The sequence below is a fragment of the Oncorhynchus clarkii genome, chromosome 17, assembly GCF_045791955.1.
Source record: "Oncorhynchus clarkii lewisi isolate Uvic-CL-2024 chromosome 17, UVic_Ocla_1.0, whole genome shotgun sequence".
NCBI lineage: Eukaryota > Metazoa > Chordata > Actinopteri > Salmoniformes > Salmonidae > Oncorhynchus > Oncorhynchus clarkii.
In genome coordinates, this window is record NC_092163.1 from 31306538 (window position 1) to 31432524 (window position 125987).

Here is a 125987-nt window from a genome sequence, read left to right on the forward strand (position 1 = left end):
TACCATTTAACCATCAAGGTAATTGTTTAAAACCTGGATTTTTTTTTGTAATTTTATGAGGCTTGGCATACCGTGTTCTGACCATAGGAATGTTAAGGGGATAGAAACACTTCCTCATATGCCATTGAAACCAGTATTTATCTCATGTTCTCAACTTTCTTTTGTTGTCCAGCAGCCAAATACACAATCCTAGTCATATTAACAATCCATGCTTGTTGTTACGTCTTTAGATCTTTCTTCTTTCTGAAGGATATTTTCATCTCTGTCATATGTCATTTGCAGTGCAAGAACAGATGCATTTTGGAATATTTGCTCTCATAGTTCACTGCCATGTGCACATTGCTGTACTTATAATGTGAAGAAATAGACTAAAATGTTATCAACATTTGAAGCTAAACGTTCTGATCTGTTGCATCAGCCTCATTGCTTTCAAAAGATTTTTGGATCTAAAGTGGCTGTATGGAATATTTCTTTACAACAGCTGAAGAAGGTATGCACATCCATGGACTTTCCGCAGGTGCTGGAGTTGTAGGCCAACTTATGGAAAACAGAAAGGAATATTTATTTTTCACACAGAAGGACAATCCGAAGATGTGGATGTCGATTAAGGCAGCCCCCGCACCTCTCTGATTCAGAGGGGTTGGGTTAAATGCGGAAGACACATTTCAGTTGAAGGCATTCAGTTGTACAGACACCGGTTAGTCAGGCTGATTGAGGTAGTATGTACATGTAGATATGGTTGTGACTATGCATATATGATGAACAGAGGGTAGCAGTAGCGTAAAAGAAGGGTTGGTGGGTGGCGGGACACAATGCAGATAGCCCGGTTAGCCAATGTGTGGGCGCACTGGTTGTAACCTCAACTTCTCTTGGCAAGTTTTATTTTTGAAAGTGTTTGTTTTTCACTAATGTTTGTCATCATGCCTGTGTTGTGTTTTGTGCCTAGTTGTGCTAATTACAAACAAACGTGAAAATGAGTTATCTTTCACCGTTCTACCTACCAGAGATTACCCCCTATCAAGAATGATGCAGTGACAAAAGATTTTCAGAGGGATTTTCAGGCTGAACTGATGGGGAATCCATTTCGACAACAGCTGAGAAGTGATGCAATCACCATCTTTTTTTCCCCCTCACAACAAAACAGAAGATTCTCAATATACGATAATCTAATGTTACCTAGCTTGCTAGCCTAGCTGGACTAGCTGGGTAAGTTGCAGTCCTGTATTGAACTCTGAAACCCATTTATTTAACCTTTATTTAACTGGGCAAGTCAGTTAATAAGAACAAAACCTTATTTTACAATGACGGCCTACCCCGGCCAAACCCCTCCCCTAACCCGGACGATGCTGTGCCAATTGTGCGCCGCCCTATGGGACTCCCGATCACAGCCGGTTTTGATACAGCCCGGGATCGAACCAGGGTCTGTAGTGATGTCTTTAGCACTGAGATGCAGTGCCTTAGACCGCTGCTAGCTAATCAGCTAAATCATATAGCTTTCTTTTTGTGTACACACTGTCAATCAATTTCACATATGCCATGGTAGTCACTGCTAGACTGGAAACATGTTTGTTTGTTCTATCTTTGACTGACGTTACCTAACGTAAGCTAGCTAATGTTACCAAATAAGAGTCATCTCAATTTGGTAGCCATCTAAAACCCTCCATTACTAAAAATAGAATTGTTGATATAGCTAACTCACTCTGTGTGTTAGTAGCAATGATGAATGTGTATGAATCGTCTATCGTTGATTAGTTCGTTCTCAGCCAGTCTCAGCTGGCTAGCAATGTTGCTGCCAATTTAGTGACGCTACTTATCTAACAGCAAGCTGACAATATGGAAATGCCCATGTTAGCTATGCTTACATAGCCAGTCTAATAGAGATTAAAATATTGTGTATTGTTGTATATTTTGTTGTAGGTGGTACAGAATCTGATTCCACCAACATGCGCTTCCAACCCCTAACTCTGCACAAAGCAAATTGGCCAAAATATTTACAAGCTGATGGCTAAGATAGCTCAATTTACAGTAAGCATGATATAAATATGAAATGGGTAGTGTTTGTATGGTTTGTGTTATGGGTTACAGGTGGTTAGAGGTAGCCTGAGGACAACAGAGTACCTTCCAGACCATGTAATCAATTTGGTGTTTCCCTTTCCCTTTCTCTTTTAACCTTTTCTTTTTGTAAAACTCAGGTTATCTGGAGTCATTCCACAGTGCCCCGCTGAAAAATACCTTAACGGGATTGATTTGACAACACCCAGTGAAATAGCAGCGCACCAAATTCAAAAACAGAAATACTCATAATAATAATTCATAAATGATCTCACACAGGCATGGGCTGTATGCGCGGGGAGGTCCATGGCCACTTCTGTGGTCATGGAGCTACACCTCTGGCTGTCTTTGACAGCTATGAAGGAAACCGACAAAGCCGCCCTATTGAACGCCTCCATCTCTGACAGCAGTCTCTTCAGAAGCGCCTTCAAAGATGCGACGGCGCACTTTGGGAAGCTTGAGGAGGAGATGAAGCAGCAGTCTAGACACCTGCCATTGGAGGGGCGGGGCCCGCTCTCCACCGTCTCCAGTAGACCCGGGTCTATGGCCAGATGGAGAGCCCATCGAGCAGCAGCAACTGGTGTACCGAGACCGGGCCCCGCACCTCCGGCAGCACCAGAGAAGACGGCAGCTCAAACGACAGGAGAGGTGTTCATTTCGTCGCCCTGGCAGCCGAGAGGCAGTCAGAAGAGACTACGACCATGACGGGACGAGAGGGAGAGGACGGAAGAGCGCGCAGCACTTCCTGTGATGGCGCCCACTGTTCATCCCCCACCCCTGCAAAGGGATGGTGGAGTCAGTGTGTCTTTTGTTAATAAAGAATACTGAGACCGCTCGGATGCCTTCTCTTTCTATCTCTCTCTTCCTCTCACCACCCACAGCCCACAATGAGTGCGTAGCTGAGCACACACAGAAGGACGTTGTTAGTGGGAATGACATGAGGAAAGCAAGCTGGACCCTCTTAATGAGCCGTCATGCTATACCTCATAAAAACCCTACACTACACACTCTTAGTGAAGTAGCTACGGGTTTAAAGAGCAGCTGCGTACACAACCCCAAGTTGGGCCGATGACAAAATCGCTGTCCTGAACTATTGGAGAGACCCTTTTGACGCAAGTGGTCCCAATAGACAGTGTCATCCTACATGTCAGGCTCGGGCAGTCGGAGGTGTGTGGCCTCCCTCGGACGTCACATCAACCACCTGGAATTGGAGACAGTTCTCCTGGTTCTGACCCACTTAATGTCTACCCTACGGAGCCACAACCGAACTACAGTAGCCTATATAAACCGCCAAGAGACCTCATGGCTCGAGGGGGTCCCTGAGACGATGAGTGGCAACTGCACCCCGACGTTGTTCTCCAAATATGACAAAGGTTCAGGCGAGCCGAGGTGGATGTGTTCGCGTCATGTGTGATTGTGCAATGTCGCCTATGCCTTTCTCTACGAGCCCAGGATGAACCGCCACTATGGATAGACGCTTTTGCGCACCAGTGGACAGATGTTCTCCTGTACGCATTTCCACCGCTCTCCTGCATTCTCCCACTGCTAGCCTGCGTGAGAACAGGAGGGCTGTCAATCATATTGATAGCCCCCGATCACCCAGGGGATCCGTGGTATGCGGAGATGACTCAAATGTTGATTGCGCCATCATGGTCAATTCCACTTAGAGGACGCAATGTCTTAGGCGGCAGTATGCCAGCAGATAGATAGTTTTCACAATAGTGTGCCACAGAGAATGTGGACCCTGTGTGCTGTCAGGTTGAGAGTGTGCATTCTTTCTTATAGTTCATGCTTGACAAACAGCGCTCACCTGCCACCATCAAGGTGTTTGTGGAGCACCTTGGCGTGCTACATGCAGCGCACGGCGATGATTAAGTCATCGCCTCAATTGTTTGTGTGTCACGGTGCTAGTGCACTGGGTAGACCACTTTCAAAATAGCGGCTGTCTCATTGGCTTTGCGAATTTTATGGAAAATTTTATGGATCTTTTATTTCAGCTCATGAAAAATGTGATCAACACTGTAGCGTTTATATTTTTGTTCGGTGTATAATTATATTCAGCCCAAGGGCACAGCGTTCACCAGGCCTGGAAACCACACTAAATAGCCTATATTACGCGCCCATTGGAGAATCAGGAATGACGTGTGGCATCATTTTTAGTCCTAAAACCTGGAAATGAGTTACCTCTGGTTCATTCAACCATCCCTATGGGGAAAGGTTTTGGGATAAATGTTGAGAATAAGGTCTGTGGTTAACACAGGCATAAGGGATATTACATTTTGTTCTGAGATGTCACTGAACATAACCTTTATGAAGCCTTTGTGCTTTTCTTATTACATAAATGCTTCAAAATACACAAAAAGTGACTTTACCCGATGAAGAGTCGCATAGACAAAACCTATAAGATAACTACATTCGTCCTTGCATGCTTTCTAAATAAAAAAAATTGAAACTTTGGCAAAGGGTAAAGTCTACAAAACTTAGTCCACTTTTCTTAACAGATTTTGGTTTTCGAAACAGAACTGTTCTGAGATCAAATGTTTCATCGATGAGAAAATTTGGTGGTGATTTTAAATACCAGCCAGATGCTTCAGATTTATACATCCGGTGAAACATTTGTCTCATTGTTCCATCTGTGTAGTTGCTGCTTTGGCTGACACCATGGGTATAATCATTACGCCGATTCGGTTGCAAAACCTTTTACAACTCTATTGAGATCAAATGTTTTGCAACAAACGGAAAACGCAAACAAGTTTCTATTAGACAAATTTAGGTAGGTCCCTCCCCATTTCGTTTTCTCCATTTGGTTCTTAAACGGTTTCTGTAATGAATGCACCCCAGCAGAGTACTTTTGAGCCATGCTCTTAAGAGTCTTCCTGACTTGAGTTCACTGTGTTAGTCACGTGGGTCGTGCGTAAGCCAGGCTAGCTGCTGCTATCAGTATGATGAGAAATGAATACCCCTTCACTTGATGAAAGTTGAAAGTCATCTTTTATTGCACAATAAAATATCACATACCATGTTTTGAGTTAAGTGATTGGTCCACATGGGAATATTGGACCTATTTCAACAAAAAAAATGTAATCCACAACTGTGAATGTTGCCGATGTCAGACAGTACTTTTGTTTTGTAGCATGATATTCCCACAATGTAGCTAGAGCTTCAGTACACCCATTTAGTGAACACTGGCTTTGACTGCATGAGCTGAAAATGAATGTCCTAATCTGTCAAAGGTCCTTATTCAAGCAGCTGTTGAACAGAACCTTGAAGCGTGCATGCAGACACACACAGTCAGAGTGGTCTGCCATCTCTGTAACTTGGATTGTGGCAATTGTCAGGGCCTATATAACCAGCATGTCCAGGCATGCAATCACAACACACACAGCATGGTATTGGCAAGCCAGAGCCTGTATATTTCCCCTGACGTGCAAATACTTTACAGAATTTATGTATAGGGTCTGACACCTAGTGTCTGACCTGACAGCAGAAATAGGTTATAGTACAATTCAGCCCAAAGTTCACACGGATACAACTGACCCCATCCCAATGACCCACACGTTAAGTGCATTACACTTTTTTTCAGGAAATCGAGTTGTCATTTGTTTTTTCAACTATTCTTGCCGCAGGTGATGGCAAAAAGATTACAATACACATTCTACAATTTGAAAAGAGCCAGCAAGCCTTAGAAGCGGGACTGTTGTCCCTCTGAACCCTTTGACGTTACAAACCAGGCATAAACATGAAAATGCTTAGATAAGACTTGTACAATAAATACATATGAGATACATGCTTGAAATCAATCTGACTTTACCATAAATTACCAAAGACTAACTGAAAAGAAAACACACAGTAAAAACATTTATGACATGAAGACTGAATAAATATTAATTGACCTTCAACTGCACCAATTAGTTGTTTTTCCAAGTTTTCACATACAAGCAAAGTAAAAGGAAATAGGTGTGGGCTGGTGTGTTGATGAGATTATAAGATTGATCAATTAAACGAGTTGGATATTACTCGTTTCCCCAAAACAGTTTGCTTGTCTATCTGAATACACATTGCTCAGCAAATGTTAGTGGAATATTGGATCCAACATGCTGAATATGTTTACAATTGGATGATCATAGGTTAACATCACACCCACTTCAGTTGTATACATACTGTGTACCCCTGACCTCCTTACGAAAACTGAAGGCCTCATGTGAATATAAGCATGTGAAAAACGTGTCGTTTGAGTGAAATAAGGGGCCACTCATCAGACATGATCAATCAGGAATTGCATGGTATCCTTCACATTGACTACATGACATGAGGTTTGAATACGTTCAAGGATGTTTATGCATTAGTAACTTCGGCCTGGATATACAGAGCATTCGGAAACTATTCAGGCCTGAGTTTTTCCACATTTTGTTACGTTACAGCCTTATTCTAAAATTGATTCAATTGTTGTTCCCCTTTTCATCAATTTACACACAATACCCCATAATGACAAAGCAAAAACAGGTTTTTAGAAATGTTTGCACATTTATAATAAAAAAACAGAAATCATATTTACATAAGTATTCAGACCCTTTACTCAGTACTTTGTTGGAGCACCTTTGGCAGCGATTACAGCCTAAAGTCTTCTTGGGTATGATGCTACAAGCTTGGCACACCTGTATTTGGGGAGTTTCTCCCATTCTTCTCTGCAGATCCTCTCAAGTGCAGTCAGGTTGGATCGGGAGAGTCGCTGCAGATATTTTCAGGTCTCTCCAGAGATGTTCGATTGGGTTCAGGTCTGGGATCTGGCTGGGCCACTCAGACTTATCCTGAAGCCACTCCTGCATTGTCTTGGATGTGTGCTTAGGTTGTTGTCCTGTTGGAAGGTGAACCTTCGCCCCGGTCTGAGGTCCTGAGCGCTCTGGAGCAGGTTTTCATCAAAGATCTCTCTCTACTTTTCTCCGTTCATCTTTCCCTCGATCCTGACCAGTCTCTCAGTCCCTGCTGCTGAAAAAATCCCCACAACATGATGGTGCAATCATCATACTTCACCGTAGGGATGGTGCCAGGTTTCCTCCAGACGTGACACTTGACATTCAGGCCAAAGAGTTAAATCTTGGTTTCATTAGACCAGAGAATCTTGTTTCTCATGGTCTGAGAGACTTTAGGTTCCTTCTGACAAACTCCAAGCAGGCTATCATATGCCTTTTACTGAGGAGTGGTTTCCATCTGGCCACTCTACCATAAAGGTCTGATTGGTGGAGTGCTGCAGAGATTGTTGTCCTTCTGGAACATTCTCCCATCTCCACAGAGGACCTGTCAGAGTGGTCATCGGGTTTACCACCTCCCTTACCAAGGACCTTCTCCCCCGATTGCTCAGTTTGCCATCTCTTGAAAAGTCTTGGTGGTTCAAAGCTTATTCCATTTAGAATGATGGAGGCCACTGTGTTCTTGGGGACCTTCAATGCTGCAGGCATTTTTGGTACCCTTCCCCAGATCTGTGCCTCGACACAATCCTGCCTCGGAGCTCTACGGACAATTCCTTCAACCTCATGGCTTGGTTTTTGCTCTGACATGCACTGTCAACTGTGGGACCTTTTATATAGACAGGTGTGTGCCTTTCCAAATCATGTCCAATCAATTGAATTTAACACAGGTAGACTCCAATCAAGTTATATAAACATCTCAAGGATGATCAATGGAAACAGGATGCACCTGTTGTTGCTTTGTCATTTTGGGGCATCCATTATGTGTAGATTGATGACAAAAAAAATACATCCGATCACTTTTAGAATTAGGCTGTAATGTAACAAAATGTGGAAAAGGAAGGGGTCTGATTCATTTCCATATGCATTGTACATACATGTAATCAGCGGAAGTTTGACAAATGAGGAAAATATCAAACCTCAGAGGCACTGATGAGAAAAGTAATTTGTTGTTCTCCATATTGTGCTTTTTTACGATTGATTGAATAACTTTTTGGAGTATGAATTGGACCATGAAAACAACATTGGAAAATTATTTCGTAACAATGCACTGACTGATGCCACACTAAGTCCAAATCTTGGTTTTTCATGTATGCATACAATTCAAGGGGCATTTTAAAACAAACAAAATACTTTGCTATATATAATTTCCAATATGGAGATGTAACAAAACATCTATATATAAAACACTAGCTAAATAAGGCATTTTAATCAACAAAGTTTTTTTTTTTTAAGAAAGAAAAAGTGTCATATTTGGTGAAGGTTTGGCAAAACAAATAAATTATATAGTAAAGTTGTGACAAGGCAAAAAGAATGTCTTTCGACAAAGAAAGGTGACGCTAAAGCAACATGAGCTAGAAATATAGCTCAACAAGGAAATGTCCCCCACGGGCCAGGTTGTATAAGTGTGCACATCCACGCACACACGCGCACAAATAAAAGATTAATAGGCAGAATACAGGTAAACAGTCACTAAAAGGACACTGTGCAAAAATTGTTTTCATATTAGAAAACAAACAAAATGTGAAGTCAGAAGTTGTTACGCTTAGAAGCGAAGTCTTAAACATAAACCCCCCCCCCCCCCATAAAAAAACAGACCCTGTTACGAAATTTAGATTGAAATCTGCTTCTGCATCCATTTAGTGTAGTACAGTACAGTATACCCAGCAAACCGTGAAGATTTCCAGAACATTAGCAAAGATTTCCATTAAGTTCTAGTTAGGGTTTTATCTATTATTAGGATGATAACATCCCAAAAACATTATTTTAATGTTTTTGGGATGAACGAGAACTCAACGTTCTGGGAATGATGAGAACTCAACGTTCTAGGAACGTTCTTGCAACATCAGGCGAATGTTTTATACAAACATTGTATAATCCTCAGCATAACTGTACAGTTTTTGTCTTATGAGAACATTTGCCGCAACCTAACGAATGTTCTGGGAACTTTCACAGAACCAATTTTTGTGAAATACAAGAAAACACTGGTACTGAAGCTAGTAGCTATTTTCCCCAATATGTCGTAAACTAAAAATGTGGTGTGCTTGTAAACAAAAAGTAACAGCAATATACAGCTAAATAGATTTACATTTAAAAAAAATAAAAAATAATATGAGCTAGTCTACAGGAGTTTAAAATGCATCTGAGGAAAGAAAAGGAGACCACAAACCCTTTAAAACAACGAGGCACTCTGCGACTGCTTTGCACACATTATCTATCTGATCAAATGACAAACTTTTCCCTAACACAGACAGATGGCAATGGACAGATTCATTTTGCATACCCCCCTCTCCCCTAAAGTACCCTCTGTGTGCTTGTCCCTCAACGGTGAGGCACTGGCTCTCAACAGAGCCCTCTGTGACAGATTTGTCTATGGCACCTCTCTTCACTGCTCCCGCACACTGCTCAGCTGACCAAGTCCCAAGCTATTGCCCACCTAATAACATAGGTCCTCCTTCAAAGTAGCTATTGTGTGAAAATAACATTAAAAAAAAACATGATCAAACCTCAGGATTGTTCTTTGCCTTCCGTTTAATATATATATATACACTGACAACATACACACATATATATATATATATATATATATATATATATATGTTTTTGTTGTACTCAATGTGTTCTCTCGATCGGGTATAGTAACATTGTTTTCTCTAAATTTGTCTTTTTTTTTTTTTTTTTTAACAAAGCAGCAACAATAAAACAAATAGGGATGGACAAAAGCTGTCCTAATAATAACTTACTTGCAGCAGTTGTGCTACACCTTGGGGCTGCAAGTGACCTTGCACGCATTGCTTTTAAAATGATATAATTATTCATTAATTATTATATATTAAGCACATTTTGAAGGACCTTCAATTCAAATTGCCATTAGTTTCAGGCTTTAGGATGTGAAACAACTTTAGGGGGATATTCATATAATCCTGTTAATACCAAGGAAACTGAGGGGTCAGTAGTCCCTGGGCAGCTACATCATTCTGGGTTGTTCATTAGGCAACAAAATTGATTAAAAAAAACGGACATACAGGGAGGGAATACCTGGACTTGTCCGATAAGAAACGCTCATTTTCATTTTCCACTGCAAAATGTTTTACAATGTTTTCCCATTGCGTGCCTTTTAATGAACACAACCGAGCCCTATACTGTAGCTGCCTTTGAACCCAAGAGTGCTGTCAGCATATTTTGGTTGGAAAAAATATTTACACATCCTCCTCCTCAGTCAAATAGGCCCCCAGATTCACCTTTTAGCAACCAGCGTCTTAAAATGGTGCAATACGCAGAAATTGCTCCGCCATTTTCGGTTTGCTAAAATTCTAATAGTTTGTCTAATTTCCATTTACGTGACAAAACAAGCAATGTATTGTGTACAGAATCATTGATCAATCTAAACCGCTGTGAAATATACACTACCGTTCAAAAGTTTGGGGTCACTTAGAAATGTCCTTGTTTTTGAAAGAAAAGTATCCCGGAGTCGCCTCTTCACTGTTGATGTTGAGACTGGTGTTTTGTGGGTACAATTTAATGAAGCTGCCAGTTGCGGACTTGTGAGGCGTCTGTTTCTCAAATTAGACACTAATGTACTTGTCCTCTTGCTCAGTTATGCACCGGGCCCTCCCACTCTTTCTATTCTGGTTAGAGCCAGTTTGCGCTGTTCTGTGAAGGGAGTAGTACACAGCGTTGAACGAGATCTTCAGTATCTTGGCAATTTCTCGCATGGAATAGCCTTCATATCTTAGAACAAGAATAGACTGATGACTTTCAGAAGAAAGGTCTTTGTTTCTGGCCTGTAATCGAACCCACAAATGCTGATGCTCCAGATACTCAACTAGTCTAAAGGCCAGTTTTATTACTTATTCAAATCAGCACAACAGTTTTCAGCTGTGCTAACATAATTGCAAAAGGGTTTTCTAATGATCAATTAGCCTTTTAAAAGGATAAACTTGGATTAGCTAACACAACGTGCCATTGGAACACAGGAGTGATGGTTGCTGATAATGGGCCTCTGTACGCCTATGTAGATATTCAATTTTTTTTATATATATATTTTCAAATCAGCCGTTTCCAGCTACAATAGTAATTTACAACATTAACATTTATTTAAAAAACAAGGACATTTCTAAGTGACCCCAAACTTTTGAACGATAGTGTACTTTCAATAACCAAAAATGTTTTATTTTCAGCTGTTTGAAGCTGGTGTACAAAACAAAAAGACGCAAAAACAAAACTTAAGAACAGGGAGCATAGAAGTAGCGCACAGAACAGATCTACCGCTTCTTAGACTTGCTTTCAATGACAATGACAGATCTATATCTCACATTTCTATGTGAATTTGGTCAGGTTGCCCAAAAAGTTACATATTGCAGCTTTAAAGTGCCACGATCATGATGCAGCAGACCGTCAAGGCTGCTTGATCTGTGACTTGATCTGTAATACTGATTAGCAGTTCCTCCCTTCAGTTGCTTGCAAGTGTGTGTTTGCATGCAGGAGTGTCCATCACTTTCATGAAGTTCTTGAATGGAGCATGTGTGGGTATATACAGTATAACATAATCACAAGTTTGCTACAGGGCAGGAGCTCTATAAACATTAAGTGGATAATAAAAGTCTTTACAGGAACATTAACTTACACACCACAAACTTTACACTTTTGCACGGTAAGAAAGAGGGAGATGTCTATTGTGAATCCTGTGCCCCCCTTGGCTCTCTCTCCTCCTCATCTCCAGGCAGTTTTTCCTCCTCCATCACTCTATTCTCCTTCGTTTCTCTCTCCTCTTCAATGCTCTTCTCTGGGTTGACCTCTGGAGAAGCATGGGAGTCGTGTCCCGTGACCTCCTCCTGAACGTTGTCCTCCTTCTGATGCTCCCTAGCCTCCGGCCCGGCCTGGTCAACCGTGCTCTCCCCAGTCTGACCATCGCTGGATGTTTTCGGAGGCCCACTGTCTGTCTGTAAGTGGCTGTGGCTGCTTGCCTCCTCCACCACCCCTTCCTCCCTTGTTCTTTTCTTCTTCCTCTTAGGGCTGCCGGAGGACTCTGTGGGCGGCATGCCTGGCAGTGCCATGATGCCCCCGTGTGGGAGGAACATGTGAGGGTACAGCAGTCCATGGGACAACCCTGGAACAAGGAAAGGGTTGAAGGCCAGGTGGCTGCCACTGCTACTGCTGACGCCACTGCTGCTGCTGGCCGCCGCAGTGGTGATGGCTGCGATGCTGTGGCTGCCTATCGCACCTAGCTGCTTTTCCTCTGTCGACTGCTTGTCCTCCCTCTTTCTCTCTCCGTCAGACTGCATGCCGGAGCCATCTGCCTGTGTGCTCGAAGACGCCTGGCTGGGGCCTCGTGAGGGGCTACTGGCCGCGGAGGAAGCCGTAGTGGTGCTAACTGCAGCCGCTGAGGAGGTGGGAGCGGAGCTTGTGGGCGGCTGCCCCATCAGCCCCTGAACACTGAACATGTGGGGGGAGCCATGTATGCCGTGGAGCATCATGGGAAGCATGCTCAGGCCGTTCTTGGCATCTTCACCAGCGGACACGGCGAAGCCATGGGGGAATCCCATCAGGCCCGTGAGTGGGATGCCCTGGACATTGCGGAGGTTCTGGAGGCTGACCAAGTCCATGCTGCCGATCAGGCTGCCGTTCATGAAGAGTGGGCCCATGGGTGACTCCGAGAGGAGGGGCTTGGGCATCTCGCTGCGAGGACGACGGCCCCGGCGGCGGGGCCCTTGGTCGCGGCACACGGGCTCTGTGAGTATGCGCGTGTACTTTCCCTCGGGAAGAAAGCCCTGGAAACACAAGGCATTAGCTTGAGGAAAATGCAGGAAGTGTTTTGAAGGACATCTGTACTCTTTGTAAGGCAGTAGGTTCTGAGAACTGTCTGTGCTACTCAATATGTACAAATGCCAAATTAAAAATGGCATTCTAATGAAACTATTTGATGAGACACTTGTATGGATGAGAGAGAGTGAAAATTCCATGCTACTCACAGAGTGTTTCACAACATCTGCCCAGTCGGGTGCCACGTAGTACTCAGTATTCGCGTCCAGCCATCGGGAGAGCTCCTTGATTGCTGGAGCCATAGCACCCCCAAGCTACAGAACAGGAATATACAGCCCTTAATCAGTTGTACACACACATACCATAAATATAACTGATGCATTTGTGTGTAATTCAGGTTGTAATCTTGTCAAAGCAAGTCAAACATGACATTTCATGCAAATTCCTGAAAGTTATGTCTTATCAAAGGAGTGTATTTGATCAATGTGAAGTAGTACAGTTGGGTGGGGAGAAGTGTCTTCATTCACGTGTTAACTAGCTAGATTTTTAAGCGAATATTGTAAAGTTTCCATCAAATAACTTTGTATCGTATAATAACTCCTCATTTACCAAATTAAAAACAAGTTATGAGTTTCCATTCTTTTTTTAACAGTTGATGGTTTTGCCACAAACAACAAATGTGCCAACTCTGGTATGGTGTAGCCAACAATTTCCAGACAGGATACAATGCAGAGGGTGATGAAATTATGGATAAGAGCAAGATAATTTGTATTTGTCAATTGGCAGCCAAACACCGTCACCATCATACAAATGAAGACCATCAAGCTCAGCGTGCACTTTCACCACCCTGGGAAGTTCTTATTTCCTCTGCAGCCTAATAAACTGAACAGTGCATTCAGAAAGTATTCAGACCCCTTTACTTTTTCCATATTTTGTTACGTTACAGCCTTATTCTAAATAGCTCCCCCCCCACCCCCCCACATCAATTGACACACAATACCCCATAACTACAATGCAAAGACAGGTTTTTATAACATTTTGCAAATGTATTACAAATAAAAAACTGAAATATCACATTTACATTAGTAGTCAGACCCTTTACTCAGTACTTTGTTGAAGCACCTTTGGCAGCAATTACAGCCTTGAGTCTTCTTGGGTATGATGCTACAAGCTTGGCACACCTGTATTTGGGGAGTTTCTCCCATTATTCTCTGCAGATCCTCTCAAGCTCTGTCAGGTTGGATGGGGAGCATCGTTGCACAACTATTTTTAGGTCTCTTCAGAGATGTTCGAATGGGTTCAAGTCCAGGCTCTGACAGGGCCACACAATGACATTCAGAGACTTGACCCGAAGCCATTCCTGCATTGTCTTGGCTGTGTGCTTAGGGTCGTTATCCTATTGGAAGGTGAACCTTTGCCCCAGTCTGAGGTCCTGATTTCATATTTCCCTCGATCCTGACTAGTCTCCCAGTCCCTGCCGCTGAAAAACATCCCCACAGCATGATGCTGCCATCGTGCTGTGGGGATGTTCAATCTGGGTATCATCAGACCATAGAATCTTGTTTCTCATGGTCTGAGAGTCCTTTAGGTGACCTTTGGCAAACTCTAAGCGGGCTGTCATGTGAGGAGTTGCTTCCGTCTGGCCACTCTGCCATAAAGGCCTGATTGGTGGAGTGCTGCAGAGATGGTTGCCCTTCTGGAAGGTTCTCCCATCTCCACAGAGGAACTCTGGAGCTCTGTCAGAGTAACCATCGGATTCTTGGTCACCTCCTTGATCAAGGCCCTTCTAACTCGATTGCTCAGTTTGGCTGGGCAGCCAGCTCTAGGAAGAGTCTTGGTGGTTCCAAACTTCTTCCATTTAAGAATGATGGAGGACCACTGTGTTCTTGGTCACCTTCAATGCTGCAGACATTTTTTGGTACCTTTCCCCAGATCTGTGCCTCGACACAATCCCGTCTCGGAGCTCTACGGACAATTGCTTCGACCTCATTGCTTGGTTTTTGCTCTGACATGCACTGTGGGTGTGTGCCTTTCATGTCCAATCAATTGAATTTACCACAGGTGGACTCAAATCAAGTTGTAGAAACATCAAGGAAGATCCATGGAAACAGGATGCACCGGAGCTCAATATCGAGTCTCATAGCAAAAGGGTCTGAATACTTATGTAAATAAATCATGAAAAAAAATTGTAATACATTTGCAAAAATGTCTAAACCTTTTTTACACTTTGTCATTATGCAGTGTTGTGTGTAGATTGATGAGGATTTTTATTTATTTAATCCATTTTAGAATAAGGCTCTAACAAAAAATATGTAAAAAGTAATTGTAGGAGGAACACGCAACATCACATGACTGCAAGTTTACTGTGACATGGTTATTCTATTAACATTTGCGCAAAAAAGTATTTCCACTGCCATTTGTCACATACAGTGCCTTCAGGAAGTTTTCACCCCTTTTCCCACATTTTGTGATACAGCCTGAATTTAAAATAGATTAAAGAGATTTTGAGATTAGAGATTATGTTGTCACTCACCTACACACAATACCCCATAATGTCAAAGTGGATGTATTTTTTTAATTTAATTTTTTTGCCAGTTAAATAAACAGAAAAGCTGAAATGTCTTAAGTCACTAAGTATTCAACCCCTTTGTTATGGCAAGCCTAAATAAGTTCAGCAGTAAACATTTGCTTAACAAGTCACATAATAAATTGCATGGACTCATTCTGTGTGCAATAATAGTGTTTTAACATGATTTCTGAATGACATCCTCATCTCTGTACCCCGCACATACAATTATCTTTAAGGTCCCGCAGTCAAGCAATGAATTTCAAACACAGATTCAACCAAAATGAGCAGGGAGGTTTTCCATTGTCTCGCAAAAAGGACATCTATTGGTAGATGGATAAAACATTTGAAAAGCAAACATTAAATATCCCTTTGAGCATGATACAGTTATTAATTACACTTTGGATGGTGTATCAATACACCCAGTCACCACAAAGATACAGGTGTTCTTCCTAACTCAGTTGCCGGAGAGGAAAGAAACCACTCAGGGATTTCACTATGAGGCAAATGGTGACTTTAAGGCTGTGGTAGGAGAAAACTGAGGATGGATGAACAACATTGTAGTTGCGCCACAATACTAACCTAAATGACAGTGAAAAGGAAGAATAAAAATATTCCATAACATGCATCCTGTTTGCAACAAGGCAATAAAGTAATACTGCAAAAAATGTGTCAGAGCAATAAACTTTGTGCTGAATACAAAGTGTTATGCTTGGGGAAAATCCAATACAGCACATTTTCAAGCATATTGGTGGCTGCATCATGTTATGACTATGCCTATAATCGTTAAGGACTGGGGAGTTTCTCAAGATAAAAAATAAATGGAATGGAGCTATTCAAAGGCAAAATACAAGCAGCAAACCTGATTCGGTCTGCTTTTTATCAAACACAGAGATGAATTCACCTTTCAGCAGGACAATAATCTAAAATACAAGATCAATCTACACTGGAGTTGTTTACCAAGAAAACAGTGAATGTTACTGAATGGCTGAGTTACAGTTTTGACAGGACTTGAAAATCTATGGCAATCACAGAAAATGGTTGTCTAGCAATGATCAACAACTAATTTGACAGAGTTTAAAGAATAATGGGAAAATGTTGCACAATCCAGGTGTGGAAAGATCCTAGAGACTTACATTTGTAATCGCTGCCAAAGGTGATTCTACAAAGTATTGACTTGGGTATGAATACATACATAAATGAGATATATCTGTATTTCACTTTCAATAAGTTCGCAAAAAATATGTTTTTACTTTGTCATTATGGGGTGTAGATTGGTTAGATAAAAAAATATAAAACATATTTAATACATTTTGAATTCAGGCTGCAACACAACAAAATTTAGAATGTCAAGGAGTACAGTGAAGGCAATTTATCTAATTCACATACCAAAAACAGTATCCACCACTGAGGAACGTATTTTGTTTTGATGTTTTGAAGTTTACCCACAATTTTCTGTTTCCATCAGGCCTGTCGTAGGGCTGGGAGATATGGCTTGAAAATTGTATCTTGATTTTTTTCAAACTTATGGGCGATTCACAATATACAGTGCATTGGGAAAGTACTCAGACCCCTTGACTTTTTCCACATTTTGTTACAAAACAGCCCTATTCTAAAATGGTTTAAATACAACAAAACCCCTCATGACAAAGCGAAAAGTTTTATTTTCTGAAAAAGTATTATAACAAAAAACAGATACCTTATTTAAAAAAGTATTCAGATCCTTTGCTATGAGACTCGAAATTGAGCTCAGGTGCATCCTGTTTCCATTGATCATCCTTGAGATGTTTCAACAACTTGATTGGCGTCCACCTGTGGTAAATTCAATTGATTGGACATGATTAGGAAAGGCACACACCTGTCCATATAAGGTACCACAGTTGACAGTACATGTCAGAGCAAAAACCAAACAATGAGGTCGAAAAAATTTGTCCGTAGAGTAGTAGAATGGCTGCCGTTTTAGAAGGCACCTAACCATTTGTGCTATTGTGTATTCTTTCATGTAATAACTTATTTTGTGCATAATGTTTCTGCCACCGTCTCTTATGACCAAAAATAGTTTCTGATAATCAGAACAGCTATTGCTCACCTCGTACTGGACAAAGATTTTTTTATTTAATGAGTCGGACGCAAAGGATTTACTTCAGACACCGGACAAGGCCCATATCCCCGTCATTTGTATGAAGAAGAGTTAAGAGATATAGGGGTCGTAGGTCGGGGTGCATTGTAAGAACCAGAGTGGGTAACCTGCCTCTAATGTCAGTCCTATTAGCAAACGTGCAATCATTGGATAATAAACTGGATGAGCTCCGATCAAGACTATCCTAACAACGGGACATTCAAAACGGTAATATCTTATGTTTCACCGATTCGTGGCTGAATGACGACATGCTTGCTGGGTTTTCCGTGCATCGGCAAGATAGAGTAGCTGCCTCCGGTAAGACAAGGGGTGGCGGTCTGTGTATATTTGACGATAACAGTTGGTGCACGAAATCTAATATTAATGAAGTCTATGTTTTGCTCGCCTGTGGTAAAGTATCTCATGATAAGCTGTAGACCACAATATTTATCAAGAGAGTTTTGAACTATATTTTTCATTGCTGTCTATTGACCGCCACAAACCGATGCTGACACTAAGACAGCACTCAACGAGCTGTATATGGCCATAAGAAAACAAGTAAATGCTCATCCAGAGGTGGCGCTCCTAGTGGCTGGGGACTTTAATGCTGGGAAACAAAACAATTTTACCTAATTTCGACCAGCATGTTACATTTGCAACCAGAGGGGGGAAAAAACCCACCTTTACTCCACACAGAGACGTTTACAAAGCTCTCCATCACCCTCCATTTGGCAGATCTGACCATAATTATATCCTCCTGATTCCTGCTCACAAGAAAAAACTAAAGCAGGAAGTACCAGTGACTCGTGCAATACAGAAGTGGTCAGATGACACAGATGCTAAGCTACAGGACTGTTTTGCTAGCACAGACTGGAATATGTTTCGGAATTCTTCCAATGGCATTGAGGAGTACACCACATCAGTCACTGGCTTCATCAATAAGTGCATCGATGACGTCGTCCCCACAGTGACTCTACGTACATAGCCCAACCAGAAACCATGGATTACAGGCAACATTCGCACTGAGCTGAAGGGTAGAGCTGCCACTTTCAAGGAGCGGGACTCTAACCCGGAAGCTTATAAGAAATCCCGCTATGCCCTCCGACGAACCATCAAACAGTCAAAGCATCAATACAGGACTAAGACTGAATCCTACCACATCGGCAGCCGTGAGCTGCCTAGTGACACAAACCTACCAGACGAGCTAAATTACTTCTATTCGCGCTTCGAGGCAAGCAACACTGAAGCATGCATGAGAGCACTAGCTGTTCCGGACGACTGTGTGATCACGCTCTCCGTAGCCGATCTGAGTAAGACCTTTAAACAGGTCAACTTTCAAGGCTGCAGGGCCAGACAAATTATCAGGACGTGTACTCCAAGCATGCGCTGACCAGCTGGCAAGTGTCTTCACTGACATTTTCAACCTGTCCCTGACCGAGTCTGTAATACCAACATGTTTCAAGCAGACCACCATAGTCCCTGTGCCAAAACAAAGAACACCAAGGTAACCTGCCTAAATGACTACCAACCCGTAGCACTCATGGCTCACATCAACACCATTAGAAACCCTAGACTCACTCCAATTTGCATACGGCCCCAACAGATGCAATCTCTATTGCACTTCACACTGCCCTTTTCCCACCTGGACTAAAGCAACACCTACGTGAGAATACTATTCATTGGCTACAGCTCAGCGTTAAACACCATAGTGCCCTTAATAAAGTTCATCACTAAGCTAAGGACCCTGGGAATAAACACCTCCCTCTGCAACAGGATCCTACACTTCCTGACGGGCCGCCCACAGGTGGTAAAGGATAGGTAACAACATCTGCCACGCTGATCCTCAACACGGGGGCCCCTCAGAGATGCTTGCTCAGTCCCCCGCCTGTACTCCCTGTTCACCCATGACTGCATGGCCAAGCATGACTCCAACACCATCATTAAGTTTGCAGACGACACAACAGTGGTATGCCTGATCACAGACAACGATGAGACAGCTTATAGGGAGGATGTCAGAGACCTGGCAGTGTGGTACAAGGATAACAACCTCTCCCTCACTGTGATCAAGACAAAGGAGATGATCGTGGACAACAGGAAAAGGGTGGCCGAGCATGCCCCCATTCTCATCGATAGGGCTGTAGTGGAGCAGGTTGAGAGCTTCAAGTTCATTGGTATCCATATCACCAACAAACTTTCATGGTCCAAAACACACCAAGACAGTCGTGAAGAGGGTACGACAAAGCCTATTCCCCCTCAGGAGACAGAAAAGATTTGGCATGGGTCCTCAGACCCTCAAAGTTCTACAGCTGCACCATCAAGAGCATCCTGAATGGTTGCATCACCGCCTGGTATGGCAACTGCTCGGCCTCCGATCGCAAGGCACTGCTACCGCACGGCAAGCGGTACCGGAACTCCAAGTCTAGGTCCAAAAGGATTCTTAACAGCTATTATCCCAAAGCCATAAGACTCAAGAACAGATAAATGATGGCTAGCCCGACTATTTGCATTAACCCCCCTATTTTTACGCTGCTGCTACTCTGTTTATTATCTACGCATATTCACTTTACCTCTACCTACATGTACATATTAAGTCAATTACCTCGACTAACCTGTTCCCCTGCACATTGACGCTGTATGTGTGTGTGTGTATGTTTGAAGCCTGAAATGTCGCATATATATATATATATATAACTGCCCCCTTGAACTTTGCGACCTTTTGCCACATTTCAGGCTTCAAACAAAGATATATAAACTGTATTTTTTTTGTGAAGAATCAACAACAAGTGGGACACAATCATGAAGTGGAACGACATTTATTGGATATTTCAAACTTTTTTTAACAAATCAAAAACTGAAAAATTGGGCGTGCAAAATTATTCAGCCCCCTTAAGTTAATACTTTGTAGCGCCACCTTTTGCTGCGATTACAGCTGTAAGTCGCTTGGGGTATGTCTCTATCAGTTTTGCACATCGAGAGACTGAATTTTTTTCCCATTCCTCCTTGCAAAACAGCTCGAGCTCAGTGAGGTTGGATGGAGAGCATTTGTGAACAGCAGTTTTCAGTTCTTTCCACAGATTCTCGATTGGATTCAGGTCTGGACTTTGACTTGGCCATTCTAACACCTGGATATGTTTATTTTTGAACCATTCCATTGTAGATTTTGCTTTATGTTTTGGATCATTGTCTTGTTGGAAGACAAATCTCTGTCCCAGTCTCAGGTCTTTTGCAGACTCCATCAGGTTTTCTTCCAGAATGGTCCTGTATTTGGCTCCATCCATCTTCCCATCAATTTTAACCATCTTCCCCTGTCCCTGCTGAAGAAAAGCAGGCCCAAACCATGATGCTGCCACCACCATGTTTGACAGTGGGGATGGTGTGTTGCTTTTACGCCAAACATGTTTTGCATTGTTGCCAAAAAGTTCAATTTTGGTTTCATCTGACCAGAGCACCTTCTTCCACATGTTTGGTGTGTCTCCCAGGTGGCTTGTGGCAAACTTTAAACAACACTTTTTATGGATATCTTTAAGAAATGGCTTTCTTCTTGCCACTCTTCCATAAAGGCCAGATTTGTGCAATATACGACTGATTGTTGTCCTATGGACAGAGTCTCCCACCTCAGCTGTAGATCTCTGCAGTTCATCCAGAGTGATCATGGGCCTCTTGGTTGCATCTCTGATCAGTCTTCTCCTTGTATGAGCTGAAAGTTTAGAGGGACGGCCAGGTCTTGGTAGATTTGCAGTGGTCTGATACTCCTTCCATTTCAATATTATCGCTTGCACAGTGCTCCTTGGGATGTTTAAACCTTGGGAAATCTTTTTGTATCCAAATCCGGCTTTAAACTTCTTCACAACAGTATCTCGGACCTGCCTGGTGTGTTCCTTGTTCTTCATGATGCTCTCTGCGCTTTTAACGGACCTCTGAGACTATCACAGTGCAGGTGCATTTATACGGAGACTTGATTACACACAGGTGGATTGTATTTATCATCATTAGTCATTTAGGTCAACATTGGATCATTCAGAGATCCTCACTGAACTTCTGGAGAGAGTTTGCTGCACTGAAAGTAAAGGGGCTGAATAATTTTGCACGCCCAATTTTTCAGTTTTTGATTTGTTAAAAAAGTTTGAAATATCCAATAAATGTCGTTCCACTTCATGATTGTGTCCCACTTGTTGTTGATTCTTCACAAACAAATACAGTTTTATATCTTTATGTTTGAAGCCTGAAATGTGGCAAAAGGTCGCAAAGTTCAAGGGGGCCGAATACTTTCGCAAGGCACTGTATATATATATATATATATATATATATATATATATATATATATATATATATATACACAGCTTCTATATATATGCCTCGTTATTTTAGCTTTTTAATAATTATTTTACCACTTATTTTGTATTAAAACTGCATTGTTGTTTAAGGGCTTGTAAGTAAGCATTTCACTGTAAGGTCTACATCTGTTATTCAGCGCATGTGACAAATACAATTCTTTGATTTGATTTAGAGCTCCGAGACAGGATTGTTTCGAGGCACAGATCTGGGGAAGGGTACCAAAACAATGCAGGAGTAGCTTCGGGACAAGTATCTGAATGTCCTTGAGTGGCCCAGCCAGAGCCTGGACTTCAACCCGATCAAGCATCTCTGGAGACCTGAAAATAGCGAAGCTCCCCATCCAATCTGATAGAGTTTAAGAGGTTCTGCAGAAAGGAATGGGAGAAACTCCCCAAATATAGGTGTGCCAAGCTTGCAGCGTCATATACCCATTCGACTTGAGGCTGTAATTGCTGCAAAAGGTGCATCAACAAAGTAGTGAGTAAATGGTTTGAATAATTATGTAAATGTGATCAGTTTATTATTTTTAATGTATCTGCATAAATGTCTAAAAACCTGTTTTATCTTTGTCATTATGGGGTATTTATTGTGTGTAGATTGATTATTTAAAAAAAAATCATTTTTGAATGATTTTTTAAACCCAATCAACGTAACAAATTGTGGAAAATGTCAAGGGGTCTCAATACTTTCCGAATGCACCATCTTGATTTGTGCAAAGCTGTCATCAAGGCAAAGGGTGGCTACTTTGAAGAATCAAAAATATAAATATATTTAGATTTGTTTAACACTTTTTTGGTTACTACATGATTCCATGTGTTATCTAATAGGTCTGATGTCTTTCACTATTATTCTACAATGTAGAAAATAGTAAAAATAAAGAAACCCTTGAATGAGTAGGTGTCCAAACTTTTGACTGGTACTGTATACTTCCATAAAGTTTTTCCTAGCGCTAACTGCGTAGCCCAAACTGTTTGGGCGCTATGGACGCTCTAGCTGTCACCTTTCACTGCAAATGTAGAAGTGTGACATCGGCAGGTGCGGTGGAATGATAACAGATCATTGTGCGGTGGAATGATAACAAATAACAGATCACTCTAGCTTCAACTTTTATTATGCTAATTATATTTTCGCGGGGGAGCAGACGGACTCTAGGAGGTTAACCTACTAGGAGGTTAACCTACTTTTCTGCAATAATGACTGATCTGGCTTTCAAGTATGTCTATAAAAATGTATTTTTTTCAGAACCATGCACATCCACTAATAATGACAAACTTCTGGTAGTAGGCATTATAGAAAATTAACACAGGTCTCATGAACAATCTCTCAAGAACAAGCCCACATGCTAGTGAGTAGCCAGCTAATCTTTAAATTTAAAGCCAACTTGGATCTATTTGCTTGTTAACAAAGGTAGAACAGTGGAATTGTTATGAATCCTGTCGGTCTGCAACTGTTTGAACAACATGGCCTGTTCATTTAGTTTAGATGTTGAAATCAAGTGGCTAAAATGCTGCTAGCAGTGCGTGGTACCGCAATGCTGTGCGCGACAGAAACTGAGCATTAATATTCCAGTCATGTTCACTGATACTCCCATTTTTATTAGGGTCTGCTCTGTTGTGGAAGTTGAGACATAAAAAGGGTATCGTTAGAAGGGGAATCAACCGATTCTGTTGGAAGTTGCACAGTGCACACAGCACAGGAGCAAAAGAAAGGAGACCAAAAAGACATTGTGCTAAAACATAAGTTTTTGTTATCCGACAGGTACTTTACTCTCATATGGTTGAATGGAAACATGTTTCATGTCAGTGATGTTAAGTGTGCTCGTGCATCAGTGTTGGTGTGTGGTTGTGTGTCAAAAAGGTTACCCTGCGGCCAGTGCTTCTGTGGACCACGGGCACCCTCTCCTCCCCTGTTAGGGAGTTGACGTCCAGCTTGGTGGGGTCTTTGCAGCGATGTCTCCGCTGTTTGGGCCGCTCCACAAAGCTGTGCAACATCGCTGCGCCAGGAGACTGAAACCCCAGATTTGGCAAGATCAGCACACTACAACATCACCTGTCATCATGTGGTTGGAGAGTTACTTATCCAATAGAACTCAAGAGTATTCGTCAATGAAAGCTTCTCTAACATCATATGTACAGTGCAGTATCCCTCAGGGCAGTTTCCTTGTGCCGCTACTTTTCTCTATTTTTACAAATGATTTGCCATTTGTCTTACAATAAGCTAAAATGACCATGTATGCTGACAATTGCACACTACAGTTGTGGCCAAAAGTTGAGAATGACACAAATATTAATTTCCACAAAGTTTGCTGCTTCAGTGTCTTTAGATATTTTTGTCAGATGTTACTATGGAATACTGAAGTATAATTACAAGCATTTCATAAGTGTCAAAGGCTTTTATTGACAATTACAGGACGTTGATGCAAAGAGTCAATATTTCCAGTGTTGACCCTTCTTTTTCAAGACCTCTGCAATCCGCCCTGGCATGCTGTCAATTAACTTCTGGGCCACATGACTGATGACTGATGGCAGCCCATTCTTGCATAATCAATGCTTGGAGTTTGTCAGAATTTGTGGGGTTTTGTTTGTCCACCCGCCTCTTGAGGATTGATCACAAGTTATCAATGGGATTAAGGTCTGGGGAGTTTCCTGGCCATGGACCCAAAATATTGATGTTTTGTTCCCCAAGCCAGTTAGTTATCACATTTGCCTTATGTCAAGGTGCTCCATCATGCTGGAAAAGGTATTGTTCGTCACCAAACTGTTCCTGGATGGTTGGAAGAAGTTGCTCTCGGAGGATGTGTTGGTACCATTCTTTATTCATGGCTGTGTTCTAAGGCAAAATTGTGAGTGAGCCCACTCCCTTGGCTGAGAAGCAACCCCACACATGAATGGTCTCAGGATGCTTTACTGTTGGCATGACACAGGACTGATGGTAGCGCTCACCTTGTCTTCTCCGGACAAGCTTTTTTCCGGATGCCCCAAACAATCGGAAAGGGGATTCATCAGAGAAAATTACTTTACCCCTGTCCTCAGCAGTCCAATCCCTGTACCTTTTGCAGAATATCAGTCTGTCCCTGATGCTTTTCCTGGAGAGAAGTGGCTTCTTTGCTGCCCTTCCTGACACCAGGCCATCCTCAAAGTCTTCGCCTCACTGTGCGTGCAGATGCACTCACACCTGCTTGCTGCCATTCCTGGGCAAGCTCTGTACTGGTGGTGCCCCAATCCCGCAGCTGAATCAACTTTAGGAGACGGTCCTGGCGCTTGCTGGACTTTCTTGGGCGCCTTGAAGCCTTCTTCACAACAATTGAACCGCTCTCGTTGAAGTTCTTGATGATCCAATAAATGGTTGATTTAGGTGCAATCTTACTGGCAGCAATATCCTTGCCTGTGAAGCCCTTTTTGGGCAAAGCAATGATGACGGCACGTGTTTCCTTGCAGGTAACTATGGTTGACAGAGGAAGAACAATGATTCAAGCACCACCCTCCTTTTGAAGCGTCCAGTCTGTTATTCGAACTCAATCAGCATGACAGAGTGATCTCCAGCCTTGCCCTCGTCAACACTCACACCTGTGTTAACGAGAGAATCACTGACATGATGTCAGCTGGTCCTTTTGTGGCAGGGCTGAAATGCAGTGGAAATGTTTTTTTGGGGGGGATTCAGTACATTTTGCATGGCAAAGAGGGATTTGCAATTAATTGCAATTCATCTGATCACTCTTCATAACATTCTGGAGTATATGCAAATTGCCATCATACAAACCGAGGCAGCAGACTTTGTGAACATGTATATTTGTGTCATTCTCAAAACCTTTGGCCACGACTGTACACATCAGCACCTGCAGCCAGTGAGCTCACTGAGACTCTTAGCAAGGAGTTACAGTCAGTATCAAAATGGGCAATTAACAATAAATTGGTCTTAAATGCATAAAATCAAAGGCATTGTATTCGGTTCAAAGCATTCTTAGACCTAAACCTCAACTGAAGTTGTGCATTAATTGTGTGACCATTGAACAAGAAGACGAACTCCTAGGAGCAACACTGGATGGTCAGTTATCATGTTCAAGTCATATTGACAAAGTTGTTGTGAAGATGGGGAGAGTTCAGTTGTTATAAAAATATGTTATTTTGTACTAGTTGTTGAGGCTTTGATCTGGTCTCATTTTGATTACTGTCCGGTAATATGGTCAGGTGCAGCAAAGAAAACCCTGGTATAGCTGCAGTTGCCTCAAAACAAAGCAGCACTCCTTGCCCTTAACTGCACACACAGAACGAACATCAACAAAATGCATGATAGTCTCATGGTTGAGGGGAAATCGACTACTTCTCTTCTAGTCTTGAATAATAAACATGTTTGTTTTAAATGCCCACCCACTTGTATAACCTTGCAAACACTTCAAACAGACATACATAATCCACCAAACACGCCACTAAAGGTTGCAAGATCGAATCCCTGAGCTGACAAGGTCTGTTGTTCTGCCCCTGAACAAGGCAGTTAACCACCTGTTCCTAGGCCGTCATTGAAAATAAGAATTTGTTCTTTACTGACTTGCCTAGTTAAATAAAAGTACAAAAAAAATAAAATGATATATAAACCAAAAACAGATTTAATGCATAGCTCAGTTATATATAGAGCCATGTCATCGTGGAATGCTCTGGTACCAGAGGTTACCCAGGCAAAAGTAAAAAGTTTGGCTTAAAAAAAAAAACAGATACAAAACAAAAACATAGTATCACAGCGCCCCTCTTTCTAAAGATCAAATTTAACTATACTGAACAAAAATATGAACGCAACATGCAACAATTATATTTTTTTACTGAGTTACAGTACACAAGGAAATCAGTCAAAATAAATACATTCATTAGGCTCTAATTTTTTATTTATTTATCTGTTATTTTACCTGGTAAATTGACTGAGAACACGTTCTCATTTGCAGCAACGACCTAGGGAATAGTTACAGGGGAGAGGAGGGGGATTAATGAGCCAATTATAAACTGGGGATTATTAGGTGACAGAGTTGGTTTGAGGGCCAGATTGGGAATTTAGTCAGGACACCGGGGTTAACACCCCTACTCTTACAATAAGTGCCATGGGTTATTTTAATGACCTCAGAGTCAGGACACCTGTTTAACATCCTATCCGAAAGACGGCACCCTACACAGGGCAGTGTCCCCAATCACTGCCCTGGGGCATTGGGATATACATTTTTTTTAGACCAGAGGGAAACGTGCCTCCTACTGGCTCTCTAACACCACTTCCAGCAGCATCTGGTCTCCCATCCAGGAACTGACCAGGACCAACCCTGCTTAGCTTCAGAAGCAAGCCAGCAGTGGTATGCAGGGTGGTATGCTGCTGGCTAATCTATGGGCCTTGGAGGTCATAAGCCCACCGATTTGGTAGCCAGGCCCTCCCTCCATCCACCCCCTCCTCAGGCGATTCCGCAGGTGGAAAAGCCGGGTGTGGAGGTACTGGGCTGAAGTGGTCTGCGGTTGTGTGGCCGGTTGGACGTACTGCCAAATTCTCTAAAACAATATTGGACGCAGTTTATGGTTGAGAAATGAACATTAAATTCTCTGGCAACAGCTCTGGTGGACTTTCCTGCAGTCAGCATGCCAATTGCATGCTCCCTCAAAACTTGAGACATCTGCAGCATTGTGTTGTGTAACAAAAGCGCACATTAAAAAAGTGGTCTTTCACTGTTCCCAGCACAAGGTGCAACTGTGTAATTATCATGCTGTTTAATCAGCTTCTTGATATTCCACACCTGGTGGATGGATTATCTTGGCAAAGGAGAGATTCTCACTAACAGGGTTATAAACAAATTTGTGCACATCATTTGAGAGAAAGAAGCTTTATTGACAATTTCTGGGATTTTTTTTTTCAGGTCATGAAACTTGGGACCAACACGTTTATATTTTTGTTCAGTGTATATAAACTACATGACCAAATGTATATGGACTCCTGCTCATCGATCATCTCATTCCAAAATCATAGGCATTAATATGGAGGTGGTCACCCATTTGCTGCTATAACAACCTCCAATCTTCTGGCAAGACTTTCCACTAGAGGTTGGAACATTGCTGCTGGGACTTGCTTCCATTCTGCCACAAGACCATTAGTGAGATCAGGCACTGATGTTGGACGATTAGGCCTGGTTCGCAGTCGGCGTTCCAATTCATCCCAAAGGCATTCGATGCGGTCGAGGTCAGGGTTCTGTGCAGACCAGTCAAGTTCTTCCACACCGATCTCGACAAACCATTTCTGTATGGACTTCGCTTTGTGTACAGGGGCATTGTCATGCTGAAACAGGAACAGGCCTTCCCCAAACTGTTGCCACAAAGTTGGAAGCACAGAATGATCTAGAATGTCATTGTATGCTGTAGAGTTAAGATTTCCCTTCACTGGAACTAAGGGTCCTAGCCTGAACCATTATTCCTCCCCCACCAAACTTTAGTTGGCACTATGCATTGGGGTAGGTAGCAATCTCCTGGCATCCGCCCAATCCAGATTTGTCCGTTGGAGTGTCAGATGGTGAAGAGTGATTTATCGCTCCAGAGAACGCGTTCCCAATGCTCCAGAGTCCAAGGGCGGCAAGCTTTACACCACTCCAGCAGACGCTTGGCATTGCGCATGGTGAACTTCGGCTTGTGTGCGGCTGCTCAGCTATGGAAACTAATTTCATGAAGCTCCGGAGAAACAGTTTGTGTGCGGATGTTGCTTCCAGAGGCAGTTCTGTGAGCTTGTGTGGCCTACCACTTCGCGGCTGAGCAGTTGTTGCTCTTAGATGTTTCCACGTCACAATAACAGCACTTACAGTTGACCGGGGCAGCTCCAGCAAGGCAGAAATATGACAAACTGACTTCGCTATTACTTGTGTCACACACACACACACACACACACACACACACACACACACACACACACACACACACACACACACACACACACACACACACACACACACACACACACACACACACACACACACACACACACACACACACACACACACACACACACACACACACACACACACACACAAAGTATAGTTTCAACAATGTAGAAAATAGTAAAAATAAAATAAAACCCCTTGAATGAGTAGGTGTCCCCAAACATTTGACTGGTACTGTACATACTTTGTGCCTTCGGAAAGTATTCACACCCCTCGACTTTTTCCACATTTTGTTACGTTACAGCCTCCTTCTAAAATTGGTAAAAATATATATATATTTATTTACACACAATACCCCATTATGACAAAGCAAAAACAGGTTTTTTAGAAATTGTTGCAAATGTATTACTAATTTAAAAAAATTACCCTTTACTCAGTACTTTGTTGAAGCAGCCTTGAATCTTCTCAGGCATGACGCTCCAAGCTTGGCGCACCTGTATTTTGAGTTTCTCCCATTTTTCTCTGCAGATCCTCTCAAGCGCTGTCAGGTTGAATGGGGAGCGTCGCTGCACAGCTATTTTCAGGTCTCTCCAGAGATGCTTGATCGGGTTGAAGTCCGGGCTCTGGCTGGGCCACTCAATGACATTCAAAGACTTGTCCCGAAGCCACGCCGGCGTTGTCTTTGTTGTGTGCTTAGGGTTGTTATGCTGTTGGAAGGTGAACCCTTGCCCCAGTGTGGAGGTCCTGAGCGCTCTGGAACAGGTTTTCATCAAGGATCTCGCTGTACTTTGCTCTGTTCATCTTTTCTTCGATCCTGACTAGTCTCCCAGTCGCTGTAGCTGAAAAACATCCCACAGCATGATGCTGCCACCACCATGCTTCACTGATGGTGCCAGGTTTACTCCATATGTGACATTTGGCATTCAGACCAGAGTCCTTTAGGTGCCCTTTGGAAAACTCCAAGTGCCTTTTACTGAGGAGTGACTTCCGTCTGGCCACTAACATAAAGGCGTGATTGGTGGAGAGCTGCGGAGATGGGAGAACCTTCCAGAAGGACAACCATCTCCACAGAGGAACTCCAGAGCTCTGTCAGAGTGACCATCGGATTCTTGCTCACCTCCCTGACCAAGGCCCTTATCCCCCATTTACTCTGTTTGGCCGGGTGGCCAGCTCTAGGAGGAGTCTTGGTGGTTCAAAACGTCTTCAATGTAAGAATGATGGAGGCCACTGTGTTCTTGGGGATCTTCAATGCTGTCAAAATGTTTTGGTACCCTTCCCCAGATCTGTGGCTCGACACAATCCTGTCTCGGAGCTCTACGGACAATTCCTTTGACCTCAAGGCTTGGTTTTTGCTCTGACATGTACTGTGAACTGTGGGACCTTCATAGGTGTGTGCCTTTCCAAATCATGTCTAATCAATTTAATTTATCACAGATGGACTCCAATCAAGTTGTAGAAACAGCTCAAGGATGATCTATGGAAACAGGATTCCCCTAAGCTCAATATCAAGTCACATAGCAAATGGTCTGAATACTTATGTAATTTTTTATATTTTTATTTAACCTTTAATTAACTAGGCAAGTCCGTTAAGAACCAATTCTTATTTACAATGACGGCCTACCCCGGCCAAACCCGGACGACGCTGGGCCAATTGTGCGAAGCCCTATAGGACTCCCAATCACAGCCAGTTGTGATACAGCCTGGAATCGAACCAGGGTCTGTAGTGATGCCTCTAGCAGTGCCTTAGACCGCTGCACCACTCGGGAGCCCTAAATAAAAGTATGTTTGCTATTTTTTATAATTTAGGAATATATATATATATATATATATATATATATATATATATATATATATATATTTTCACTTTATGGGGTATTGTGTGTATATTGATGAGTAAAAAAATTATAATTGAATCAATTTTAAATGTGGAAAAAGGGAAGGGGTCTGAATATTGTCCGAATGCACTGTATAACTCTTATTTAATTAAAATTCAAAATACATTGTTTTAAATGTAATATCTTATGTTGTTCTTGTCTATTACTATTCTGCACTTTCTCATCTATTTGTATGTTTTATGTGGACCCCAGGAAGCGTAGCTGCTGCATGTGCTGTAGCTAATAGGGTTCCTAATAAACTACACCAAACAATATTCTCTTACTATAAAACCTAGCGGCTGGTGAGTTGAACCCTCTTAACATGAACTTTCTCACAATTTCAGAAAACATATGGGTTCCCTCCATCTGCTTATTCCCTCTTTTATTCCAGGAATCCTCCAACGGAGAAGGAATCAGCCAACTTGGATTTCTGGAGACACTTTTTTTTGACAATGATCAACTCACCGGTGCAAAGGTGGGAAGTTCCATGTTGTAGTTAGGATTCTGCCGCAGCCATTCCATCAGGCCCTTGTTGGCAGCCTCTCTGTCGATGGCCACCATCTCTGGCTGGGTGGGTGTGGAGGGTCCCGGGGGGCACTCCGGTGGGGAGGAGGTGGACGACACCGCAGAATGGCTGATGACTTCTACCTTACCCTGTAGAGAAAAAAATGAGAGAGAACTCATAATCAGATGTCCTTGATTCACCACTCAAATCTAGTATGAAGCTCTAGAGACACAACCTTGCATACCAATGCACATGAATTGCCTCCTCCAAGCACAAAACCACAAGAGTCAACTTTATTGTCCTTCCCCCTGAACTTGGTAGGGGGAGAGGTCCACAGTAATTATCATCAAAACCAGGAGGGGCAGAAAACTAATACCATTAAGCTGTCCTTTTTGCTGTTCACAAAACCAAAAGCACTTCTGACTTTGCAAACCTGTTGTTCCGGCACGTGCATTCCTCTGCTCTTGACGAACCCCATGTCAACAGCCTCCATGTTTCTCCGTCTGCCTCGCCTTCGGCGCATGAAGGCATCGTCGCGCCTCAGGTTGCCATTGACGATTTGGCCGGTGACGGGGTGGATGAGACCTGCCTGCAGGATCCCGGCCATGTCTACTCCCACCGAGCCCTGCATGGCACTCTGAATGACACTCTGCATGGCGCCCATGGCAGGCAGTTTGTGGGAACTAGGGTGGACCTGGTGGCTCATGTGGTCTACAGTGGCTGCCACTTCGCCCCCAATGCCCAGATCCCCGGCCTTGGAGAGGTCCATGGCCGCCTCCTGCCAGCCGTTGAGCAGCAGCGCCCCGCCTCGGTGCGGCACCGTTAGGGGCATCTTCTCCCCTGAGTGGCACTGCTTGCTGAGCACCACGCCCTCGTACTCAAACGACCGCCTACCCCGCTTTAGTTCGGGCAGATAGGGCGGCGCCACCAGCCTCTCCTGCAAGAGAGGCAAGGATGTCAACCTCCAGCCTCCTGGGCTGCATTCTCCGGCACCTCTTTGCTTGTACTGAACGGCATGGAAATGGAAGAACAATGGAAGAATATTAACGAATACTGACAATAGAAAGGTGAATATCCACAAAAACATCAAATAATATTTTCCACAACAATGGTTATGAATTATGATGTGAGAAAGGGACAAAGCATGAACATGGGATAGTCACCTTGGGCAGGCGGGTGACAGAAGGGGCTGGGATGTTGAAGTTAAGGTTCTGGGATGGCTGTACCCTGGTTGAGATGAAGCCAGCCCTCTGGTGCACACTGTTGGGCACACAGGTGTTTGCCAGAGAGCTGGGAGAGTCATACTGCTGGCTGGACGAGGGCCACTTCCCCTTCAAGATGGCGTGACATATACTGTCCAGGCGGTTGATGATCACCCGATCCTGCAAGGCAAAGTTGCACAAAAAAGCCCCATGTCTCATTCCCCTGGTTCCCAGTATATGGCCCACACACACACATTGTGAACAGGGCACGACAGCCCCTCTTCTCCCTCCCTAAGGAGGCTGAACAGATTTGGCACGGGCCCTCAGATCCTCAAAAGGTTCTACAGCTGCACCATTGAGAGCATCTTGACAGGCTGCATCACCGCTTGTTACGGAAACTGCAAGGCACCTGATCGCAAGTTGCTACAGACGGTGGTGAGTACTGCCCACGGCAAGCGATACTGTTGCACCAAGTCTGGAACCTGAACTGCCTGTAACTCCAAGCCAAAAGACTGCTAAATAGCTAATAGAATGGCTACATGCACTAACCCTTTTTTGCAATAACTCTATGCACACACACCGGACTCCCCCCACACACACACACACACCCCCACACACACACACACAGTTGCTACAGTCTATTATCTAGCCTGAAGTTAAGTTGCTTTAACCCTAGCAGCATGTACATCACAGGGTTTCCATTAGGAAAACGTGGTGCCAGATGTGACCGGGAAGATATTAATTTACCGTCCATTTGAGAAATTTTGCATACCCATATGCATTGGGTGCATAACCCATTAGGCAGAAATCACATTTAGATTATGGTAATGCATATTAACAGAACATGCAACTCATGTAATGAAGGAGTCAATAAAGCATCATTTTCAAACATTTGCCAAAACGCAATTCGCAGGAAAACACCATTCTAAACAGCGCAAATGATAGTGGTTCCATATGTGACAGAGATGAAAACTTAGAAAGAGGGGGAATCTAAAGATGCAACCACTAGGATGGGTTGCTATTTTGACTAGGATTGTGACTTTGGCTTCTGGACAACGCAAAAAAGTTACTATGAAAACCAAATAGAACAGGAACGAAATGGCAGTGGCAGGTCCAATAGGGAAGAAAATAAAATATACATACATAAATAAAATAATTCCAAATAACTTAGCTACAGAGGAATCGAGGATCATTAGCTTCTTTTAAAAATGAGATATGGCTTGTTTCAAATCACAAACTTGTAGGACTATGCCTATTTGGGAAGCCAGCAATTTGGGCAGCACACATGGCAATAGGTAGCCCTAAAATTTCCCGGTTTCTGTAATTCCTCCTAACGAAATACATGCCTTGCGGCCAAAGTGCCCATTGTTCCCTCTCACTTAAATGGCTTTCTCAGATATCTCAATTCTTATTAGCAAATGCCCATCACGTGATTGGGTCCTTCTCACAGGCGTAGCAGCTCTGAAGTAGTGAAGACAGACACGTCGGGGATGCAACAGCGCGTGTCCTTATCGAATTCCCGAGGCGCTTATTGAAGATGTTAAAAGAATTGTCCACATATACTTTTCATTACCTAACAAGATGAGTAGGCCTAACGAACAGCAAAAGCACTATGTCAATCTACTATCCCCCATAGTACAAAAGTTTACCTATTCTATTGGCCAGCTTGTCCGTCTGTGCGAGAAATAAATATTCCAAACATACTCTGGGACAGTTGTGGAACACTATAGATCCCAAATTAATACAACCACTGTACATCGAAAAACCTTTTAAAAGCAATGAGGCTGATGCAACAGATCAGAAAGTTAAGCTTAAAATGTTGATAAAACTATTAGGCTATTTCTTCACATTATAAGAGCAGCAATGCACACACAGCAGAATAGCTACTGTTTTTTGGTTTTCAATTCAGCCATTTTGGTTAATGGCCTTCGTGCCCTATTAGATGGCCTTGGTGCCCGGGCAGATAGGGAACCTCTTGAAGGCCAAATGGCCTTGACCCTAAAATCACGAAATTCCAAGCCGGTCACAATAGGTTTAGCTGATTATTGAGTTGTGGCTTTCAGTGGAAAGCATCTAAAATATGGGTGAAGATAATGTGTCTTGAGTATAATTTAAAATCTTTCCCTTTTGTGCTATGTTGCTCTGTCTGCATGCTACGTCTTGCTTGTCCTACAGTATGTTGCTCTGCGTGTGCTCACTGCTCTTGTCTGTATTGTTATTGTAATTGTTTTTAATAACCTGCTCAGGGACTGCAGTTGAAAATAAACCCGGCAGGCTAAAACCGGCACTTTTACTGAAATGTTGATTAATGTGCAATGTCCCTGTAGAAATAAAAAATAAAATAAACTCAGAAACAAGAAGCGGAGGGGTGTGTGGCAAAGATAGGCGAGTCTGTCTCCGAATGGCTACGCTGTCTTCCGCCAATTCTTGCGCATTCACTGTGTGAATTGTTTACCCTTTGATCATAAAAAAAAAATCCCGATTACATACAGTATGTATCCAAGAGTAAACGTACTGTTCATCTCTTGTAAACGTACTGTTCATCTCTTGTAAACGTACTGTTCATCTCTTGTAAATGTACTGTTCATCTCTTGTAAATGTACTGTTCATCTCTTGTAAATGTACTGCTCATCTCTTGTAAATGTACTGCTCATCTCTTGTAAATGTACTGCTCATCTCTTGTAAATGTACTGCTCATCTCTTGTAAATGTACTGCTCATCTCTTGTAAATGTACTGTTCATCTCTTGTAAATGTACTGCTCATCTCTTGGTTACATTAATTTCGGTTAATACATGTATTAATTACAGTCATTTACCATTCTCATTGTTTATAGAGTTCACAACCTGCTACACTCATTTGATAACCATCACTTACAAGATTCGTACATTTTTTTATTGTCTTTTGTTTGGAGTGCGCCATGTGTCTGGTTTCTCTGTCCTGGTAATGTTGAGGGCTTGTGCGCGCCTGAGCATGCATAGAAGTACCTGGCCTGCTGCGTGGAAATGTAGGATTTTTTTATTTTTTTTACATTGCGAATGATAATACACAGAAAGTATTCACACAACCTTTGACTTTTTCCACATTTTCTTGTGTTACAGCCTGAATTTAAAATGGATTAAGACTTTTGGGCCCTTGCCTACACGCACAATACCTCGTAATGTCAAAGTGTAATTATGTTTTAATATTTATTTTACAAATTTATTAAAAATGAATAGCTAAAATGTCTCGAGTCAATAAGTACTCAACCCCTTGGTCATGGCAAGCCTTAAATAGGTTCAGGAGTAAAAATGTGCTTAACAAGTCAACTAATTAGTTGCATGGACTAACTCTGTGTACAATAATAGTGTTTGACATTATTTTTTACATACACTTATCTGTAAGGTCCATCAGTCGAGCAGTGAATTTCAAACACAGATACCACTGCCTCGCAAAGAAAGGCACCGAATGCTAAATGGGTAAAAAAAAATATATATACAGTGCCTTGCGAAAGTATTCGGCCCCCTTGAACTTTGCGACCTTTTGCCACATTTCAGGCTTCAAACATAAAGATATAAAACTGTATTTTTTTGTGAAGAATCAACAACAAGTGGGACACAATCATGAAGTGGAACGACATTTATTGGATATTTCAAACTTTTTTAACAAATCAAAAACTGAAAAATTGGGCGTGCAAAATTATTCAGCCCCTTTACTTTCAGTGCAGCAAACTCTCTCCAGAAGTTCAGTGAGGATCTCTGAATGATCCAATGTTGACCTAAATGACTAATGATGATAAATACAATCCACCTGTGTGTAATCAAGTCTCCGTATAAATGCACCTGCACTGTGATAGTCTCAGAGGTCCGTTAAAAGCGCAGAGAGCATCATGAAGAACAAGGAACACACCAGGCAGGTCCGAGATACTGTTGTGAAGAAGTTTAAAGCCGGATTTGGATACAAAAAGATTTCCCAAGGTTTAAACATCCCAAGGAGCACTGTGCAAGCGATAATATTGAAATGGAAGGAGTATCAGACCACTGCAAATCTACCAAGCCCTGGCCGTCCCTCTAAAACTTTCAGCTCATACAAGGAGAAGACTGATCAGAGATGCAGCCAAGAGGCCCATGATCACTCTGGATGAACTGCAGAGATCTACAGCTGAGGTGGGAGACTCTGTCCATAGGACAACAATCAGTCGTATATTGCACAAATCTGGCCTTTATGGAAGAGTGGCAAGAAGAAAGCCATTTCTTAAAGATATCCATAAAAAGTGTTGTTTAAAGTTTGCCACAAGCCACCTGGGAGACACACCAAACATGTGGAAGAAGGTGCTCTGGTCAGATGAAACCAAAATTGAACTTTTTGGCAACAATGCAAAACATTATGTTTGGCGTAAAAGCAACACACCATCCCCACTGTCAAACATGATGCTGGCAGCATCATGGTTTGGGCCTGCTTTTCTTCAGCAGGGACAGGGAAGATGGTTCAAATTGATGGGAAGATGGATGGAGCCAAATACAGGACCATTCTGAAAGAAAACCTGATGGAGTCTGCAAAAGACCTGAGACTGGGACGGAGATTTGTCTTCCAACAAGACAATGATCCAAAACAGAAAGCAAAATCTACAATGGAATGGTTCAAAAATAAACATATCCAGGTGTTAGAATGGCCAAGTCAAAGTCCAGACCTGAATCCAATCGAGAATCTGTGGAAAGAACTGAAAACTGCTGTTCACAAATGCTCTCCATCCAACCTCACTGAGCTCGAGCTGTTTTGCAAGGAGGAATGGGAAAAATTTTCAGTCTCTCGATGTGCAAAACTGAGAGACATACCCCAAGCGACTTACAGCTGTAATCGCAGCAAAAGGTGGCGCTACAAAGTATTAACTTAAGGGGGCTGAATAATTTTGCACGCCCAATTTTTCAGTTTTTGATTTGTTAAAAAAGTCTGAAATATCCAATAAATGTCGTTCCACTTCATGATTGTGTCCCACTTGTTGTTGATTCTTCACAAAAAAATACAGTTTTATATCTTTATGTTTGAAGCCTGAAATGTGGCAAAAGGTCGCAAAGTTCAAGGGGGCCGAATACTTTCGCAAGGCACTGTATATTTGTAATCCTATGCCTATGGTATACTTGTAATCAATAAGGACTGGGGAGTTTTTTAGGACAAAAAAGAGACCTGGTTTAGTCGGCTTTCCACCAAACACTGGGAGAATAATTCACCTTTCAGCAGGACAATCAGCACATTTCAGACATAAATGCAATGCAATGTGCTTCAAGGGAAAAAACGGATTAAAAAAACAATGAAAATAAAAAATATGTGCATATAACAATGAACATAAGCGGATAAAAACAAAAGAATAATAAAAACTGAAAGACAAAAAAAGCACCCTAAGGAAAAGCAAAGCTAAAAACCGCACAGTACCAGGGAAATGTTCGGGTTCAAGGGTTTTTCTTTATTTAAAAAAAATTATTTTCTACATTGTAGAATAATAGTGAAGACATCAAAACTATAAAATAACACAAATGGAATCATGTAGTAACCAAAAAACTGTTAAACAAATCTAAATATATTTTAGATTCTTCAAAGTAGCCACCCTTTGCCTTGACAGCTTTGCACACTATTGGCATTCTCTCAACCGGCTTCATGTTAATGTCCACAATTTTGAAATGAGATGTTCGACAAGCAGGTGTTCACATACTTTTGGCCATGTAGTGTTTGTTCACTATGCGTGACAAAAAAATTTGACTGGTAAAATTGGTCCTAAACCAATTTAGAACTGGACCGGAGACCCACCTCTCCAGTCTGTCCAGAAGGACATCTTGGTCAACAAAGTAAAATGCAGCACCTAAATCCAAGAGTACAATGACAGAGAGCTGTTTGGCATATGTGTTGGCTCTAAAAAAATTTCCACTTTCTCTAAGGCTGTCTCTGAGCTGGGCACGAAAACCAGATTGGAATTTTTCAAATACAGTTGGCACTTAGAAAACATTTAGCTGTTTGAAATCCAATTGCTCCAGAATTTTGCTTAAGAATGGAAGGTTGGAGATTGGCCCAAAATTGCTAAAATCTTAAGAATCTAGATTACTTTTCTTCAGAAGGAGTTTCACCATAGCAGTTTGTAGTGCAGCGGGGAAAGTGAGTGATTAACAATAGCTTGCACTTCTTCAAATAAGACTGTTTTGAATAAAAACTGACAGATAAAAACGTTTTTTGAAGAAGGTGGTGGGGATAGGCAGAAGGCTTAAGTTTGATATCACTTTCCTGAGCATGTCTGTGTCAACCAGGGAAAATAACTCCATAGTATCTTTGTGTGGTAGGTTAGGGCACATATCAAACGTCTCAGTTCTTGCTTGACTGATACCCTGACTAATGTTTGCAATCTTATTTCAGAAATATGCCTCAGAGAAGAGGAAAGTTCACATAGGTTTGCGGGGGTAGGATTTATCAGGCCATCAATTGTCGAGAAGAGCCCTCTCAAATTATTTTCATTATTAGTGATCAAGTTAGAAAAAGTAGCCCGTCTGGCATTTCTATTGCCAGAATATCATAATGGACCTGCGACTTTGACTTTCTCTACTTCTGCTCTGCCTTTCTGCAATTTCTCTTTAACTGATTTGTTTCTTCACTCATCGAAGGTGCTCTCCATTGGGATGTGGTCTTTTTAAACATTACTGGAGCTATGCCAATCAATGGTTGCCCTTAATTTGGTATTACATTTATCAACTAAATAATCAAAAGAGGAATGCAGAATATGTGATGGTGTATTGTTCATGCACTCAAAATCTGTAGCAACCTCAGAGATAAGATGGCGTTTCTTAATAATATATTCAGTATTACCCTGTGCTAACAAGGTAGTAAGAAATGCACAGTGGTGATCAGATAAAGGATACAGTGCATTCGGAAAGTATTCAGACCTCTTGACTTGTCCCACATTTTGTTACATCTCACACACACACACACACACACACACACACACACACACACACACACACACACACACACACACACACACACACACACACACACACACACACACACACACACACACACACACACACACACTTTGTTCCAGATGCATTAAACATTATTTGCTATGAGATTTGAAATTGAGCTCAGGTGCATCCTGTTTCCATTGATCATCCTTCAGATGTTTCTACAACTTGATTAGAGTCCACCTGTGGTAAATTCAATTGAATGGACATGATTTGGAAAGGCACACACCTGTCTATGTAAGGTCTCAAAGTTGACAGTGCATGTCAGAGCAAGTTCCGAGACAGGATGGTGTCGAGGCACAGATCTGGGGAAGGATACCAAAACACATTTCTGCAGCATGAAAGGTCCAAGATCACAGCGGCCTCCATCATTCTTAAATGGAAGAAGTTTGGAACCACCAAGACTCTTCCTAGAGCTGGTTGTGGGGGGAAAGGGCCTTGGTCAGGGAGGGGACCAAGAAATTGATGGTCACTGACAGAGCTCCAGAGTTCCTATGTGGAGATGGGAGAAGGACAAGCTGTAGTCCAGGGTGGTTTTCAATAAGTACACCCCTACAGTTTGAAGATAAACATGTTTCAGTTAGAAACATGTAATCCAACTTTGAGCTCAGTAATGAGGTCATTCACGAGAAGTGAATTAAAAAGTGCCATCTTCACCCCTGGGGCATCTGCCTCAAGGTAACCAACGGAATATTCATGTTATAACCACGTTTTCTGACGGTCTCCAATCTATCACAATGGTAGGAGATGACAGTTTGTATAAACTCACTACAAGGTGGAGTTAGAGGAACATAAATTAGGTTACCCACAATAACTATAGTGCCATTTCTATGGGTGTTGATATACTTTGCAAGTCCTCTGTTACTGATGATGAGAGGGAAGACTGGAGCAATACCAGACACTGTCCGTTAGTCTCTGATCCTGGAACCCCTGCGTTTAGGGAGAATCCTGTCTCTTTTAAAAAGTGCATGTTCAAATCAAATCAAATGTGATTGGTCACATACACATATTTAGCAGATGTTAGCGAAATGGTTGCTCCCACAGCAAAATCAAGGTTGTCACAAAAGGAGACATTCTTGTTGCTGCAGAGTTTCCCAGTACTCGTTTAGGAAAACGAGTCGGCTGAAACGTTCCGAACCACTTCGATAGCGGGCAAGGGATAATTATTTTCTTCCCTGTGCTTGCGAGAGTGTTTAAATATTTTTTTTTATAGTCCTCCCTCAGATTGCCTAAAGCGAAGGTTGTTTTACCCTCGTGAGGGATAATGGTGTCAATATGGGAGTAGTTGGCCAGAACTGTAAGCAGGAGGGAGTTGATGTCATGGACACAGGCTCCTGGGTGACAGTGGACCTTGGCCGGTCCACAGAGCGTAGGCAGGCCAAAATCTCTCACCATCGAGCTGCCCACAATGATGGTGCTCGTGATGGAATCCGATGGGGAAGGAAGAGGGGGAGCAGGATGGGACTGCCTCGGGCAGGGGGGGGGGGGGGGGGGTGGAGGCTTTGACCCAGGATAGCCCGACTCTTTGCACCAGCAACAGTTTATGGCATCGGAAACCCCAGGACAGTGGAAGATGGCCCAAGACCCTTCTGTCTTGAGTCGGCGGCTTGCTGAACTGTGGTGGCTGTGGGGGAGGGTGCCACTGGGTCGGCCACCAGCTGGTGGCATACTCCCAGGATCTGTGCTGACTCCCGGGACCTTGCGAAAATCCAGTCTCCCATGGGCCGTGGAGTTGAGCTTAACATCTGTCCATTGGATTGGGACAGATCAACGGCGTCGACTCATCGACAGCTTTGCTATAGGAGGCATTTATAATGGAGATTTGGTTTGCCTGGGCAAGGTCGGTGTACTTAGAAAGCAGGTTATCCTTTTCTCGCAGCTGAGCGAGCAGCCGGAAGATCTCTTGCATTTAGGGCAGACAAATCCTTGTCCACTTTTCAGTTCCACCTTATCTTGTGATTAAGTGGAAATAATTTCACACCTAAAGCATTTGTGCCCAGCTGTGGATAAAAACACAGGTGAGCTAGCGCTGCTAGCATAGGCCTGCTCTGTTTTCATGACGGGTAGCAGCTAACTGGTACTAAACAGGAATCCGGAACAAACTTAAACTGCATTGTGGAATCCATAGCAATAAAAACTTTTGCTATGATTCAAAATGATTTAACCGTTAACAGTCCAAGCCCTGTTCTAAGTCGGGGGAGGAGTTCTACAAATCTATATGGAATTGTTTTAAGAAGGTAATTCCAAGGATAATTTTGCCATTTGAAGTGTGACATCGGCGGATTGAGACACATCCAATGCAAAAAACACATCTCTCACTTAAACAGATTTTTCTGGGGATTTTTAAAATTATACTAATAAGATTTCTGCGGGTGTGCGAACATCGACTCTAGGGGGTAAATCAAAACAATTTCATAGAAACAACAAACCGAGTCTAGACAGTACACTCTTCTGTTGTGCGCTTGGATGACGTATGTGGTGTGAAGTTGCTACAGTGATTGTTCCCGAGTTACAGTTTTGACTTAAACCTACTTGAAAATCTATGGCAAGACCTGAAAATGGTTGTCAAGCAATGATCAACAACCAATTTGACACAGCTTAAAGAATTTTTTATATTTGATTTATTACCCCTTTTTCGTGATATCCAATTGGTAGTTACAGTCTTGTCCCATCGCAGCGACTCCCGTACGGACTCGGGAGATGCGAAGGACGAGTCTTGTGACCCCCGAAACATGACCTCGCCAAGCCACACTGCTTCTTGACACACTGCTCGCTTAATCCGGAAGCCAGCTGCACCAATGTGTCGGAGGAAATAGTGTACACCTGGCGACCCTAGTCAGCATGCATCCACCACAAGGAGTCATTAGAGAGCGATGGCTCAAGGACATCCCAGCCAGCCAGTTTCAATACATTTGCTCCCAATACCAAAAGCATGTTTTCACTTTGTCATTATGCGGTATTGTGCGTATTGAATCCATATTTAATTCAGGCTGTAAAAACAAAATGTGGAATAAGTCAAGGAGTTTGAATACTTTCTGAAGGCACTATATTAAAACTCTAGTTCCTCACAGTAAGGCATTTGAAAAATCTTTCCAACAATCTCCCCCTCGATGATCACCAATCCTCGGTATGAAAGAGCAATGGAAGTTATAAGCCTACTGCTACATTGGCCTAAAAGCTATGAGTTCAATGCGCTCATTTCTTTAGCCGCCAATGGATCACGGTGTATCAATGTCTCCATATGTCAGAGGCTGGTGATCTCGCATTAGTTGACTTTTAACTTTTCTATAATTTTAATTCAGATTTTTATTATTAACCACGTGACAATGATTTTGAGAAAAAAAAACATTACGGAAATTAAACTGTTCAATGAAAATGTGCATATGACAATCATAACTGGCACGCAAAACGGTAGAAATGGTAGGATACATTGTAAGCTTCCCCAAAACAATTGCCATCAGGTTTCAAACAAATAAGTATGTTTTCAAAATGTATCCTGCCTCCAGCTCACATTCTAAAGTGGTGGGTGACACGCTGATAGCCTGTTGCCTGCACTTGAATGGTAAAAACGTGCTTCAATTACCAGTTGAGAAATAAAAGTAGCAGCTCTTTTTAATTGTGCCCCAAAACTATTTTTAACATGAAATTGCATCTAGAAATGTTTGACAATGAATGGGCTTATAAAAGCACATGTTTTACTCGTGGAGCAACCAGCTGAGGAGCTGCAGGAGAAATCCCGCTCAAAATAGAATCTGTATGCTGTGCGCGTGTGATAGTTGTGTTGGATAAATAAGATACGACTACTGATAAATAAGATGATGACTAATGAAAACACACACAGACCAATTTAATAAAAATCGACTAGCCTTTCCATCAATTAATAAAATGCATTATTTTGAAATGGGATTTTTTTGCGGGGCATGCAACAGTTTTATTTTATTGGCTTTTCATTTATAAATTTTTTGGCCAAAAGCCGCAAATTGCTGGCTAACGGAAACCCTGGTACTTAGCTACCTCAATTAACTCGTACCCCTGAACATCAACCTGGTACTCCCTGTATATAGCCATGTTATTTTTTATTACATTTTATTTTTAACCTTTATTTAACTAGGCAAGTCATTTAAGAACAAATTCTTATTTACAATGACGGCCTACCCCGGCCAAACCCTAAGCTGGACGACGCTGGGCTAATTGTGCGCCACCCTATGAGACTCCCAATCACGGCCGGTTGTGATACACCCTGGAATCGAACCAGGGTATGTAGTACTGACATGCAGTGCCTTAGACCGCTGTGCCACTCACCACTATTGTTATTCACTGTGTATTTATTCCTTGTGTCACAATTTCTATTTTTTTAAATAAAAAAATATCTTTGTATTGTTGGAAAAGGACCAGTAAGTAAGCATTTCACTGTTAGTTTAAACCTGTTGTTTACAAACATGTGACAAATAAAATTTGATTGATTTGATGGCCTAGCTGTCAAAATTGGCGACATATCGTGAAAATTTATGATTAAGAAAATCTGCTTTTTGGTTAGGGTTTAGCATGAGGTTAAGGCTATGGTTAAGCATAGGATTAGTTAAAAAAATCAATATATATATTTTTTAACTTCTTGCTTTGCAGCTGACGGTAACCCGACAGTGACAACCAATTGCCTTGGCAAACATGAAACAAACTGCTTTCGAAAGTGGTTTATGGGTCAACTCCCTGGGACTATACCTTTGGCCACTCAGAGAAGGAGTAGAGGGCTTTCTCCTGCAGCAGTTGGGCGATGGTAGGCTCCCTCGCGTCCTGCAGACTGTCAGGCATCTCACACATGGACATGGGGGCTGCAAACCGTGACACCTCTACATAGCTGTCCACCACGGAGGCTGTGGAGTGGTTAGTACATAACACAAGATCTCAACTACAGGGCATCCGGAGAAGGTGCGTGGAAAGGTCATTTTCAATGCTACATGTTTAAAGACTGCTAAAAAACTAAAAAGCCACAGCAATTTGTACCATATTTAATTACCATATTTGAATCTTTACAACTGTCTAGCTGTAAGTTACCTGGAGTTTCCCCCCTTTTTTGGGGCCTCTCCTCGATCTCGTCCTTCACTTCCAGCAGCCCCTTTGTCTGCTCCAGTTTGGGCGTGAAGACAGTGCTGTCAGGCTCCAGGATGTCCGACTTGCTCTCAGAGCTCTCTGGGTCCAGAGGGAACTCCAGTTTGATCTGTGGCTCAGGCTGGGACGTGGGGACTGAGGGGGACGGGGGCAGAGAGTCTGTTGCATCAACAGTGGGTAGTGTGTGTTCGCTGAAAGTGCTCTCTGCTTCGGCAGGCCCCTCGGAGGCCCCTTCTGGTTCTACTTCGTAACGCTCCTCCAATGGCCCTTCGAAAGGTTCTTCTGGTGCTGGGTCTTTACAAGAGTCTTCCAGAGGCCCCTCCACTGGTTCCTCCTCCTGGGGATCCATGGCTGACATCTCCAAGGGTTCTTCAAACTGCCCTTCTAGAAGCCCCTCCTCCCCTGGCCCTAAGGCCATGTCCCTTTCTAAAGTCTCTTCCCTTGGCCCCTCTAGAGCAGCCTCAAATGACTCTACTGGAGATCCCATTCCCGTCCCATCGCAGGCACCCTCGAAGGGCTCCTCTTGGTGAGAGTCTTCGCATGATATACCTGATGCTTCCAGGCCCTGCTCCGGCCCCACCAGATACAGACTGTCCACAGACATCTCTTTGTCAAACTCAAAGGCCACATCATCCTCTCCCTCTCTCTCCTTGGAGCTGGGCATGTGGGCGACGACGTCCGAGTTGCTCAGCTTCTCCTCTGGCTCCTCGGCATCACCCTGGTGGTGGGGGTACAAGGTCATATGGGACAGCGACAGGGGCGGAGGGGGGACGTAGGGTGAAGGGCAGCTTGCGGAGAGGTCGGTGTGCTCCTCAGCAGGCTCCTCCTCGCTCACGCCGATGTCCTTGAACAGCATAAAACTGGAGGGTAGCGGTTCCCCTGGGTCGCTCCGGGAGGGGGGGATACCCAGGCAGTCATCAAGCACTCCCCCTACTCTGTCCTCCCTTCCCCCATCTTCCGGCTGCTCTTCGGGGTCCAGGAACTCCGTCTCAAGGGCGGGCGCCCCCAGGATAGGGTCAGCGTCGTTGAAAATGTCTGCGGCGCCGGCGTGGTCCGTGCTCTCCCAGGGCGCTTGCAGCTCCTGGTCCAGCTCCAGTGATGGCGCCATGAGGCCCGTCTCCTCAGAGGAACCCTGCTCCCCCACCAACACGTCGCTGCGCAGCTTGCCAGAGATGATAGGGTCCATTTCGGTCGACTGCTCGCCATTCAGCTCCCCCTGCACACCATACGAGTTGAGCATGCTCTGGCCACCCTGCGCTGAGTTGAAGGGGAACCCGTTGAAGGCCTCCTTGGCAGACTTGCAATGGAGGGAATCTGAGGCCAGGCCCTCTTGCTGCAGTGAGGCCAATTCTAAGGACTCATCCAGAGGGGGGCAGTCCAGGAAGCTCTCCCTGGGCCCAGACACCATACCTAGGCTGCCCCCGGGATCCGTGCCCACTATCTCTGGCGGGTGACCATGGACGTGGATGTGCGGGTGAGAATGGGCATGGATCGACGAGGAGGAGGAGGGGGTGGCTGGGTGGTGGTACTCCGGCGGCTGGGGAGAGTGGCATTGGCCGAGGCCCGTTTCGTACAGGCAGCAGGGGTGGTGGTGGGGCGAGGGGGTCATGCCTGCGTGGTGCACCCCAGGATGGTAGCCCTTGTGATTCTCCTTCTGGACGTAGTTGCGGTGGGCCTCCAGGAAGGAGAGTTGCGGGTCGTTGAGGATGTAGTAGTCGGTGCGGCTAAGACCGTGGCGGGCTGCCCCAATCAGGAGGTCGCGGTCGTGTTTGCCACACTCCCACCACACGGGCAGGTAAAGGCTGGGCCGACACAGTTGCAGCCGTGGGCCCAGCAGCAGGTGGCGCAGCACCTGCTCTCTGACCTTGCGCAGCAGTTCGATGCGGTAGAGAGTGCGTGCTGCTCGCTCCTCCGTGATGGGCTCTACAAACAGATTGTGGTCCAGAGGCCCTGACAGACAGATGGAGGGCTTACTTTCATATAATTGTATCATTCAAATCACGCCATTGCAATGTCACTACTATTGTAAAAATAATACTGTCATAAATCTACTAACCTCCACCTATCTTCCCCATGCTTTCGAAAGCACCGCTAAAATACGCAAACAAATCTATGAAGTGAAGCATCCTTTTAACACAACTTCCTTTGGCAGAGACTTTTGTTAATTTAAGGATTCATGCCCCTTTTTAAAAAGGTTCACATAAAATGACATGCCCAAATCTAACTGCCTGTAGCTCAGGACCTGAAGCAAGGGTATGCATATAATTTGAAAGGAAACACTTAGAAATTTGTAGAAATGTCAAATTAAATGTAGGAGCTCATAACACATTAGATCTGGTCAAAGATAATACAAAGAAAAAAACATGCAGTTTATTTTGTACAATCATCTTTGAAATGCAAGAGAAAGGCTGTAATGTATTATTCCAGTCCAGGTGCAATTGTTGTCCCCTAGATGGCAGCAGTGTATGTGCAAAGATTTACACTAATCCAATGAAACATTGCATATCTGTTGAAAATGTTGTATCAAGACTGCCCAAATGTGCATTATTGGCTTATTAATATGTTTTCAAGTTCATAATTGTGCACTCTCCTCAAACAATAGCATAGTATTATTTCACTGTAATAGCTCCTGTAAATTGGACAGTGCAGTTAGATTACTTACAACCTCATGCTAATCACATTAGCCTAGGTTAGCTTAACCATCCCTTGGGGGGGGGGGGGGCGATCCTGTATAGGTTAAAGGTAAAGGTTGAGTAAGATGTTGTAGAAGCTTGCAGGATGCACTACTAAGCCACAACAGCTGCAAATACCAATAAAACAACATCATGTAATTATTTCCTTGCTTTGTCTAACTACACTATTTTGAATGTAGAAAATATGTTTTGTGGTTCCAAGTAGATTATTTATTTAGTTTCATAGCACAAAAGTGTACTAGAAAGGTTATCACATTGGCTTTTGCTACGGTTGGTACAGCTCTGGTTAAGTGCAGTGTGGTTGTCTAGCAACATGTGCCTCAGAAGGGAGGCAACGTCAGCATAGCTACAAATTCCAATGTTTCCATGCTAGATTCTGACCAAACAATTAGCTCGACAGGTAAAATACCTTTAAAAAAAATTAAAGATTTCAACAAATAGAAAGATTTATCTAACAAAACAACAATACACTACATTATTACATTCCCTAGGGTTAAAAAAATTCTGGTTTGATGATTACTGATTTCCTGCATATTCCTTGATTTTTTTGGAAAACCTGGGGATTTTGGGAAAGCTACTGGTATTTTGCAACCCTAGCATTCACTAATAATAAACTATTTACATATTATAGAAATGTGGGTACATTTGCGGATGAAATTCCTACTTATTGTACCTTTAAGGGCAAGTTCTCTTGCTCTGCCTCCTGTGGAGTAGTTACCTTCGTCCTTCCTGGGGGGCAATCTGCAGGCAGTGCGGCACATGGACACAAAGCTGCTGAAGTATCTCTCCAGGCTCTCGTCCGTTTTCCTCTCCAGCCGGGCGAAGGAGCGGAACTGACTCCAGTCAAAGGTTTTCTTCTCCGGGTCGTACACCACGCCGAACGACGACACGGTGCGGTAGAAATCTGCTTGCTCACGCCGGGTCCACCTGCTCATAAAAACACAGGCCTACCATAAGCCTTTTATAAAGGGGACATGCACTGACCATGTGACTGCCCAAGGCATCAGCTGTGGGTCTCAGCCAAAAGGAGTCTGGTTTCAGAAACACACATTGAAGTCACATTTCTTAATTTCTTTTATATCGTCTTTGACACGCACAATTTTTTAGGGCCACAAACAAGGAACCAGTCCAATTTCATCCCCTTGCCTAGCAGGTGTTGACAGATCTTGAAGGATATGCTATGTGAAAGTTAGTTTCTAGGAATGCTAGCTGGAGACGTCATCGTGTTGCTAAGATATACCCAGGCCTTACAGATCAGTGAACATAGAGGGGGTAAGGGGCAAAGAACCGAAAGGGAACGGGACCGAGGCAGCACATAATGTAGGGGATCAATGACATCACCCACCTTTGCTCTGACATCATCACCCACCTTCTCTGCCACTCCAGGAAGAGAGGGTCAGGTTTGGCAGCGGTTGCCGTGCAGTGCCTAAGCTCCTCCCCCAGTTGCCAGGACATCGGTCCCGGGCTTGCCCCTGGCAGCAAGAAGTCATGACGCAGGGGCTCGCGCCGCATGAAGCGCTGGTAAGCTGTGATGAGGCGACGCAGCCTGGCAGTAAGATTAGGGCCGGCGGGCCACAGAGGGCGACCCTTCAGCTCCATGCCCTCCTGGCCCAATTCTTCCTGGCCAAAGCCCTCCTGGACCCTGTGTCCTATGTCTGGAAAGTAACAGAATCAGATCAAAGCTTTGTTTACATATATTTACATGCATTATATAGTAACTTTTATAGCCATTTTTTAGATGGGAAATCTGCTTTTATGACTGAATGTTAGGTGAAATAAAACAAAGTTTTGACAAAATTACACTTCCCCTGAAGGCAATCTACTTGAAAATTAACCCACGTGACACCTGTAGAAAATGATTGAGGTGGAACTTGGAGTTGGTAAAACCCCGATAATCTATATGCATTCACAGATTCTCCAGTTTGTAAGACATTTTATTCGAAAAGACAAGTTCAAAGTTAGCTGAACACTTACCTTGAACAACAATGTCATGCTTGTCCATTGCATCATTGCTGGAGCTGGTTTCATCCTTTTGGAGCAAAAATAAATGATAACTTCACAACTCAACCTTTTCAAATACCGAATCCTTAATTTTCCTTTAGCTGAGTCACTCGAGAGTCCATACCTTATTATCAACCCTTTCCACTCCCTCCTCTTGCTTGCTTTCAGGATCGTCTTTCACGTCATCACTTTTGCAATTACTAAAAAGAACCAACAATTAAGATAAAGACCATAAAATGATATCACTTACACTTATATCACCAGAGTCAGCTTGACCACGCAGGATTTATTGATGTATTTAGGGGAACTAGATTTTAGGTATTGCTGATACATTACATTTTGAGGCATGCAGACATTGGTTGACATTCACATTCATACACAGCACCTGAGATTCGGTACTGCGGATGTTCATATTACTGTAAGCCATCCTACAAATAAGACTTGTGCCCTACGGTAAGGCGGAGGTGGTTCTTGCCTGTCAGTGAGGTCAGCCATCACCTCTCCTCCACTCTGCTCGGCTGAGAGCGCTGTGACATCAGGCATGCCCACCCTCTCCAAGAAACACAGCTCTGGGTCGGCCCGCATGGCGTTGTACCGCTCGTACCCTGAGGAGACACCAGGTGCCAGGTTTACTGAGCGCCGATGGTGATGACGGCAGTGGCTTTAGACTTAAATCTACTATTCATGTAAAATGTATAATCAATTTATCAATGACTAGTGACTGGGATATGTGGTAGGCTACGTCACATATGTGCACCACATCATTACTCTCGCTCTGCTGTGTGTGCATTTTGCTAGCTGTCATTCAAATGGCGAGGGGCTGAAGATCATTGGCTGGAACTCCAATCGCTAGGGGGCTGGCCCAATTTGGGAAAATGTAGGGAAAAGCACAGCTTACAGAAAAACAGTCACTGTCAAACTAGTAATTCTGCTCATAGATTATGCATGTACGACTTACACATTGACACACAGCCCAAAGTGGGAGGTTTAAAAAATACTTCATAGTCGCCAAAGTTCCGGAGCATGCCTTTAAAAGCGGACTCTAATCCAATGATCATCAGGACCTTGATTAGTTAAATAAGATGTTTTAGTGCTGTCCTCGAACAAAAAAAGCTTGCACACCCTGAAATTCTCTAGAACCAAGGTTGATGTATGATCTGAAATCGCTAAACCATGACTTCAATATACTGGAACATAAAATACACCGACCCAAAATATATACACAACAAGCAAAGTGTTGGTCCCATGTTTCATGAGCTGAAATAAAAGATTCCATGAATGTCCCATACGCGGAAAAAGCTTACGCTTGTGCACAAATTCGTTTACCTCCATGTTAGTGAGTATTTCTCTATCCACCTGACAGGTATGACATATCAAGAAGCTCATTAAACAGCATAATCATTACATAGGTGAACCTGGCCTTTTATTGGAGACAATAAAAGGCCACTCTAAAATGTGCAGTTTTGTCACACAACACAATGCCACAGATGTCTTACGTTTTGAGGGAGCGTGCAGTTGGCATGCTGACTGCAGGAGTGTCAATCAGAGCAGTTGCCAGAGAATGAAAATGTTACATTCTACCACAATGTCGTTTTAGAGAATTTGGCAGTACGTCCAACCGGCATCACAACCGCCAGCCCAGGACCTCCACATCCGGCTTCTTCACTAGCGGGATCGTCTGAGACCAGCCACCCGGACAGCTGATGAAATGGTGGGTTTGCACAACTGAAGAATTTCTACACACTGTCAAAACCGTATAAGGGAAGCTCATCTGTGCTCGTCGTCCTCACCAGGGTCTTGACCTGACTGCAGTTCAGCGTTGTAACCGACTTCAGATGGCAGAAGGCGTGCGGTTTTCTGATGTCAACATTGTGAACAGAGTGCCCCATGGTGGCAGTGGGGTTATGGTATGGGCAGGCAAAAGCTACAATTGCATTTTATTGATTGCAATTTGAATACCTGATGAGATCCTGAGGCCCATTATCATGCCATTCATCCGCCACCATCATCTCGTGTCAGCATGATAATGCACAGCCCCACGTTGCAAGGATCTGTACACAATTCCTGGAAGCTGAAAATGTCCCAGTTTTTCCATGGCCTGCATAACCACCAGACATGTCACCCACTGAGCATGTTTGAGATGTTGTCTGGATCGACGTGTAAGACGGCGTGTTCAAGTTCCCGGCAATATCCAACAACTTCGCACAGACATTGAAGAGTTGGACAACATTCCACAGGCCACAATCAACAGCCTGATCAACTCTATGCGAAGGAGATGTGTCGCGCTGCATGAGGGAAATGGTGGTCACACCAGATACGGACTGGTTTTCTGATTCACGCCCCTTTTTTTTAAGGTATCTGTGACCAACAGATGCATATCTTTATTCACAGTCGTGAAATCCATAGATTAGGGCCTAATGAATTGAGTTCAATTGACTTATTTCTTTGTGAAATGTAACTCAGTAAAATCGTTGAAATTGTTACGTTGCATTTATATTTTTGTTCAACGTACAGAAAATTGGATTGTATAGTAAGAGCCATGAGGGTCTGACAAACAGGAGACCCTAGACTAGAGGATTACCGTGTTTGTGTACCCCTATGAGGAGAGACTTATCTGCCTCTGCATCCCACCAGCCTGCTGGGATCTCGATGTAGTCGATGTCAGGCAGTGCCACCTCCAGTTTACTGCACAGATCACACACACAAATCAGCCATTAACTTTAGTCTGGTTTCCCGGACCTAGATAAGTAGGTAGTATGATTAATGGGTGCCCTCGTGGTGCACTTTGTACCTGGCAGGAATACCCTCCAGGAACTGGGCAGCAGCCTCTCCCAGGACCTCCGCCTTCAGGTAGTACAGCATCCTCACCCTCAGAAGTACCCTTGGCACAACAAGGCACATAACACAACACATAGACCAGTCATCAGTCTCTTTTTCAATAAACACCAAACCACTTAGGGCCAGTGGAGCTGCAAAGCATTTTCCCCTGTTTTTAGGAAGACATAAAACAAACAAAACGAAAACATGAAACTGTCTTCATTTGTAAAGAAAAGCTGCAAAAGCTTAGTAAATCCAGCCGTTTACTCCTCAGGCTTCAGCACCTAAATTCATCATTTCAAACAAAACTAGATTATGTAGGTTTTGTAAGCTTTAGCTACCTTAGAAATCCCATTCTTCATAGAGGAGAACATGACTGTTCACCAACAGCTGAAAGTGAGGAATGGGGGACTCACTTGTTGCAGTGCTGTTTGAGGTGTTTCTTGTAGCTGTCGTCATGCAGCACCACCTCTGGGTTGCAGTTGACCAGCCAGTCTGCATGCTTCATCTCAGGCACACTCAGCTGGTTCTTTAATTTCTTACCCTTGCGTCCCCTGGGCACTGGGGCCGACAGACCTGCTTGTGGAAAGGTTGGATTTGAACGATACCAAGTAATCACCTTACTGCACACCAGTCCAAATTAAAGCACAGACTTTGGGATCAGAGTTGGAGCTATGGCTACAGTCATTTGGAGACCATAGGAAACCATCGGACAAGGGTGAGGATAGCTTTTTTTTATGCTAAGGGAAGATGGAGTAGATACAAGATGTAGTACAAGATACTGCGTGTGGATTCAAACCCCCATCGCAGGGGGCCATGCATGGTCTGGAGTCAGCTTTCTAGACCATTATGCCAAACTCTGGCACTATGAGTTGCTTTTCAGAGCTTGTTTATTCATTTGAGTGTTGTCAACATAACTAGCCATATTGCCTGTCCTCTTTCCCCCCACTCCAAATCTGAATGAGTGAATGGCAGCTTGTATCAAAGGGATGTTAGTGAGTCTCTCACCAGAGTGGTTCTGCAAGTCCTGTTTATGGCCATCCTTGGCGGGTGTGATGAGGTCCCAGATAAAGCTCTTGATCTTGTCGTCGCCCTTGTAGTGGCGCACGCAGTAGACCAGCAGCGACCGGCACAGCACCTCAATGTCACATTCGGCCAGTTGCCACTTGAAGCGCCCGTGGGTCAGGATGTCCTTCCAGCGACCCCAGCTGTGTGAGCACACACAGAGAGATGGCGCGGGTGGCATGAGGACCGATACACCATACTAGTGTCAGAGTCAGTTGGATACAATACCTAAATACTGTACTCTCATGTAGCCTACTGCAGTGCTTCCCAAACCTCTCCTCAAGTACCCCCAGCCAGTGCTACATATTTGATGTATTCCACAACTAATTTGTCAATTAATCACCAAGCCCTTCATTAGTTGACCAATTGAATCAGGTGTGCTAGCACCAGAACACATCAAATAAATGTTACTTATTGGGGGTTACTTGAGATGTTTGGGAAACACTGGTGCACTGGTGTAACTCTGCTGTAATTAGTAAGACTGCTTACTATAAAGGTACAATTTGAGGTACAGACATAAGGCACAATCATTTTTACGGCATGGCACAGTAGAAAGGCTATTGAAAGTATAACTGAGAAATGTAAGAGGCGGTAAATCTGACCCGAATATGAGCAGGTTCTTCTCGACGCGGAAGCACTCGGCGCGGAGGTAGTGTCTGTTCCTCTCGCTGAGGCGGCGGGTGCGACAGGGCCTCTCTTCTGAGTCGCTGTCCAGCTCTGAGAACTCCATCAGCTCGTCATCCTCGAACGAGTTGTAGTGGCGTGTCTGCTTCCTCACACGAGGCGTGTCAATCACCAGGCTCTCCTGTCACAGACGGGGGATAGAGGTTCAGATGTAGGCTTTTACTGCAGGCTTACTACAGAGATGCTAGTTGTAGGTCCCAAGAAACAAAGAGATCTGCTGTCGGATCTGACAATGAATCTCGATGATTGTACAGTCGTCTCAAATAAAACTGGAGGATCTCAGCGTTACTCTGGACCCTTATTTCTTTTGATTAACATACAGTTGAAGTCTGAAGTTCACATATACCTTAGCCAAATGCATTTAAACTCAGTTTTTCACAATTCCTGACATTTAATCCTAGTAAGAATTCCCGGTCTTAGGTCAGTTAGGATCACCACCTTATTTGAAGAATGGGAAATGTCAAAATAATAGTAGATAATTATTTATTTAAGCTTTTATTTCTTTCATCACATTCCCAGTGGGTCAGAAATGTTCATGCACTCAATTAATATCTGGTAGCATTGCCTTTAAATTGTTTAACTTGGGTCAAACATTTTGGGTAACCATCCACAAGCTTCCCACAGTAAGTTGGGTGAATTTTGGCCCAATCCTCCTGACAGAGCTGATGTAACGGAGTCAGGTTTGTAGGCGTCCTTGCTTGCACGCGCTTTTTCAGTTCTGCCCACAAATTTCCTATAGGATTGAGGTCAGGGCTTTGTGATGGCCACTCCAATACCTTGACTTTGTTGTCCTTAAGTCATTTTGCCACAACTTTGGAAGTATCGTGCCATTGGGAAGACCCATTTGCAACCAAGCTTTAACTTCTTGAGATGTTGCTTCAATATATCCACATAATGTTCCACCCTCATGATGCCATCTATTTTGTGATGTGCACCAGTCCCTCCTGCAGCAAAGCACCCCCACAACATGATGCTGCCACCCCCGTGCTTCACAGTTGGAATGGTGTTCTTTGGCTTGCAAGCCTCCCCCTTTTTCCTCCAATGACGATGGTCATTACAGCCAAACAGTTCAGACTAGAGGATATTTCTCCAAAAAGTATGATCTTTGTGCAGTTGCAAACCGTAGTCTGGCTTGTTTGTGTCATGCACAAAGTAGATGTCCTAACCGACTTGCCAAAACTATAGTTTGTTCAAATAAATTGGTGGAGTGGTTGAAAAACAAGTTTTAATGACGCCAACCTAAGTGTATGTAAGCTTCCGACTTCAACTGTATAACACATATTTCAAGAGCAGCCTTGAAACACGGCAAAAATCTGAAACTTTTCCCCAAAAAATGACACAGAAATGCTGATCCAGGCGTTTGTCACTTCAATAATAGACATCTGCAATCCTCTACCCTCCAACAACTTGGATAAAGCACTAAATAAAACTTTAGGTAGTGCTAAATATGGCTGCTCGAATCTTGACTAGAACCCCAAAAATGTGATTATATTAATCCAGTGCTAGCATCTACACTGACTTACTGTTAAGGTTAGGGCTGATTTCAAGGTTTTACTGCTAACCCACAAAGCATACCATGGACTTGCTCCTACCGATCTTGCCGATTTGATCCTGCCGTACATATACTACATGACCAAAAGAGGTGGACACCTGCTTGTCAAACGTCTCATTCCAAAATCATGAGGATTCATTTGGAGTTGGTCCCCCTTTGCTGTAATGACAGCCTCCACTCTTCTGGGAAGGCTTACCACTAGAGGTTGGAACATTGCTGCGGGGACTTACTCCCATTCAGTCACAAGAGCATTAGTGAGGTTGGGCACTGATGTTGGGAGATTAAGCCTGGTTCGCAGTTGGCATTCCAATTCAGGGCTCTGTGCAGGCCTGTGCAGTCAAATTCTTCCACACCGATCTCAACAAACCATTTCTGTATGGACCTTGCTTTGTGAGGCACCATCGTGTTAGTGAGAGTCTCAACGTTCAGTAGAGTGGTCATAATAGTTTGTAGGCCAAACCATTCGGACGCTACATACGATTTTGTGAGAAGACCAATTTTCGGGATGTGGCATGGTTTGACAAACACCTCTCTAGCTCTGCCTCTTTTCACCGCAGATGCTGATGGGCGATTTCGACGGATGTGGTGGATTAAGACGCAACTCATGCAAAAAAACATCTCTCTATTCTAAACAAATGGATTTTGATGGGGATTGTTAACTAGATTTCTGCGGGGGTAAGACCATTGTAGGCTGTTACATTTTTCCTGAAGACTTTTCAGTAGGTACTATAATTGAGTGTAGTCTGGCAGAGGGGTGCGAAGGTGAACGGCAAGGCACTGGATTGACGACCCACCCTTGCCGTCTCTGCTCCACTGGGATTCTCTGCCTCTGACCCTATTACAGGGGCTGAGTCACTGGCTTGCTCGCACTCTCCATTGCCGTCCCTAGGAGGGGTGCATCACGCCGTACCAGGCTTTTGTTGCTATACTCGACCTGAGTGGGTTGAGTCACTGTTGCGATCTTCCTGTCCGGTTTTGCGACCACTTAGTGATCCAGTTTCTGCTGTTTTACCTGCGGCTTTGAAACCCTGACCCGTTCACCTGTCATGCTACCTTGCCTCCTGAAATCAAATATTCTCCCAAGTGGGTGTGACACCTATTCCCGTTGCCTGCTGAACGGATTCCATTTTCCAATCTGTTCACCGTCTGCCCTGGCCTGTCTCCCCCTGTCTGGTATCGGTACCCTCACCTCTCTCTCACTCACTCTCACTCCTCTCTCACTCTCACACACACACTGTTGGTGTGAGTGACTCTGAACTTGCAATGGCTAGCCCCAAGTCATTATATATTTACATACATTTATTGTGCATTTTGCTATTTGCCTCATGACTCCTGCAAGCTATGTTGACTACGAACTTTCTTTACCCAACCGTGGGATAGACTGTTTGTTCCCAAACTCGGGACTGTGACTCTTTATTGGTTTCACAGACTTTTGGCATCCCATCCTATTCTAACCACCTCTAGCTGGCTTTGTATTCATGTTACCTGATGAAATTGCCGTAAAATATGATCTTGTTGCCATCTAATTCACATTCAGATGTCATAAACAAGCACTGCAGAGCTCTCCATGTCCTGTGATGTGCCTTGATTGTATTACTGTTGGAAATGTGCATGTACACCCTGGCCCATCTACTGCTGCTAGCCCCAATTCTGACTTGTGCTCGGATATCTACTTCACTGATTTCTGCTCTCATAAAAGCCTGGTGTTTCTGCACATTAAGACTAGAAGCGTATTACCTAAAATGGATAAATTGAAAGTGTGGGTTCACAGCTCCAATCCAGATGTGTTGGTCATTACTGAGACGTGGTTAAGGAAGAGCGTTTTGAATACTGATGTTAACCTTTCTGGTTATAACCTTTTTCGGCAAGACAGATCTTCCGAAGGTGGTGGCAATCTTTACCAAGGATCACCTTCAGTGCTCGGTTGTCTCCACCAAGTCTGTCCCCAAACAATTTGATTTGCTAGTTTTAAGTATTAAACTTTCAAATGGCTCTTGTTGACTGTTGCTGGGTGCTATAGTCCCTCATCAGCACCGACCTGTACCCTACCTGTCCTAAGCTCTCTCCTGGCCCCATACATCCTGACTACACCGCCTGCGCTGCAAAATATATTTTGAAATCTACATTATTACATTTTTGCATCCACACTGCTCTTGAGCGTCTGCGTTGCAAAGGGCTAAAATAGAAGTCAGATCTATTTGTGACGCAGATATCTAAGTCCTGCCCCTCCCATCTCCTCATTGGTTTATAAAAGCAGATACCCCCTCCCATCTCCTCCTCATTGGTTATACCCACGTGGGTGATTGAAAGACAAACTGTGTTGTCAGTCGTCGTGGTAATACTACGAAAGTTCAAAGAAGAAAAAGCCTGGAAGGAGGAGAGGTGACTAGAAACAATTCGGTTGACCGTTTTATGTGTGGATTAATTGTCAGAGTAGATTACCTTGTGCATTTCAGGTAAAATAACAACTCAATGTTTATATCCCAGGACAAATTAGCTAGCAACAGCAAGCTAGCTAAATAGGACAAATTAGCTAGCAAGTGATGTGGGGGGGACAAAATAAATGTATGCACGCGTGCAGCCGGTGTGGGTTCCGTGTTACACTACGTCTGATTTTGTCCTGTTACGTGACCTAAACTGGAACATGCTTAAACCACCTGACCATGTCCTAAAGCAACAGGACTCCCTAAACCTTTGTCAGATTATTACCAATTCCACAAGGTATGACTCCAAACACCCAGAAAAGGCTACTCTCCTCGATGTTATCCTCACAAATAATCCTGATAGGTATCAATATGCTGTTTTCTGTAATGACCTTAGGTGATCACCTCTTTACAGCCTGGGTTCGTAATTGCTGCTCAGTGAAACGACCTGTCCTGATTTGTCATAGAAGCTTGCTAAAAATCTTTAATGAGCAAGCCTTCCTTCATGAACTGGCCTCTGTAAAATGTTATAGAATCGGCCTCCCGGGTGGCGCAGTGGTTAAGGGCGCTGTACTGCAGCGCCAGCTGTGCCATCAGAGTCCTGGGTTCGCGCCCAGGCTCTGTCGTAACCGGCCGCGACCGGGAGGTCCATGGGGCGACGCACAATTGGCCTAGCGTCGCCCGGGTTAGGGAGGGCTTGGTCGGTAGGGGTGTCCTTGTCTCATCGCGCACCAGCGACTCCTGTGGCGGGCTGGGCGCAGTGTACGCTAACCAAGGTGGCCAGGTGTTTCCTCCGGCGCATTGGTGCGGCTGGCTTCCGGGTTGGATGTGCGCTGTGTTAAAGAAGCAGCGGCTTGGTTGGTTGTGTATCGGAGGACGCATGACTTTCAACCTTCGTCTCTCCCGAGCCCGTACGGGAGTTGTAGCGATGAGACAAGATAGTAGCTACTACAACAATTGGATACTACGAAATTGGGGAGAAAAAGGGGTAAAAAAGGGGTTAAAAAAAAAAAAAAAAAAAAGTTATAGAATCAGCTTGATCCCCTCTGTCGAAGACACTGACATTATTTTTTGTTATTTTCTGTGGTATTGTTAACAATCATGCCACCATAAGAAAAAATTGAATTAAAAACAGGTTCAGCCCCTGGTTCGACCGTGATCTTGCAGAGTTACTCCACCTCAAGAATTTCATTTGGCGAAAGGCTTGGCACACGCATACTCGGGCTGACTGGCTCTCGCTCAGGCTATCTAGAAGGCCAAAGTTAATTACTTTAAGGGGCAGTTCTCTCTCTGTGGGTCTAACCAAGAAGTTCTGGAAAACGGTTAAAGACCTGGAGAATAAACCCTCCTCCTCATAGCTGCCAATGTCTCTTAATGTTGATGATGTGATTGTTACTGACAAGAAGCACATTGCTGAGTCAGGATTCCTATTTGACTCAGCCATGCCTCCTTGCCCGTCCAACATTTACTCATCTCTCACCCCTTCTAATGTGACTATCCCCAATGCTTCTCCCTATTTTTCCCCTGACCCGCTACACAGTTTCTCCCTGCAGTCCGAGGTGCTAAAGGAGCTCCTGAAACTTGACCCCTAAAAACATCTGGGTCAGATGGTTCAGACCCTTTCTTCTTTAAGGTTGCTGCCCCTATCATCGCCAAGCTTATCTCCAACCTTTTTAACCTGTCTCTCCTTTTTGGGGAGGTTCCCATTGCTTGGAAGGCAGCCACAGTTCTTCCTTTATTTAAAGGGGGAGATCAAGCTGATCCTAACTGTTATAGGCTTATTTTTATTTTGACCTGGTAATCAAAAGTGTTGGAAAAACTTGCTATCTTGTCTTGATGTCTATAGTATTCTTTCTGGTGCGCAATCTGATTTCCGCACAGGTTATGGATGCGTCACTGCAACCAGGTCCTCAATGATGTCTCCATTGCCCTTGATTCTAAGCAATGTTGTGCTGCTATTTTTATTGACTTGGCCAAAGCTTTTGATACGGTAGACCATTACATTCTTGTGGGCCGGCTAAGGAGTATTGGTGTCTCTGAGGGGTCTTTGGCCTGGTTTGCTAACTACCTCTCTCAAAGAGTGCAGTGTATAAAGTCAGAATGTCTGCCATCTCAGCCACTGCCTGTCACCAAGGGGTACCTCAAGGCTCGATCCTAGGCCCCACACTCTTCTTAATTTACATCAACAACATAATGCAGGCAGTAGGAAGCTCTCTCATCCATTTATATGCAGATGATACAGTCTTATACTCCCTGGATTTTGTGTTAAATGCTCTACAACAAAGCTTTCTTAGTGTCCAACAAGCTTTCTCTACCCTTAACCTTGTTCTGAACACCTCCAAAACAAAGGTCATGTGGTTTGGTAAGAAGAATTTCCCTCTCCCCACAGGTGTTATTACTACCTCTGAGGGTTTAGAGCTTGAGGTAGTCATCATACAAGTACTTGGGAGTATGGCTAGACGCTACACTGTCCTTCTCTCAGCACATATCAAAGCTGCAGGCTAAAGTTAAATCTAGACTTGGTTTTTTCTATCGCTCCTCTTTCACCCCAGTTCCCAAACGAACCCTGATTCAGATGCCCATCCTACCCATGCTAGATTACGGAGACATAATTTATAGATCGGCAGGTAAGGGTGCTCTCGAGCAGCTAGATGTTCTTTACCATTCGCCATCAGATTTGCCACCAATGCTCCTTATAGGACACATTACTGCACTCTATACTCCTCTGTAAACTGGTCATCTCTGTAAACCCGTTGCAAAACCCTCTTAGGCCTCACACTCCCCCCTATTTGAGACATCTACTGCAGCCCTCATCCTCCACATACAACACCCATTCTGCCAGTCACATTCTGTTAAAGGTCCCCAAAGCACACATATCCATTGGTCGCTCGTCTTTTCAGTTCGCTGCAGCTAGCGACTGGAACGAGCTGCAACAAACACTCAAACTGGACAGTTTTATCTCCATCTTTTTATTCAAAGACTCCATCATGGACACGCTTACTGACAGTTGTGGCTGCTTTGCGTGATGTATTGTTGTCTCTAGCTTCTTGCCCTTTGTGCTGTTGTCTGTGCCCAATAATGTTTGTATCATGTTTTGTGCTGCTACCATGTTGTGTTGCTACCATGTAGTTATCATGTGTTGCTGCCTTGTTATGTCGTCGTCTTAGGTCCCTCTTTATGTAGTGTTGTGTTGTCTCTCTTGTCGTAATGTGCGTTTTGTCCTATATTTATATTAGTGATAAACAATATAAAATCGGTGAACATATTGGAATCTGACAATATTAGCTAAAAATGCCAACATCGGTATCGGCCCGATGTCGAGTTTAAGAGTTAGAACATTTCAGCGAGACAACACAAAAGGCGAAATCCATTAGAACCAAGATAATGGAATTCATTGCCCTCAACACCCACGGTTCTCTGCCGTGGGTGATGTTGCCTTTCGCCAACTGGTCGAGCACCGGTACACACTACCAAGTGCGCTATTTTTCCAGATGTTGCCCTACCGGAGTTACACAGTAATAGCATCAATGCTATTAGTTTCACAACATACATACTACGGACGCCGTTTGGGTCTCTGCATTTCAAAAAAGATACAGTAGCACTGTCAAAGTTGTACAAAAAGTCTGCAAACAAGCAAACACCGGCCACGAACAATGTGTTTACAATACCGTGTTGGTAATAAAGCATCATTTGTTCGACCGCAACTTCTGGGGTAGCTAGCTTTAGCGTCATTATTCTTAGCAATGATTTAGGAATCCTTGTGAGTAAGTATTAGCTAGGTTGCCACTTGCTGTTCGCCTATTGAAATTGAACTTCAGTTCATGAAAATAAATAGCTAGCTAGCTACTTAACCTTGTTGCCCAACGTTATAAGCAGCCAGCTAGCTTCATCTGGCTAGTAAGGCCTGACCAGACCGGGTTGTGTTGTGAAGCTAGCCACAATAAGGATTAGGCACAGTTTGCCTTCAAAATAAAAAGTATGTCATTGACAGTGATGCAAATGAATACAAATAGTAGAATTATGCCATACTTTTATTTTGAAGGCTAACCGCAAAGTCCACTATTGTGGCTAATCTTTTTTGTGGCTAGCTTCACAGATGGTCCGACCACCATTAATCAAATAAGAACTGTCTTATGAATTAGGGTTATTTTAGATGACTATAGCTACTGAAACAGATGTCGTTTTGCTATGTTTTTGGGGAAGAACATTGTTTGCATCCATGAGCTAGCTAGCTTTTTTTTATGACCAGCACTGTATGTGCGCGTGACAACTTTACCAGCATCATAGCATAAATATCGCTGAATCGTTGTGACATGAAATATGAGCGATAGTGTAATAACTATGTAAAAAATGTATGAATGCGTTTTATTATTATGTGACGTGCAGTCATATTCAGATCCTGATTGGTCACCACTCTGATTATTATTTGACCCTACTGGTCATCTATGAATGTTTGAACATCTTGAAGAACGATCTGGCCTTAATGGCCATGTAAACTTATAATCTCCACCCGGCACAGCCAGAAGAGGATTTGCCACCCCTCAAAGCCTGATTCCTCTCTAGGTTTCTTCCTAGGTTCCTGCCTTTCCAGGGAGGAAAATATTTATGGACACACTGTTAATCTAGGTCAAGTATTCCCAAACTGGGGTACACCGTCGGGGGTAGGGCAAATAAAAATGTGATTCACACTTAAAAAAAATTATAATAATTCAAAACAGTACATTTAGGTGAGTTTTTGCTCTCGCCCGAGTAGCCTCGTTTCACTGCCAAAAATAAAATTAAACCATCTAGTGTTCAGCGAAATAGCAATAGTGTCAAATACAGGTAGCCTAGTCAAATAATTAATATCCAATCACATTAACCGTTACTCTCTTGGGAAACCTTCACTCTTGCGCAGACATTTAGAAACCAAACATGACAATTTGAAAAATAGGCCACAGGAGTTATTGAGCGAGAATAAAGACAACTTTAGAGTAATAAGACATGTATAAAAGCAACAGATACCATTAATAAGAAGGGGCTAGAAGCATCTTATATGGTGAGCTACCGAGTGGCTAGGACAGGCAAGCCCCATGCTATTGTGGAGGACTTAATTCTTCCTGATGCCACGGAAATGGCTGGGACAATGCTGGGGGAAAAGGCCCCAAAAATTATACAGACAAAGTCTTCATCAAACAACACTGTTTCACGACACATCAGTGAAATGGCAGGACATGGTTTGAAACAATTACTGCTTCAAATACAAGCCAGTGAATTCTATGCGTTACAGCTGGATGAGTCAACAGACGTGGCGGGCCTGGCACAGCTCCTGGTATATGTCCATTACGTTTATGGGGGGGTAAATTAAGGAAGACATCCTCTTCTGCAAACCACTGGAAACCAAGACAACATGAGTGGATATTTTAAAGTACTGGACAGCTTTGTGACATCAAATGGACTTTGGTGATCAAGATGTGTTGGTATCTGTACTGATGGCGCAAAAGCCATGACAGGGAGACATAGTGGAGTGGTAACGCGCGTGCACACAGTTGCTCCCGATGCCACTTGGGTACACTGCAGCATCCACCGAGAGGCTCTTGCTGCCAAGGGAATGCCTGACAGCTTGAAAGACGTTTTGAACACTACAGTGAAAATGGTTAACATTGTTAAAGCAAGGCCCCTGAACTCTCGTGTATTTTCTGCATTATGCAATGATATGGGCGACCATGTAACGCTTTTACAACATACAGAAGTGCTCTGGTTATCAAGTATTCACACGTCTTTTTGAATTGAGAGACAAGCTTAGTTTTCTTTAGTGACCATAATTTTCACTTGTCTGACCGCTTCCATGATGACGAGTTCCTCACACAACTTGCCTATCTGGGTGATGTTTTTTCTCTCCTGAATGATCTGAATCTAGGATTAGAGGGACTCTCCGCAACTATTTTCAATGTGCGGGACAAAATTGAGGCTATGATTAGGCTATGATTTTCTGTCTGCATTAACAAGGACAACACACAGGTCTTTCTACCTGTGTTTTAACTCAAGCTTATGGACAATGTCAAATGTGATACAGTGGGGCAAAAAAGTATTTAGTCAGCCACCAATTGTGCAAGTCCTCCCACTTAAAAAGATGAAAGAGGCCTGTAATTTTCAACATAGGTACACTTCAACTATGACAGACAAAATGAGAAAAAAAAATCCAGAAAATCACATTGTAGGATTTTTAATGAATTTATTAGCAAATTATGGTGGAAAATAAGTATTTGGTCACCTACAAACAAGCAGGATTTCTGGCTCTCACAGACCTGTAACAACTTATTTGAGAGGCCTCTCTGTCCTCCACTCATTACCTGTATCAATGGCACCTGTTTGAACTTGTTATCAGTATAAAAGACACCTGTCCACAACCTCAAACAGTCACACTCCAAACTCCTCTATGGCCAAGAGCAAAGAGCTGTCAAAGGACACCAGAAACAAAATTGTAGACCTGCACCAGGCTGGGAAGACTGAATCTGCAATAGGTAAGCAGCTTGGTTTGAAGAAATCAACTGTGGGAGCAATTATTAGGAAATGGAAGGCATACAAGACCACTGATAATCTCCCTCGATCTGGGGCTCCATGCAAGATCTCACCCCGTGGGGTCAAAATTATCACAAGAACGGTGAGCAAAAATCCCAGAACCACACGGGGGGGACCTAGTGAATGACCTGCAGAGAGCTGAGACCAAAGTAACAAAGCCTACCATCAGTAACACACTACGCCGCCAGGGACTCAAATCCTGCAGTGCCAGACGTGTCCCCCTGCTTAAGCCAGTACATGTCCAGGCCCGTCTGAAGTTTGCTAGAGAGCATTTGGATGACCCAGAAGAAGATTGGGAGAATGTCATATGGTCAGATGAAACCAAAATATAACTTTTTGGTAAAAACTCAACTAGTCCTGTTTGGGGGACAAAGAATGCTGAGTTGCATCCAAAGAACACCATACCTACTGTGAAGCATGGGGGTGGAAACATCATGCTTTGGGGCTGTTTTTCTGCAAAGGGACCAGGACGACTGATCCGTGTAAAGGAAAGAATGAATGGGGCCATGTATCGTGAGATTTTGAGTGAAAACCTCCTTCCATCAGCAAGGGAATTGAAGATGAAATGTGGCTGGGTCTTTCAGCATGACAATGATCCCAAACACACCGCCCGGGCAACGAAGGAGTGGCTTCGTAAGAAGCATTTCAAGGTCCTGGAGTGGCTTAGCCAGTCTCCAGATCTCAACCCCATAGAAAATCTTTGGAGGGAGTTAAAAGTCGGTGTTGCCCAGCAACAGCCCCAAAACATCACTGCTCTAGAGGAGATCTGCATGCAGGAATGGGCCAAAATACCTGAAAAGTGTGTGAAAACCTTGAAGACTTACAGAAACCGTTTGACCTCTGTCATTGCCAACAAAGGATATGTAACAAAGTATTGAGATAAACTTTTGTTATTGACCAAATACTTATTTTCCACCATAATTTGCAAATAGATTCATAAAAAATCCTACAATATGATTTTCAGGATTGTTTTCTCATTTTGTCTGTCATAGTTGAAGTGTACCTATGTTGAAAATTACAGGCCTCTCTCATCTTTTTAAGTGGGAGGACTTGCACAATTGGTGGCTGACCAAATACTTTTTTGCCCCACTGTATAGCGAAGCACCTGAGTGAGCTGGGTGCGTAATTACGCAGGTATTTTCCTGAAACGGACAACACAAACAACTGGATTCGTTAACCCTTTCACGCCCGCCTCCAAGTCCACTTACCGATATCTGAACAAGAGAGCCTCATCGAAATTGCAACAAGCGGTTCTGTGAAAATTGAATTTAAATCAGAAACCACTGCCAGATTTCTGGATAGGGCTGCGTTCAGAGTTTCTTGCCTTGGCAAATCGCGCTGTTAAGACACGGATGCCCTTTGCAACCACGTAGGCACCCATGTATAGTACTGGCACACAGTATACAGCACAATACACATGACCCAACCATGTGCCATGTACAGTCTTCAAACAAATACATTTTAAGTAAAGACATGAGATGTGTACACACACACGGCTAACAGACAGCACACGCATACACAGGCCAAAAAAACTCACATTACTCACATTACAGTACATCATATACAGTACAGTATAAACAACACACAAAATGCATATGCAGCACACTAACACACTGTATACACATAGCAAGCTCTAATACACACCATACACACACAATTAATTCTCTCCTCCTCCCTCTGCTTCGCATGCTGTTTGTTTTTTTTTATCTCATTAATGCAACCCATCTGTTCGGCAGGTTGATGAGTGCCAGATATTTAAACCGTTTCGCGAGGCCTATTCTGCTTTCTTTTCCAACCCGCATTCTGAGTGGCTCTTTTGATCTGCGGCGACAAGCTTTTTCTGTAGCCCCTCCAACACCAGGCAGTGGCTACACCCTAGTCGGGGATCACCAGTCGTCCCACAGCACCCTTCCTTAGTTCCCCACCCTTTCCTTCCCTCCCCTCTTACCTTCTCTGCTTTGGAATCAATCTCCAGCTCTGCTATTTTGGCCCATTTCTGCCAGAAGTTGGGATCGTCCAGGGAAATATCAGTTCTGTTTCCAGAAGACACAAAGCTGGCCTGGAAATGACAAGGAAAACAAAAGCATGCACACACACACGCAGGCATCAACTGGACTGGATCCATGCAAGTAACATACACAGGGATGTGCTGAGAAAGCTGATAAGGTGTGAAATCTGACATTGGTAAAAGATAGGAAACTGAAACTTGTGGATACTGGCTAACATATAATTCATCCAATAGTACAGCCTAACATGCTGACCAGACCGCACGCAAGTTGATTTTGTCCACCCACACCAGACGCGATCAGGACATGCAGGTTGAAAACATACTCTGAACCAATTATATTAATTTGGGGACTGGTCGAAAAGCAGTAAACATTTATGGATATTTAGCTTGCTGTTGATAGCTAATTTGTCCTTGAATATAAATACTGGGTTGTTATTTTACCTGGAATGCACAAGGTCCTCTACTCCGACAATTAATCCACAGATAAAAAGGGTAAATGTTTTTTTCTAGTATTCTTCTTTGAACTTTATATGGTGGTTGGCAACCAACTTTAAGGTGCATTACCACAACCGACTGGACTTAAGTGTGGAACTCAGTTCTTTCAATCACCCACGTGGGTATATGCTCCTAAAAACCAATGAGGAGATGGGAGAGGCAGAATTTGCAGCGAGTTGATAGTCACAAATAGAACCAAGTTCTATTTTAGCGCCTGGCTACGCAGACGCTCGCGAGCAGTGTGGGTGCGATGACTGGATAACATGTATATGGACATTTATTTTTGCAATCGCTCGTGCACGTGACGCGTCCGGTCTGGTCAGCATGTAAGGATTAGAGTTTTAGATATAAAATAGGGGTAGGGTTTGGCAAAGGTGGAGCCCTTGACACTCAAACTTTAATTTCCTCATTGTAGTTGAGCACAATAATGTAATACTCTAATCTCAAACTACCACCATCCAGCAAAGTAATATAGTGAGGTTTTTGGACAGTGAAACCTTTCATGTTGTTTTGGCTCTGTACTCCAGCGCTTTGGATTTGAAATGATAGAATGACTATTAGGTTAAAGTGCATACTGTCCATATCGGGTGAACCGTTTTGAAATTACAGGGCTTTATGTAAATACATTTTAGGGAACCAAAAGAACTTGGACAAATTCACATTATGTGTATTAAAGTAGTCAAGTGTGTAGTTTTTGGACCCATATTCATTATACGGATAATCATGAATGAATGGTGAATAATGATGAGTGAAACATTTAGAGGCAGAAAGATCATACACCAAGACATGCTAATATACTGACTCTACACAAACGTACACCTACTCACATACAAGTTGCTGCTACTCTGTTTATCTTATACCCTGTTGCCTAGTCACCTTACCCTTACATACTGTATCTACCGCCATCACTCCAGTATCCCTGCCCATTGTAAATATGGTATTGGAACTGACCCTGTATATAGTATGCTTCCTTATTGTGTTCTTCATATTTATTCCTTTTTCTCGTGTGTTTTTTTTAGTATTACATTGTTATTTATTATCGCATTATTGTTTTTTGAGTTTGCAAGAAAGCCATTTCACTGTACTTGTGCATGTGTCATTAAAAACTTGAAACCTCTCACCATTACAAATAACAGGGGAGGTTAGCATTTTTGGGGTCTACGATATTTATGCCTCTAACTTTTGCACTCATCATTATTCACCATTCATTCATGATTATACATAATCATGGTAGAAACCAGATTAATGTAGAAGTGTTTAGAAACATATTCCTTATTTGTATTTAAAAAAAAAAACGTTTTACCCTTTTTTCTCCCCAAATTCGTTTTATCCAATTGGTAGTTACAGTCTTGTCGCATCGCTGCAACTCCCGTACGGACTCGGGGGAGGCAAAGATCGAGAGCCTCTGAAACATGACCCTGCCAAGCCGTGCTGCTTCTTGACACACTGCTTGCTTAACCCTGAAGCCAGCTGCACCAATGTGTCGGAGGAAACACCGTACAGCCGGCAACCGAAGTCTGTGTGCATGCGACAAGACTGTGTGCAACCCTCCCCTAATGATGCTGGACCAATTGTGCACTGCCTCATGGGTCTCCCGGTCGCGGCCGGCTGCAACACAGCCTAACCCTAACCCACTGCAATGCAGTGCCTTACAGGCTGACTACACCGCTCGCATCACGTGTGCGAGCGTTGCAAAAGACATTTAGAAATCTATATTATTAAATTTTGCACCCACACTGCACGAGCATCTGCGTTACCAAGGGCTAAAATAGAAATCAGTCTATTTCTGACGCAGATCGCGCTGCAAGTCCTGCCTCTCCCATCTCCTCATTGGTTTATAGAAGCAGGTACCCACATGCCATCTCCTCATTGGTTATACCCACGTGGGTGACTCAAGCTAGCTAAATAGGACAAATTAGCTAGCAAATTAGCTAGCAAGTGCAAGCATTAAGGTTTAATGCTTTTCGACCTGCCCCCAAATTAATGTAATCGGTTCAGTTTGTTTTGATATTTTAACCTGCATGTTGTGAAAGTTATGCACGACAGCGCATGCACACAGCCGGTTTGGGTTCCGTGTTAGACCGCTGCGCCACTCGGGAGGCACCATATTCTATTCTTATTACAATAAGTGACTCAAATGACAATATGTTATTTAGCATTAATCTGAAACACAACCAAAACAAACTGCAAATGTATCCAAAAAGTTTGTAGAGTTACAAGCATTATGTAGTCATTGCATGCTAGGAATATGGGACCAAATACTAAACTTTTGACTACTACTATCCGAAAACTTTTGGTTCCCTAAAATGGTGGGACTATATACAAAAAGTGCTGTAATTTCTCAACAGTTGACCCAATGTGGATGAAAATAGCCTCAATTTATAGCTGATAGTCTGCACTATAACCTCATAGGTTAATTGTATAATGGTATCATTTAAAATTGTGCTGGAGTACAAAGCCAAAACAAATGTGTCGCTGTCCAAATACATTTAGACCTCATTGTAGATTTAGGTTGAAGGGTAAGGTTTAGTTTTACAATTGAGTTTACCTTGGCAAATGTGGAGCACTCTGTCTGGATGGTGGTGGTCTGGATATGGGTCAGAGGTTAATGGTCAGAGGTCAAGGGTATAAGGGTCAGGATTTACCTTGGCGAAAGTGGCTGGATGGTGATGGTCTGGATATCAGGGTCATGTCAAACACATCAGAGGTCAGGCGTTAGGAGCATAAGGAATTACCTTGGCGAAGGTAGAGCCCTTGCCCTCTGTCTGGATGGTGATGGTCTGGGTATTAGAGTCAGGGGTTAGAGGTAAGAGTATAAAGGTTGGGATTTACCTTAGCGAAGGTAGAGCCCTTGCCCTCTGTCCGAATGGTGATGGTCTGGGTATCAGGGTCAGGAGGTTAGGAGCAAAGGGTCATGGTCTTACCTTGGCAAAGTTAGAGCCCCTGCCCTCTCTCTCTCGATGGTTTGAATATTAGGGTCAGAGGTCAGGGTATAAGGGTCAGGGTTTACCTTGGCGAAGGTGGAGCCCTTGCCCTCTGTCTCAATGGTGATGGTTTGTGTACGGCGCTGCAGGATCTGGTCGATGTCCTCCTCGCAGAACTTGGAGCCCTCGTCCTCCTCGTCCATCAGCGCTCCATATGCCCCCTTCCTCAGCAGGTCCTCCACCTCAATCTTGGTCATCTGCTGCATCTTTGGGACACCATGCCCCCCATTAGTTAGGAAGCCATAGCAACAGATCTCAGATCAGCTGGAACCAATTACAGATCAAGGTTGAGGTCAATTCCATTTGAATTTATTTCCTGAATTAGATAAGGGATCCTTAGCAATCAGAAACAGCAGAGATCTAAAAATCTGTTTATTGGAATATTTCGGTAGGGATGTGGAAAATCACAAAGCCGCCTTCTGCTGACACGGGTAGTGAACGTTTGACATCAAACATTCATGCTTTATAGTTTAACCTGGTCCTAGATCAGTTTGTGCTGGCATGAGGATGAATGACAATAGGAGTTGGCAAGACAGCACAAACAGATCTGGGACCAGGCTGTTATAGCACAGTCTCTCACCCCATTGAGGCTGCCCTTTCGATTGATGTCCTGCAGCACGGCCTTGTCTAGACCCAGCTTCAGACTGGCTTTGTCAAACATCTCCCTCTCATAGGAGTTCCTAGTGATCAGTCTATACACCTTCACTGCTTTGCTCTGGCCGATGCGGTGGCAGCGAGCTTGGGCCTGGCATGGACAAACACAAAGCAGTTTTTGTTGTATTAATACTGCCATTAACAGTGTGTGAAGAGTAGTCTTTTTCTATATGCCATGTCATACTCCATGCACACATGAAATCTGCTGGAAATATACTGCCCTACCAAGCAAATTGGTCGAACATGAGTTAAATGTCATTTTTGCAACATTAAATACACGCTTAATCATGTGGACAAGTATCCTGCCTCTATTGTATTGTGTTTTGGAGAAAATGCAGGTCATGTTAGCAGCAACTGCATAAAGTTACTGTGAAACCAAGGTAAATAAAATCTATTTTTCTCAGTTCCACGCTATGAGCCGTAACTGCCCTGTTGCTTGGTAGGGCAGTATATATAGCCGCCCCTTTCATCTGAAGCAACTTACAGAGTGTATACATTTTCATAGGGGTGAACCCAGCAGGAACGGAACCAACAATCCCGACATTGCTCTATCAACTGAGCCACACAGGATATCGATACAATGACAATACAACTTTACTGTCCATGGTTACAGCGCACAACGAAAATGTGTCTTGTATCTGCAGTGCAGCGCACGTGGTTGGAGAGCATGTTGTGGGGTTAAGTGAATTTCTGAAGGGCCCAGCAGTAGGGGATTGTTGTTAGGAAATGAACCCAGCAGCCCTTCAGTTGCCAGATCAATTTTTCTTTTTTGAACAGGCGACCTTTTGGCTACAGGTCCAAATCCTTAGCAGCTAGGCTAACTACTGCGCCATGAAACCACTTCAGGAAATTAGTATAATACTTTTAAGTCCAGCACTGGGTTTAATCAAGGTCCGAAAAACGTGCCCTAAGTGGTACTGAACTTTGTGCTGACTAACCTGTAGGTCATTCTGGGGGTTCCAATCCGAGTCGAAGATGATGCAGGTGTCTGCAGCGGTCAGGTTGATGCCTAGGCCCCCAGCACGAGTACACAGCAGGAACACAAAGCGGTCTGAGTCCACCTTACAGAACCTGTCAATCGCAGCCTGGCGCAGGTTCCCCCGCACTCTGCCATCGATGCGCTCATAGGTGTACCTGCAACCAAATATAAAACATATGAAAGTACTGTAACGACCTCAACCGAACACCCAGCAACCTCAAGAGGTTTGGATCTTTTGGCGTAATGGCTAATCTGTTCAGCTGACAGTCGCTGGACCCAGGTTTGTTCCTGGTCGGGGTTACCCTTGAATTTGCGTCAAAACACACACTCCCCTATGTACACTATATATACAAATTAGTGGATTTGGCTATTTCAGCCATACCCATTGCTGACAGGTATATCAAATCAAGCACACAGTCATGCAATCTCCATACACAAACATTGGCAGTAGAATGGCCTTACTGAAGAGCTCAGTATCTTTTAACGTGGCACCGTCATAGGATGCCACCTTTCCGTTCTTCAAATTTCTGCCCTGCTGTTTCTCAAACTAGACAGTCTAATGTACTTGTCCTCTTGCTCAGTTGTGCACCGGGGCCTCCCACTCCTCTTTATATTCTGATTAGAGCCAGTTTGCACTGTTCTGTGAAGGAAGTAGTACACAGCGTTGAACGAGATCTTCAGTTTCTTAGCAATTTCTCGCATCAAATAGCCTTAATTTCTCAGAACAAGAATAAACTGATGAGTTTCAGAAGAAAGTTCTTTGTTTCTGGCCATTTTGAGCCTGTAATCGAACCCACAAATGCTGATGCTCCAGATACTCAACTAGTCTAAAGAAGGCCAGTTGTATTGCTTATTTAAAATCAGCACAACCGTTTTCAGCTGTGCTAACATTAATGCAAAAGGGTTTTCAAATGATCAATTAGCTAATCTAAGTTTATCATTTTAAAAGGCTAACACAACAGGCCATTGGAACACAGGAGTGATGGTTGCTGATAATGGGCCTCTGTATGCCTACGTAGATATTCCAGCTACAGTAGTCACAACATTAACAATGTCTACACTGTCTTTCTGATCAATTTTATGTTATTTTAATGGACCAAAAAAATTGCTTTTCTTTCAAAAACAAGGAAATTCCTAAGTGACCCCAAACTTTGGAACGGTAGTGTATATAATGATTTTTTTGTAAAAATGTAACCAAAATACAGGGCAGAAATGCCTTCTGGAACATGGGAATCAAGCTCTATCGACAAAGATCAGTGGGGAAAAGTTGTGATGGGACTACCTTCTGTACAGTCAGTGTGAACCGGAGAGACACAACGGGCCAAACGAGCTGTAGCTAGGTACAAACAGAAAAGCGTTCATCCATGTATACAGGTAAGAGTCTAGCTAGCTTTTTAGATATTATACATTTCTAATTTTATCAGAAAGTAGTTTTTGTTGCATGTTAAAATCGTACTGTTAGTTTGCTGGCTCGCCAGCTAACGTTACATGTATTATCTATGCAGCAATGTTATTTGTAATCTCAGAATTCCATTTGCATTGCTAGTTATAGCTTAATATTAGCTAGCCAGCTGACATTGAACCTAGTTGGTTAGCTTTAGCTACCTGCAGATTCATACTACAGCATTTCATGAATGGTGGCTAGCTATGACAATCCGTTTGTACTGTAGCTATGGGTTGGGATTGTGGTTCATTGTTTAGCTAGCTAGCTAGCTAGCTAGCTAGCTACATGTCTAAACAAAAAGACTCCTCTTTGCCAGATGATTACAGGACCCATCAAGTTAGCCAGATGTGTCTGGGTGATTACGGCCATCTATTGTATTTCATGAACATGTGTACAAGTCGAGACAATAGTGACCCATCCACTTAACTAGAATGTAGCTGGGGGGTGGTTATAGCATTTCTTTCACATGACCCATCAATTTAAATAAGTGTGTCTAGGTAAACATAATCTAATAATTATGAAATATTTTTATCTGGAGACTTTCTTAGTTTTGATATTGCGACAATGTGTCACGTTCTGACCTTTATTTCTGTTGTTTTGTCATTATTTAGTATGGTCAGGGCGTGAGTTGGAGTGGGCAGTCTATGTTTGTTTTTCTATGATTTTGGGATTAGTATGTTTCGGCCTAGTATGGTTCTCAATCAGAGGCAGGTGTCATTAGTTGTCACTGATTGAGAATCATACTTAGGTAGCCTGGGTTTCACTGTTTGTTTGTGGGTGATTGGTTATGTTGATTGCTTGTGTCAGCACAGTTCTCATTAGCTTCACGGTCGTTATTTTGTTTATTGTTTTTGTATAGTGTGTTTCAGTGTTCAGTGTTTTCTTTATTAAATATCAAGATGAACACAAACCACGCCGCATTTTGGTCCTCCGATTGAGGAGGAAGACCGTGACACAATGCAAATATTCAAGTAACCATTTCACGGTACCATGTGACAAATACACTTTGACCTGCACCAAAGTCAGATTAGGTTATAGGCCAAGGACTAGATAAAGTGTTTTTTTACCTGGAGTTTTTATCCTATTGTAGGCTACTACTTTCACCACTTTTAGTCTTGAAATCTTTGGTTGTTTACTACACCATCACTGCCCCAAACCCCGGGCTCTATCCTCAGCCCCAGGCTCACCTCCTCTGGATGAGGTAGTCCTCCAGGATATCCAAGCAGCGCACCATCTGGGAGAAGACCAGCACCTTGTGGCCGCCAGCAATCAGCTTAGGCAGCAGTTTGTCGATGAGCACCAGCTTCCCCGCCGCCTGGATCATGGCCTGGAGGTTGAAGTCCCAGGCATCGGGGCTGTGTGTTTTCCTGAAGCTATCCAGGATCTTCTCCTCCGCACCTGGACGTTTCCATCGAAAATTGACATTTTATTATGAACTGTGAACATTTTAAGTGTTTTTTTTTTTGTGTGTGTTTGTGTTTCCACATGTCACCTTTGATCAGGTAGGGGTGGTTGCAGCACTTGCGCAGCTCCATCATGGTGTTGATGAGGTTGGGCATGTTATGCTGGTTGGCCCCCTTGGCCAGGAAGGTGAAGTTCTTCTCAAGGATGGCACGGTAGTACTTCTTCTGCATGTTGGTGAGCTCCACCTCAATGATGGTCTCCTCCTTGGGTGCCAGGTTCTTCTCCACGTCGTCCTTCAGCCGCCGCAGCATCATGGGCTTCAGGATGGCCTGCAGCTTCTTCACCTGGGGTAGAGGAGAGCAGGGTTGGGGTCAAAGGAGGACAGAGGAAGTCAGGATCTGATGGTCTGCAGTAATGAGTCTAGCATAGCTACAGACTTAACAGCATACAGTTTGGACTTAGACAATTCAATTGTTTGTTTAGTCTGGCCTGGACACAACATTATGTTTACTGTGGCACTATTCATAACAATATGTTTAAATGGCCCAAACCTGCACTGCAGATGCAACAACTTGATACCGACACAGATTCAACAACTGCTTGATGATGTAAAGTGCAGGCTTTCCGTTTTGTTCAGAAGCATGTTAACTGCCATTAAGTATATGATACAATGTTTAAAAAGGAAAGTGCTGAAGGGTGTCTCTGAGAAAGAATCAACATTCCCATAAATTCCAAACGGTAGGTTTCCCACTTTGCGACACGAAAAGGGTATCTCAGAGAAAAAATAAACAAATAAATAAAAATCACCTGTTCCTCAGTCTTCAGATCTCCAAACTCCTCTAGGAAGAGGCTCTCAGAAGGGAACTGTAGGGGCTCCAGGAAGTTGAGAAGACTGAAGAGCTCCTCCACCGAGTTCTGCAGAGGGGTACCCGTCAGGAGGACTTTGTGTTCCTACAGGGGGTGGTAGAGGTGGAAGTGCCCAACAAATGTACAATGCACAACAAAATGGTACACAGATTTAAGTATTTTATACATAAAAACATTTATAGAGCTTTTCATGCCACTCAAAGACACATATCATCCATGTAACTCAGAGATTCCCACTCGCTAGTCTGGCTCATTACAATGTTTATTTATGTGCAGGAATGTCCCTCTTGACCAAGAGAGGGCATCCATGCTACCATCAACCTTGGCCGGTGCTGCACTGAATTGGACTACAACGACAATGCAGACGGCCAAGAGAGTTAGCTAGCTACCCCCTCACCAGGTTCATGAGCTTGAGGCCCTCCAGGAGTTTACAGTTGCGGTTCTTGAGGCGGTGGGCTTCGTCGATGACCACGCAGCGCCAGTGGATCTTCTTCAGCTCTGGACAGTCGGCCATGATCATCTCAAAGGTGGTGATCACCCCGTGGAACTTGTACCCGCCCGACACTATATTTCCCTAGACACAGAGAAAGACAAAAGTTGGAATAAAATAAAATAATTAAGAATACCTTTAACACTTCTTTAACACACACTTTTTAGAGCCGTTTTTTAAAACACTGCTTTTTAGAGACGTTCTTTAAAACACATCCAAACACTTGGATGAAAACCGCTGTTGTCCTCAGGGAGTTCTGGTCCGAAACATTTAATCCTACCACAGTAAATTAAAAACAATGCCATGGCAACAGATTGCTGTCCTCTTCGATCAAATATCAAAACGTTGAAGTCGTTCGTGTGAAATTCTCACATTTTGCAGGGTTGATATTAGAACTCATTCGAATATCTTGTTACATTAGACGATCACAAAAGTAGAGGCGTGGATGAGAAAACCAGTCCATTTGGTGTGACCACCATTTGCCTCATGCGGCACGACATCTCCTTCACACAGAGTTGATCAGGCTGTTGATTGTGGCCTGTGGAATGTTATCCCACTCTTCAATAGCTGTGTGAAGTTGCTGGTTATTGGCGGGAACTGGAATATGCTGTCTTACACACCGATCCAGAGCATCCCAAACTTGCTAAATTGGTGACATGCCTGGTGAGTATGCAAGCCATGGAAGAACTGGGATATTTTCAACTTCCAGGAATTGTGTACAGAACCTTGCGACACGGGGCCGTGAATTATCATGCTGAAACATGAGGTGATGGCGGTGGATGAATGGCACGACAATGGGCCTCAGGATCTAGTCATGGTATCTCTATGCATTCAAATTGCCATTAATAAAATACAATTGTTTGTTGTCCGTAGCTTATGCCTGCCCATACCATAACCCCACCGCCACCATGAGGCACTCTGTTGACAATGTTGACATCAGCAAACCACTCACCCACACAACGCCATACACACTACGCTGTCTGCCATCTGCCCAGCACAGTTGAAACCAGGATAAATCCGTGAAGAGCACACCGCTCCTGCATGCTAGTGGCCATCGAAGTGAGCATTTGCCCACTGTTATGACGGCGCACTGCAATCAGGTCAAGATCTTGGTGAGGACGATGAGCACGCAGATGAGCTTCCCTGAGACGGTTTCGGACAGTTTGTGCAGAAATTCTTTGGTTGTGCAAACCCACAGTTCCATCAGCTGTCTGGATGGCTGTTCTCAAGACAATCCCGCAGGTGAAGAAGCCGAATGTGTAGGCACTGGGCTGGCGTGGTTACACGTGTTCTGCGGTTGTGAGGCCGGTTGGACAAACTGCCAAACTCTAAAACAATGTTTGAGATAAATTAACATTAAATTCTCTGGCAACAGCTCTGGTGAACATTCCTGTAGTCAGCATGCCAATTGAACGCTAACTCAAAACTTCTGTCATTGTGTTGTGTGACAAAACTACACATTTTAGAGTGGTCTTTTATTCTCCCCAGCACAAAGTGCACCTGTGTAATGATCATGCTGTTTAATCAGCTTCTTGATATGCCACACTGTCAGGTGGATGGATTATCTTGGCAAAGGAGAAATGCTCACAAATATGGATGTAAACAAATTTGTTGCACAATGGAGAGAAATAAGCATTTTTTGCATCTTATTTCAGCTCATGAAACCAACACTATAGACAGTCAATGGCTCACCCTTTTGTCTACTGTAGATTCATACATACACAGCTTATGTTTGACCCATGTAGGCTCATACAAAAACACACAGTACATCTGCATATCTTGTGTAGATTGAAACATACGTCAGTGTTTACCCTATATTAATTAGTAGCGGCGCCCCTAAAACAATCAGATTTTTAAAAAGTAAACAAAAAGCGAGATACACTTTTAAGATCAGTGACAAGTTACAACGTATATTTGTAGCATTTGATGCATTTAGTCTTTTGGGGGGGGTTTCAATTAGGTAAATCCAGATGGGAAACCCAGAGTTAAAGTTCTCCATCACTGCAACGTATTTCCGTCATATGGAATCTTATTTTTTAATTGAATTAATATTTTTATTTAAAAGGACAGAAATTGGTCAGATTTTTTTGCTTAACAACTGAGGTCACTTTGGGTGACTTTTTAAAAGGATATTCTACTCCAAAATGTATTAAAATAAAATTGTGTTGACACCATCTGAAATATATATATTTTTATTTATTTAACTAGGCAAGTCAGTTAAGAACAAATTCTTATTCACAATGACGGCCTACCCCGAACGACACTGGGCGCCACCCTATGGAACTCTCAATCACGGACGGATGTCATACAGCCTGGATTTGAACCAGGTACGCCTCTTGCACTGAGATGCAGTGTCTTAGAGCACTGCACCACTTGGGAGCCCCAAATATAATTAATTTAAAATCGTTATAACCTGTAGCATAACAGATGCAGCATAGCATCTTTTAAAAAATTGGCTTAAGCTTGGGGTTGCCAGGGCGTCATTTAACGGAAATCCGTCAAAGTGAAGAAGAGGTTTAACCCTTGCACTCACACATCCTCACACACACACCCTCCATGTTGGCTCACCTGCTGGTCCTTGTGGTACATCTCGTACTGGTGGATCATCTGGCGGCTGATCTGGCTGCCGTGGTAGACGATGACATTGATCTCCGTCCAGGTACGGAACTCCCTCTCCCAATTGGTGATGGTGGAGAGGGGGGCGATGATGAGGAAGGGCCCCCGCAGGCCCATGGAAAACATCTCAAAGAGGAAGGTGATGGACTGGATGGTCTTCCCCAGGCCCATCTCGTCAGCCAGGATGCAGTTCTTCCTGTATGGCAAGAGGTAGGAAAACTGTTGTGACAAACAGGAAGATGCAGGAATCACGGTGGTGTCAAACACAAAATCAAAATGTCATCAAAAAAGACAAAAGGTGCGGGGGATGACCTTTACCATAGAAGGCGAATAAAAGGTCATCTCGGAACATAGAACCAAATCTCACATGTGCTGTCCAGCTGTGTGTGCACATGTGCTGTCCAACTCAGTTTGATTCTGGGAGCTAAGGTTTTCAAATCTGTTCTGAGCGGAAGTAACAATCTTCAATAAGCCTCTGCCAAAGCCAGTCCCCAGCCCCTCCCATTCACAATAGCCCACCTGTTTACAATCCAAGCGAAACGTGATGCACTGAATGACAACATCTAACAAATGTTTTTGATGCAAATATTTCACAGGTTAGCAATTTAAAGTTAGTCCACCACACCAAAAGTTGTCATACCCTCCATCTCAGCCTTGAATGATTAAAGAGATAGTTCGGGACAATAACAATTTATCTACATTCCCAGAGTCAGATGAACTCATGGATACCATGTTTATGTCTCTGCGTCCAGTATGATGGACGTTCGAGGTCACTTTGTGAGCATTAGCGCTAGCTTAGCGTAAAGACTGACTGTGCCCGAAAACCTCCAGTCAAGGAAATATTGTTTGATATCAGTGTACCATAAATATTTGGTTAATTTGAACACCTGATCTCGCCTTTTGATCTTGCCTGGTTTCAATATGTGTTATTTATTTCTGGGCACAACAAACCACTTGTGATTTTGATGTGAACAAACTGAACAGCTGTCTGAGCCTCTTGTAAGGGATGCAACACCACTGTATTGTCCATCAGAGTGGATAAACAACAAAAGAAAAAGCGATATTTACGGCAATTACTTTGAACGAGCTACTCAAATCTGTCATAAAAATTATACTCCAACACAACTGCCCAAACAGACCAATTTCTCTGCACTTGAAGATTCGATCTGATTTGTGTTCATCGTTAGAAAATCAAACATGATGTTTCGTTACACTACCAGAGAAGCAGTTGTAGCCTTTCTTTTGAGTAATGAAATCCACTCCAGGTTCTTAGACACTTTTCAATATGTAGGCAACATGGTAAAAAAAAAAAAAAAAAAACTCCTAAGACTTACAGTTCCGGACAATAAAAAGTAATTTCTAAACATTTTGCCGCATTGAAAGAGACATGCAGAACGGCGTGTGGCAGGAAGCACAATTGCAAGTTAAATTGTGTTCAACATTGCAAGACAGTCAAGTGAGTTTCACCTTAACAACTTACCGTAGTCATTTATGTGGACAAAAAAATATCACAGGTTACCACACTTGATCAGGGAAAACAGCAATATGCCTTTACAGGAATTGCCTTGGTCGAAACACGACGCAACTTATTTTATTCAGGGCCAGTCAGTGGTGTAAAGTACTTCAGTAAAAAATAATATTCCAAGTCATTTTGGGGGGTATCTGTACTTCACTATTTATATTTTTAACTACGTTTACTTCACTACATTCCTAAAGAAAATAATGAACTCCCTGACACCCAAAAGTACTCTTTACATTTTGAATACTTAGCAGGACACGAAAATGGTTCAATTCACGCACTTATCAAGAGAACATCGCTGGTCATCCCAACTGCCTCTGATCTGGTGGACTCAATAAACACACATGTTTTGTTTGTACATGATGAGTGTTGGAGTGTGCCCCTGGCTATCCGCAAATAAATAAATAAATAAATAAAGTATTTGGTTTGAAATATACTTAAATATCAAAAGTACATGTAATTGCTCAAATATACTTACGTATCAAAGTAAAGGAAAAATCATTTCAAATTCCTTATATTAAGCAAACCAGACATTACTTTTTTCTTGTTTGTTTAAATGTACGTATTAGAATTTGTATCCGCTCTCGTCGGACTACGGCTGCAGATTTTCTGCCTTTTTCTTTAAATCTGAAAACTTTGTGAAGCTATGCTGATTTTCTGAAGAATTTTTGAATTTTCTGAAGAATTGCAGAAAAGCACAGTCTCCACAGCTTGTATACCTCGTATTTTGCCGAATTTAGTACGACATCTGGGAACTTTTAGCATGCTAACTAAACTCAGCAAAAAAGGGAAACGGCCCCTTTTCAGGACCCTGTCTTTCAAAGATAATACGTAAAAATCCAAATAACTTCACTGTAAAGTGTTTAAACACTGTTTCCCATTCTTGTTCAATGAACCATAAACAATTAATGAACATGCACCTGTGGAACGGTCGTTACTAACAGCTTACAGACGGTAGGCAATTAAGGTCACAGTTATGAAAACTTAGGACACAAAAGAGGCCTTACTACTGACTCTGAAAAACACCAAAATAAAGATACCCAGGGTCCCTGCACATCTGCGTGAACGTGCCTTAGGCATGCTGCAAGGAGGCATGAGGACTGCAGATGTGGCCAGGGCAATAAATTGCAATGTCCGTACTGTGAGACGCCTAATACAGAGCTACAGGGAGACAGGACGGACAGCTGATCGTCCTCGCAGTGGCAAACCACGTGTAACAACACCTACACAGGATCAGTACATCCGAGCATCACACCTGTGGGACAGGTACAGGATGGCAACAACAACTGCCTGAGTTACACCAGGAACGCACAATCCCTCCGTCGGTGCTCAGACTGTCCGCAATAGGCTGAGAGAGGCTGGACTGAGGGCTTGTAGGCCTGTTGTAAGGCAGGTCCTCACCAGACATCACCGGCAACAACGTTGCCTATGGACACAAACCCACCGTCGCTGGACCAGACAGGACCGGCAAAAAGTGCTCTTCACTGACGAGTCGTGGTTTTGGCTCACCAGGGGTGATGGTCGGATTCGCGGTTATCGTCGAAGGAATGAGCTTTACACCGAGGCTTGTACTCTGGAGCGGGATCGATTTGGAGGTGGAGGGTCCGTCATGGTCTGGGGCAGTGTGTCACAGCATCATCGGACTGAGCTTGTTGTCATTGCAGGCAATCTCAACGCTGTGCATTACAGGGAAGACATCCTCCTCCCTCATGTGGTACCCTTCCTGCAGGCTCATCCTGACATGACCCTCCAGCATGACAATGCCATACTGCTCGTTCTGTGCCTGATTTCCTGCAAGACAGGAATGTCAGTGTTCTGCCATGGCCAGCGAAGAGCCCGGATCTCAATCCCATTGAGCACGTCTGGGACCTGTTGGATCGGAGGGTGAGGGCTAGGGCCATTCCCACCAGAAATGTCTGAGAACTTGCAGGTGCCTTGGTGGAAGAGTGGGGTAACATCTTACAGCAGGAACTGGCAAATCTGGTGCAGTCCATGAGGAGGAGATGCACTGCAGTACTTAATGCAGTTGGTGGCCACACCAGATACTGACTGTTACTTTTGATTTTGAACCCCCTTTGTTCAGGGACACATTATTCCATTTCTGTTAGTCACATGTCTGTGGAATATGTACAGTTTATGTCTCAGTTGTTGAATCTTGTTATGTTCATACAAATATTTACACATGTTAAGGTTGCTAAAAATAAACAGTTGACAATGAGGACGTTTTTTTTTTTGCTGAATTTATATCCACACTAGGACCAATAGGCATTCTACATACTCAATGTAAGTCAAAAATACTACCATTAGTATGAGTATTTGAACACAGCCCTAGTCATTGCGCTAATGCTAGTTAGCATTAGCTTGTAAAACTACCATCATACTGGATGCAGAGGCATAAAAATGGTATCCATGAGTTCATCTGAATCTGGAGAAGCTAAAATCACAAAGTATCCCTTTAAGACAAGACAGCAAGTCTACTATACATGTCCCCACTGGGACGATGTCAAGATTTTGAGGAGGAAGAGGGGGATAGGTGCCCTACCTGTTGTACCAGTTGAAGAGCAGCCAGTTCATGCCTTCCAGCTGGTACTCTCTCAGCTGATTCCCATTTCGGTAGTCTTTGGACTTGTCCAGCTTCTGCCACTTGTCTGGCTGCGGTCTCTCCTGCTCAGAAAACACACACACACACACACACACACACACACACACACACACACACACACACACACACACACACACACACACACACACACACACACACACACACAGGGATGACTGTCCATCTCAAATAAGAGCCACACACACAGGGATGACTATCCATCTCAAATAAGAGCATCACACACTCACAATGATGACTATCCATCTCAAATAAGAGCCACACACATACACACACACAAACAGAGAAGTCGACTGGACCAGTAATCTACATTGTGTAGATTACACGGGAGGCACTTTCTAATTACACTCACCACAAATTTGTATTCAGGGATCCTCTTGATCTCCTCGAACTCCCGAATCTTCCCTGGGTCCACATCCTCTTGAAGCTCCCATGTAGCCTCCTCATAGGACAGGGAGCACCATTTCACTAGGTAGTGTGTCACCTCCTGTAAACATACACGCACACGGATATAGAGTGACAGTCAGTCAATGAGTCAGTCAGACGCGGATACATACAGAATGTAGCCAGTGAGTCAGATACACTGACTGAAGCAAATGTGCGCGCACACACACACACACACACACACACACACACGCACACTTGCATAAAAAAGGTCAGTGGTGGTGAGTAACTGGCTTTCCCTGTCTCACCTCTCCTGTCTCTGTGTCTGTAGTGATGGCCACCTCCAGAATTCGATCCACCTCTATGTAGTCAGGGTTAAAGAGGTCTTCATCAGGCTACATGGAGGAGTAGACGTCAATCAATATAAATGTGTTTCATGTGATACTTTACATAGCTATAAATGTTTTATGCAAAGTACAAAATGTACACAACCACAAATTTAAAAAAAAACTGTCCCAGAGTAGCCAACAGTACATTTTTATATACAAACATAAAATATCCCCCCAAAAAATTCAGAAAAATGTGAGATGTGAGTAGGCTCACCTCAACAAATATGTGCTTCATTTGGGCCTGCTTAGTCCTGAAGCGCTTGATTTTTTGGTGTATGCGAGGGTCCTTCTCCAAATCCTCTAAGGTTGCCCACTTACAATGCAGGTAGGAACTGTGAGCAAGAGTAAAAGGGGGGGTTCAAGTTATAAATTCAAGGGGAAAAGTATCTCAAGTAGTGTGTACACAATGCACTAAATTAAACTAGTCCAACATTTAAGAAGCAATCCCACAGGCCATAGCATCATATAACATAGATCAACATGAGAAAATCCTCCTTTTGATTGGGCGCAGCTTTGAAAACCTCTCTAGAGCTATCCCATCATAATATGTCATACACAAAGAATTCTTCAAAAGGAATTGGGACTATTTGATGCTACAGAATGTCTGTTATCAGATAACCACTGTCACTGTGGCCTTCCACCTTGCTAAGCACACTTACAAATTTCTGTACTTGACATAGAACTCCTCTGACTCCTCAGGTGTCTCCTCAGGCGATGCCTGGAAAAAAAATAGAAAAAAAATAGAGAAAAACTAAAACATCAACTAAAGTATACAAACATGTTGCTTATCCAGACACCTTGTTGCTAGAGTGTGATACATAAATACACACACACACACACACACACACACACACACACACACACACACACACACACACACACACACACACACACACACTACCAGTTAAACGTTTGGACACACCTACTCATTCAAGGGTTTTTCTTTATTTTTCCTATTTTTTTTACATTTTAGAATAATAGTGAAGACATTAAAACTATGAAATAACACATATGGAATCATGAAGTAACCAAAAAAAGTGTTAAATCCTTGATGACAGCTTTGCACACACTCAGCATGCTCTCAACCAGCTACATGAGGAATGCTTTTCCAACAGTCTTGAAGGAGTTCCCACATATGCTGAGCACTTGTTGGCTGCTTTTCCTTCACTCTACGGTCCAACTCATCCCAAACCATCTCAATTGGGTTGAGGTCAGGTCATCTGATGCATCTCTCCCCTTATTGGTTGAATAGCCCTTACACTGCCTGGAGGTGGGTTGGGTCATTGTCCTGTTAAAAAAAATGATAGTCCCACTAAGAGAAAACCAGATGGGATGGCGTATCGCTGCAGAATGCTGTGGTAGCCTTGCTGTGCCTTGAATTCTAAATAAATCATGACAGTGTCACCAGCAAAGCACCCCCACACCTCCTCCTTTCTTCACGGTGGAAACGACAGATCTGAGATCTGTTCACCTACTCTGCATCTCACAAAGACATGGTGGTAGGAACCAAACATCTCAAATTTGGATTAATCAGACCAAAGACAGACTTCCACCGGTCTAATATACATTGCTCGCGTTTCTTGGCCCAAGCAAGTCTCTTCTTCTTATTGGTGTCCTTTAGTAGTGGTTTCTTTGCAGCAATTCAACCATGAAGGCCTGATTCACGCAGTCTCCTTTGAACAGCTGATGTTGAGATGTGTCTGTTACTTGAACTCTGCATTTATTTGGGCTTCAATTTCTGGTAACTCCAATTTCTGGTAACTCCAATGGCTGGTAACTCCAATGAACTTATCCTCTACAGCAGAGATAAGTCTGGATCTTCTTTTTCTGTGGCGGTCCTCATGAGAGCCAGTTTCATCATAGCGCTTGATGGTTTTTGCGACTGCGCATTTGACTGACCTTCATGTTTTAAAGTAACTAATTGGCTCAAACGCATTGAGGAAAGAAATTCCACAAATTAACTTTTAACAAGGCACACCTGTTAATTTAAATGCATTCCAGGTGACTACCTCGAAGCTGGTTGAGAAAATGCCAAGTGTGTGCAAAGCGGAAAAAGGTCGCTACTTTGAAGAATCTCAAACATAAAATATATTTTGATTTGTTTAACACTTGTTTTGTTACTACACGATTCCATATGTGTTATTTCATAGTTTTGATGTCTTCACTATTATTCTACAATGTAGAAAATTGTCAAAATAAAGAAAAACACTTGAATGAGCAGGTGTCCAAACTTTTAACTGGTACTGAATATATTTTTTTTTTGCCGAGACCTTCGTTTAAGATCCGAGAGACAAGTCACATATCTTCCTCAGATTCTCATCAGATCATCCGACAAGCCTCCAAGGTAGCTAGCTAGCTTGTAATCCTGCAAGTGTAGCTAACCTTATTATTAATAGATGTATGTAATAATTGTTGGCTAAGAAACAGTAAATTTACGCTAGCTAAATAGTTTTTTGGGTTAATATACAGATTAACTGGCTGGTGATGTCATTGAGCACGATATAGCAAGATATACAATTAAAGATATACAATTAAAGTGTCCATGATTTTCAGAAGAGTTTCAAAGGAAGATAAACTGTAGTAGAATGTCATTTTTCATCTGAAGTGACCTTCAGTTGTTCAACAAAATAAATCTTGGCATCCACTGCTGAAAATAGTTATAGGGGAAACGTGTGCGTGTCGGGCGGTGTACCTCTTTCTTCGCAGTACGAACCGACAGGATTTTCTCAATGATGTTTGCCTCATCTTCAGGGGGCTCCTGTGACAGAGGGGAGAGAGGGGATTACTTACGAGTAAGAGTGTGTTTGGCCTTACTGAGGGGGACAGAAGTTGGGCATAGCAGAGAGAGGGGGAGAGGAGAGACTGTGGCGGTGTCCAAAATCTTTGCAGCCAACTACTTACTAAATGTATAAACCATACTAAAAAAATACTATTTAGTAAAATCGTATGCGGTAAGCTACTAGTTCTCAAACCTCTCCTCGGGGACCCCCTGAACTACCTCATCAAGGGCTTGATCATTAGTTGGCAAGTTGAATCAGGTGTGCTAGCTCTGGAATAGATCAAATACATGGAATGTCTGGGCGTCCCCGAGGACTGGTTTAAGAACCACTGCAAAAAGCAACAAACATACAGTCATCCACAATGAGAAGTCATCATCTAATGCGCAATTGGGTTGTTCCCCTCCATTCATTCATTTTGGCACAGCTCCTTCTCTTATCTGATAATCAGCTGTTGTCAAAGGATGATTCTCCTCGGCAATAGCGCAGCGAATTCATACTAGATGAAAAGTCTAAATGAGTATGACATAATCAGCTGTTGTCAAACACGTGTGTCCGAAAAGACAATTCTCTTCCTCAATAGTGCAACGAATTCATACTAGATGAAGTCTGAATGAGTTTTTCAAAATGTAACATAAAACCTTTTTGGCATACACAAAAGGCCTATTAGGATGATAGGAGTATTCAGACATGGCCAAAGACAAGAACAAGATTGCTACCTCAGCCTGCCAGGCGAGAGTGGCAGCGTTGAGGGCAGGGATACGGCCTGTCCCCAGCACGGCGATGGTCTCCCCGTCATCATCTACCACCTTAAAGTCCAGGTCCTCGTTGTACTTTCTGCGCTTCACCTGTCGCCCTGAGCGACGCTTCTACCAGAGAAAAAAGATAGCGGGTGGTCGAGGGGTGGTTTGGGTTAACTTAGTGTAATCGATTCAAGCAATAGCTACTGTACTACGTAGATAAATACTGTATACTGATAAAAAAGTATTACTTGGGGAGTGTCAGCATGATAAGTAAGTAGATTGTGGTGTTAAACAAACCACCGCTTTCAAGTAAATTGAAAATCTAAGAATACAGTACAGGCTACACAAATTATACACACACAGCTATACTAATGTACGCTACCACATAAAAACATTGTAATAGTGAGGTTTTAGAGAAGCAAGTGTCACTCAGCCTATCCTGCACTTCCCCCAGCCCTCATGCTGTTAGTCAGTTCCTCACAGTGTTGTCAAGGGGGTCGATGCTCTCCTCTCCCCCCACGACCAGCGTGGACAGGGAGGCCGCGTCGTCGCTCTCTCCAGCCTCCTGGAGGACAGCCACGCTTTTCCTCTTGCCCTTTTTCTTCTTCTCCACTGGTACCGGCCCTTGTAGGACTTGCTCTCTGTAGAGGCACAGCAGGATTGGCACCATATAAATACTAGAGAATGTCTATTCTAGTAATTTTATTTCTATGGTCGGAACTAGGGAGTGTTTGTAATCCGTACTCAGCTGACCAGTGGGTCATGCCTGCAATGTGTATTTACCGCCTTATCTCCTCACATCTCAGCAGCTATACTAGCAGAGAATACCCACAGCTGGATGAGTGGGACTTTTTTTTTTCTTGGTTATGTTTTTTTTATGTTTTTTTGGGGGTGTGTAGATAAGAGTGCATAGGTTTAAAAAAAAGGTTACCCACAGTATTAATTTCTCAAATCTGTCCTGCAGAGTGATTAGGAAAATACCCCTCACTCTGCTATGGAAATTCCAACCAGACCACAGAATTTTGCTAAATATTAGCACCGGACAAATATTAACTCCCAACTCCCACGACTACATCACCTAAAAAGGTTCAAGGACATGGTACAACCTGGAAAAATCCACCCTTTGGGGAAAATCCAATCTCTCCAACTGAGGGGAGATGAAGCAGTTACAGCAGTGAGTCTGACTTGCAAACATTCCAAACATTTCTTCCAAACTAGAAAAACACAACCATGTCTCTAACTAAATACAACCAAGTCTTTAACCGCAAGAGAACCTGGTTGTGACCCATCAATCGAGAAACAGAGTGAAAGCACTAGCGGTAAAAAGCTCCTCACCTGGGTTTGCGGCCCCTCTGCCTGGGAGGAGATGGGGCGCTCTTGCATTCTGCAGGGGGCTTGGCCAGGGGCGGGGCCTGCACCTTGGGTTTCCTCCCTCTCTTCACCTCTTTTGGTGCCTCTTTCGGCGACTTCACCTCCTTCACCTTGACCTCCAACTTCTTGGGCGCCTTAGACTTGCATGGCAGCAGCTCCTTCCCTTCTTTCTGCTGCCTCTTTTTCTTTGGTTTGTTGTCCTTCTCCGAGCCCTTGTGCTGCCAGGCGGCACCAGGCTCGCCCTTTTTGTCTTTTTTCTTTCGTTTCTTCTTCTTCGCCCGCCGCCCGCCTCCTCCATCGTCCTCCTCGCTATTGAGGGGTGACGAGGGGGCGCAGGGGCTGAGGCTGCCTGAACTAGTGCCCGCCTCGCCCATCCTGGGGTGCTTGGCGTGGGACATGCAGTGATTGATCTGCCCGCCTCCTAGGACCCTGATCTGGTCCTTGGAGCCTAAAGGTCCGCTGGGAAATGGAGTTTGTGCATTTTGGTCAGTGGCAGTAGAGGCTGCTGTAGCTGGAGTGTGCTTTAGTAAGTGGATGGTAGACATCTGGAAGAAAACAAGAAGATGTGTTAATGACTCAATGAAAATACCCAAGATAAAATAATAAAATGGGTGTCATGCCTCTATCTTCCACTCATAATGAGAGTAAACACAACTGTGGGCTTACTGCAAATGCAAATCCAGTCATTGTTCAGAATCAATACACAATGGCTTTAGAAAAATAACTAAATCACCAGATTTTACCACTGGGCTTTCTTTAAGTGTAGTCTTTCTCAGTAAAATTTGGCACATGACAAATGTTCATGTATCAAATTAGAGGTTAAAACCCCAAAGCCTGCAAATCCTCTGGAATATTTAATTCCATTCTCAGAATTCCTTTACGGTTCTGAATTTTTTCAATCCTCTGCATTTCCATGTTCCCCTCTCCCTTCCTCAAATGCACTGCTGGGCTGTCATAATGCAGTTAATTATACGGAGAAATAAAATCTATACCCTTCCCATGACACATTACGACTAGCCCTTGAGATGAAAGATGTCAGTCAAGAGGGCCTGCGCTGGTCTACCAATTCTGTGATATAGTAAAGATGTGCACAACCCTGATGTTGTGGGGGGAGGGGGGAGGCATTATTTGTTATGGGCGTGTCCAGATATTAAACATGATTTTGGCATGCATAGCCATCTGTACACGAGCTGAATCAATCCATTAGTGAAGGTCAAACACACAGGTGAAATCGGCATGCATCACCAGGGTGTCGAGGTCTGACCCAATTTGACTAAATGCGTTCCTCAATGCTTTTGTGTTAATATTGTTACAAAATTATGAGCACATGAAACCATAACTTTAGTCAAGACTCATGCCAAGAGGTTTACTTTTACAGCTACAAAGATACAAAAGCAGACCCAGAACTCATTAAAACTCAAGGACACAAGGTCAGAGAGAAGTCCTTGAGTTTTAATATAGCAACAATATAATGTTCTTATAGCTTCACCAATTGTATCCATGAGCACTGAATCACTTCCAGTAGAGAATTGTGTGTAGAGAAGGCAGATATGGCACGATTCATGTGATATGGGCTAATATCGTCGCAGGCCCATTTTGAGCAACATGTTATTTATAAACCAAGGCAGAGCACATGTGGAGGGGTATATGGGATGACTTAGACATGCAATTTCTGCCGCGCTGCGTTTATTTGCAGCCTGCCTCATGCAGGTATGAGGATAATGTCAATGAAACAGACTCCCAAGCGCCAGTTGGAATCAGGGCTGTTGCCACGGAAACAGGGTCTGTACCAAGCTGCGGGAAGCAGCAACGTAAACACGCAGTCTCTGTGGTAACTCTTTCGTTGCCAGCTCGCGGGACTATTTGGCATTTCCCCCATTTAGCATTTGATTGGACAGACGCTACCCGATCGCCTGCATCGGTCAACAGCTGCTTTTGCCAGTCTTCAGGCTTGGTTGAACCATTGAAAGAGAGAAGGCCAACCACTGTCATTAGGACACAGCCTTGGTCAGATAGTAAAATTCCACACACACACCTTGAATGGAGCTCTTAGGATTGTGAGATGGAAAACACACATGTTCAGCCTTCATGAAAAATAGTGCCACCAAATAGTGGAGATCTCAAAAGTTTAAATTATTAGGTACAAATCGGCCTGGGTCCTCGGGTTAGAAGGGTGAATGACCAGTAGGAGACAGATGTACAGAACACACATTTATTACCACACAACAAACAGACACACATACAGACACAGCAATAGGAAGTAGACTGATGGAATAGATGAAAGTGAAGTGGTTTTCTGTAATGGAATAGAACAGGGAATCTATTACACATCAGCAAAGGCTAATAGCAATTAGGCATGTAGCACAGGCTAACAGTAATAGCACCGCTATGCAACACAATATAAATGACTACGGATTAGCATGTAGCGGCTAATAGCACTGGGCTAGCGAGCAGGACGTAGCACCGTAATCACACTATGTACATTAGCAGTGAACTAGCATAGTATGCAATATGTAAAGACATTAGCAGTACCTGGTGGTAGCAACACAGTGATCTATACAGTATGAACAGGGCCTGCTATAAGGCTAGGCCATAGAAGTAGGCAATAGCATACACTACATTACATTTTAGTAATTTAGCAGACACTCTTATCCAGAGCGACTTACAGTTATTACATTAATCTTAAGATAGCTAAGTGGGACAACCACACCTCACAGTCATATTATGTAAATTGTTACTCAATAAAGTAGCTATCAGCAAAGCCAGATCTAGTAAGAAGGAAAAAAGTAACGAGACCAGAGGTGGCAGAACGGGGAACTCTGGTTTCAGCATAGCCTGAAGGTGGGGAGGGGCAGGTCCTCTTGCTGCTCCGTAGGCAAGTACCATGGTCTTGTAGTGGATGCGAGACTGGAAGCCAGCGGAGTGTACAGAGGAGCGGGGTGACATGGGAGAACTTGGGAAAGTTCAACACCAGGCGGGCTGCAGCCTAAGTTACAGGGGTGTGATGGCACAAACGGGGAGCCCAGTCTACAGCGAGTTGCAGTAGTCCAGACGGGAGAGGACAAGTGCCTGGATTAGGACCTGCGCCGCTTCCTGTGTGAGGTAGGGTCGTACTCTATGGATGTTGTAGAGAATGAGCCTGCAGGAGCGAGTCAATGCTATGATGTTTTCAGTTCTTTGCACTCTGGGAGGGGGACACCCTAGAGTGTTGGAGAGGTCTTGGATCGGGCAGGCCTTCCCAGGGAGGAAGAGCAGCTCCATCTTGTCGAGGTTGAGCTTGAGGGCCGACGTCCAAGCTGAGATATCTGCCAGGCACGCAGGGGGGAAGGAGAAAAAAAGTTGAGTGTCATCCTTATAACAATGATAGGAGAGACCATGTGAGAATATGTTGGAGCAGATTGACTTGGTGTATAGAGAAAAGAGGAGAGGGCTTAGAACCGAGCCCTAGGGGACACCAGTAGTGAGAGTACGTGGTGCAGACACAGATCCTCTCTATGTCACCTCGGTTGAATGACCCAGCTTGAAACCTGACTGCTTAGGGTCAAGAAGATCGTTCTGAGTGAGAGAGTTGGTCAGACAGCACGTGTCACGTTTTTTGGTAAGAAAATAACGAACGGATAATGGTCTGTAGTTTTTGACGTCAGAGGGGTCGAGTGTTGGTTTCTTGAGAAGGGGAGCAACTCTGGACCATTTTTAAGTCAGAGGGGACACAGCCAGTGGTCAGGGATGAGTTGATGAGGGAAGTAAGGATTGGGAAAAGGTCTCCAGAGATGGTCTGGAAAAGGGAGAAGGGGATAGGGTCGAGCGGGCAAGTTGTCAGGCGTCCGGACCTCACTAGTAGCAGGATCTGGAGAGAGATAGAGGGGAGAAAGAGGTCAAGGCGTAGGGTAGTTCTGTGTGAATGGGACAAACGGACTCAATAGGCTGAGTTAATGAGGAAAGGACGTCGTCAACCTTCTTCTCAAAGTGGTTGACAAAGTCATCCGCAGTACGGGAGGAGGGGGGTAGAGGATTAAGGAGGGAGACGGATGTTCGGAGGCAGAAGCTTGAAATTTAGAGCGATAGAAAGTGGCTTTAGCAGCGCATACAGAGGTTGAGAAGAGGGAGTGGAAGGTTGATCGGAAGTTTCGTTTTTCTCAACTTTCGCTCAGCCGCCTGTAGCCCTGTTCTGTAAACTCAAACAGTCACTCAGCCAGGAGGGGAGAGCGGAGCCGTCCGGGAGGAAAGGGGACAGTGCGAGTCATAGGACGCGGAAAGGAAGGAGAGTAGGGTCGAAGAGGCGGAAGGATATAGCAGACGGGAGATAGAAGAGGAGAGAAGAGGAGAAGAGTAGTGGGAGAGAGACAGCGAAGATTGCAATGGGGCATGGCCATCTGGGTTATGGGCTGAGTAGCTAGAGGCAGACAGAAAAGGAAACAAAGTAGTGATCAGAGACCTGGATGGGGGTGAGATTAGTAGGTGAACAGTCTGTCGTAAAAGAGGAGGTCAAGCGTATTGCCTGCCTTGTGATTGTGAGGTCAAAAGAGGCAAGGAGGGGAAAGAAAGAGTTGGGAAGAAATGAATCGACGGTAAAGGTTGCATGTGCTTCATTATATAGCAAGTGAACTCCTGATACAGGGCATTCGGAAAGATATTCAGACCCCTGCACATTTTGTTGCATTAGAGCCTTATTCTAAAATTGATTAAATAATTATTCTACACACAATACCCCATGATGACAAAGTGAAAACAGGTTTAGATTTCTTTGAAAATTTAAAAATAAAAAACAGAAATAACATATTTACATAAGTATTCAGACCTTTTGCTATGAGACTCAAAATTGAGCTCAGGTGCATCCTGTATCCATTGATCATACTTGAGATGTTTCTACAACTTGATTGACGTCCACCTGTGGTAAATTCAATTAATTGGACATGATTTGGAAAGGCACACCTGTCTATATAAAAGGTCCCACAGTTGACAGTGCATGTCAGAGCAAAGATCAAGCCATGAGGTCAAAGGAATTGTCAGTAGAGCTCCGAGACAGGATTGTGTCGAGGCACAGATCTGGGGAAGGGTACTAAAAAAATAAAAAATAAATTGTTACCCTTCCTCTGCAAAGTGAAAAGGTGTCCCAGAGTTTGTGAGTTAGAGAGAGCGGAGAGAAAATGCCCAGTAGCACTGTAAGGGTTTTCTACAATTCATATAGCCTAGACAGAAAGTCATTAATAGGACATGAAAACATACCATGGTACAGTGGTTTCTCCTCTAAAAGTTTTGCGACTATGCTGCGGTACTTAGAGGTCATTTGTGATTTAATACGGTACCCTGTGTGCCACCACTTCATTGCTCCAGACCAGCGCAAGGGGGAGTTGATTACAAGGGGGAGCACTGATTATGCTTTTGGGTCTACTGTGTCTAACTGACAATGAATGGGCGACATAAACCTAAAACAGAAACTGATAATTGTGCACGACTTCAGTATTACTTACTAAAACTGTTGTTACAATAAGGTTTTTATTATTTTACTCTTACTGTAGTAGTGTAGCCCACTCCCGACCGATCACGTTGTACAAAAATCAAAATCTCCTAAATATATTATTTTTACACAAAGCGATTATTAATTTAGAATTATATAAAAGCCCATTGGATATTCTCACAGATATATTATTAACCCTGTTATTATCAGGACAATATATATTGGTCATATTGGTAATGGCTCCCGAGTGGCGCACAATGGGATTGCCTTGCAGTTCTCCAGCTGTATCCCCTATTCTGTATCACAGCCGACCGTGATTGGGAGTCTATAGGATGGCGCACAATTGGCCCAGCATTTCTCTCCCTCTAAAAACAGAAATAAATGTTTTGGCCTTCAAATATTATTTTGGCCTTTATACAGATTACAAATTGCACACTTTAGTTAAAAAAGGTTTGAGGCCATTTTGGAGACTCTGTATTTTGATACTTCGTGGAAGGGGCCTCTCCAGTGGCACGGCTGTCTAAGTCACTGCATAGCAATGCAAAATGAGTTGCTACAGATACCTGTGCCGGCCGCCACTGGGAGACTCATGAGGCGGCTTTTGGTTTGTATTTAGAAATCTTCCAATAATCCGATCCTCTATATGTAATTATTGGCAGAGAGTCACGTCATATTTTTTGACACTCTGTAGGGCTACCATAAGCGACATGAATCTTACTAGTGTTGAGTAATGTGCTGTTAAAAGTGGTGGTCTTATTTAAAGATCATATTGAAGTTAGAAGCAATAGCCTACAACGTTTTGCACTGCATGCATGGGGACTGGTCTTGATAAATCAATGAGATGTTTTATTTTGACTGAATCTCTGTTCAGGTCTTGGTTAGTGTATAAATGTTAAGCTCTTAGTGTAACCTTTATTTACCTAGGCAAGTCAGTTAAGAACAAATTCTTATTTAGAAAGGACAGACTACTTCTTCCTCCCCATCGGGGAATTGAACCCGTCTCCCACGTGCCCGCACGACACGGGGATTCTTTAACTAAATAGCCCAGTACTGTAGCCTACTCCCGACCGTCACATTATACAGCGCCATATTTTCTGTTCCATCCTAACGGAAATCCAGAGGGTTTTTCGTTTTTCTTGGAATAGAAACACCATAATATTAACCAAATTAACTAAGCAAAATCTCTTAAAATTAGTCCCATATACAATGTTCTTACAAAAAAAGTTTTAAATTCTCTAGTTCAACAACTAATGAAGGCTATCAAATGCTTCTCAAAGATGCCCTCATGGTCAAACTAGCACTAACTAGCATTAATGGTACCAGTGCTTGGCACTTAAATAACGTGCCATAGAATTTTGCGGCACCACGCAAGCTGTGCTGCAGTACGCTGCAACTTTTAAAGGACGAACCACTGCACTTATGATGTAAATGACACCTACTAAAGGTGTCCACATGCTTTTCAGACAAAACAGTTTGTGCACATATTATGACGACATTTAGTGACGTTTTCGTTCGTTTTGGACTTCGGCAAGGGTTTTTCTGGCTGTTCAGGCACACTATATTTTTCACCAGGCAAGCAGAAGTCAGTAGCCGAAGTCTACGCCCCATCATCAGCGATTGGTCAACAGTAGGGATTCCTCAATGAAGTGCATGTTGTTATTCAATGAGAGATGACTCGTCCTCGTGCAAATGTTTTCACTTGAGAAAAACTGCACAAACATCCAAGTCAGATGCAAAATTGCGTGACTAAGATCTCCTCGGGCAAAAACGTCAAAATGAATGACAGATTGTCACTTTTTTTTTTTTTTCTCAAGCACTCGTTCGGTTCGGTTCGCCTAGCCAAGCTCAACTAGGCGCCAGCCGAACTGAGGTCTTAACCCACTCATAGAACGTTCACCAGTTTGCAAACAATGGGCAAGGCTGCAAACAGCCAAACTGGCAGCGCAAAAACTGAAAAATACAAAAAAAAAACATGGCTTTTTGTCTGAGACAAAATAATATTCCTTCATACCACTTCCTTCCATGACTTCGGTCTGTCACTATCCCTGTCAAATCCATCCAGGCTCCTGTCTCCAGAACCACAAAGCTGCCGGCACACTGTTCTGAGGCTTCATGGCTCTACGTATCCCATGTACTAGCGACTGCACACACACACACAAACAAACGCACGGCGGCACGCACACGCAGCCCCTAGTGACGTGCTGCAGTGTACTCGCATGCAAGCCAACTCTGTCGACCACACAGAAGCTGCCTGCAATCAAATTCCCTATGAATCAATACAGCCTTCTGAGCTGTCGATCGCCACAACTGCAGCCAGGTCAATGTTTCCCCCATGCTACCTCCCTAAAGACATTGGGTATTCGGACACAGCCATACTACATACTATTTACTCATTGTTGCACACTATTTAGCACGTACAGTTTAGTAAAAATGATACAGTATGCCACGGCCTGCACTGCAGTATTTTACTTTATTTAACTAGGCAAGTCAGTTAAGAACAAATTCTTATTTACAATGACAGCCTACCAAAAGGGGAAAAAAAGCCTCCTGATGGGACAGGGGCTGGGATAAAAAAAATTATACAATTTAATTAAAATATAGGACAAAACAAGCATCACGACAAGAGAGACAACACAACATAAAGAGAGAGACCTATAAGACAACAACATAGCAAGGCAGCAACATATGACAACACAGCATGGTAGCAACACAAAAAACATGGTACAAACATTAATGGGCACAGACAACAGCAAAGGGCAAGAAGGTAGAGACAACAATACATCACGGAGTAGCGGCTCCTGATTGGCTAAGTAGTTGCGGCACGGCCGGTGTGGGTGGAGTTTTCCATATTCAACAGACATGCATCGCACTAACCAGCCTGAAAATAGCTAATTTCCAATTTGATTAATTTCTCTAAACTTTGAATATAATAGGAATGGAGTTATAGGCATAATTACACATTTGACCTATAACGTAGCAGACCATGAATCCCATCAGTCATTTTTTTTAAAATAGGATAGAAGACAGAAACAGATCATTTGGTTCCATTTCAACATATTTATTAGTGAAACCAAACTGCCACAACATATTAATTAAATCAAAGCCTAGTACACACACACACACACACACATCAAAACGTTTCAAATATTAAAATCAAAATGCTATTGCACAGAAAAATGTTGATAGTCAGGTGCATCGCAAACTCAGAACCGCCAGACTGCAACCTAATAAAAAAGTAAAGCACTGATCATTGGAAACAAGATCAGAACGACTGCTAAGGCTTGATCCATACATGAAAATAGGTAGATTAGCCTACCAAACTAAAACAATCCATATGCCTGATTAACATGACATCAATAACGCAGCTACATCCCGAGTCACTGGTGCCGACACATTCAGAAATCAAAAGATGTTTTAGTGTTTCGTTTTAAAGCTCTGACAAGAGAACAAGGAATACTTTTCAGTGAGAAAACAGAAAATAACACTTCTGTTTTCAAAGATGAAGCTAGCCTGTGATGCAATACTCATGATCATTTTAAAGAGAACAAAAGCTACTTAGCATACATTTGAACACCAAGGTAGAAGCTTCGGGTATCTCCCCAATTAAGTTTGGCTACTTGAAGAGAACTAGGGCCTATCACTCGCAGCACACCTCTTCTAATGCATTGTGGAAAAGTGTGCATCGAATTCTACTACTGCGCATTCGGAAAGTATTCAGACCCCTTGACTTTTTCCACATTTTGTTATGTTACAGCCTTATACCCAAAACTAATTCCCACAATCAATCTACACACAATACCCCATAATGACAAAGCAAAAACAAAATAAAAACTGAAATATATCATTTTACACAAGTATTCAGACCCTTCACTCAGTACTTTGTTGAAGCACGTTTGGCAGCGATTACAGCCTAAAGTCATTGTCACGGGGCCTCCCGGGTGGCGCAGTGGTCTAGGGCACAGCATCGCAGTGCTAGCTGTGCCACCCCAAAAAATTATTGGTCACATACACATGGTTAGCAGATGTTAATGCGAGTGTAGCGAAATGCTTGTGCGTCTAGTTCCGACAGTGCAGTCATATCTAACAAGTAATCTAACTATTTCACAACTACCTTATACACACAAATATAAAGGGATGGAATAAGAATATGTACATATATTTATATGGATGAGAGATGGCCGAGCAGCATAGGTAAGATGCAATACATGGTATAAAATACAGTAGAAACATATGAGAAATGCAAGATATGTAAACATTATTAAAGTGTCATTAAAGTGACTAGTGATCCATTTATTAAAGTGGCCAATGATAGCGATGGCGGTTGCATCATCTATGGACCTGTTGGGGTATGCAAACTGAAGTGGGTCTAGGGTGGCAGGTAAGTCTGGAGGTGATTTGATCCTTGACTAGTCTCTCCAAGCACTTCATGATGACAGAAGTGAATGCTACGGGGCGATAGTAACTTAGTTCAGTTATCTTTGCCTTCTTGGGTACAGAAACAAGGGTGGTCATCTTGAAGCATGTGGGGACAGCAGATTGGGATAGGGAGCGATTGAATAACTACACTGTTTATATTCAGCCATATTCCCAGACATCTTTCCATGGTTGAATGCTGTCTCTTGGGAATGACGCTACAAGCTTGGCTCACCTGTTTTTGGGGAGTTTCTCCCATTCTTCTCTGCAGATCCTTTCAAGCTCTGTCAGGTTGGATGGGGAGCGTCGCTGCACAGCTATTTTCAGGTCTCTAAAGAGATGTTTGATCTGGTTTAAGTCTGGGCTCTGGCTGTGTGCTTAGGGTCGTTGTCCTGTTGGAAGGTGAACATTTGCCCCCGTCTGAGGTCCTGAGCACTCTGGTGCAGGTTTTCGTCAAGGATCTATGTACTTTGTTCTGTTCAGCTTTCCCTCAACCCTGAAAGTCCCTGCCGCTGAAAAACATCCCCATAGCATGATGCTGCCACCATGTTTCACAGTAGGGATGGTACCAGGGTTCCACCAACCAGACGTGATGCTAGGCATTCATGCCAAAAAGTTCAATCTTAGTTTATTCAGACCAGAGAATCTTGTTTTCTCATGGTTTGAAAGCCCTTTAGGTTTGAGACCCCGTTTAAAACAGCCATCGGTTTCCCGTATAAATTTACAATGCAGCTGTGCTGCTGCCAGCAATGATTTGCGTCTCATCCCTTTCAGATGGTTAAGCACTGCACGTGTTACCATTAACGTACCTAAATTTCACCTCGCAGTTTGCATTTCCTTCTCATTTCGCTTCTCAAAGTATTGCCATAAAGGACTTTGCTGTTGTTGCTTGCCTTTCTCTGCCATTTTTCCAGCAGTGTTAATGATGATGATGTAGTTGTGTAGAGTCAACTCCAAAATAATTGATTCCTCGACTCTCATTTCTGAGTGTCAAGATTTCATTCCACTCGGAATCGACTCCTAAGATTCAGTATTTTTGGAGCGGATGAGACTGATTAGTTGCCATAGTTCCGAGAACACAGATACTTGCATCTTTCATAGCGAGCTAGCTAGGGACAGAGAGAGAGGGCAGGGACACAGTACAGGCACATATTGACATTCATATTGCACTGTACAGCTTTACCTACAGATTGGGGCTCAATGAAATGGGGTAAAGCTGTAAAGTGTAATACGAATGTCAATGCTGCCGCGTAAGTGGTAAGGTGATGAAAGCATGGACAGCATGGATATCCTTGGAAAAAGTGACATTTGGAAATAAAACTGCACACCTCTTGAATTATGAGTTATTTGACAAAAGTAAGTGTAATAGAAACAGTAGAATGTGCTCCTTCACATACTTTATAGAAATCAAAGTGATGACCCTTTCCCTGCATCTGTAAATAACAAGATGCCCCCATCTTTTCATGTACAATTTGACAACTGATAGGGCCTAATATTGTCACTCATCAGATTTTTGTCCATTTAAATCTTGTCTATAGGCCAACTCTTATTATGAGTGAAATTAGTTGTGATATAGTTTAGGTGTTGTTTCGACGGGCCGGCTGCGCAGGCTGACTGGCATCGTTCGTTTCCCACAAATCAAGTTGGATAGAGTCGAGGATATGTTTTGCATTATTCTAAAGGCCCACTCTAACACATACCATGTTTTTTGTTTCCCTTACAATAAATTATATTAAAGAGTTACAGTAATTAAAACAGTCCTGTAACAGCTTATTTTTACAAAGTAAAATGTAAAAGAGAATGGTATCAACCCCCAAGGCGCGTTTCAAATTATTTGCTGCTGATGAAGGCATAAACTCATTATTACACTATTGTCTTTCTAAATTAAAATCAAACTCTTCGCCCTCCTTATCATTCAGTTATGCCTAATTTAAATTAAATTATCTCCAATTCATCTATTTGTCATTCATTCAGTGAGGAGTGAGAGACGAATTAGCCCCTGGCTGGGTACCACAGCCTACAGCACATTGGGTTGGCAGGTTAAGTTAGGAACAGGTAAAAAGGCTCTAAATACTCTGTTTGTGATTTCAAAATTCTGACAAATAAGCAGTGTAAAATACAAACATTTAGGAACAGTCAGGGAAGGGGGTGATTTTTTTTTGTACAAAATCAAAACGTCAGTGGCCATTCTAGTGTTAATATGCCAAGTCATTCATAACAAATTTCGAGAAAATATAACATTTGGGCTTCTACAACAAACAATAAGACCGGAGTGTCCGTTATAAAACTGGACTTTGGCTATTGTCCCAGATCATTTACCAGAGAGAAAAAATATATATAATAATAATAATCATTCTGACCAGCTATTTTGTGCTGCTTTGGTGAAACTTAGCTCTGTATACATTGTCCTCTTGCTTTGTGTAAAACAACACATTCATTGAAATAGGCTATAATAAATATATGGGCAATATACTCAGAATGTCAACCTTGAACAGTGGCAGCCTGATCCAATTCTGATCGAAGTAATTGTTTGATTGTGATTTTTTACTTGTCCATTCGGACATCTGAAATCTGGTTGTTCAAGTATTTTTTGGGGGGACTTGCCCCTGGACAAGCGGGTAAGCCTTAATGTCAAGTCCTGATGTCCCAAAGGAAGGAAGGCAGGCGACAAACTTAGGGCCAAAATAAGCCAATAGAAATGCATTGGGTTTATTTTGGACAGGTTTTGGTTTACACACATACCAAGCCCCTCCCCCTGCCACTCACAACAACAAAGATGAGAAATCACTTCTTCCTCTCTGGCAAGTGGTTTCAACAGGCTATTTCCATTTGAGGTTTGATCCAACAGAACCGGTCATATTATTTTACTGTAATAGAGGGGAAGTTAACCTTTCTAACGATACCCTTTTTAATTCTCAAGGGAGGAGTGGAGCGAGAGGAAAGTGGAAGGAGAGGAAGAAGAGAACCTCACCCGTGTACCACACAGCTTACTTTGAATGTGGATTCAGACACCTTTACTTTTTCCATATTTTGTTAATTTATAACCTTATTCTAAAATGGATTAAAATCGTTTTTTTCTCCTCAATCTACACACAATACGCCATCATTTTGGCAAATGTATAAAACATTACAACTGAAATATCACATTTACATAAGTATTCAGACCATTTACTCAGTATTTTGTTGAAGCACCTTTGGCAGCGATTGCTGCATTGGGTCTTCTTGGGTATGACGTTACAAGCTTGGCACACCTGTATTTGGGGAGTTTCTCCCATTCTTCTCAGCAGATCCTCTCAAGCAAGCTCTGTCAGGTTGGATGGGGAGCGTCGCTGCCCAGCTATTTCAGGTCTCAAGAGATGTTCGATTGATCGGGTTCAAGTCCGGGGCTGAGTGCCACCCAAGGACATTCAGAGACTTGTCCCAAAGCCACTCCTGTATTGTCTTGGCTGTGTGCTTAGGGTCGTTTTCCTGTGTCCCCATAGCATGTTGCTGCCACCACAGGGATGGAGTTTCATCAGACCAGAGAATCTTGTTTCTCATGGGCAGAGGAGTCCTTTAGGTGCCATTTGGCACACTCCAAACTCATGTGCCTTTTACTAAGGAGTGGCTTCCGTCTGGCCACCCTACCATAAAGGCCTGATTGGTGGAGTGCTTCCAGAAGGACAACCATCTCCACAGAGGAACTCTGGAGCTCTGTCAGAGTGACCATCGGGTTCTTGGTCACCTACCTGACCAAGGCCCTTCTCCCCCAATTGCTCAGTTAGGCTGGGCGTCCAGCTCTAGGAAGAGTCTTGGTGGTTCCAAAGTTCTTCCATTTAAGAATGATGGAGGGCACGGTGTTCTTAGGGACCTTCAACGCTGCAGAAATGTTTAGTTACCCTTCCCCAAATCTTTCCAACACTTCTCTCCTCGATAATCAGCTGATAAAAAAAAGTTATGGACATGTTACTAGTATTTGTTTCCCATTTTAATGATTGTCAATTTCATCTTCATACTAGCATAGCTGTCCAATTCAAACTTTCCTTTTCAATTCATTATCTTATAACCTACTTTCAGCTAAGCCTAAGGTAGGCCTTGCTTTTTTTAAATACATTTTAAGGACAGGAGAAATATTTGATTGTGCCTGACATACGCTGGTGGCCTTGATTGACAGGTGCTTTTACTGGGGTGTGCGCGAGTTCGTTGATTCTTTCTATAAGCCTATATGTCCATTGTCTCCTAAATGCTCACGTCATGATTTCATCTTGTAAAAGGCTATTTTCAGTAGTTTTGTCTACATTATGCATCTTAATACGGCATCCTCTCTTTGAAGAAAATATTCAATGCCATGGCCATTGATTGACCGCAGCAGCAGAAGGGTTTGTGACTGTATGCAAATATTTCGGGAAACATTTTTGAAAACCCATCGGAGTTTGTTTGAATGATTTTCTGCGTTGAACTAAGATCTTTATTCAAAATATATACAGTACCAGTCAACATTTTGGACAAACTTACTCATTCAAGAGTTTTTCTTTATTTCTACATTGTAGAATAATAATGAAGACATCAAAACTATGAAATAACACATATGGAATCATGAAGTAACCAAAAAAAAAGTGTTAAACAAATTAAAACATATTTTAAATTCTTCAAAGTAGCCACCCTTTGCCTTGATGACAGCTTTGCACACTCTTGCCATTCTCTCAACCAGCTTCACCTGGATTTTCTTTTTGAACAGTCGTCTTGAATGAGTTCCCACTTATGCTGAACAATTTTTGGCTGCTTTTCCTTCGCTCTGCGGTCCAACTCATCCCAAACCATCTCAATTGGGTTGAGGGTCACGTGATTGTGGAGGCCAGGTCATCTGATGCAGCACTCCATCACTCTCCTTCTTGGTCAACTACCCTTACACAGCCTGGAGGTGTGTTGGGTCATTGTCCTGTTGAAAAGAAAATGATAGTCCCATGCGTGGCCATGCACGCCTCCAACTCAATCATCAAGTTTGCAGACGACACTACAGTGGTAGGCTCGATTACCAAAAACGACGAGACGGCCTACAGGGAGGAGGTGAAGGCTCTCGGAGAGTGGTGTCAGGAAAATAACCTCACACTCAACGTCAACAAAGAGATGATTGTGGACTTCAGGAAACAGCAGAGGGAGCACCCCCCTATCCACATCGACGGGACCGTAGTGGAGGGGAGAACGTTTTAAGTTCCCCGGCGTACACATCACGGACAAACTGAATTGGTCCACCCACACAGACAGCGTGGTGAAGAAGGCGCAGCAGCGCCTCTTCAACATCAGGAGGCTGAAGAAATGTGGCTTGTCACCAAAAGCACAATAGAGAGCATCCTGTCGGGCTGTATCACCGCCTGGTACGACAGCTGCTCCGCCCACAACCGTAAGGCTCTCCAGAGGATAGTGAGGTCTCCACAACGCATCACTGTTGGCAAACTACCTGCCCTCCAGGACACCTACACCACCCGATGTCACAGGAAGGCCATAAAGATCATCAAGGACAACAACCACCCGAGCCACTGCCTGTTCACCCCGCTATCATCCAGAAGGAGAGGTCAGTACAGGTGCATCAAATCAGGAACCAAGAGACTGAAAAACAGCTTCTATCTCAAGGCCATCAGACTGTTAAACAGCCACCACTAACATTGAGTGGCTGCTGCCATACATGTAAAAAAAAATGTATCACTAGCCACTTTAAACAATGCCACTTAATATAATGTTTACATACCCTACATTACTCATCTCATATGTATATACACTGTACTCGATACCATCTACTGCATCTTGCCTATGCCGTTCTGTACCATCACTCATTCATATCTCATTATGGACATATTCTTCATCCCTTTACACTTGTGTGTGTATAAGGTAGCTGTAGTGAAATTGTTAGGTTTGATCACTCGTTGGTTATTACTGCATTGTCGGAACTAGAAGCACAAGCATTTCACTACACTAGCATTAACATCTGCTAACCATGTGTATGTGACAAATACAATTTTATTTGAAACCGGAAAATGTAAGCTACAATAGGAAATATTGTAAGCTAACTGAGGAAATATTGACGTAACACAAACAGTCATATTTAGACAGCTCTCGGCTGACAGAAACCACAATATTAATTAGTTAATAGCAAGTTAATAGCAATTACTATTTATAATTAATCACATCACGGGTGAGCTCAACATTGATCAAAATAATTGAGTAAAACACTTTATAGAAATCTAAAGTAATCTGACAATGGGTAGATAGTGCGCGCAGCCTTGTTGGTTTTTCCCGTCAACAAAAAATAAGAGACTAGATGAGTTTGGTCTGTTTGCAGTTTGCATGTTGGAGGGGGTGTGTCGTCTACGATCATTCACTTCCCTTCATTCACTTCCGGAAGTTTACTTGAAAGATGAGTGAGCCATTCCTTCACCTCATTATAACATTTTGGTCTCGCAGATTACGTGACACCCTGAACGCATTGTATAATGGCACCACACATAGCTTAGCATTAGCTCATCATAATCAGTACAACCTTCAAAAAAGTATTTTAAGCACATAGGTTGCCATTATAATAGGAATGCATTATTTCTCACCGGTACTTGAAAACATGTGAATAAAACTGTAAATACATTATGCTCCATATATACACATCATGCTACAGTAGAAACAACTACATGATATAAAGACAATAAGGCACTCACTTTGATAGGAATGCACACATGTCCAAAGTTATTATTTGTAAGGGAAACAATGGAGGCAATGCGAGCACCAGCCAGAAAATGTACCAATTCGTGCAAGACTACGCAAATATCTGCATTCTTGATGTGTGGAAAAAATGGGGAAGGGCTCTGCTCGAAGAGGGAGGTTTGTCCGGCTCAGTAAAACTTCAAACAAATTGTCCGCAACACTGAAATGGGCTATTTCTATGTGAATTAATGAGGAGGCGGAACACAACTCAATTCAAACTGTTGTTAGAAAATACAACTTGTTAGAAAATCATTTGAAATTGACAAGTTGAAACATAGCCTATAAATAATTAGCTGGCAGCACGTGTTAACTGTCCTGTTGCGTAATAATCACATTTTGGAACAGTGAGTGCATTCTGAAATCGTGTGCATAAAACAACTCACGCTGGGGCAACCGTTAAGATACTTGGAACTCAAAAGGTTAACAATAATAATAATAATAATAATAATTATTATTATTATTATTATTATTATTATTATTATTATTATTATTAGTGTGGGTGCTTATATTTGTCTTGTTACACACAAGTATAATGGAAATGTGATTTTAGCATATCCAAACTCCCCATGGCACAGCAGCAGGGAGTGGCCAGGGTCGCCATTGTTCAGCACCCCTGGAGCAATTAGGGTTAAGTGCCTTGCTCAAGATTTAGGGTTAAGTGCATTTCCAGCTTTGTCATCTCCATAGCGCCGGCCCTGTACCGACAAACCACAATATGACATTTGTCAACCAGTCTATTGCCTTTTACTGTACACCTAGTGCCAATGTTAGAAGATTGGGTAAAATAAAACAGACATGGTCACAGGAGCGTCTAGCTAGCACAATCAGTGCAGTGATGAGGTATAGGCTACATCATATTCAGTTTATCTTTTGTGTTACCAGAGAAACATACATAAAGGACTACTAAACAGATGGTCCACAGATTGAATAGTTGATCATAAAAGTACAAAAATGTAAAGATGGTGCACTTTTGATGAGCTTGCAGCGAGATGAGATGATGTTTTCCACAAATTAGTCTTAATGTACCTGTAAGGTTGTCCAATTTTTTTTTTTCTGTTCCTACACTTAAAAACATTGTTCCTCCAATTATCTTTTAAGAACGATATCAGGAGTATTTGGATTTATTCCATTGAGTAGCCTTGTTCTCCTTTATTACACTTTATTGTGTAATATCCAAGATGGCGTAGCAGTGCAGACGTGGTTTGTCATTTCTTTTCAATCTCTTTTCCATTTTTAAATTAAATATACCTTCCGTTAACCCACCTCACCCAATGTGATACGGATCTGCAATTTTTTTTAGACCTTATAGCCAGAACCTCCATCAGGAGCTAGCCATCAGAAGCTAACCAGCTACTAGCTATTTAGTCATTGTCAGCCACTGCCAGCCACCTGCCGTTTTTTAGCCTGGATAATACTTGCCAGCCTGCCAGTATCAGACTGCTTTCTCCACTACAATGCCGGATTCCTGCCATAAGCCCTGGACCATTACTCCTGATCATCACAGCTAGCTAGCTACCTGCTACCGAGTGACCCAGCCCCAAAGCTAGCTCTGAGCCAGGCCCACCTCCCAGCCTACTCAGTGATCACTCGGCTACACAGCTGATGCCTCGCGGACTCTACCCCAAAACGGCTAGAATCCACTACTCCACTGGATCCTTGCCGTAAGCTCTGCATCGGATCATCGCTGTTAGCTAGCTGCCACCGATTGGCTATAGTGGCTAACGCTCCTGCCCCAAAGCTAGCAAACAAAATTACTACAACTACAATACCTCTTTCGCCATCTGGCCTGGACCCTTTGTCGACACGGCGCCCCACTGTACCACCACAACTGGTCTGCCGACAGAACTCCATCCGCTGTGCCATCAACCGGCCTTTGCCGGACGTCGGAGCAGACGCTTCTACTAACACCGGCCTTCTAACTTTAAACGCTGTGTCTCCCGCGTGCTAGCGTAGTAATGACTACCCCGCGGCTTACCTGTTCCATCTATTGCTGTTCACTTGGCTACATAACTGCATAGCTGATGCCTGCTGGACTGTTCATTAATCACAGTACTCCATTTTGTTTATTTTTTGGGGTTTATCTGTCGGCCACAGCCCCAAACTCAGGCCCTGCGTGTAGTTAACCGGCCCTCCCTGCCCATTATTCATCGCCATTTTACCTGTAGTGGCTGTCTTAGCTGATTAGCTGTTGTTGTCTTACCCGTTGTCATACCTCTCCCAATCAACTCCTGTGATTGCTTTATGCCTCGCTTTATGTCTCTCTCAAATGTCAATATGCCTTGTATACTGTTGTTTAGGATAGTTATCATTGTTTTAGTTTACTGCGGAGCCCCTAGTCCCACTCAACATACCTCAGACATCTCCTTTGTCCCAACTCCCACACATGCGGTGACCTCACACAGCATAACTAGCGCATCCAGAGATGCAACCTCTCTTATCATCACCCAGTGCCTGGGTAGTAAAACACCCCACCATACCCGTCTGTACATTATGCCCTGAATCTATTCTACCACGTCCAGAAATCCGCTCCTTTTATTCTCTGTCCCAAACGCACTAGATGACCGGTTTTGATAGCCTTTAGCTGTACCCTCATCCTACTCCCCCTCTGTTCCTCGGGTGATGTGGAGGTTAACCCAGACCCTGCGTGTCCCCAGGAACTCTCAATTGTTGTCTTCTGTAACTGAAAAAGCCTTGGTTTCATGCATGTTAATATCAGAAGCCTTCTTCCTAAATTTGTTTTACTCACTGCTTTAGCACACTCCACCAACCCTGATATCCTTGCCGTGTCTGAATTCCAGTTTAGGAAGGCCACCAAAAATTCTGAGATTTCCATACCCAACTACAACATTTTCCGTCAATATCGCAACTCTTCCCCCTTTGGCAGTTCTATCAACTCCAGAGATAGCGTGCAAAGTTCTGTCATACTTTCCAGGTCTATGCCCAAACAGTTCGAGCTTCTAATTTTAAAAATGAATCTCTCCAGAAATAAATCTCTCACTGTTGCTGCCTGTTATAGACCCCACTCTGCTCCCAGCTGTACCCTGGACACTATATGTGAATTGATTGCCCCCCATTTATCTTCAGAGTTCATTCTGTTAGGTGACGTAAACTGAGATATGCTTAACACCCCGGCAGTTCTACAATCTAAACTAGACGCCCTCAATCTCACACAAATTATCAAGGAACCCACCAGGTACAACCCCAAATCTGTAAACATGGTCACCCTCCTGACCAACTTGCCCTCTAAATACACCTCTGCTGTCTTCAACCCGGATCTCAGCAATCACTGCCTCACAATCTTAAAAAAGCATGCCCCAATCAAAAAATGTAGAACTAAGAACAGATATAGCCCCTGATTCACTCGACTTGACTGCCATTGACCAGCACAAAAACATCCTGTGGCGTTAGCATCGAATAGCCCCCGTGATATGCAACTTCTCAGAAAAGTCAGGAACCAATATACACAGTCAGACAGGAAAGCAAAGACTAGATTTTTCATACAGAAATTTGCATCCTGTAGCACTAGTTCCAAAAGGATTTGTCCACTGTAAAGTCCATTTAGAATAAGAGCACCTCCTTCCAGTTGCCCACTGCACTGAGGCTAAGAAACTAAATAAATCAAATCAAAGTTAATTTGTTACGTGCGCCAAATACAGCAGGTGAAGGAAGACCTTACAGTGAAATGCTTACTTACAGGCTCTAACCAATAGTGCAAAAATATATTAGATTGAATCTAGGATAGGATTGAGAATTTCAAAAAGCATTTTTCTACGGTCGGCCAAGCTTTCCACCTGGCTACCCCTACCCAAGTCCCCCCCCCCCCGCTTCTCCTTCACCCAAATCCAGATAGCTGACATTCTAAAAGAGCTGCAAAATCTGGACCCCTACAAATCAGCTGGGCTAGACAATCTGGACCCTCTCCAATATTATCAGCCGAAATTGTTGCAACCCCTATTACTAGCCTGTTCAACCTCTCTTTCGTATCTCTGAGATCCCTAAAGATTGGAAAGCTGCCGCGGTCATCCCCCTCTTCAAAGGGGGAGACACTCTAGACCCAAACTGTTAGGGACCTAAATCCATCCTACCCTACCTTTCTAAAGTCTTTGAAAGCCAAGTTAACAAACAGATCACTGACCATTTCAAATCCCACCCTTCTCCTCTATGCAATCTGGTTTCAGAGCTGGTCATGGGTGCACCTCAGCCACGCTCAAGGTCCTAAGCGATATCATAACCGCCATTGATAAAAGACAGTACTGTGCAGCCATCTTCAATGACCTGGCCAAGGCTTCTGACTCTGTCAATCACCGCATTCTTATTGTCGGACTCAATAGCCTTGGTTTCTCAAATGACTGCCTTGCTTGGTTCACCAACTACTTCTCAGACAGAGTTCAGTGTGTCAAATCAGAGGGCCTGTTGTCCCGACCTCTGCCAGTCTCTATGGGGGTCCCACAGGGTTCAGATCTCGGGCCGACTCTTTTCTCTGTACATATCAATGTTGTCGCTCTTGCTGCTGGTGATTCTCTGATCCACCTCTACGCAGACGACACCATTCTGTATACATCTGGCCCTTATTTGGACACTGTGTTAACAAACCTCTAAACGAGCTTCAAAGCCATACAACACTCCTTCCGTGGACTCCAACTGCTCTTAAATGCTAGTATAACTAAATGCATGCTCTTCACCCACCCGCCCGACTTGCATCACTACTCTGGACGGTTCTGACTTAGGTATTTGTAGTTGTTCACATATTCTAAGTGTCTGGTTAGACTGTAAACTCTCCTTCCAAACTCACATTAAGCATCTCCAATCCAAAATTAAATCTAGAACTGGCTTCCTATTTCACAACAAACCTCCTTCACTCATACCCTTGTAAAACGGACCATCCTACCGATCCTTGACTTTGGCAATGTCATTTACAAAATAGCCTCCAACACTACTCAGCAAATTGGATGTAGTCTATCACAGTGCCAATCGTTTTGTCACTAAAACCCCATATACTACCCACCACTGTGACCTGTATGCTCTCGTTGGCTGACACTCGCTACATATCCGTCGCCAAACCCACTGGCTCCAGGTCATCTATAAGTCTTTGCTAGCAACTCCTACCTGTAGCACACGCTCCAGCAGGTATACTTCACTGGTCATCCCCAAAGCCAACATCTCCTTTGGCCACCTTTCCTTCCAGTTCTCTGCTGCCAATGACTGGAACGAATTGCAAGTCACTGAAGCTGGAGTCTTATACCTCCCTCACTAACTATAAGCATCAGCTGCCAGAGCTGCTTATCGATCACTGCACCTGTACACAGCTCATCTGTAAATAGCCCACCCAACTACCTTATCCCCATATTGCTTTTGTTTTTTTTGAACCCCAGTATCTCTACTTGCACATCATCTGCACATCTATCACTCCAGTGTTAATGCTAAATTGTAATTATTTCATCACTATGGCCTATTTATTGCCTTACCTCCCTAATCTTACTACATTTGCACACACTGTATATCGGTTTTTCTATTGTGTTGTTGACTGTATGTTCAAATGTGTAACTGTGTTGTATTTGTCACACTGCTTTGCTTTATATTGGCCAGGTAGCAGTTGTAAATGAGAACTTGTTCTCAACTGGCCTACCTGGTTAAATAAAGGTGAAATAAATAAAATAGTAAAATATGCGTAAGTGTAATGTACTTGAATTAATCCATGCCAGTGTGTTGTGTAATGTTGCCACTTATGAATTACAATTGTAAAAGCAAAATAGCGTAGATCCTATTATCCTCATTGTGCAATAGTTATTCAGCTACTGAGGAAAATATCAGTTCAATATAAAAGTGCTCCTTTATTAAACCAATGTGTTTCGGCATTAAAGCATTCATCATGGTGCATGTGTACAGGCAGAACAGGCCAAGTGTATAGTTCCCATTCTAAATGGGCATCTGCCCGCATCACAGTCCAACAGGCCAAAACCAAGCGACAGTGCTCCATGAAGAAGCAAGCCCATCTTTCAGCCTGATCTAGCGTCCCCCGTCCCTACTCATCACCATGGGCTACAGTAGATTAGTCCATACAAAGTGCAACATTTTCTGTCCGAGCCATAATCATGACTTCCATTCCCTGTTCTCGCTCTGTTTCCAGCTGAAAACCCAATGAAACATGAATTGAAAGGAATTTAACTAAATCGCCTAACTAACCATCTGGCATAGCAGGGGTGTGAAGAATGTCTTAGAAGGACAAGGACATTCTTCTGAATGGGATATCTAGTCAAAGACAGAGTAAGAAGAGGGGCAGAAACTGCTTCTCCAATAGAAATCCCCGATCAAGCTTGTAGGCAATGTCATGGTGACTTTGGCTAGCTAACTTCATGGGTAGGAACACATCACCGGGTCTAACATTCGTCTTGTGCAGGCCGTCAAATCAAAGGCACTCCTTCGATATATAGTTGTTTTTGACGAAAATGAAAACGTGTCAGTTCGTCACTTTCACAAAATTAGAGTAATAACATGTTCAACTACTTAAGACATTGGCTCAAATCTAGGATGTCCTTTTAGAAACTTTATGGTCAAGTCTCGAGACGAGTCTAGTCCATTGAGGTAGCATGATGGTGGACCAGACACAAGCATGGACTTGTCAGAATCAGGTATGTGCCACTTCTGTCAACCTAACTAACATTTCCATTCTCGTTTCACTAAGTTTTCTATCCTAATTTCAGGAAACTAGGCGTATGCCGCGGGTCACTACGTCACAGGAGAAAGAAACAAAGAACATTTGAACGTAAAATGTATTTATTTTCCTTCTGGAACATGTGAACTTTCATGTGCCTTAATTACAGACTTGTATGCCATCTGTAACTACGAATATATATTTTTTTAAATTACGGGCCTAGTTGGTTTAGCCACAGAAATGCAGAAACCTTTCCACTAGCCATGATTGGCTGAGATAATGAGTGGGCTGGACATGCCGAGAGATGAGTTTGGATTGGTCTGCCATATAGCACGCTTCTGTCTATTTGAGCTGGTCAGTATGTGTAGGTAATCCCGTCTAACGCAGCTTTTTTTTATTTTTAGAACTACATAAGTGTTGCTCTCCACTTTCTGGAGGACCGAGTTTTGAAATCAGTGAAATTTGAGTATGATAGCTAAGGAGAAAACACCTGTCTCCGGAATACATCTTCAAACTAAGGGCAACCATTGCATCCGAGACAGTGAGAGACGTCCATCCATGATGTACACTACCGTTCAAATGTTTGGGCTCACTTAGAAATGTACTTGTTTTTTTAACCACTTAACCTCTTGAAAAAAAGTTCCCGTTTTAAACGGGATATTTTGTCACGACAAGATGCTCGACTATGCATATAATTGACAGCTTTGGATAGAAAACACTGACATTTCCAAAACTGCAAAGATATTGTCTGTGAGTGCAACAGAACTGATGTTACAGGCGAAACCCAGATAAAAATCCAATCAGGAAGTGCCCCATAATTTGAAAGCCCTGCATGCCAATGACTCCTTATATGGCTGTGAATGGGCTACGAATGAACTTACGTTTTCCCCAAGGTGTCTACAGCATTGTGACGTCTTTTTACGCATTTATGTTGAAGAATAGCCGTAAGGGACCACATTGAGCAAGTGGTCACATGATGGCTCCCGCAGAAAATCTTGCGTAAAGTACAGAAGTAGCCATTATTCCAATCGCTTCTAATGAGAAACCAATTGTCCCGGTGGATATATTATCGAATAGATATGTGAAAAACACCTTGAGGGTGATTCTAAACAACGTTTGCCATGTTTCTGTCGATATTATGGAGCTAATTTTGAAAAAAAGTTTGGCGTTGTAGTGACCGCATTTTCTGGTCGATTTCTCAGCCAAACGTGAAGAACAAACAGGAGCTATTTCGCCTACAAAAATAATATTTTTGGAAAAAATGAACTTTTGCTATCTAACTGGGAGTCTCGTGAGTGAAAACATCCGAAGTTCTTCAAAGGTAAATGATTTAATTTGATTGCTTTTCTTATTTCGTGAAAATGTTGCCTGCTGCTAGCTGCCTTATGCTATGCTAGGCTATGATACACAAATGCTTGTCTAGCGTTGGCTGTAAAGCATATTTTGAAAATCTGAGATGACAGTGTGATTAACAAAAGGCTAAGCTGTGTCTCAATATATTTAATTTGTGATTTTCACGAATAGGAATATTTTCTAGGGATATTTATGTCGGCTGCGTTATGCTAATTAGTTTCAGGCGATGATTACGCACCCGGATCCGGGAAGGGTAGTATCAATTAAGGTATAGGGGGCAGCATTTTCACTTTTGGATAAATAGCGTGCCCAATTTCAACATCCTGCTACTCATGCCAGGAATATATGATATGCATATGATTATTAGATGTGGATAGAAAACACTCTGAAGTTTCTAAAACTGTTTCAATCATGTCTGTGACTATAACAGAACTTATGTAGCAGGCAAAACCCAGAGGACTAACTGTTCAGAATATTTTTTATTTTTTGCCTCTGACCGTTCCCTCTGGTGTCTTTGCCAAGGGATATTTGATAGGGACCATTTTACAGTTCCTACCACTTCCACTGGATGTCACCAGTCTTTGGAATTTGGTTGAGGTTATTCATTTGGTTGAGGTTATTCAATAGGTTACCCTATTGAGAGTTGCGCAAGACGTAAAAAGGAGCATGGTTTGTTTACTTGCTGTATTGAACACAGATAGCCCCGTCTACAATTTGATCGATTATTAACGTTTAAAAATACCTAAAGTTGTATTACAAAAGTAGTTTGAAATATTTTGGCAAAGTTTATAGGCAACTTTTGAAATGTTTTGTAGTGACGTTCTGTTTTTGTAAGCTGTTTTTTTCTGGATCAAACGCGCTTTATAAAATGGACATTTTGGGTATATATGGACGGAATTAATCAAAAATAATTGTGATGTTTATGGGACATATTGGAGTGCCAACAAAAGAAGCTCATCAAAGGTAATGCATGTTTTATATTTTATTTCAGCGTTTTGTGTAGCACCTGCAGGTTTGAAATATGCTACCCTCTTTATTGACATAGTGCTATCATCAGATAATAGCTTCTTAATGCTTTCACCGAAAAGCTTTTTAAAATCTGACATGTTGGCTGGATTCACAACGAGTGTAGCTTTAATTGAGTATCTTACATGTGTGATTTAATGAATGTTTGATTTTATATCATTATTTGAATTTGCCGCGCTGCATTTTCCCTGTTTTTTTCCCCAAGTGGGACGCAAGCGTCCCCTATACCATAAGAAGTATTAAAGAAAAGCACATTACAATAACATCAAATTGATCAGAAATACAATGTAGACATTGTTAATGTTGTAAATGACTACTATAGCTGGAAACGGCAGATTTTTTATGGAATATCGACATAGGCATTATCAGCAACCATCACTCCTGTGTTCCAATGGCAATTCTGTTAGCACAGCCGAAAACTGTTGTGCTGATTAAAGAAGCATTCAAACTGGCCTTCTTTAGACTAGTTGAGTATCTGGAACATCAGCATATGTGGGTTCGATTACAGGCTCAAAATGGCAAGAAACAAACAACTGTCTTCTAAAACTTGTCAGTCTATTCTTGTTCTGAGAAATGAAGGCTATTCCATGCGAGAAATTGCCAAGAAACTGAAGATATCGTACAAGGCTGTGTACTACTCCCTTCACAGAACAGCGCAAACCGACTAACCCGAAATGAAAGAGGAGCGGGAGGCCGCTGTGCACAACTGAGCAAGAGGACAAGTACATTAGAGTGTCTAGTTTGAGAAACAGATGCCTCAAGTCCTCAACTGGCAGCTTCATTAAATAGTACCCGCAAAACACCGGTCTCAATGTCAATAGTGAAGAGGTCGACTCCGGGAATGCTTTTCTTCTAGGTAGAGTTCCTCTGTCCAGTGTCTGTGTTCTTTTGCCCATCTTAATCTTTTACTGTTATTGGGCAATCTGAGATATGTTTTTTTCTTTGCAACTCTGCCTTGAAGGCCACACTTAAGAGGATATGAATGATGCTGAATGGGTGTAGACAAAGAATAGCTCTCCAGTAGGTTCTAAAACATTCAAAGGCCATTTTCTCAAAAATGAAGTTACAAGTTCATCAACTTTCAAAGCAGAATTACTTTCCCATTGTTCCTCAAATGCAGTGTATGATATACCATTTTGTAGCGCTGTGTCTCTGCTTTTATCCAATGTAAAAAAAAACACAATTTCAAATTTTGCTACATAAGACCGAATCAAGGCGGTCGGTCACATAATAATCCAGGAGTTACAGTAACTGGATGTGAGATTGATGAATAAAATGCAAGAGGCATTGCATTGTTGTGTAATGTTGTCAGTTACTAATTTTAATTCAATAAGTGAAATTGTTAAGGTGTGGCCACTTTCCTATTTATCTCATTGTACAATATTTATTCAGCCACTGAGGTAAATTCATGATTTTGGTTAATATTCTTTTGAAGAAACAACTCTGTAAATAAGCAGTATCATGGGAATTCCAGCAGCCACTAACCCATCTCAACTTGTTGGTGTGATCATCTGCTCAGGATAAAAAATTGCGGGCATGCCAGAGACAACATTATGATGTTTTAAATCTACTTTCCTGCTATTCTACACATTTTGCCATGGGGCAAAGATAAAGATTTACAGTTTAAAAGCTAATTTCCTACAATTGTGCACATTTTGCCATGGCTTATGCAGTGTTCTTATGCTAAGTCACTCAAACATTATAACAAAATCAATGGGCCATGACATGACACTTTTGGAATGTTAGATTCTCCAGGACTGTCTAGTTTTTAATTTGGTGGTTGTTAGTTCTCAAAGATAAATACAGCACTCCAATATCTAGATCTGGTTTTAGTTGTTTAAGTTTACATTGAAAATATGTTTTGTCATTCTGAAATAAAAATATATATATTTTCTGGGGTGGCGGCAACAATTTAAATTGTTTAAACAATTTACATGAACAAAAAGGGGAAACACTGCACATTGATTCTATTGGAGAATGGAGGGACTTGGAGCTGTCATAGTCAGATAACACACTTGATTAAAGGCTGATCCTTCACCTTGTTTGGTAAGGAATGGGACTATCGTTCAAGGAACCATCTGTATATCATCTACGAAATGACCATTGAACTGTAGGACATATTGCAAACTGTGGCTTTAAAACAAATAGCATCTATCATTACAGAATGGGTCTTCAAATAGGCCTATCGCCATGGTTTAGAATGAAATCCTGCCATTATCAAGGCCCTCACGAACCAGCACCTCAGGCCCTGAGGACCCTAGGGCTAATGAACAGAGTTCTGTGTGTGGCCTGGGTTCAACATCGAACATGGACAACTCAGTGAGAAATGAGCAGAGACCAAGAGACTATACTCATTGTATGGTAACGCGTGTGATGCGTCAGACACATAGGTCTGACTCATCCTTCAATTCCATCTGTGAAGGAACTTAGGATCATAAATATCGACCCACACACTATGGCAACTCAAGGCAGAATTGAGCTGAGTGGCAGTGCTATTCCTGATTTTTATATTTCAAGGTTGCTGAAGACATTTGTTTACAACGTAATATGCGTGTAAAGACACAAGACAACAATGCAGGTCAAAAAGATACAAACCTGTTTGTCCTTATTTTGTATCTTCATGTTTCTCTTCACCGTCGCCGCATCTATGACACAGAAATATATTTCTTTATTAAAGTGAAAAACAAAACACACTAACCTTAATAGGACCTGGTCAAATTATTTGCAAAGGGGCTGGGGGGTATTTCTAGTTGACTAGTCCTGTAGAAAGTTATTCTGCATAAAAGATCATTGATATTAGTAATCTTAAAATGTAAATGAAACACAGCTGAAGGTAAAATACAATAAACAGGTGACCATTGGTTTGTCACATTTCTCCATCGATAGATTTGTGTTACACTACACCAGGCCTTTTTTTGTGAGACATTAAATCTAGGCCTCCATGATTGGGCACCATGAATAATTACAATGTAATTACTGCAAGTCTGACTCATGTGTCAACTAGTCTAGGCTATATGTGAAATAAAATGTGCAACTGAAGTTAGACACTTGTAAATTACAGCACAACACTTTGAAAGTAGTGAGCCAAACTAGGAAACAAACTACCGGATTAAAATAACCACCAAATGCACTATTGCTTTCTAAATTTAGTTTGCCCTAAACTAAAATCAGACAAAAACGTATTCGCTCATAGCGAGCTCTTATTTGGGGATAGCTTTTTTGTTTATAAGTTTACAAAAGGAACCTTAAGTGGTGCAGGGGGCTATTTTACCCGTGCAACCAGGGTCTTTGTTTTCTGTTGCACAGAGTCGCACCTGGTGAAGATCGCCTACAAAAAATTCCATAGGAATAATTTACCTACCGTTGGGAACGTGCCTTTAATGGTAAGGACTTGTGCTGGCTATCATTAAGTAGTAGCCTATAGAACAGAATTGCTACAAGTTGGCTGGCAAATTGGTCGTTCTTATATGATTAAGACCGCGTTAATCATCCAAACATCTCCGCAAAAAAAAAAAAAAACACTACATCGGCGGGAACCGTGTCCTATTTATATTAGCAATCTATCGAGCTAGCCAGTCTGCTAACTCTAATGTCACTGCAATGATGTTATATATTCCAGTCCTTACACGTGTTAACACCCCCTTAAACTCCTCGCAGGGACACCGCCGCTACCCCTCAATAAGACCTCACCTACCCGGGCAACACTCACCAGTCAGGCCATCAGCTGCCGAACACTGGATTTTACCCCCGCATTTATTTCCAAGGACACAAAACGCCATGACAGTTTAGAAAAATGCATACAAAATTTGAGGGGGGGTGGGAGACGGCGGAAAAAAAACTCCGTACAATTTCTTAATCCTCTTAAAGCACAAGAGCAGAGGAGTTCATTCATGAGGGATGCACGAGTTCGAGACTCCCCAACCATACCACAACACAAGACCCAGCAATACAACACAGAGTAAAAAAAATAAAAAGTTAAAAAACCTACTTACCTAAAATGGCTACTGCTGCAGCCAAAATACAAACAGCTATTATTTGGTGAAGTTTAGCACTGGCCGCCTGCTACAACAGCCTAACCTTAATTGGACCCGTAACATTCTATTTTTCATTGGCTGCACCATAGCGCAGCTGGGTCGATGGATATTTCCATTGGTTCTCCAGCTGTCAAACAAGGAGTGCCGTCTACGTTTGTCTGAGAGCTACATATTGCATATCTTTGCTATTTGGGATCACTGGGACGTCCATACCACCATATAAATTGAAATTGTAAATGTTTAGGGTTATGGCTAGGTTATGTTTAAGGTAAGGGTAGGGGGATTTAGGATATGGACGTCCCAATGACCTACTATAGCACTAACCCATATTGCAAGCACCATTGTGCACTTTTAGTTATTTGCGTTGATGTGCACCCTTTATGTGATTGGTTGTATAGTAGTAATTCGCTTACCATAAAACCGCACGAAAACCTCCTTTTTCGGCCATGAAAGTCACTCGGTTTTCGGTCCTTCGTTTAACGCGTTTTTTTTCGTGGTCTCAATCTAATGGTTTCATTGCTGTACGGCTCTCCGGTGGTTTTATATTTCTTCTTCCTTGCATTCACCAATCATGGTGCTTTCGTTGAAGGAAAAAAAAATGTAACATTCCACGTCTTTGCTCATGTTTAATTTCCCGGATGTGAAATTTCCTGGATTATAACGCGTTGGCATTCTTCAGTATTTAATCAGCAAAATGTATTTTGTCCGTCAACTGCTGTGAAGTCTTCAGAGTTAGTGACACATTTTGTGATTCCCCATATGGGGTGGTTGTAGATTGCTGTGAGTTAAACCTACAAGTATCATTCAGTCATAACACTTTGTTTTGAAACATGTTTGTATAGGGACAAATGTATGGTGAGGTGTCCTGGTTTACCTGGCTAATGCTCAGGTAGGTCACTGTCTAGTTTCTTAGCCTCCCCTTGCTGTAGGCTAGGGTTTACTGTACAAGGGATATATTCAGTGGCTTGGACAGTTCACCTCGATTATTGTCTGTCACTTTCTCTTGGCCATGCTATAGAGTCAGGTGAATAAACCAGTTGAATACAATGAATAAACCAGGTGAGTCGGGTGAGGTAAGATTATTTATTGCCCATGCCTCTCTCGACATCAGGTGGATAGTAAATTTAAGTCTGTAGTCCTATTCCCGCTTTCATTCTCCATTCTACTGGTATCCAGTAGCAAGCCCCCCCTCCCCACATATATATATATATATATATATATATATACATATTACAACCTACATGTTGTGATAATTGCGTTGTATGTGCTATAACCTGTTAATTTATATGCCTTGCAACCGTGATATATAGGCTTACAGGTCAAGACAATAAGAAGACACAGTGACAGGATCAATTCAACCACACCTTTGTTTAATCACAAAACCGGATAGTAACCACTGTCCAGTGATGTCTACAAAGGACATTGCATGTACAGTAACAGACAGTTACAAGACCTACAGCATGATCAAGCAAGTTAATGTTTCTGACATCTTCGGACCACTAAAGAACTTTTGATTTAGAAACACACAGAGTTACCACAAGTCGCAAAGAAAACAGGAGCTGCCTCCACTATTCCAGCATAATTTTAATTTCAACATTTCAATATAGTCCAATCAACGTAAACTAAATATGATGTGGCTGCCCATGGTTCCTCTTTCTGTGTGAGCGCGTTCGTGCAAGTAGAAAAACATGTTGACTCACCCTACTTGTAGAGAAATGCCATCCTCCTCTCTTTCATGTTGACGAAACGGTCTATCACTCTGTCATACAGTACACTCTTTTATTTGTTGCTGTCCTAAGCTAGCTGGCTAAAATGCTTGCTCGTTAGCCTAACTTCCATTCATGATCAACTTTAGCCAGTTAACATTAGCCTTCTACATCTAGCTACATATTGAACTTCCATCATCTCAGGCCAGGGGCACAACAATGTATTAATTATCGGTTGGATCTGAACCACATGTCCAAATCTCTATCTCCATCCATGGATAATTTAGGAAAGGGACAATTTTAGCTAGCTGCCTAGCTAGCCACTGGAGGACAACAGCACAATGAGATGCAACAATTTAAGTTTTTCTGTCAATGACGTGTGCTCTCAATGGGATTTGATAGGAGTGATGTCAATGCCAAGCTGGCTTCCCTTGACACTTTTTTTTGATGCACCAGGACCATTCACAGTTGAGGTTGCTAAGTTTAGCTCAATGCTGATTGACACATTTTTTATACTTTTTTTGTCAAGGAAGGCCAGATGCTCGCTGACTTCCCTTGCCTTCATGAAGGAAAATTATGAAACAGAGAGACTAAAGATACATTATTATTTTTTATTTTTGTTTTCAATTTTTTGGGGAAGCCCGGTTCCCCTTGGCATCCATGATCCAGCCACTGCTGATATCCCAAATCCTGGTACTGTAGCACATGACTAACTTCCTCTGGGATTCAATCAATCAAGCACCACATGCACCATTGGTACCAGGTTAACAATTGTGCTGAATTCTAGGCCTATATGAAAGTATCCATTGTTAATGCATAACCACCTACTAACTAGATAAACTAAGTGGAAACAGTAGGCCTGTAAAATGAAGTGCTATACCAACCTCCCCACCCACTCACTTATTATTGATATCTACTTACCGCATTGACGTAACTCACACTGCTGCGCTCTCATTTAGCTATTTGGGCCTTACGGATTGTGGTTGTTTTGGATGGCTGTTCACACATCTAGATGTGTATTTGAACCCAATAATGGTTGAATTCAATAAGTTTAAATGGCATATCAATCAATGTTTTTTAAACCAATGGACAGCCATGCAACAGCTGCATAGTGCGGATCCCAGCCTATGGAATGAAAGTGGGGCTTTTATTGCTCAATCCAATTCATGCTGATCCAAAAAAAATCCATAGACCTGATGGACACATGCTCAAACCCATACCGTTTTGATAGACTTAAAGAGGCAATCTGTAGTTGCTCCATCCATTTTTGGATTTATAAATTATATATATATATACAGTTGAAGTCAGAAGTTTACATACACCTCAGCAAAATACATTTAAACTCAGTTTTTAACAATTCCTGACATTTAATCCTAGTAAAAATGCCCTGTCGTAAATCAGTTAGGATCACCACTTTATTTGAAGAATGTGAAATGTCAGAATAATAGTAGAGAGAATGATTTTTTTCAGCTTTTATTTCTTTCATCACATTCCCAGTGGGTCAGAAGTTTACATACACTTAATTAGTATTTGGTAGCATTGCCTTTAAATGGTTTAACTTGGTTCAAATGTTTCAGGAAGCCTTCCACAAGCTTCCCACAATAAATCGGGTGAATTTTGGCCCATTCCTCCTGACAGAGCTGGTGTAACTGTAAAAGTTTGTAGGCCTCCTTGCTCACACACGCTTTTTCAGTTCTGCTCACAAATTTTCTGTAGGATTGAGGTCAGGGCTTTGTGATGGCCACTCCAATACCTTGACTTTGTTGTCCTTAAGCCATTTTGCAACAACTTTGGAAGTATGCTTGGGATCATTGTCAATTTGGAAGACCCAAGTTTTAACTTCCTGTATGATGCTGGGTGTCGTGAGGGTGAAGTCAGGCGCAGGAAAAGCAGAGAGTTCAATATAGTGCTCCTTTAATGCACACACGGTGAACCACGGCCACCCCACTTATGGGTGCTCAAACAAAATGTCCCAGACACAGGGAACGAAAACAGTCCAGTACTAAATACACGAACACGTTCGTCTGTACCAGGGTTACAATGATCAATCCCGCACAAAGAAACGGGCGGGCCGGCTGACTAATAAAGCCCAACTAATACAACCAACTCAAAACAGGTGTAATCAATAAACACATAAGGAGGGGGAGAAAAAAATCTGTGGCAGCTAGTAGGCCGGCGACGACGACCGCCGAGCGCCACCCGAACGGGAAGGGGTGCCACCTTCGTTTGGAGTCGTGACATTATTCCCCCCCTGACGCGCGTCTCCCGCAGCGTGCCGACACCGGCTTCGAGGTCGAACCGGAGGACGAGGTGCAGGGTGATCCAGATGGAGGCGATGGAAATCCCTCAACATTGACGGATCCAAAATGTCCCCCACCGGTACCCAGCACCTCTCCTCCGGAGCGTACCCCTCCCATTCCACGAGGTACTGCAGGCCCCTCACCCGGCGTCTCGAGTCCAGAATGGCCCGTATCGTGTACGCCGGGGACCCCTCGGTGTCCAGAGGGGGAGGAGGGACCTCCGGCACCTCACTGTCCTGCAGGGGACCAGCTACCACCGGCCTGAGGAGAGACACATGAAACAAGGGGTTAATACGATAATAGGAAGGGAGTTGTAATCGATAACACACCTCGTTTATTCTCCTCATGACTTTGAAGGGCCCTACACACTGAAAGGGGGACACGTTAGTAGAGGAGTGGCGTAGTGAGTTCGGGACCATTTCGGCCCAGGGGATGTATCCCGCCCACTCCCCTGGCCGGTCCTGGCAATACGACCGCAGAAACATACCCACTTCCTGGTTCACTCTCTCCACCTGCCCATTACTCTCGGGTGATAACCGGAGGTCAGGCTGACCAAGACCCCCAGACGCTCCATGAACGCCCTCCATACTCGGGACATGAACTGGGGGCCCCGATCAGAAACAATGTCCTCCGGCACCCCGTAGTGCCGGAAGACGTGGGTGAATAATGCCTCCGCAGTCTGTAGGGCTGTAGGGATACCGGGCAACGGGAGGAGACGGCAGGACTTAGAGAACCGATCCACAATCACCAGAACCGTAGTGTTTTCGGTCAGGAAATCTACGGAGAGATGAGACCATGGCCGTTGTGGAGCGGGGAGGGGTTGTATCTTCCCTCTAGGAAGGTGCCTAGGCGCCTTACTCTGGGCGCATACCGAACAGGAGGAAACATAAACCCTAATGGCCCTAGCCAAGATAGGCCACCAATACCTCCCCCGAAGGCTCCCCACTGTCCTCGCCACCCCAGGGTGACCCGAGGTGGTTAGGACGTGAGCCCACCGAATCAGTTGGTCCCGAACACCAAGCAGTACGTACTTCCACCCCGCCGGATACTGAGGAGGCACGTGTTCTGCCCGTAACGCCTGCTCGATGTCCGAGTCCACCTCCCATACCACTGGTGCTATCAGCCTCGAGGCGGGAAGGATAGGAGTAGGTTCGGTGGACCGATCCTCCGTATCGTACATATTCTATCGGTAAATAGCCCACCCATTTTTACCTACCTCATCCCCATACTGTTTTTATTTATTTTATTTTATGCTCTTTTGCACACCAATATCTCTACCTGTACATGACCATCTGATCATTTATCACTCCAGTGTTAATCTGCAAAATTGTAATTATTCGCCTACCTCCTCATGCCTTTTGCACACTCATGCCTTTTGCATCCGTGGACAGCACCTTCAACCTGTTGAAAGTTCCGTCAGCCTCTGCTGACCACCGCAACCGCACCGGGCTCCCCTTCAGCAGTGAGGTAATGGGAGCCGCTATCTGGCCAAAACCCTGGATAAACCTCCGGTGGTAGTTGGCAAAACCCAAAAACCGCTGCACCTCTTTTACCGTGGTTGGAGTCGGCCAATTACGCATGGCCTTAATGCGGTAACCCTCCATCACCACCCCCAAGGTGGAAATGCGATAACCTAGAAAGGAGACGGCTCGTTTGGAGAACACACAATGAGAGGTAGTGGGTAACTAAACCCCACTGTGATGACATTTAGACCTCTATAATCAATACACGGGCGCAAACCACCCTCCTTTTTCTTCACAAAAAAGAAACTCGAGGAGAAGGGTGAGATGTAGGACCGAATGTACCCCTGTCCCAGAGACTCCGTGACATATGTCTCCATAGCCAACGTCTCCTCTTGGGACAATGGGTACACGTGACTCTTGGGAAGCGCAGCGTTTACCTGGAGATCTATCGCACAATCCCTTCCCGGTCGATGAGGTGGTAATTTAGTCGCTTTCTTTTTACTGAAAGCGATTGCCAAATCGGCATACTTGGGGGGGAATGCACACCGTGGGACCCTGGTCTGGACTCTTCACCGACGTGGCACCGATGGAAACTCTCAGACACCTTCCAGAACACTCCTCTGACCACCCCTGGAGAACCCTGTGTCTCCACAAAATTTTAGGATTGTGCCGGGCCAGCCAGGGAATCCCTAGCACCACTGGAAACGCAGGCGAATCAATAATATAGAGACTGATACGCTCCCTATGATTCCCCTGTGTTACCATGTCCAGTGGAACCGTGGTCTCCCTGACCACCCCTGACCCTAATGGCCGGCTATCTAGGGAGTGCACGGGAAAGGGAGAATCTATCGGCACAAGCGGAACACCTAACTTAAGGGCGAGTCCGCGATCCATAAAGTTTCCAGATGCGTCTGAATCGACTAGCGCCCTATGCTGGGAAGAGGGAAAAAATGTAAGAAAATAAATCAAGACAAACATGTAACTAACAGGGGGTTCTGTGTGAGTTTGCTGCTGACTCACCTGGGGTGATCGAGAAGTGTTCCGCCTGCCATCTCGACTCCCAGACGGACTCCGACCACAGCTGGTGCAGGGGGGGGCCTCCTCCTCCGGTACCCCTCGGCACGGCCCCTCCCAACTCCATCGGAACGGGAGCAGAGGTGCTGGGTGGTGGAACGCACAGAACCCTCTCCGAACGCCCGCGGGCAGCCAGCAGATTGTCCAGTCGGATGGACATGTCAATCAACTCATCCAGGGAAAGAGCGGTGTCAAGACACGCTAGCTCCCTGCGGACGTCCTCCTGGAGACTACACCGGTAGTGGTCGATAAGGGCCCTGTCGTTCCACCCAGATCCTGCTGCCAAGGTCCAGAACTCCAGCGCGTAATCCTGGGCGCTCCTCTTCTCCTGCCTGAGATGGAATAGTCGTTCTCCCGCCGCTCGGCCCTCTGGAGGGTGGTCAAACACGGCACGGAAACTCTGGGTAGTGCTCCTTCGCTGAGTCTGGGCCATTCCAGACTGCGTTCGCCCACTCCAGAGCACGACCCATGAGGCAGGAGATGAGGACACTCACCCTCTCCGCTCCTGAGGGAGTGGGTCTTACGGTGGCCAGGTACAGTTCTAGTTGGAGTTAGAACCCCTGGCACCCCGCCGCCGCTCCATCATAAACCCTCGGGAGCATAAGACGGAGAGCGCTGGAGCAGGGGGATGGTGAGTCCTGAGCTGGGGGAGCCGAAGGTGGAGAGAGAAGACCACTCCTCTCCCATCGGTCCCGATGGAGAACAGTGGTATGGTGGAGAACCCGTTCCTCCATCGATGGGAGAGGGTTGGCCGCTGTTCCTGCTGACTCCATTTTCTTGGTGCGGGATTCTGTAAGGTACTGGGTGTCGTGAGGGTGAAGTCAGGCACAGGAAAAGCAGAGAGTTCAATATAGTGCTCCTTTAATGTACACACGGTGAACCACAGCCACCCCACTTATGGGTGCTCAAACAAAATGTCCCAGACACAGGGAACGAAAACAGTCCAGCACTAAATACACGAACACGTTCGTCTGTAGCAAACACCAGGGTTACAATGATCAAAGAAACGGGTGGGCCGGCTGACTAATAAAGCCTAACTAATACAACAAACTCAAAACAGGTGTAATCAATAAACACATAAGGAGGGGGAGAAAAGAATCAGTGGCAGCTAGTAGGCCGGCAACGACGACAGCCGAGCGCCACCCGAACGGGAAGGGGAGCCACCTTCGGTTGGAGTCGTGACACTTGGTCGTGACACTTCCTGACTGCGTTCGCCCACTCCAGAGCATGACCCATGAGGCAGGAGATGATGTCTGAGATGTTGCTTCAATAGGGGTCTGAATACTTCCCGAAGGCACTGTGTGTGTATATATACATATATACATACAGTTGAAGACGGAAGTTTACATACACTTAGATTGGAGTCATTAAAACTCATTTTTCAACCACTCCACAAATTTCTTGTTAACAAACTATAGTTTTGGCAAGTCTGTTAGGACATCTACTTTGTGCATGACACGAGTACTTTTTCCAACAATTGTTTACAGACAGATTATTTCACTTATAATTCACTGTATCACAATTCCAGTGGGTCAGAAGTTTACATACACTACGTTGACTGTGCCTTTAAACAGCTTGGAAAATTCCAGAACATTATGTCATGGCTTTAGAAGCTTCTGATAGGCTAATTGACATCATTAGAGTCAATTAGAGGTGTAACTGTGGATGTATTTCAAGGCCTACCTTCAAACTCAGTGCCTTTTTTGCCTGACATCATGGGAAAATCAAAAGAAATCAGGCTCATTCTTGGGAGCAATTTCCAAACACCTGAAGGTACCACATTCATCTGTACAAACAATAGTACGCAAGTATAAACACCATGGGACCACGCAGCTGTGATACCGCTCAGGAAGGAGACAGCTTCTGTCTCCTGGAGATGAACGTACTTT

General features: G+C 43.3%; 1 protein-coding gene across 2 annotated transcripts; it reads right to left on the minus strand.

Moving 5' to 3' along the window:
* Window positions 1-11005: 11005 nt before the first annotated feature.
* Window positions 11006-117304, minus strand: LOC139370694 (chromodomain helicase DNA binding protein 6). 2 transcript variants are annotated; one of them, XM_071110324.1, is made up of 38 exons: window positions 117231-117304; window positions 116117-116166; window positions 87855-88435; window positions 87001-87160; window positions 86496-86645; window positions 85692-85757; window positions 83659-83717; window positions 83214-83331; window positions 82919-83005; window positions 82579-82713; window positions 82152-82273; window positions 78043-78286; window positions 75382-75558; window positions 74925-75068; window positions 74206-74461; window positions 73901-74111; window positions 71229-71424; window positions 70217-70381; window positions 69663-69842; window positions 66098-66208; window positions 53532-53734; window positions 52873-53072; window positions 52281-52440; window positions 51839-51928; window positions 51629-51732; window positions 49523-49652; window positions 49172-49247; window positions 49021-49075; window positions 48416-48701; window positions 47765-47973; window positions 44300-46303; window positions 43967-44118; window positions 32231-32449; window positions 31501-32073; window positions 31028-31216; window positions 23662-23805; window positions 12989-13093; window positions 11006-12787 (listed from the first exon to the last, which is right to left on the minus strand). In XM_071110324.1, the coding sequence occupies exons 1-38, from the start codon at window positions 117298-117300 to the stop codon at window positions 11690-11692; spliced, it is 9279 nt and encodes a 3092-aa protein (XP_070966425.1). In that variant the 5' UTR covers window positions 117301-117304; the 3' UTR covers window positions 11006-11689. The 2 variants fall into 2 exon arrangements, with proteins under 2 accessions (XP_070966425.1, XP_070966424.1); XM_071110323.1 differs by having other exon boundaries at window positions 48392-48701; window positions 52281-52443.
* Window positions 117305-125987: the final 8683 nt, after the last annotated feature.

Excerpts from the sequence above, each read along its gene's own strand:
- LOC139370694 (XM_071110323.1), bottom strand. The coding sequence starts at position 117,300 with ATGGCGTTTTGTGTCCTTGGAAATAAATGCGGGGGTAAAATCCAGTGT. Across the intron at positions 87,161-87,854 it reads CAGAGGGGCCGCAAACCCAG|AGAGCAAGTCCTACAAGGGC; the intron begins GTGAGGAGCTTT and ends GTGCCTCTACAG. Across the intron at positions 49,653-51,628 it reads CATAGGGGTACACAAACACG|GGTACGAGCGGTACAACGCC; the intron begins GTAATCCTCTAG and ends GTGTCTCCTCAG.